This window comes from Cyrtonyx montezumae, unplaced genomic scaffold, assembly GCF_038088225.1.
Source record: "Cyrtonyx montezumae isolate F1298 unplaced genomic scaffold, pur_monq_1.0 scaffold_0, whole genome shotgun sequence".
In the NCBI taxonomy this organism is placed as follows: Eukaryota; Metazoa; Chordata; class Aves; order Galliformes; family Odontophoridae; genus Cyrtonyx; species Cyrtonyx montezumae.
Genome location: NW_027071824.1, coordinates 42,480,579 through 42,608,168, shown reverse-complemented (window position 1 = coordinate 42,608,168; position 127,590 = coordinate 42,480,579). Strand labels below are relative to the sequence as shown.

Sequence of the window (127,590 nt, the reverse complement as noted above, 5' to 3'; positions counted from 1 at the left end):
CAGTTAGTTTATTGAGTTGAAAATTAAGCCAATACAGGATGAATTATTTTTTTCATTTCTATAGACATGAAGAAATTTGATGCTTTTAAGGGATGCTCCTCTATATGGCAGGCCATTAACTCAGACTCAGAAGTTTCTTTTCTTATATGCTGAATGCCCTCCATTTCCTTTTTCTCAGGGTTCTTGAAGGCTGAAGCAGCCCATATGATGTATTTTGCTGCCGGCTGGGAGCACTCAGCTCAGGCCTTGAGCTGGTTGTAGGTGGCAGAAAATTGAGTGCTACCAGTAGGACCCTCCATAATTCCTCATCCCAAATAAGTCTCTGATCTCAGTTTGGTACACATTTAACATAAAAAAATATTCCAGGACTATGATTTGCACTTCCGCTGTTTAGTTTAAATATGGAAGAAAAATTTTTCTTTCTGTACCTATTCAAGAATTCAAAGAAAGTAGCTTCAGACTATTGGATGTTTGTAGGTAAAAGATGTGAAAAATACTCAACATAGATTTGTCAGTCTCTTAATTAAAAAAAAGTTTGGTCAGATTATACTGAGAAGTCAGCAATCTAGGAGGGAAGACGAAGTACATTTATCTATCACTGTATCCTTTGTAATTTATCTAGCTGAAAATAATAACAATGATGTAGTTATTTTCTCTTGAAAGCTTGGTTACCAGCAGAATATCAAATAGTCTTAAAATTGCACATGCATAGCTAGCAATGATGTAAGAACAGTTCTCCTACATGTACCCTGTGTGCATTTAAAGTCAGTGCTGTCTTTAAAAGTTACCCATCTAAAACATTTAAAAGTCAATCAGTCAGATGGACTGTGGGAGTTGACCATAATCAGCAAATGTCTACAGGTTATTTACAGCACCTGTCTTCCATGACCACTAATGTATATTTAAGTAGTGGCTGATTTAAAGTGAGTAGGCCCCGTATGCCTACTGTCAGCAAGAAATGACAAGAAATTATACCTGTTCAGACAGCAGGCAGAGCAAAGTGTACGTATGTGTTCTGGTGAGTAACTACAATGAGGAGGACAAAATAGAGCCCTAAACAGAAATAAGCTGTCAGGGCAACCAATTAATCTGCTTTGCTCTTGAGGCCCTGCACAGAAAACAGTACAAACAGGCAGATGCTGGGGACAGTAGTAGGCATCAGTCAGCCTTCACAGCAGGGACATTTTGTCTGGAGTGTGATGGCTAAAAGCAAGGGGCTGCAGGTTAGAAAATAGAAGCCATGTTTACAGAAATGTGGGTCCAAACTAGCTAGCCTTCAGCTTTTAGCATGGTAATAAGTTGCTTCACAGTGCACAAATGGCAAAAACATGGGGAGAGCATGTAGTGTTGAAATGAAATGCTTTAGTTGAATGTGTTTTTGTTAAAAATCCTATCTCCACAGTATTTTCTATACTGTTTGCTAGAATTACTATAAGAAGCCACAAGAGAAGGGAGTAAACTATCGCTGTTTATATGACTCTGATCACCCTTTTATTTTATCTATGAAAAAAAACTCCAAAATATCTGCAGGAATCTAGGTAACTTCAAGTAACCCTGACCTGTGCTTTTTGAGTAGCTATCAGAGGCGTCATGAAATCTTGCATGAAAAAAATAAGAAACTAAGCAAATGTGTTCTCCCTATTTTGCATTTCTGAGAAATACATTTTCTTTGTCAAGTATGGACAGCATTCTGGGAGCAGGTGGCTTCAGAGAAATGTGCTGCTGATTGTGCACTCCCCTCCCCTGGACAGACCTGACACAGTCCACACAAACCTCCATCCTATTTGGCACATTTCCGGATGCGTTTGCTGATCCAGTGCTGCAAAACCAGATTGGTGACAGCAGGCAAAACTTTGCATCTTTTTGTATAAACTGACCTGATGCGGCTATGAAGGAAATGGGGACACTTCCCTCCATATGTCCAAAAAACCTTCCTACTGCCAAGTCTTCGGGACATCAGTCCCTTTGGCACTCATGGGATTTGTGTTGAACATGTCACATGCATGCCTGCCCACCCAGGAACGGGACAGCTTGGTGGTCACAGTCACATCCTCCAGTGATAGCAGCCATTGCTGTTTTAAGGTGTGGAGAGAAGAGAGAGATGAAATTCAGAATCCTGATGGAAGACCCACATTCCTTCTTCACCGTGAGGACTGAGTAGGATGTCTGGCCTGTAGCAAAGGCTCTGCCTGAGGGCACAAGGGCAGTTCTGGATGGCAAAAAAAAGAACAAAGCATGAGGGGAAGAAGCGTACTATTCCAAAGGGTTTTGAGATGGTTTATGTTGTCTGATTTTGGAATATTTACATGAAGAGACAAGGGAGGCCAAGGAGAAAAAGAGGAAACATTTTGATGCCAGAACTTCTTGTCCACACACACGAGCATCAATGCTTACTGAGATTTGAGCTCAAGATAAAAAAAAGAAAGAAGTTATAGTTTGCTTGTGTTTTCCTTCTGGAAAGACCATAATCTTGCATTGCAGAGGGAGCCTTCCCCCACCTGCTGGCTTGGCAAGAGGGAGAGATGCAAAGAACAGTTACAGAAGAGGGAAAGTACATTTCTGAAAAGGCTCTTAATTAATTTTTCTTTTTTTTTTTTTTTAAGAAAGGATTTTGTATTACACACACATGACACTGACACATTCAAATTTGTATGATATGACACATACTTTGAATACGTACACAACTGATAAGCATATTAATGAGCCAAGTTTGACAGGAAAACATATTTCAGTGCCTGGATTCCTTTGACACAGAATTCTTCCGTGCTGGTGATAATTAGTGCTGCCTGCTTTCCCCTTGCTCACGGGAGAAATGTTTCCCTATTATAAAGATTAGTCAGAGCCATTAAAAGTCCTGTTTAGTTCAATTCAACTAGTAAAGAATAGTACAGAACGTGTCAAATACCAGACAAACACAAAATCAAAATACCAAGCAATCAATTTAAGGAATCTTTTGAAATTCATCTTTATTTTATTTATTTTTTTTTTGAGTGTGAAATAGCTCACAGTAAATATTCATTTTGATGTCTTTTTTTTACTATTTTGCTAGACTATGAGCTGTATCCAAACAGGGATGAGAAAACCAGCCTGGAAAATGATGCTTATTTACATGATGGTACCCACACTGCATCCAACCTGAGAGTCTGAACGTCAGCATCCATGGCAAAGTTTTGTTTAACTTCTTTTATAAACTGGACCCATGCCTGTTTTTGCATGGTGGCCCACACAGTATCTACTAAACTTTACTAGAAGAGTGTGCTGTGCTGCAATAGAAGTGACCTTCATACATTATCTATAACACAGTGTGGGCTGTTAGGGTGTGTAAAGTGTGCAAATACGTCTTTAGAGACTGAGATGGGGTAGAACTAGTATCTGTTGTCTCTGCTATAGTGTTGAAGAGACATCCCACCTTTAGCACTGCTTTTCTCTATTGCATCACTGATGTTCTCTGGGACAAGGGCAAAAGAGGCCTAATTGGTTTTGCAATGCAATCACTCCAAAACTGTTGTCATAGCTTTCTGGCTTGTATTCTGCAGTGTGGACTGGTGGAACCTGCACATGGGATGTTGTGCAAACGCCAGACAGATTGTGACAGAAGACCAGCATAGTCCAGAAACATGCCTGCAGGTCCATCTGGGAGTAGAAGCAGCTGGCAGAGAGCCCATGACTGAAAAGAGCAGCACGCTAGGCAGTGCAGTGGAAACATAAAGGAAGATGGTCTTTCTTAGTAACATTAAATCAAAATGGCAAAACAAATTTTACAGGCACACACACCAATTTAATTTACAAGAAATATCAATAAAATAAGTAGTACCTATTAAATCACCCATTTATGATGTGATGTCATCATTTGTTTTGTATCCATTTGTCTGCTGAATACAGAGATTATATTACTCTATAACAAAATGTCAGGGAGATATGGTTTCTTCTATCAAAAATCAGAATGTGCATAAAGCTTTCCTTACTACAAGGTGTAGTCATTTTATACAGGAAATAAACAACCCTCGGCATTAGTTTGCAGCTGAAGCATCCCATTAGAGTTTTATATTCTTATAAAAATGATTCATTTCTCTGATAGGTTTTTCTTCCAACTGTGCAATGGCTTCTTAATTAAACTAAAAGTCTCTTGCTGAATTTAGCATCAGCCCAGACCAATCTTCCTCTTTTGCTAGCATGTCCCAATCTCTCTGAGTAACACAGCAAAGTAAATGGAGCTAGAGCTAACGTGTGAGCAAGGAGAGTCCCTCAGCCTCCCTAACCCACATGCCAGGGCCTGTCCCCAGCCCAGCTGCAGGTGCCCGAGCTCTCCCTCTAACAGAAGAGAAGCAAACAGTACTGGCAGCTGCAGGTCACAGAAGAGCACATTTCTCTGTGTGTCTCCTTCCTCTACAGGGTAGGCTGAAATAAAATCCCACCAACCACAATAATCTTTCAAGTTTGCTTCTACTTTAAATGTTACAGAGAACTGTAGTAACATAGGGTAGTTTGGACTGGAAGGCATCTCAAGGGTCCATCCTCCAGTAAGCCATGCCCCTGCACAACTGTCTTCATGATGAAACAATATTTTCAGCATATGCTCATTTTCTCTCAGTCTCCCACGCTGCACAGCTGATATTAGCCTACAACTGACAAGGGCTCTTTTTTCCAAATGCAGGACTGCTTTTGTCCCTGATGAATTTCATAAGATTCCAGTCAGCTCATTAATGCCTTCTGCATGTCTAAGTGCCTCTGAATGGCTGATCGTCCTTTGAGGTATGCCCCTCTGACAGAGTCCATTCACAAATCTGATGAAAGTGCCCTCCAGCAGTTTGTTACCTGCCTCCAGTTATGGCATAATGTGCAACCTCCTACCATTTCAGCCCAATCATTCAACTGCTGTGGGAGACAGAGCAGATAGTCCTGCTAAAATCAATCTACTCCTGTCCGCTCAACTACAAGGCAATTGAATTACTCAAGCATGGTAAATCATTGGTAAATCTGTACTGGCTGTTCCTAGTTACCTCGTCATTCATGTAACTAGAAATGTGTTCCAAAATTAAGTATGCTTAAAATATAGCAGGCAACTCTGCCTTACATGAAAAAAAGTAAATGCCTCTCTCTTTTCAGTAAAGCATTCTAGGAATTAACCCCATCCATCAGACCCTATATGGAAATTACTGTTATCAGCAGTTCCAGCTGCTTCCTGATCTTTGAGCTTCATTTTTATCTTGGGGTTTTGGTTACAACTTTTCTGCCTCTGTATATCTCATTCCTCAACTTGTCTCCAGGATGAGTAGAAGTGTGCTCATGCATGCCTTTGGGTTTTACTTCTCCAAATTAAGAACTTGTCAGGAACAGATATAGTCATATTTTCTCCTGATGGGAAACGAAGTGCAAGATGACAAGTACAGACTAGTCCATGCCCAGTAATTGCTCCAGCATAGGGCAGGAATAAGGTTATTCAAGGCAGGTGTCAGGACCTGGGCATTCATAAACCCACTGGAGCCTGCCGGTATAGACTGATGAGCAGCAAAATGTTGGTAAACCTAAACCTTGTTAACTAGTCTTTGTCAGGTGAGAAAGTGGGACATTTTAAATAAAGTAAACAAGATAAAACGGGCCTTGGCCTGGACACAGGGATTAATATTCAAATGGTGGCTAAACACTTATCAAGCTGTGGAGGCACAGAACGTAGCTTTAGTTTACTTTTGAAATACTGTATTTGGGACATCATCATCATGAGCTGCGACTTCAGGAGAAGGGAAGAGCACCATCTACTGAATGGCACAGGCAGGTTTTCTTTTCTTACTCTTGGTAGAAGTTGCTTATTGTCAGACAATCCAGCAGTTAGTAGAGAGTTAGTAGCCAGTGGGTAAAAAAGTTAATGTTTTAAATAAGTTAATAAGTTATGGTATTGCATCTCTCTCAAATTTTTAAGCCCCTCCTATACCTCTGATAGCCTCAGTAGCTGCAAATGATGTTCGAATCCCTTCTTGCCCCTGCAATCTTCTAAATACAAATTCATCTGGTTAATTTAACTTACTAACAATTTAAAAGTAGTTTAAAATAAAAGGAAGGAATTTAGTAAAAAATTAATCAAAGATCCTCTTAATATGATTGATGGTGAGTAACCAGGAAATCACTCATACAGGTTTACTTTCTTATAGTAGTGTACTCTTTCTTCCATCCTCATTGCTTTTCTTTCCACTTACCTATATTCTCAGAATAAAATAACCCACAGGTTTATATTTCTAGATATTTTTTCATGTGTTGGCTTTTTAAAGAACTTGCTAAATTTTCTGATAATACAAGGCTACAGTAATCCAACATCCTCCTACAGTGCAGTCTGTTCTAGTCTGCACCCTATAAAGACTCCTTTGCTGTCACAGGGTGGGAACAGCACGTGGATGCTCCTAAAATAGATACAAAGGGAAAAGAGCTACAAAGGAAAAAGGCAAATACACTCCAAAATCTCAATTCTACTCTCAAGACACACTGCATGTTCTGTATCTCTAAGCAAAATTGTCCTTTATTTTTACAAGGAAACTCAAAGTCACCTGCCTATTTTGGATCAATTTTTAAAAGATCTAACCTTCTTGATGATCCGCTTCCACACCATAACTACTAGGGTTGCTCCAAAAGTAATGCCTCCTATTTTATTATGTTATGTTGGTCCATGATGTTAGAGGCAGATGTCGTGGAATGGCAGCAGAGGTTGAACTTTTCTACCAAGATTCCATTACATTTTGTTGCTGTGTGACTGACAGCAGCAGAGGAGCAGCTGACAAAAATGACATCTGACACAGAAGTTCATGTGAAGCAAAGGTGTGCCATTGAATTCCCCCATACTGAACAAAATAGCAACTATGTAGAATAAAATTGCACCCATTGACATTGATGCTTGCTGAACATCATGAGACCAAAGGATGAATGTGAACACAGTGAGATTGTCGGTGATGTGTTTCAGCAGTGGCTGATGTGATGTGAAGGACAAGCCATGTTCTGGATGGCCATGTAATGCTGTCAGACTACGTAATGAAGAGTGTATTGATCAGCTCATCCACATAAATACTGGTGAATTGTGACCACGAAACTTTGTACAGAGATGAATATTAGCTTCAGTCCATTGAAAAGAAAACAGTGACTATGTTGAAAAATAGAGGTCTGTAGTTGATAATGTGCTCTATCAAATGGTGTTATTATGCTCTTTGTGTCTGCTGTAATTCCATGGAAATAAATAGGAGGCATTACTTTCAGAGCGACATCCATAGCTTACAAAGCACAGCTTTTTCATCTCTGGGTAAAGGCATGACAGATCTTGAGCCAGAAATCCAGTCATTTTTCTTAAAAAATCTGGCTTGCTTGTTCTATTTCCATGTTAGGAAGTGATAATCTCCGCAGCACAACCATTGCCAAGACAGCATAATCACATAGAAAGTCCCACGCCCATGTTTCCTTAGCTTCTGGTACACTAAGCATTTCACCAACACACAATTACACCATGAATTCTGATTCACTCAAACTATTATCAAAAAGGAGTCTGACAAAATTATTTTTTGCTCTTTGCCGGGAAGTCATTTTTAAATGAAACAAAAGAATTTCCACATGGATGTTTTATTAGCTTTGGAAATATAAAAGATACCATCATCAAACAATAGAATCACATCGACATTCTACCTTCCAGAAATAAAATTCAGGCTTTTTTTCTTTAATATATATTGTAGAACATCAAGTTATAAAGACAAACTGGGAGTAAAGCACAGTTAGCTGGTCAGAATAAACTCCAAGCAAACAATACTTTCCAATACATTAATTTTCAACAACCAGAAGTTATCAGTGTCTTTTGAACAATATATTATTTTTGTCTACTGAGTGCATTATATTCTACCAATAAAAATGTATTACAAAAAGGGAAAACGATTTAATGGTGAATTGGTGCTGAAAAAATTTGAATCCTTTGTTAAAATCTCTCATGCAAAGTTATATTGAGAAATAATCAACTCTTTTTTTCAGAGAAGCAGAGCTGTCTGACTACAATTGTCACATACTACCGAGTATGCAATGCCATGCATTTCTACAGCTCATCTCACACACAGCAGCTCAGCTAGCAAGGTGACAGCAAATATGCACTTACTGTTAGGGAAAGACCTTGAGTTGTCCAGCTCTCTGCGGTCATGCACAGCACCTGTCCTTACAAATTGTTGCCACTGGTTCTAGTGTCACATTTTTCTCTAGATCAGATTGAAAAAAATTAGTCTCTTCAGGGTGGCTCACTGTTTCTCTGCAGGATCTCTGGGCATATCCAACCCCCGCAATTGTAGGTGCCTTTGGGCACTGGTACCATCTGGTCTCCCTGGCTCCCACACTGGCACACATGAGTCTATTTTTGAGAAGTTGGACTATGGGGTCATACATTCGATCTACTTGGAAGGAAACAGGATAATCTCCATGGGTTGTGATTTGCAGAAGGTCACAATGCAGAAGAAGGGACCCCTCTGCCTTGGCACTCTGTAAAATCAATGATCTACAGAAAGAGCAGCAGTTCTCCATAGAAATATTTCAAGTGACAGAGAAGAAGGATGGGTTTTTCTTTTTCTTTTTCTTTTCTTTTTTTTTTTTTTTTTGGTTTCCAATAACAAGATATAGAGACATAAAAATCCGTAACCTGTGCTTTGTTAGATTTACACATGAATTCCTTGTTTCATGGAAGTATATATGCATCCTTTGTTACAAACAGTGAATACCAAGCTGCTGCATCTTGGACAAGGATCTCTGGGGAGGAATAGCAAATGCAAACCACTGAACTGAAGGCTGGAGAGTTGCTGCTCGTGTGTTTTCTCTCTGGAAAAGATGAGCACAGAGGAAGAGGAGCACTTCATGGCAATGCAGTGTGCTCCTTGCAGATGGAGTGCCAAAGGTTTGTAACTGAAACTGTGTTATTGTGTTCTTTGTATCTGTTGTAACTTCCATGGAAATAAATAGGAGGTATTACTTTTGAAGCAATTTATATAAATAGATTCTTTGACCTTTAATTGCTCCACAGCGATTGCAGCTGGATTGCAACTAATTCTAGAGCATGCTCTGCTGTTTGGGTGGAAAAACTAAAGTCCCATTTTTGGGCACTATCACAATACTCTGCAGTACTGCATCTATTTTCCCTCATACGCAGAGAGTTTGGGATGTATCTCTGAATTGCTGCACGCACTAATTTGATAAATGTTAACTCAGCAGTTAAGAGGAAGCTTCCCCTTCTGGAAGAGTTGGCAGGTGGACGATGGAAGCAGGTACAGATGGCCTGGGAGGAATCTAGAGACGATGTCCAAGTATGCAGAGACACGATGAAGGAACCGAAATCCACCCTGAGTTGAGTCTGTTAAGGGATTTCAGAAACAAGAAGAGCTTCTGTAAGTACACAGATGGCAAAAGGAAGTTCAGGAAAAATGAGAAGCCACTGCTGAATGGGTTTAGAGCCATAGAGGTGGCTTTATACATTTAAGGATCTAGAAAGCAATGGGCTTGGTGGAAGTCTCCCACACCTTTCATAGTCTGGCCATTAACAGATCTTCATTTTCCTTTGTGCTAATGCTTTGAACAAAGGTACCAAATCCTAAAATAAGGATGCAACATGCATTGCAGAATGAACTTTGAACACCGTCTCTTTCACTCAGACTGCTAACAGACAAGAAAGATTTTCACCTAGCAGCGGAAGTGTCAGAGCTGCAACTGAACTTGTGACCTCTGATCAAGAATTCACATTTAAGCAACAGATTAGCCAAACATTCCTCCTTTCCTTTCTTATCATGAGCATTAACTCTGGGTAGAATAATGATCATAACTGTGGTAGCAGCTATGACAATTACAGAAAATGAAGGCCACATCCCATCACTCTTAATTTCGCTGTAGTGCCTGTACTCCCAGCTGAAGTTTTCCCTTGATTTCACAAGCTGAGCATCATTCAATATCTGATGAATAATTACAGCCTGTACTACTATCCCCCGCACGGTGAAATGGTTCAAATCGAAATCCCTGTGATCATTGTTTCATTTAAAGCTTTTGACCAAATGTCATCTGAAACAGCTGGGCAGAAAGCCAGGTTGCTAAAAGTAACGTTTGGATGAAGCAACATGTCACTCTGAATACAGATAAATTAATTCAGATTGTCAGCTAACCACATTTTAAATAATGTCCTCTGAGCACTTGGATTCAAGCTGCTTTTTGAAAAATCCCTTTGCTCTTCTATCAAGTCTTTTTTGTATCTTGGAAATGAGTCATACTTCTATTTATCTGGAAATAGAGTGGAGGAGGCTAACATACATGAACTAATGTATGAGATTTCCACTTACTGACTCTGACCTCTAGAGCCCTTTCAGTTCCTTTTGGTGTAGCTGCCCGATATGATTATTTTCAGTTGCTGAATTTGTGTCCTAACTCCAAGCTGGCTAGATGCACGCTGCCCCTGCAGGAATCTCCAAGGGCTTCTGGAAAACCTCAGGCCACTTTCTTCACAGCATCACAGGCTAATCCAAAACATGTGCTGCATTCACATAGTCTGTTGTAAGACTTCTTCAACCACTCTGTTTTTATAAAAAAAAAGGCAATATATAATATTATTCTTTTTTATTATGCAAAATAACATCCAAGAGCCAGGAAAGGTATTGCAGGGTCAGAGGGAGTTCATGGTGGCTACAGCTGACATCAGAGGTAGGAGATGTTTCAGTTGTTTGGTGAGGGCCCAGAATATGGCACATCAGGGTAGGGAGTGAGCAAGTGGGGATGTCTGATATTCTCAACTGAATACAACTCAACATTGTACTGTGCAGATGTAGCTGCTGCTGGCCTTGGAGCTGTCCCCACATTTTGGCCTTTGAGCAGAGTGGACCCCACTGGGAAAATAAGGTAGGTAGGTCTTTATGGAAGCTGGTCCCAAACGTTTCCATCATAAATTCACTGCCTTTCGTGAACTGTGTAAATGAAATGAGCTTAGACTAGTGGTCCCACAGAGAAGTCTGTTACATTTATCTGTAGCAGAAATCCCTATGTTGCTGACTGAAGTTGTCTCTGTCTGAGCATCAATCATTTCACAGACCTAAAGAGGACATGGTAAGCTGAAACATTTAAAGTTAAATGCATTGCCATTTCTGTGGAGTCTGGTCTTACAGTCACTGACCAGACAACTTTAAAAAAGGGATTTAAAATGCCAGTGAATCTAAAGAGAAAAGCAAAGCATGAAATGTGTTAGGCAGTTACACTGCATAGAAGAAGCTTCTGTTCTCTTGCTGCAACAGTGCTTTGTATCTCCAATTTATAACACAAAAACAAAAATCGTAGAGTAGCTTATGTTGGAAAGGATTATTATGTTGGAAGTTATTTGGTCCAATTTTCTGCTCGGATTGGTGCTACTTTTAAAGTTGAGCAGACTTCTGAGGCTTCATCCAGCTTAGTTTCAGAAGGAAGGAAGGAAGAAAGGACAGAAGGAAGGATGGAAAGCTGGTTTCAGTATTGAGAAGGCAACCTTCAGTCTCCTGGTGTATAATAAGGAAATGGTATGAAATAAATATAGTGTCATTAGATGTGGCATTTCCCTTTCTCAACATTGGCTTTGGCTTCACTCTGCTCAGGACAGTAGAATGGAATAGACAGATTGTAGTGGAGATGTTAGAGACACAGTCTGTTGTACTGCTAAAAAATATCCCTCAGACAGCAGAAAGATTTATCAAGAATACCATCCCACTTACTGTACATCAAGTAAAGTCATTCAAAACCAATCCTTCTTAAGTTGTATAGCTCAAGCAGCTGTAGGGCCTTTGTACACAGAAGGAATTTGTCAACAGTGCAAAGAGAAAACTAAAGCACTCGTCTCGCATCAGCACATTCCCAAAGGCCATGTTCACTTACCATTGAAACCAGCAGTCCAAGGAGTGTGGTGGCCCTCTGGACTAGGTTTCTGGCCACTGAAGTCTAAGTAATCTGCTGGAAGAGAGAATATCCAATCCCCCTGAACACTTCTATAGTAAAATCTTTTTCAAAATCAAACCTAATCATATATATATACCACATTCTGATTTGTGTTTGACATCTGCACTTCTCATTACTATGACAACATGGTGACATGACTCTTCACAGATTCTTATAAAAACGCATAGCTGTGTATTTTATCAGCTTGCTAATTCTGAACTCAGCTTCTGTGAATGAAGAGAACAGAATGGCTTCTGTTTGCCAGACTGAAGTGTAACAAACAAGGTTTCCAGGGTTCACAGTACCCAGAAGTCTGCAATGTTTTCAGATAAAATGATAATCAGACTGAATTACTTTACTATTCAGGCAGAGAAGTGATGAGCTGTTTCTACTTTGTCTTTCTTTCTCTTTCACACTCTGAAATCATTGCATTTAATACTTACGGGTTGTTTTTTTTTTTTCTTATATCAAAAATATAAAAAAGTACCACATGACAAGGTGTTGGAAAATATGCATCAATTTAAAAGACAAACATGCAGTTAAATAATTAATGGATTTTAATTATGATTTAACTAGAATTGCACAAGTTTTAAAGACTGAGACAGATTATTCTTTTCTCCCTAGAAGACATATGTGCTATGCAGTGTATTTTAATTCTGTTCACTGATCAGTTAATTTATATGGAAAACGTGATTTATACGAAGAACAGAGCTCCTTCCAATCTAGTAGGCTGACTTCGCAGATGGATTTAGCTACCCATAACTCCTCATTACAACCTTCAAAGTACATCACAATCCTGGGCATTGGTGCTTCCTCTAGCATACTCATCAGCTTCTCCCTTGTAGCACTGAAGCCCCACAAAGTTCTCTGGTCAGGGAGGCCATTCCCCTTCTCACTCCTGACATAGGCCCATCTGTTGTTGGCAGAGTGTGCCCATCACACTCATATCTGGAGAATGAAAGCACTGTCATGGTTGGGCTTCTCTCCCATTTACTGCCTTAAAACACTTGTTAGAGGGCTCACCTAATACAGGAAGAGCTGTGCTATTCTCTTTTCCGTTTGCATGGTATTAGACTCACATCTCCGACATATTTTTGAATAATATAGATGTGAGATAATCTGGGCTAAAGTTCCTTAAACTTTCTTGTTCAAACTGTACCATTTTGCAAGGAAAGGAATGGCAGGTATGACTTACTGGCTAGTCTAGATATCTCTGTTCTTACTTGCTGTATCTTATTGAACTAGATCTTAGATATTTAATTATCCCTATGATTAATAAAGGAATGGAATGACCTAGAAGAAACATGACTGGAAATTAGATATTGCAATATCTGCTGGCCAGGAATACTAGTAGAGCACATCCTTCTGCTGAACTAATTTCCTACAGGAAGCTATTCTAATAAGTATAATGTTGCTGCTTTCATAAAGGATCGCAGAAGTTTACATAGTATGGAAGCTGGATCAGATAGGAGAGAATTTCAGGAGGAGTCTGACCTTAAATACCCCTTCAATCTTTGAATCACCCACCTTTGCAGTGCTAATTTGCAGAAAACCTCTGCTGGAGAGCAAGGAAAAGAGTCTTAAAATGTGATGGCAATCTGCAGAATTGCAGAAAAATTTACATCAGTAGGGACCTCTGGAGGTCATCTAGTCCAATCTCCTGCTTAGAGCTTAACTGCTTGTCATGGAATGGCAATACTAGCACCAGCAAGAAGATCCTAAGGCATACCTAGCCTATACAGTGATGCATGGTTGCTGCTGTATACACGTGGAGTAGTCACACAAGTTCAGCTTTATTGGTCCAGATCTAAAATGCTGACTGGCTGCATGAATCCTGCTTGGCACATTACCACCTCAGATATCCAAGCCCACATATTCCTTAAAAAGAACTCTGGCTGGCCTCACCTGCAAATCACCTTGAAATTGGAGTTAAAAGTATTAAAGTATAATATAATCATGAGTAAAAAAATGCATTTATATTCAAGATCTGTGAGGAAATATCTAGACTATCCAACTTCTTATCTCCAGCTGTTGTTTAGTAAAAAGAATGCAAAATACTTAGTGCATGTGACACATGCTAGCCTCCAATTAATTTGTTATTTTTCCTAATTTTCTTTTATTTTGTTTTATTTTGTTTTGTGTTGCACCCTCAAAAAATGTTGAAACCCTCAGTGCTGAAATTTCAACACGTTAACTTAAATATCATGGTAGTTAATATGTAAGAACCTTAAGATTTTACCCAAATCACTCCCATTTCTGGCTGCTAAAACATATAGCCCGGTACTGAGCAGAGCAGTCCAGGCCGTAACAAGCCTCATACCCAAAAAGATCAAAATCCTGACAGTACAGAGAGTGAGCCAATGGCAAACTTTTTTTCTTGGGAATTTTCACATTCTTAAATTTGGATACGAAGCGCTGCACTCAAATCTCACTGAAGTTCATAGGAGTCTTTCCACAGAAGTTAACCCAATTGACACAGGAGAGCACCCACACACAGAGAGAAAATGAGAACAGAGAGCACAACTTTTCAAATGTTGCTCCTGGTTGCTGCTAAACTTTCCTGTGAATACATGGAAATATTCTAGGAACTAGATTGTGATTCCCTTAAAATCGTATTGCTGAAAGAGAATGGGAAGCTGGTAAAAACAGATGAGGAAGGTGGATAGAAATAAGTAATATCACAATCTGGCTACACAAAGGTTCAAGGGTGCTTTGATATTTGGCAGCAGTGTAAGAGCCTCAATCTGTCACGGGCAGGTATATACATACCGTATACTTTTCTTTAAGAGCCTTTGAAGGAGAAAAGGCTATGTAGAGATGTCATGGCTGTCTGCAGCTGCCTGATATGAAGATTTAAGAAGACAGAAGACATGAGAATTCTGGTTATATATTTGGAGGCTTGCTGTTTTTTGTTTGCTTGTTTTTCTCAAGAAAATTGGAATTGGTCCAAGGGAGGTGGCAGAATCATAGAATCATAGAATGGTTGGAAGGGACCTCTAAGATCATCCAACCCCCCTGATATAGGCAGAGACACCTCCAACTAGACCAGATTGCTCCAAGCCCCATCCAGCCTGGTCTTGAATGCTTCCAGGGAGGGGGAATCCACAACCTCACTGGGCAACCTGTTCCAGTGTCTCCACACCCTCACAATAAACAATTGCTTCCTAACAACTAGTCTAAATCTGCTATCGTTCAGTTTAAAGTAATTTCCCCTCATCTTATCACTATGTACTCTTAAAAAAAGTCTCTCCTCAACTTTCCTGTAGGCCTCCTTCAGGTACTGGAATGCTGCTATAAGTTCCCCCCAGAACCTTCTCTTCTTGGCTGAAAAGCCCCAACTCTCTCAGCCTGTTGCTGTAGTGGAGGAGTGCCAGCCCTCTGATGACCTTTGTGGCCCTTCTCTGGACCCACTCCAACAACTTCATATCCTTGTTCATTCATCATTGGAACCCTTACTGGGTATAGCCCTGAGAACCTGCTCTGAGCAGGACGGTGGAATAGGTGCAACATCAGGAGATCCTTCCCCCCCAAAATTATTCTGTGATGTTCTGAATCTGTGATTCGAGATACATAGGGCCTGGGAGATATGAGATTTTAACCCTTGCTCAATCACTGTTAGAATCCCTGCCTGGGTATGTTGGTCATATGTTGTTTTCAGTATCCAGAGGTCCAAGCAGACAATCTGGACAAGGTCAAATTTTGTTTTCTTTAAATATACTCAGTGGAATTAACCAGGGAGATTTGTATTCCTGAACTTCTGTACAACATTCTTCTAGAGAACCTCAGGATGACAACTTAGGTTTATTTTTCTGAGAATAAAAATTCCTTTGCCAGCTTCAGATATGGAATCTAGTACAGAGACCTCAGTAATCAATGAACATTGGCTTCATCCTTAATTTCAGCGGCTTTTTCCTGAGGATTTTCTGGACATAATTTCAATACAGATACACTCAAAAGTTTTGGGTTATCGTTATGGTTAAACTCCTGGTTAAGCTAAAATTCATATAGAAGTGCCCCCATTGAGCTGAAAAGTTATTGGATTTTGCTTCTTCTGCCTGTTTCATGTTATTAGGAGTTTACTGTAAATAAATCATACTGAATTTGATTGAAGTATCAGCTTTTGATATTTTCCAAATGTGTGCTATAGAAAGCTGATATAGAAGTTGTAGAGGAAGTGCTAAGCCATGGCTTTCATGGCTTGAACCAGTGATTGAGCACCTGGTGGAAAGACAGAGCCAGTCCAGAGGAGCTCAGGTGCATGCAATAAACCTGAGTGGCCTGAAGGGTTGGAGCCAGGATCCACCTGTTCCCAGACTTCATTTAAGGGTGGAAGTGGAGTCAGGCATATCTTCTTGGAGATCCCTGTGTACCTGAGGCTTTCTAGGGGTAAGTGGGTTTTCTTTGTTTCTGTGTCTATGACTGCCACATTTGAGCATACCCTTACCTACTGTACCCTAGGACTTTGATGCTATGATGTCATTGCTATGCTTCTCACTGCATTGTAATAGTACATACCAATAGAGGAAGCTGATATCTGGCAACTTGTACCATGAAGGGACCTCTTCTGCTTCAAGTGATTGTAGTGCCTATGATTCATGGGGGTTGCAATTTAGGGTTATAAGCCTTATCAATCTGTGCTCAGTTTTTGGTACCTCTAATACAGAAAGGACACTGAGGTGCTGGAGCAGGCCCAAAGAAGGGCAACAAGGTTTGTGAAGGGCTTGGACAATATGCCTTATAAGGAGCTGGTAGTCTGAAGAAGAGGAGGCTGAGGGGAGATTATTTACTGCTCTCTTCAAATACCTGAAAGGTGATTGCAGTGAGGAAGTGATTGGTGATAGGATAAGAGAAATGGTCTCAAGTTGCATCAGGGGAGATTTAGGTTAGATATCAGGGTAAGGTCCTTTACAGGAAGGGTTGTTAAGCACTGGAATAGGCTCCCCAGGGAGGTGGTTGAGTCACTGTCCCTGAATGTGTTTAAAATACATTTGTATGTGGTGCTCAGGGACATGGCTTAGCAGTGGGTTGTTAGTTAGGGTCGTAAGGTTGTGTTGCAGTTGGACTTCATTATCTTAAAGGTTTTTCCATTTATTCTATGATTTATTCTAATCACAGAATAGAGCAATTCTATGATTACAGTCTGATGCGGACATATAAACCTTCATGGTCTTAACCTGTTCCTGTCCTAAATTAATAAAACCTTAACATTAGGGGCAGTGACTATTTTGAACAAATTAAAATACTTTTATCATGTGTTTTGTCTGTTTTTTCTAAGCAATATTTTTTTCCTTCCTTGCTAGTGCTTTTTTTTTCCTCTGAGGATGTTAATGCATCACTCAGTAATGATGCCATTGCTTTTAAGTTAATAACCATGCTAGCAATTACTGTTGGTGTCAAAGCAGAATGAAATTAACACTATCTCCCATTTAAAATAATTCATACTGTGTGTACTAAACAGTGAGAACAGTTGCAAAAAATAAGTACATCGTAAGGTCGTTTTTTAACCAGATACCTTTCTGTTTCTATCCTACCTTTATCATACCAAACTCGTTATGAACTATTAATATTTGTCATCCATAAATGAATCTTGTTTTCTTCTCATCCGCAGAGGGGAATAGCTGCACAGTTGGGAGGAAAACTAGATGACTCAAGGCCCCTATAGAGCAGAAAGGAAAAGTACTCAGTTTAATAAGGTATTCAAAGATTATATAGAGCATTCAAGAAAATAGGCAACAGTACAAAGTTTAATTTGTAAATAGATACTTCCTCAGAACTTTCATGCTTGGAGTCAGAAATCCTGATCTTGATGCTTTTTTTTTACTGTAATTTAAATGTTTTCTTTATGAAAGAAATACTGTACTTTGATTCTTCTAATCTCAGATGAGAATTCACATTAGAGGAACACTAATTTTTGGATTGTAAGTTTCTAGGTTAATCCACCTTCTAGTTAGGGTTTTCACAAGCAAAGTATGGTAGGGATAACCTGCAAGTACTGACACCTGGTCTTACTATCAGGATGCACAGAGGATGTGAAACAAAAGCAATTAACTTCAACTATTTTATTTCCTTGTTACTATCTCTGTAGATAAACTGGCAAGGAATCATTGATGGCAGAGGACCAAAAGGTAACTCAAATTCAACATTAAGTGTAGAGAGAACCATTGTCATGGAGAAAATGCAAATAGTAGCCAGATAAATGGTCTACACTGTACAATTCACTTCAAAGGAATTGAGTAGCTGAAGGAAAGAGGAGCATTTGAGGGGCCTGGGGGAGGGAGGAATCCTCCCATTTGAAACCCCAAATCCGGGATATGCTTGAGAGGAAGGGACTTCATTCCTTTAGTAGAAGGGCATAAACAATGTGAGAAATATGTCCATCATTATTTTCTCTTTGTAACGAATGCCCAAGAATTTCAGAGAAGTGTACTTCTAGTGTATTCACAAAGAAGACCTAGTATAAACACTCCCTTTTGTGGTATTTTTCTTTACTTGCATTTTCTGAGCCATTTAAAATCAATCCCTAAATTAAGAAAAGCAAATCCAATATAAAATAAATCTACATCCTATAGTAGGCTATGTAACTAATTTCAAGCCCTATTTATCTCCAAATTTTGCTATTCTAGATACAGCTAATTACTAGTTGTTTATTTCAGATTTTAATTTTTTGTTCTCTCCTACTGTATTTTGGACTTATTGCATTTGATCTTTTCAAAGGAGTCTTCTCTCATTTGAACTCCTCTCTTATCAGTGTTTAGCCAGAACTCTTATCAGTTTAGGCAGAACATCAGCACACTGACTTGAATTTCTTTGTCTTCCTTATTATTGATTGGACTGCAGTAGAACGTACTAGTAAAGACTTTATGAACATAGCCTTAATTTTGCTAAGATAATTAGAGCAAATTACATATTTTAATCCAGTTTAATGTTTAGTCTTAATACAGTACCTTACCAAATGTAGAAAGTATCTTTCATGAGAACAGGTATGTGAGAAGTTTTCAGGTTCAGAGAGAGAGTAAACAATGTAAACTGCCTTCTGACTCCTGATCTGGTGTCATAATGCAAGATAATCCCACTCCTGCAATCTGTAGCACAAAAGCTTCCACAGTGAAGCATCTACTTGATGCCATTTAGATGTGCGTCACTGACAAAATGAGAATCTTCCCCACTGAGGTACTAAAAAAGAACTTCAAAATGTTATGCAAACAAAGTTAATGCAATATTAGTTCCCAGCTTCTGTGATATTTCCAACAAAATACAGTGTAGAATTTAAAAGTATTCAGGGAAGAAAGCAACTTACTGATCTTGCTCATCTCAGGAGTACTGAATAAACAAGTACATATACTCACTCTGTTAGAAGGTATAAATCAGGCAAAAAGTGAGTGGTAAAAATTGAACTTGCAAAGAAAATTTTGATAACTAGCCTTCAGTTTTATTGTACCTTGCCTGAAACAAGAACAACTGAACAAAGACAGCACAAAGGCTTGTTCACAGAGGGGCAACTGGAACAAGCAAAGACTTATGAACAGTATTCAAACATAAATGCATATATCCTCTGCAACAAGCCAAGTCTTACACACTAAGTCATCTTAGAGAAGCTGAAAGAATCCTGGGCAGGTTTAAGAGCTGTTGACCTTGCTCTGATGATGGACGTGCACAGAAACCATTGTGTGTACTTTTAAGACAAGTTTTCTGCAAAAACACATAAATAGACAAGATGAAGCTTTCACTGTGCTCTCAACTTGCATAGATATCAGCTGTTGGTTGGTCTGTGGGCACTTGCAATATTTCAGTTGCCTGTTACCCAAAAGGGATGGATGTGGGAAGGTGCTGAAAAGGTGCTGGACTAAATGGGAAGAACAAGGTGAAAGCAGGGACTGCAGGGAGGTATTGGGATCCAAAGGGCCTGAAGACAACAACTGAGCTTTTTTAGAAGGGTTTAATAAATGGCACTAATTCAGAATGAACTAGGAATGCAAAGGCAGGTGTTGAGGTGAACACTAAGAACTGCAGTCAGTGTCCTCCCATACTCTTGGAAACAAACAGCTTTGATTAAGCCAAAGTAAATGTTATGCTCTCAGATGAAAACAGCCTAAGCAATTTGATTCGTTTGACAAAAGTGAAATATATTGTATGTAATTTCCTTTTCTCTTAATATCACTTCCTTTCTATAGCGAAGGTTGTTTTGAATGAAGTGTCAAACCAACTTATCCCAAGAGCTTTAGCAGGAAGTATTTTGGCAATTTCCTAAGTCCCACAGTTTCCGTATTCCCTTTTCCTTTCTTTACTGTAGAGTCATTTGTGCTGGGTTTGGAGAGAGTACTAGTAAAGTACTAGTAAAACTGACCCACATAGACATGAGCTCTCCAAGGTGCATCTAGGGATGTTTCTGAGGTGTTATATGCTATAGTGCTGAGATTTGTGTAAGTGTGCATGTGTGATGTGCAAGTAGATTTAGAGAGGAAATGAATTAGATTCATTAACTATTACCACACAGATCTACAAACACAACTTCCAATAGCAAATGCTTCAATTGTTGATTAGGAGTGCAGAGAGAGATGCTAAGAAAAGAAGAACATTTTATTTTGCTATTTCTTATATTCTGGATCTAAGTTACCAGTTTTATGATGAGCATGAAGTAGTGTTGGGCAAGAGGAAGCACACAAATCCATTAGTAGGGTCCCAAACATAAATAAAACCTAAATATATTTATGTGCATGTTGCCATTCTGCACAGCAATACTGTGGAATGCGTATGTTAAAATTACTTTAATATCCATAGTTTAAATTTAAGTTTTGAGTTACCTTAAATTATTAAATATAACAATTGTATTTTTAATATGAAATACTATTTACATATGAATATTACATATTTAAATATTATGTCAGTGCTTTTAAGACTATAGCACTTTTCTCCTAATAGGAGCCTACATTTAAAAAAAAAACCACCAAAAAAAAACTCTGATTTTTGGCTCCTCTGATAGAGGAGAGAATTACACCTTTCCAGAGATGTTTTTTCTATTCTTGTGACTTCTTGTGTCTTAAACCACAAGATCTTTGAAATCCAGAAATGTCTCTGCACAGTAAGAAAACATGGGAGTGCATCGCTACCTTCATTTCTGCTTCCTTTGGAATCACGCTTAAAAGAAGCCTGTTTCTCCTTTCCTTTTTGTTTTTTTTAAAGCCCTAATCAAAGTGTCTGTGAATCCCCCACTGTGCTATGGCACAAAGTTTTAGGAGCTAAAAAACATTAATAGTCCTTCCCTAAGTGACAAATAATGAAGGAACGTCACTGAACTTTAGCTGTTCTTCCTCAGTTTTATTTTAGTAGTAATGAGCATAAAACGTTGAATGTAACGCACTTATCTGTAATGTGGGGTTTCTGTTTGCATCACAGTTTGACTGCATTTCAATACAAACTTCTTCTGACTTTATATCTGAGTTGACTGAGGTAACTCCAGGCTTGCAGTTGTTACTTTAATAGGGTTTTACTTGGTTTCTCTCTTTTAATCTAATCCATACAGTTACAGTTTTTCATATTACTGAATATGTTGCAGTACTTTTACTTTGTTAGAATTAATTCCAGATGGTTTTGGAATATTATTACATGGATGTTTGGGGCACCCAGAAAAGGAAAGATGTGGAGCTTCTGGAACAGGTTTGGAGGAGGGCCGCAAGGATGAGCAGACGAGTGAAGTATCTCTCCTGAGAAGACAGACTGAAGAAGATGGTCTTTTTCAGCTTGGAAAAGATTCCAGGGAGGTGAGGCAGTGGTTTTCCAATACTTTAAACGGAGTTTAGAAACAGGAGGGAAACTGACTTTTTACATGGGTAGATAGTGATAGGACAAGCGGGAACAGTTTTAAACTAAAAGGAGGAAGATTTAGAATAGTTACTGGGGGAAGTTTTTCACTGAGAAGGTGGTGAGGCACTGGCACAGGCTGCCCAGATAGCTCCATCTTTGAATGTTTTTGAGGTCAGGTTGGATGGGACCCTGAGCAGACTGATCTAGTGAGTGGCAGCCTACCTATGTCAGGAGGTTGGAACTTGGTGGGTACTGAGGTCTCTTCTAACCCAAACCATTGTATGGTTTAGAAAATCAGAGTATAATTTAGTTGGAGGGGATCTACAAGGATCATTGAGTCTGCGTGATTACTTCAAGACTGATTAAAAACATAAAGCATGTAATTGAGGGCATTATCCAAATGCATGTTGAACACTGACAGGCATAGGGCAACAACCACTTCCCTGCCTGTTTATCTTCCTCAGGAAGCTGCAGAGAGCAATAAGGTCACCTCTGGGCCTCTTCTTCAGATTGAATAACACAAGTGCCACCAGCCATACCTTGCAGGACAATGCCTTCCAGCCCCATTACCGGCTTTGTTCTCCTCTAGATGATTTCAAGCATCTTAGCTCTTTCTATATACACAATATTCTAGGTACATCAGTTCCATACACAGTGGGAGTATCAGCTCTTTTCATAGCTGGCTTTGCTGTGTTTAATGTACAGTTCTGTCCACCACTAGTCAGTGTAAATGCAATCAGTAATTTTTTTTTTTGAAGTAGGAACACTATAATCACGGTAATGGTGTGATACTAATTTAAATCCCTGTTTTTCTGATGCTGTCCTACTCTCCTAGGAAGTTATAAGAGATCTTTGTAAACTGCAGTTTATCAACATGGTTTCTGAGATTTTAGCCCCAGAGACAAGGAGCAGAGGAGTGGCTGTTTCACAGCACTCCTTGCAGAACAAGTAAGGCTTTTAGGAGGGTCTCTATAGACGCATCAAGCAAAAGTAAATGTCAAAAAACTGCACATTTCTGCTTTTTTGGAAGTGTGGGGCTTCAGAACAATTAATGCTTCGGTACAGAAAAGACCTGCTGAAAGGAACTTAATCTTTTATGTTACTAAGAACAGATGCAGTCAGAAGGAGAGTTTCAAACTTGGTTTATGTGACACAGCAGACAAGCATACTAAATAGATAAGAAATTTGGCCAGCATACAGTGATCATTTTTTAGTATAAAAGCACAGGTTGAAGGTTAATATCTCGCCTGAAAACTGAGGGAATAGGAAAGCTAAGCATAATTTTTCTTTGTAATTACTGGGACTTACAAGGTGTCAATATGTTCTTTATCTTCACACACTAGTGAACATTCACACAAAACTGATGTGATGTGACACCATCCAAGCCCTTTTTTTCTTTTTTTTTTTTTTAAACCTCCTGCCTGCTTATACAAACTGTTGCTGATCTGGAAGCAGTGACTTTGCCCAGGTTCTGTTGCACTTGGCATGTAATTTTTTTTCTTTCTTTTGAATGTTCAGATAGGCAACAGAAATCTGATAGTTAGGAGAGAAGAAAAAGGCAAGCTAGAATTTTATAAAAAAGTTTCTTTGCACCAGTTTTGAAGAGAATAAATTCATACTATACTGTGAGCAACTGGTCTGAAAACATTGAGTTGAGACAGAAATCTGTGAGCAGTGGGGAATTCAAGTGCCACTTCTTACTGCAATCAGAAGAAAATCCTTTCCAGTCACTGTGGTCTTGCATGTTTGCATATGTAAAAATAAGAGCTCTGGCTGCCTAAATGGTTTACTGTCAATGGTATGGCTGTCGTTTCTGGTTCTCACTTGCAGGTGCACAGATGCAGTATATTAATCTGACCTGGTGAAGGCAATAAGATCAGCTGTTATGTGGAAGCCACACTGTTGCTAGCTCAGGGCTGCATTTGTAAAATGGTAGTAAATTGATCTCTGTACACTGCATATAAAAGCCCAGGCTCCTCATTTATTGGTAGAGTGCTGCTTTTGACATGCTTGGGAAAGGAGAAAACAAGGGTGCGTAGTCCTCTCTGTGTTTCATATGAAGTGGTAACTAAGTGCCTATGTTTACCTTCACTTTTTCCAGGGTTAAGCATAGAGATACTTGCTCAGAAAATAAGTGCTTTGTAAAGCAAGAGTGGTATAAGCAGAAGACTGATTGCTCCTACATTTTACGTTTAGGGGGATAAATCCTTCCTTACAGTGTTTTGTTCATATCATGTATTTAAGATGAGAAAACAAGAAGTATTGCTGTTATCCACAGCAGTGTGTAGACAGGGAAGGAAGTTAGCTGCAGCTACTGGAAGGAAACTGTCCATGCTGCCCCTGTGCATGAACGCTGGCAGCAGCCATCGTTGTTGCTGTGCTCTTTCCTGAGGCCAGGCAGGGGCTGTGGAGGAGTGCTGAGCCACAGCTTCCTGCTTGAAGCTAGTGAGCTTCTCCTCCCCTCTGTTCTGCTCAGAGTTCTCTGCTGAACAAATGCTTTCTGCCAGGTCTAAATTGAGAGATCTAAGTTACAGGCATGGATTCAAATGTTAAACTGTAGGGGTACCGTCAGGACCTTCCTTAATCCTTTTCCAGTCTGTTGTCCTCTGTCTTCCACCTGGATGCAAGGTGACCAACCTTGGAGTAGAAGGCCTGAGCCCAACGTGGGCTGTATGCGTCCTACACTGACTACTGAGCCTGTATGCAGTGGTTTCAGCAGGAAACAGCACCTACTTAAATGAACAAAGTGTATGGAAGCCCTGTAAAGATTCAGAAGATGAAGCAGACGTTACCCAGCTTGTGGGAAAGAATGCTCTTAGTTTAGTTTGATCTTTCCTGGGATTACTCTATTGTAATGGCAAGACTCTGATTGTCACTGTGGGTATTTTAAAGCCTCTGTAGTCCAACAGGGAGGCAGGAAAACCTTCTTACCCATGTGGACAACACATCACAGTGAATCTCAGAGCTCTGACTAAGGCTGCTTTGGAAGACTGCCAGATCAGAATGAATATAGATTATTGCAGTCTCTTGTACCTCAACCACTAGCTCGTTATTCCTTTGTAATTTGCCAGCATCTAGTATTTTTATTTATCAGATACTCCCTCTTTGCAACATTTCATTCTAATCTTCTTTTTAATGCTCTCCTACATCTATCTTCTAGCTTGTCTGTCTTTCTCCCCAAAATTAGACAACTGATGCCAAGGAAACCTATAAATTACTTCATGTAATTTGTAACACTACTGGAAAATCTGTTTGGGATTTATGTCACTGCAAATGAAATCAGCCATTTGCAAGCATCCTTTTATAATTTATTTAGCAAATTGAAAGTGTTCCTTAGAACAAGCTTTGTCAGCTTGTCATCTACTGGAGCAAAATAAATGGCTTGCTGATGGATCAGATAAATTGGATTTTTATGGAGTCTCATCTATTTCAGAGGTTTTTTCTTTGTCAGGTTGGCACAGCTTGCCACTCCAGGTTGGCATAGTATGAATTAAAAATAGACAACTACTTACTGCATTTCTCCCAGGTTAGTAGCATGCTTTATGCTCCAGCTTTATCTGAAAATGTATACGCATGGGGTAAATTCTTAGATCTGTTGCAATGTGAATTTGGAAAGTTTTAGATGCAGCGTTCATGTTGGGTAGCAAGCTTTGGGCCACTACTTGCTTGTGGATGGCTGCTGAACAACCTCACTCTGGGAAACATGGTATTTCACTTCTCAGGTCAGCTCTGGAAGAATGCACCAGACCCAAATCCCAGTAGGGTGATGGCTGAACTCCTCTGAGCCTTACTGAGGTTTGACACAGGACCCAGAAGAGCTTATCTATCTGAGCAATCTTTCTGTGCTACGGCTTCCTTATAAGAGCTGAGCCCTGCTTGGAGCAGGGGCTATCATCAGAGCTTAACTGGTATTTTGAGACAATGGAAAAGCCTTATCCATGTGAACAGTTTGAGTATGCTACATACAGTTAACATATATTTCTAATGTAAATCAGACCTAGATGAGGAATGAGTGCGTAAAAATCTGATTCACAGCTTGCAGTACTGAAGGTTCTACTTGGGCACTGGCTAGGAATATTATCAAGCCAACATCTTAAATGCTGATTTCATGCCCTAAGAGAAAATGACTATATAATTATAGCACCCTGTCTTTTTCATTTTGGCAGGAGTGCTCATTTTCGAGGAAGGGAAGCAGTGGTCTAAGCTTCCTCTAGGAGAAGTGAAAGCACCATCAGAAAACTCGACAAAACTCTATGGAGTTGGACTGATGCCACAGCTTATGCAATAGCCCACAGCTTTGCCAGCTGTGAAAAACAAAATTACACTGTCATTCCTTTGCAGGTGGCAAATCTTAACCATGCCCATGAGTTGGGATGACTGGGGAGAAAAGCTGAGAAGACAGCAATGAAAGCAGAAGCATGGAGAGGTGAAAGAAACTGGGCACTGACAGTAAGGAAATGGCAGAAAATAAAGAATTTGTCTTAATTCATACTGAGATAGTCTTAGCCCTTGGTTCAGGAGCCCTGAGCTGTCCTGCCATGGTACTGCATGTGCCTGTTCTACACTTCCCTGCCTTATGTGCTGGCCCAGCTGCATCCTGCAGCTGTGGTCAGGCTCCTCATAGACATGGAAACACATGAATTTCTTTCTTTCTTTCTTTTCTTTTCTGTGTTTCAGAGTAAAAAAAAAAAAAAACAACTTAAGTATGTGGAAGCAGAGTACAGAGGTTACAAAGTTCTTTCTGGTCTGCTGTTAGCAACTCTTCAAAAGCAAATGGCCCTCTCTAAAGTGCAGCTGTTACAGTAGAAAACAGCAAAATAAAAACAGCAGCATGTGATAGGATTTTGTGAAAGCTCTGTCCTTCAAAGATGTCCAAGAGGTACTGCCCAATATTTTATATATATACATGCATACAGGAATGTGTTTCCTGAAACCTGTAAAAGTAGAGGTTTAGCCGTACAGAAGGGTACAAATTAACAGCCTGAGAAAACATAACTATTGCCTCCTTGCAATAGACACGTTGACAAGAATCAAAGCAATGCTACTGCTGGTTTTGTGTGAGGTGGAAAGGAAAACAAATATTTTCATTGTTGTTGTTTCACCTCTCCTATAAGGAAAGGAAACCCATTTTTTGTCAAGAAGACTGGTGACAATCTACTCTCTGATGGTGAGGACCTGCTGCACTCAGTGCAGCTCCCCAAGGGCTGAGAAGTGTGAAAAAACTCAATCTTCTGGAACAAGAAGTGCTTTCAAGGAGACAGGTTAGTAGCATCTCTGGCTTTTGACACAAAAATATTTCTTCTCAGAGCACATAAGGCTGTAAATCATGCAGGTGCTGCTTCATGCTTGTTTGTTCCTTGTGTGAGAGGAGAATGAAACATCATGGAAAATACTGAGAATTCTTTGACAGAATCTTCCCATGGAGATGAAAGGATTTTTTATGAATGTTGCTTTGGGGGCTAATGTTTGCCATTTCTACTTTGAACTTAAGACAGAACTGAAAGAAGAAGAAATTAGCAATCAGTTTTGTCCTGTGTCATGAGATACTGAGCCCCCCAGCAGTGTCTCACCTCTTTGCATAACATTTCTGCAAACTCAGCTCTGCAGAGCACCAGACTAGCTGCTAATGTTAGACTCCATTCCAGATGAGGGTGTAGTATTACAAGTTGCCTTTTTATCAAGGGAAAGGAAGGAGCTCAAATCAAGTGACTATGTTGGTTGTCCTGCACGCCTGAAGCATCAGGATGAGAAAAGCTTCTCTCTGCCCCTTCAGCAGAGGCTCTAGCACACACAGAAGCATATTCAGGCTACTCCTGCAAAGAGGAAGGCACAGGAAGGAGCAGGTGACATGGCTGCAGTGTGATAGCTGCTTCCAAGGTGCAGGTGCAGCCAGGCCTAGTGATGTGCCTAAGCTTGGTCCTTTCCAGCTCAGCCTGTACCATGGCTTTGTTAGATAACTGCACCCAAATTTCTCTACTCTCAAAGATCTTCTCCCCTCACCAAGCTACCTCCCAAGTTACTCGGTAGTCCCAGCACCCTGCTCAAGGTTTCTTCATTCATTTCAGTCACACTGACAGGCCTTCTCAGCACTTCCTTCCCAACTCACCTGTGGCTGGCTGAGGCTCACAGTGCCCAGCATCCCTGCTTACCTTCCTGGCCTCTCCTGTTCTACCTCTGCTGCCAGTGGGGAAACGCCTTTTAATTTTCACAGCCTTGCCACTGTGGAGGACTGAAGTCGATGGGAGCAGGAACAAATGGACTACACAACTTTTACTTTTCTGCGTGCCTTTGTATTCTTCAGTACAGGGACTGACTCACACAGGGTCTGGTTTGTGCTTTTCATTTTGACACACTTAAGTTAGAGCTACAGCTGGAGTCAACACTGTATTTCTCAACTCCATTGCAATCATACAGGTAATGCTATGCTGTCATTTCACAGTGAGCACGTTAATTGTATTTAAAACAACTTTCAGAAGAATTGTACTATTTTTAAATATAACTGCTATTGCTCTCATGAAAATGTACTCCACCAAAATAGAAAAGAAACATCATGTCAGACACGTTCTTAGTACTAGTAGGGGAGAGACTGGCAATCTGTCCTCTGCCTGCTCCTTTGTGAGTACTTGCAGCCATGAGGTAACTATTTGCAATGGGGTGAATTGTGGAACTCACCAGCAGCTTAACTTCCTTTATTTGCTTGTTGTGCTAAGTTTGGTACAATGCAGAGACCACCAAGCACCATCATACCAGCACCAGGCTGGATGGCATTCACACAGTTCAGTCCCTGGCTTGGCCAGCTGCTCTGCCTTAGCAATAGTAAGTCAGTGTAAGTGGCAGGCTCCTTCTTGGAGGCAGATTCAGAGCAGAAGCCTGGCTGCAGGGGCTTGCACACATCACTCTGGCTCTAGAGGAAGCTCTTTACTACAAAACAGCTAAACACAACAACTAAATCTACTCCCATTCACTAACTCAGAGGATGAACAGATGATAGTGCAACAGTTAACCTTGAAGTGATGGTGCCTGTGGCCTTATTGTATCACATTTTCCTTGGAATGTAATGCAAGTCTTGGCCTACATCTTCCCACAGCCATGGATAGAACCACATTCCCCCTTCCCCACATCACAGATCCATGCAATAGAAAGGTGTGCAAACCCCTGATTTATAGGGACAGTAAAAATATAAAGCATGTAAACCTTGATTTGTGAAACTGTAGCTTAAGCTCTCTTTATCTAGGTGGGAAGAACTATGGGCAAGGCTCTGTTTGATGGTCAGGGCACTTCAACTTAGCTCAGCCTGCAATGCAAGAGGATCTCTCATTGGTGGGCTTACAGCATCACAGGTGTTTTTAATAGCATTTATAAAGGCAATTCCAATAAAAAGCAGCAGTTTTATGACAGTGAAATTACTGTCAAATTTATTTCTTGAATCCTGCTGTCACCCAACTACAACCTGCTATCTCACCAGTCTCTGCTGCTTTCATCTTCTGGATAAAAATGTCTTTAATCACATAACCGTAATCTAAATAAATCTTTAGACTAATGTAAAGTCTGCTTTTTTCCAGACCAAAAATTACTATGTAAAAATAAATCTGGAACATCAAACTTAAAGACGTGAAAGGATCAGGGCTCTGAGTAACATGAAACACCTAGGCACAGAGCAACTGTTTAATGATCTTTCTTTCCTGTGCCTGCATTGCCTTCCTCAGTCTCTCTTCCTTCATGCAGTTAGGCTTTTTGTTTCAAAGGCATTTAGATTGCTTTAAAATCTTCCCATGCAGCACTGACACAGGGGGGAGGAGCTGTATTCCGTTTGCACTTTTTAATTGGGATTTAAACGATAAAGCTGTCTGTGAACGCTCAGTGCTACCACAGAACTAGAACCAGCAAGGCACTTCTGCTGAAAGGAACCCAAAGAGTTCACCAGGCCCTGGACAGGATTCTCATGCATCTCAGGAAAAATTAATAATTAGTCCATTCATCCTAACAGTACAGCTCACTCCTAGCAAATCTCAGTACAGATGCATACCACCAAGTCCCAGATCAGCCTCTGTGGGAATCACTAAAATATTACATTCTGAACACTAGGGCATACACATAGCTTATACACAACAAGCATGAATGGGAAAGGAAGATTAGGGGCAGGGGAGTTTATCTTCCTTTTGATTAGAAAACGATTAGGAGAATGCAGAAACACAATGGTGTGTCATCTGGTGACCACAGATGACAGCAGACAAATGAAGAAACAGGAGGACTGAAGAGAACCTCTGCAGATGAATTTCTGGATGCTGCTGGAACAAAGGCACAGTGAAAACCAAAAACATTCACCACATTTTGGAGCTGGAGTTGCATACTGCAGCCCAGCAGATATCTGGGTGGTTGAAATCCCTTATCAGGATGAGAGCTGGCAAGCACAATGCTTCAGGTAGCTGAAAAGCAAGAAGGCCTCATCCACAGGCTGCCCTTGATCAGGCAGCCTCTAGCAGACCCTGACCATCAGCTGAAATGGCATATACTATTCTACTTCACTGCATACTTTGAGATGCTGGAAATGCAAAAATCTCTTATCAATTCTGGCAATAGTTGCAACCCATTAAGCAATCTATTTTTTTTTTAAATACCTCTAAGAAAATTTTGAAAGTTAAAGATTCTTTGATCTTACCATAATAACCTGCAGAATTCGTTCCAGTTTCATTACTCCTCCTTCTAGCCCCCTCTACACAGTCACAGCAATTAAAATGAGGGAAAAGCAAGTACGAAATATTACTGAAAATCTCCTAGATGCATTTGGAAGATCTTGCAAATCCCATAGATCTAGTGAGTCCTCTTGTGAACTTGATTATGAGGGGGAAAAAAAAGCATATTTTAAACATCAAGGGCAACAGTGTAATAGCACTTATTCAATGTTTTTAGATTTTGAATAGCAAGTGTTGGCAAATCCAAAGACAACTCGAGCATGCACAATGTTGTTTTATACACACCGAGCAATGATCAGATTTTCTGCCGTCTCCCTCATGTGGTTAAAGAGGGAATTCAACCTTTTTCTAACATCAACCTCTGCTGACTCAACCAGACACATATAGATTGTTCAAGTCTTACTAAACAAATATTCACTGCAAAAGTGACATGACATGGGGAAGACTGCTACTATTGTGGCTGTTCCATATCAGCCACCTGTAATGTAGGTAATAGAAGAAAACAGATGTTAACTTCACAGTCTTACATGAGAAAGGAAAAAAAAAAAACCAAACCAAAATTCAAAACACAGAAAGCCAACAGCTCTCACTATTTGCTTCTATGGTGTTATCCAACTATGAAGCTTGCAAAGTCATAATCAGATTCACACTTCTCAGGTCTGCCCTGTGGGACTGCTTCTATGGCACTGTCCTCACCAGATTTTTGGAGACCAAGTACAACACAAATGACAGTTTTCACTTTTTTCACAATTTTTTTTTCACAAGTGCAAGTTTACTGTCCCTTTCTGACAGTCTTTAGAAACAACCAACTAAAAACCTTCCACCCACTCGATCAACAGCTACTTTTGCTAACTGTTACATTTTTGTGAAGATATAAATGAGATAACAGCCAGACCTAACTTAACTGATCTAGATTTTGTAACAGGTAGAAATTAGTATTACTGTGAAACCGACAGAGAACTTAGGACATGGAAACACACTTGCTACGGTAAATCCTTATTTTTAACATAAAGTGCATGGAAAATAAATAAGCTTAATACTACTGCTACAAAGTCTTTAAAGGTGTTTTTTTTTTTTAATTTAAAAAGTTTGTCAAACAAGATGAATATTTACAAAACATTTAGTCTTTAAATTCAATTATCAAAACCTTCTGAACCACAGAACACAGATAAAGTAGAATGCTCAATTCTAAAATACAATAAAAAGATATCAAGGAAATTTATGTGACTGACCTGATAAAAATTACAGCATTCCCCAAGTGGAAAGGTAAAATGACAAACAACATAGCTTTAACACAGCACACACGCTTCCAGTAAATAAATACAGCAGAGACGGCCTCTGGGTAATCTACACTGGTCTGGTAATTGATGCTAGATCGAAACCACTGCTTGTGTCTTGAATGTAAACCACAGACATGAAATTCACAGTTACTTTCAAAAGCTCATTCTCCATCTTCGAACAGATGTTATAACGCAATGCAGCTGATGCGGTTATGCAGTTTTGTTTTTTGTTGTTTTTTTTTGTCTAGGAGGTTTCCCATTGTATGAGGACTGCTGAGTCACAGCCTGAACCACTGATTGAGCATCTGAAGGAAAGACCCAGTCAGCCCTGGGAGCACAGGGGGCAATTCACCTGAGCTACCAGAAGGGGTGGAGCCAGGCTCAACCCCTCTTAGACCTCATTTAAAGGCTGACTGCCACTGGGGAAGGATCTCTTGTTGGAGATCCCTCCTTTTGGAGTTCTTTCCTTGTGAGCCTAGAACCTTGGAGATGGGTGAGCACTCACTTTCCTTTTTTCTTGTTTGCGCTGGTCCCTTTGCCTTTATGTTTGGTGAGCTAGCCAAGCTGAAACATCAAAGGAAAAAGAGTGACTTTTCTGTGGAATATCTTAAAACGGCTCAAGGGGGAGAACATTCCCCCCAATTTGGATAAAACCCTGCTAGGCCATATCCTGGATTTCTGGGGTCCCCCTATTATGAAGTTGCAACACTAGTTGACAAATGGGGTCCCTTGCAGGATGGTAGGAATTTACTTCAATCCATATCCTGCATGGCAGAATGTTTCTATGGGTTAGATAAAGTCATCCTTATCACAAAGGAGCAACAGCTGGCTGTGTTCGCTGTGGCATGGCCACTATTAAATGTGTTAAATCAAGCAGAAATTTCAAATAACATCCTTGAGAAAGAAAATCAATTATTATGTGATCACATTGAGAAATTAGAGCAACAACTTAGCATATTAATAGGGAAAAAAAAATCAAGTTTAGCTATCCCTGCAAAATAAATTTGAAATATTGCCTTGGAGAATTCCCAGGTCCCTGAATCTTTGGAGCTGGGTATTCCACAGGAAAAAATCTTAAGATCTGATCTTGAAACTGTGCTTGAGGCTTTTGAAATCTGACCCAGAGACACAAAAAAAAACTGAAAAGGTTCAAGATAGACCAGTAGGGGTGCTCCCTGATCAATGGCCCCCTGCCCAAACTCATCACCATGTTGCAGCCTGCCTCTATACAGCTTCCAAGGCTTAGTCCAAAGATTTTGACAAAAGCCAACAGAAAATATAACTTTGTGGTTACTTCAGTTGTGGGATGTGGGGGCAGAGAGCATTGTGGGTAACTGACCAGAGGTCTCCAGACCTGCATCCATAACCTCACACCCTGTCCTTAGACAAGGACTGTACACCACTGTACAACATAATAAAGAAAATAATTCACTAATGAATTGGTTAATGGCAGTGTGCTGTATCACATGGTGTAATAATGCTGATATCCCAGTACACACAGACCTATGGTCCTCCATGGTCCTCCGCCTTCAAATGTACGTTTGCTGTACATTTGTGAATTGCAGATAAAGGAAGCAATATATGAGGACTCCTTCAAAAACCTTGGATTTAGTAAAAATTTTCAGCAGGAATGAGGGACCTAATTTTACAGCAGGCACCCCCACAATACCACAGTACATTAGTATCCATATAGAACCCTCATGGTGGCCTCGGAAGCCACTGACCAGCAGGCTGCCCAGATAGAAGCAGATCTGTGGGAGATGGAATCCCTTTGGAAAAGGTGCAGTATTCGAATGTTGGAAGGGGCCAAGGTACTCCCTGTAACTAGAACCAGGAGGCCTGCCCTATGGACTCCTCGACTGGGACCCATACAAGTATCCTGAAAAAATAAAAAATAAAAAAAGTTTAATAATTTAATTTGGGCTGAATTTCAATTTTCTAAAACTGATTGCTAGCTTAATCATGTCCTCTTCCAGCTGTGGAAGCAGTTGGAGAATAATCAAAAATTTCAAAATCACCCCAAAAGGATGGGGTGAAGAATCACAGGCCCGATTTGCATTTACATGTTGAGGCAGGCAGTGGACCTTTCAGGTCCTGCCACAGAGGTATGTGGATTTACCAACATACTGTCATAACCTGGTGGCGTGTGTGACCTGATAGACTGAAGAAGACCCAACAATGTCAACCTATATCACTATATTGATGATCTCATGTTGACATCTGACTCCTTGGAGGCAGTAGGTCAGGCATCAGATTCATTGACCACCTATCTGCAGGAAAAAGGATGGGCTATAAACCCACATAAGGTGCAGGGCCTGGGCCTGTCTGTGAAATTCCTGGGAGTAGTTTGGTCAGTAAAGACCAAGATACTACCGAATGCAGTAATAGATAAGGTTCTGGCATTCCCAGTCCCTACAACACCAAAGCAGCTGCAATAATTTTTGGGTATACTGGTGCTCCTTTACACCCCACTTAGCACAGCTGCTGAGGCCTTTGTACTGACTCACAAAGGCGTTGGGTATACTTGATCCTACCCTCCCAGCTGAACTGGATGTCTGTGTGGCTTTGGCTGGGGCCTGTGGCAACACCAGGGTTCTGTACAGACCCCAGTAGGGTTTTGGTCTCAGGTCTGGCACAGAAGAGAAGAAAGATATAGTATGATTGAAAATCAGTTATTGCCTTCCTACTCTGCAATGCAGATGGCAGAGCCAATAACCCAAACATCTGAAATTGTAGTCAAGACCGCATTACCAATTCAGGGGTGGGTTAAACATCTGATCCACCTTCCTAAGATGGGTGGCCCAAACGCAGACAGAGGCACAATGGGCCACTGATCTCAGCCAGAGTAGTCTGTCTTCATTGCCATTAAAAGGACTTCAAAAGGTCCCAGGCCCAGTGACATATCACAGCAACGTGCCGCAAGAGACAACAGCTGGTCCACCGGAGAAGAGTCCCATTCAGGAAGGACCGAGGCTGCCTACGGGACACCTCAAGTCATTGAGAGCAACCAAGTAACTCATTTTGCTGGGGAGTAAAAAACAACATTGAGTGGTGATTCCATTTGCCTTATAATCCAACAGGGGCAGGCCTTATTGAATACTATACTGGTATTCTTAAGGCTGCCCTGAAGACAGACTCTCAGTCCCTGCAGGGGTACACAAAAACTCTACAGGATCCATTCAGACCTGGGAGCACAAGCGAAGGCAATTCACCTGTGTGAAGAGAAGGGGTGGAGCCTCTCAGACCTCATTTAAGGTCTGACTGTCACTGAAGAAGGAACTCTCCTTTTGGAGTTTTTTCCCTGCAAGCCTAGATCCTCAGAGACAGGTGAGCATTCATTTTCCTTCCTTCTGTAACATCTCCTTGTTTGCATTGGTCCCTTCACCTTTACACCCACATAACAGTTTAATTTACCTGCCCAAAAGGTCATTAAAAAATTCTTCAGTTGGATGAAAAGAATACAAATTTCTAATATACAGAAGCCAAATGCAAGAAAAGTTTTTTTTTGTTTTTTTTTTTTTAAACCAGGCTACATATACCGAGTGTCCTTTCATTTCACATAGACTGAAAAAAATTCAGATGACTTAAATCAGGACAGGGAGCAGGAATGCTGTAAACTCTTCAGAAGTCCATGTACTTGCTTGCAGAGAAACTTTAACCAGTGCTTTCAAAGGAAGGCAACATATACATCATTTATCATCTGATATAAATAGTCAGGAAGATTGGCATGAATACAATTAGCTTCATTGTGCAAAAGAAAATGAAGCACAGATTTGTATGTAGTTCTCTTTCCTTTTATACAGCATACCAGATTTCAGTTCAGATGATGTTCCACCTTGAAGAATGCCTTCACATCAAAGTCAGTTTAACACTTTATTTCACTGTGTTACTGGCAGAGCAACATTAACAGGCACTTGGCTAGGTTGTTGTGCTGGTGACCCATTACTGAGAGGCTGCTGTGGAACACCTGCTGGCTCCATTTTGCTGATGTGAGTTATGAAACGTAACCGAAGTTTCAAAGCTGGTCTTAAATTACAAATTATTTTCTCAACCTGTAAAATACAACAATAATAAATTAAGACAGAAATGTATTTGGTGATTCATGAGTATCTGGACAGATGACTACTATATATGACAATTACAGATGCACAATGAAAAAATGATCACAGTATTCATGGTACGTTAACATTTTATTCATTGTGTAAAGTTATGGACCTCTTGAGATTACCACCTTTAACTCACTCCCTGCCTTGGTCTAACATTTCTACAACAAAGTTCTGCAGAATGATTCACACAATTTATACTTCTAAAAAGTTCATCCTGTTATAAAACCAGCTAGCTGAATTATTTTTATTTTTATTTTTTTTTACCAACTGTGGATGTATTCTTGCTTTTGTTACAAGTCAAGCTACATTAAGTGAAACAGAAATCAAGGAAAAAACTTGAAAGATATGGCTTGAAACAAGTTGTCAAATTTTCAAAATTTTATATAGCTTTGCTCCTGGTGGCTGCTTTAATAGTAGTACTTAAGATGCAGCTTGAAGGTTCTTTAAGCTTCACACTACAGAAAATAACTCAGAGATCTGAGATACTGCCTACTGCATCTAAAGACTGTAACTGCATAAAAGTGTACCAACTCCCTAGCTTGCATACAGAGAGACTAGTAAAAAATTAAGCTTTTTGTTTTACTGCTACAGAGGAAAATCATCCTGAAAAAGACTTATTTTCCATAAGGGAAGATAACTGATTTACTTACTTGGTCTTTCACACTGTCACCTGTAAACATATACTTCATATGATACAAGAAATCACAAATAGGATCCATGTAGTTCAGATGTGAGCTGTATTGATCAGCATTCAGGAGCATTTCATAAAATGCCACTCCAATCTGTCTCCAAAGACAAAAAAAAAATTCAAAAGATGAAAACATTTCTATGTGTTTTACAGTGGAAACACAGTTAATCAGCTTAACAAATGCATACTGCTTTTAAGGTATCTGCCGTCCTTGCAAGGAAGTAGACAGGAAATACTGGGCAAGTCTAAACAATCCCATTATGGTTAAGGAAATGATTCTTTCCTCCTAAGTGGTGTAATGATGGTTGTTTCAGTACACAGTATGTAAGCAATAGTTATCACTGACTGAACTTACATTGTGAGTAAGAGCCTACAAAATTGGCAAAAGTAGAGCTTAACTATGAACGGTTTAGCACGAGTTGTGAAGCTTCTGGGGAGATGTTTCCTGTGTTTACCTTTTATCTAGACTGTGCTTATTTTTAAAAGTGCTGTTTCATTTGTATACAATTCCAAATGTTTGATGGATGTCTGTCAGATTCCACTTTTTAGTATAATTGCAATACAAAAATAATGAGACATTATATAAGCAGATCCAACTTCACCTCTATCATGCATCGTGTCCTCTCCTGCTGGAACCGTTGAAGAAAAGGACCAACCAGGTGGTAGACATAAAGCAACTGGAACTCTGTTTTCACTATGGGTATCAACACTTCCGTGAGGAACCTACAATATGTCAAAGGTACTTACTACTCAAATTGACTTTTTTCTTCTCCTGGCTCAAATTTCAACCAAAACATCAGATTCTCTCTGACGAATCTGGGGCCTTGTTTTAGAACTTACAATGATGTTTTGAAAATGTTGTAGAGCTTTGCTGAAATAGCTAACATTTCTACGCATTATTACTAAACTAGCAGTTTCAAGGAGACAAACAATCCCTCCTAAGCTTAGTAGGATGCGATGTACAGTGGAAAAGCTGTCCTCCAAAGTTTTAACATAAACTTTAAATTGGTGGTCATGACTCCTTGACAGGAATACATCATACCACCTTCACTTTCATCCAGTGTAGTAAGTCTCTTTATTAGCAAATGATAGCTGTTAGTCTTACTATTAACACAGCACTGTGGAAAGTCAAATCAGTATTTTTTTTAATGCAGTAGTACCTTTCACTTGCCTTAATGATTAAGTGAACCACTACTGTGTCTTTCAGTCAGCAAAGCACCTCACTGAGCAGCTACAGGGTACTTTCCAGAATTAAAGGTACAATGATCATAACTGACACTTTAGGATTATACTGCAATCAGTCCTTTTAGGAAAAGTTTAAATGAACTAAAACAAGCATAAGAGCTAATCTAGATATTAAAAAAGGCAACTGTGAAAGGCAGTCACACTGTAGATGAGAGCTCTGAAACTTACAGGTAAAAGCCATGTCAGGGGAGAAAGGGAGCTGGAAAAGAACTTGTGATTTATCAATTGGATTTCAGTACAACTCCCTACGTATTTGCTGGCATAAATACTACAGGTAAAGATTCCCTAAATATAACATACATGTAACTTTAAAGATAAATTATCAAATACCATTACACTTACTTGGGAATGAGAGAAAGCTGTCCAATGCTAGAATGATGCCAAACAGCATGTGCCAAAGCCAGAGTGTAGCTACAACTCATTTCAGAGTAAGACTGATGACATGCTGTGAAGTCAAACAGCTGGAAAGGGTAACCAACCCACTCTGTTTCTGAAGTCAAGCTGGGACTGTTGATTACACTCACAATGTGATCATGGAGAACAATCCAGTATGGCTCCTGGAAAAACAAAGAGTCTGAATTCCTTCTGAAAAGAACATCCAAAACAATAGTTGAGAAAGGATGAGAAGCATTATTATATTTCTAAGATGTTTTCAACTAGATGGTAGTTTGCATACCTGTTTGACAAACCTGAAAATTAGGATGCACAATACAAAACAAACACATCCATGTTAGTGGATGTGGCACACTCAACGGTATGACAATATGATGACACATTTCATTAATTAATTATTTAGAGACCTATTATAAAAGACTCCAACAGTAGCAGCAGCAGATGTTAAAAAAGTCTTAGTGGAAAGAGATAAAAAACTTCCTGAGTACAAGCAGGAACAGACCAAAAAACCAACATGAAAACAAAAAGAAAGGTACAAATGTGAGAATATAAACAAAGGTGCAAGGAAAATTCTCTGGAGAAATCAAAAATAATGAGGATGAAATTCATGTTCTTTTTTTTCCAAAGAAAGGAACCACTTTGAAGGAGGAAGGTGACAATGACAGCTGTTGCACATATAAGCAAACAATTAAGAAAGATTCAAATTATTCAGACTTGCCTGGTCAATATATTCAGAAGATCAAAGTGTCTAGTGAAACATGATCTCTAATACTGCACATATACTTGCTTTTACAGTCTTAGGTGCATCTACATAGAATCACAGAATCCTTAGAGTTTGAAGGGACCTTCAAAGGTCATCTAGTCCAACTACCCTGCAATAGTTTAAGAATATTTCTCAAGAAGTTGAGAGAATGATATAAACACATGGAGATAAAGGATTTGCAAGTGTATGTATTATGACAATTAGATTTGCATCAGGAGCTATAATAATAATAGCATGTATAATAATATATGCTATAATAATATTATACTATTATGTGCTAATTATAATATTATAATAATATATGCTATAATAATATTATTATTATAGCACAGCTATAATAATAATAGTATAATAAAAATTTTGACTTGTGTAGTATTAATTGTGAGCTGGAACTATAACGTGGAATTTAATTGCATTTTTAATAGGAGTGATTCAGTCATTTTCACCCTAGCCATAAAATGAAACAGAAAAGCAGAAAGATTCAACACTTATCCCAAACTCAAGAAGCAGAAGAAGATGTTTTCCTAGCATGCAAGTAGCCTTCAGAACAGCTCTCTGAGGAGCCAGTAGATGCTGCCTTCACACTGTAAACTGAAACATTTTTTGAAATGTTCTCTAGAAAGTCAATAATATTTTTGTGGAAGAAAACATTTTATTTTGAATTACAGTGAATTGACTCACTGGTAAAGCTGTGATAATTAGTCCAATAGCGTTCATCCAAGCTGTGATATTCTCCCTTGGCACCAGGGGCTGACTACAAATAGAAAAAAAGAAAAAGAAAACCCAAGCTCTGAAATTCACGACAGCAATTTGTGCTTTTCATGTACCTACAACAAGGTGTATTTATACAAAGAATAACTCAAGAAGATTACAGAACTTTACAAACACATGTAGCTATTAAGGAGAGACAATAGTAAGCATAAGTACTACTATGACACTGCTAAAAAAATTTTAGTTCAACACAATTATTTTAGAAGCATGTTTTTCTCAAAGGGTGTAATCACACTATGACTGCCACCAAGTAAGCTCAAGTGTATAACAGCTGCTTGTCCCTTTATTTACTCAGTCCTTCCACATGCCACAAAGCTAATAATAATATATTACTAAGCTGAATAAAGCTGCAAACAAAATCATTTCAGTTTGTCACTGCTAATCAAAGATGACATCTGAATCATCTTTGCAAGAATACTAGATACTTCTTTTCACTTCGGTTCTGCAAGGAATACATAGAACTACGGGTCAAATTTAATGCACTGTAGGAGAACACTGGCCTTCCAACTCTTTTCTGTTTCAAAGTAACTCTATTTCAACACACAGGATTCTAAGTCCTACTAATGGTTTTTGCCCCCTTCTCTATATACTAACTGATGGAATTTCTCCTTTCACTCCAGCTGAAAGGACAACAGACATTTTCCATCCTTGTTCCACTGAACGCAATAGAAAACTCTCCAAAAACACTTAAATGCAAACAGTGGAAAGTTTTAATTTAAATATTACAAAACCTTAAGAAAGTGAATACTGCAAACTACCTTAGAAATCTTGAATTATTTATTATAAATTGAAGAAAACAGTTTGAGAGAGCCAACGTACCTCTTCAGCACGACGTTCAGCAGTGCATTGCCCACGTCCGTTCCTGGCACTGCCAGTGCCATGAGCTCAACACAGGTAACATGAAGAGCGTGGGCAGCTGGGTTAGGAAACTCATTGAATCTCCAGTCACAATTTGGAAATGGACCAGGTGATTTCCCTGCCATAGGTGACAGTGATTAAGGAAAAAAGCTCCCCAGCAAGGACCAGTGTACACAGCACGTTGCTTAAAACTGTATGTATATGCCACATAGACAAAATAGAACTGAAATGAAAGAAACTAAGAATGAGTAGAATAGACACAGCAAAAAAGTAAGACATACGGACATGAGAATGAATATAAGCCACTTGAAACATTGCATAGTTCTAAATGCACATGTGTATAACACACACATGTGTAGACACACACAGAAGGTCCCCAGGGAAATTTATCCCCTGTGTGAAGTGGGGGAAGAAAAATCATCAACCATCTCATTCAGCACCTCCTACCAAAACAAGATGAAATTAACAAGAATTTTCTATTCTGCAGTCTGAAACCTTTAATTTGCTTCAGATCTCCTAGATGATGGTTTATGCAAAGTGAGCACCTGCTTAGTCTCTGAAAATATCTTCAGAAGGGAAATAGCTCATTACAGCTATGTATAGAAAGGATCTAACACACTGTTGATGTTTGCATGAAAGCAGAGGTTTTTGTTGTTTTTTTTTCTAATTTTACTTCTCTTTATATAGATCTAATAAACGTTCCAAATTAAACATTAAAAAAGGGCCTTTTGGGAAGATGAGCAAATATATAAAATGTAGAAAATTGGCCAACTCCCATAAAGCTTATCCTAAGAGAGATGATGGCAACTGGAGAGAGACTCCACCAGTGCTACTCTCTGGAACATAGCTGCATAGGATCACCAATTATTTCCACGGTATTTTAAATCAGCTGTATTCACAACTGTAAAAAATAAAAAGCAACAATTAAGAACTCTTAGCTTTGTGTTAAATGTATTACTCTGTCCTAAAAACATTCAGCAGTTGTTAATACAATGTACAGTGACCTTCACCTATATACTGCTAGCTATAAACAATCTTAGAATATCTTTTTCCTTAGTCAGACTGGTAATGGCACTAGAGAAAAGTAACCTTACGTTCTATATTTCTTTTCATCATGTTTTATGTCAAACTTATTTTGTGTGTCAATTAAGATTCATTTCAGAATGCATAAATATCAATCACAAACATCAGTGGACTAAGTAGTAGAATGTTTACAAAGCTGCACTGTACTTCATTTTCACCATACGTTTCAAGATGTTTCTGCTAGGAGAGCATAGCTGTGTAAAATAATAAAGAAATAAAGAGACACATAACAACTTTGATCTCATCTTCTAAACATTTTCTGTAATCTGGAGGAATAGCTCTGTACTGTTAAAAGAGAGGTCAGTTATCCTTTTTTTTTTTTTTAATCATCTCCAGTCTGTTCTTCACCTGCTTAATTGGTTTACTGCTCTGACATTCTTCACACCTCTATAAACAAACTCAAAATAGGCTAATAGATGAAAACTGAACTTGTTTTATAAAACAAAACTATGAGATACCAGTACAGCTTACTTAGAGTACACTAAGAAGGATATTGTCTACTAGTCTTCCAATGAGTTTGCAATAGTATGTGTCATCAGGAACCCACGGATTATCTTCTCGGGCATTCATAGCACATTTGAGATAAGTATCACTTAGGCACCAGCCCAGTGGGCGATTATCTTTGAGAGAGCCAATGATGGCATGAACAAGCTTCCTCTTGAGGTTTGTGCGCTCTCTGAGATGTCTCTCATAATAGTGAAGAGTGTTGTACAAGTACGTCACTGGACGGTCTGCAAAGAAAACAACAAAGAACAGAAACCTCTATCAGCATTATTATTACACTTTTGATGGCAAGCATGAAATTCAAACCAAGAGCTGGAAAAGACTAAAGTGCACATACTTAAAAACAGCATGTATGGAACAGATTCACTTTTTCTTTCATTATACAGCCTTTACTTTCCTTTGTATTGCACTACTGCCTGAAAGTGTAGAGACAGTCAGTATCACATGAACTATTAGTAATCTGTTCATAAGTAAATCCTCTAAATCATCTCTTGATTTAAAAGCTATTTGTTAAATACTAAGATTCCAGGCATGAAATCACAGTAAAGTACATCATAAGAAGTTTAGCAATAGCATAACAATGTAATCTATAAAAATAAGTATTGTAGAAGTGTAGTAAAAATAAAGGGTTAAAAAAAGAATTGGGATAAATGATTTTGTCTCAAAGTTAGATGAGGAACTCTTTTTTGTTGGCTGTTTGAGTCTTAGTACCTGAAAGATTGTTAAGACACAAGTCCAAGTATTCTCTGCTACAGAGGGGAGAAAGGAAAAGGTGTGAAGCAAGCACAGACTAACAGAAGCGACCCAAATAAAAGCATGTTCACTGTTTGTAGGCTGAAATACACTATTACATATTTTGTGGAAATGCTCACATGCAACATGGCTCACAGAATATTAACCAGCAGTTTGTTAGCAGATTATTGTGAATGAAGGAAATGAAGGACAACAGCATCACCACACCTGTGAATGCAGGCTCTTCCTCCTGCTAACTTACCATGGAATTTGTATAAACCTCCCAGATGATCCAGTAAAGTTTCTAATGACTTAGACACTGGAAGCAGTTCCAGAAACCTATGGATTACGATGTCGAACACTGGTAGAAATCGCAGGCATACATTTCCAAAATAAATTGGAAGATACTGGGGTTGGATCTGAACTGGGGGATTGACTTGCTCTGCCAAGCCTTCAAAATACAACTTCTCAGGATATTTCTGGAGGGAAAGAAACCAAACAAACTTAAAAGCTACTTCTTTAAAAGCACTGTATTAAATATTCAGCACCTATCTTGCTTTAAAAGATAATCCATAGCTCTCATTATCATTCTTAACTGCAATAAGAGGTTATCAACACAAAGCTTATTGAAGAAAAATGATCTTTTGAGTGAAGTTATGCACCAGTTATAACTAGAAGATACATACTCAGAAAAAAATATACAGAAGTTTCACCATCACTCAAAGGGCCACAAGGGAGCAATAAGGAAACCAAAGCAAAGCCAAAAGCAACCAGTCATTATATGTCCCTTGCCAAGTGTTTTAAGAGGAATCCTAGAGGAAATTATCACCACTGAAAGCTTCTGGATTACGTACTAAATCAGAACACTAGAAATAATACAGACGTAATTACTGCCTGAGAAAGAACTGGAATGTACTCAAATATCAGATGAGAACAGCTGAGGCATGTGCTTATGGTTATTTACTGAAATTTCCACATGCCAGCCTGAGTCTAGTAACTCTGCAGCTATGTCAGAACATTTCCTAGTTTAATATAATTTCAGTTTCAACTACATTTTCACTTTTAGAAAGGTAAGACACCACATTGCTAGTGCAGAAGCAAACAGGGACCAAAAAGCTCCAGGATCAGAACTAGATTGTATCTGCTTAGTTCCATGGGAGTTTAGTTGTATCTCTTTCGATCCTGCACTTATGCATCCTGTGGTAGAACACTCCATTATACATCTCCTTCTAGCCAGCAGAAGCCAGTATGTTTACAAAAGCATTAAAACCTCAGCAATTCTCTTCCCGGACATGTCTGGATATTATATTCTTCTCACAAAGAAAATGAAAGAAACTTTAATAATTAAGAGAAAACGTAGACTTAACTGCTGTTTTAGTCATAAAACAACAGAAGGAAATAAACCTTTTCCCTGGTGCACAAGAACTCTATCCTAAATGAATGTCAGTGAAAACAAAGTTTCAAAATGACTGGATTTAAATGAATAAGGGTTTCTATTCAGCCCTTCAGGTTCTTCCAGCTCTGGATATTACTGCATTATAATTTAAACACAATTACATAAACATAGCATTGCTTTTTTAGATTAGCCCAAAAAATGACTACTTCAATAGCCCCAAAAATCTAAAGAAGTGTCTTGTAATTTTCACAAAAAAAGGCTTACTAGCTGATCTGAACTCTACACTAAGTATCAGAATACAACAGTTTTAATAGCTTAGATACCTTGTGATAACTCATATGCTTAGTATGCCAGTCATTCTGCAGCCAGTGCTCTGGAGAATTCTCCTTCACAAAATCACTCACTCTGTTTCTGAAATCGTTAGGCTTGAGTAAGAGTAACTGAATAATGAAGTAACAGACTTGAGCTTCATTTCCTTCATGACTACGCATAGCCTTCAAACAAAAAGGATCAGAAAACAGGGAATTATTGAGTTGATGTTGGTGTCTGCTTGAGAACTGCTAGACATAAACAAGCCAGTACAGCTGAACGTGACACAGATCCACACACAAATTCACAAATTCCATAGTCTCTCAACAGTATTTTTGGAGTGAAGGTAGAACACAGGTAGGCTTCATCACCTCCTGAGAAAAGTAACAATCACATTTTCTATTCAGTAGGGAGAAAAATCTCAAAACATTCCCAGTGTAAGTATATTCCCCAAGAATTCTATTTCTCTTTTTCCTGTTGATTCTCTTCTTGAAAATAGCTTCACTATCATTAATTGGCTAAGACTGCTTCAAACTCCCAGCCACTCTATCATGTTCGCACTTGAGTTTGAAATCCCCATTAAAACTCAATCAGCCTGACAACTTAAAATCTCATCTTAGCACAAGTAAATTATAATTACTGAAGGAAAATTTATTTCCCTCTGGCTAAGTTCTCTTTTTTTTTATTTTACAAGTTAACCTGAAAAGACAGAGAATGCTATTTCTCCTCTATTTTTCTGATGATACAGGCTGAATTCCAAGCAAAAAGAGAAAAATTCTAACAGGTACAGGGCTTTCCATTTCTTTTCAAACAAAGGCATGCTATACTCCTGTCTCTTCCAAATGAAGAAATAATTGCACAGCTCTGAGATCAAAGATCCAGAGCACAAAAAATAACATTCAATAACACTAATTGCCTTTAAATAACCACAGAAGTCTTCCCCTATAGATTCAGGTACCTATAAGACGGAGTTCTACATTACTTACAGAAGTAATCTATTATTTTACTCATCAAATAGGCAGTATTTAAAACTGATGCACTTTAACATAAAAGAAACAAAAACCTGCTCTCACAAGAAGTGGCACAGATAGCAAGGACCAAACTCAAGACAGGAAATCCTCTGAGATCCTTTCATTTAAGGGAGTACTTACCAAACAAAGTATCAACCTGTCCAGTGTTACAATGTTGTACTTCCACACCATATCATTGAGAATCTCGATACATTTATTGAGCTGCTGTCCTCCTGCAGATGTAGAGAATTCATACACCAAGAAATCTGCAAATGTCCTGACATGTGCCACAAGAGCTCTGGCCCCAATTCTTTCTAATACTCTGTCACAGACATAAAAAAGAAAAGTCTCTCTTGTAAGAGTGTTTGGAAGCAAATCAGTTAAGTGTCACTACTTAATGCATTTTCATCTGACATATTTTTTAAGAATAAATGAGTTTTGTACGAATGTTGACTCCTCACCTTATTAAATGAAGAGAAACTAAAATAAAGGGAAACAAAACAAAACAAATAAAGACCCATTTAACGAGCAAGGGAATTTCAAAGTCTGCATACTAAGAAATGCCTCACATTCACCAATTCTGATCCACAGTATCCTGCTCAGAATATATGCATTCATTTCAATATATGTATTTTTATACATATAATCTATGAAGTTATATACCTAATAGCCCAGTGCAATTTTATTTTCCTGTAATCTGTACGTTAATATAATTTTAGCATTAAAATACTAGCATTCCTTGATTGCACAGAAGAGTAGCGTATGCTGTTACAAATACTTGTTTCTCTAACAGATCACTGTGTACAAAACAAAAAAACATCAGTCAGGAGACACAATCTTAGATGCTAAAAAAAAATTATGATGCCGTTCCAATATCTGGCTCCACTCCCTTATTCCCAAAGTTCCCAATTTTAATAAGCACATACAAATTAAGCTCCAGTGCACAAAGACTACGTCCTCATAACAGAAAATGCTGCTGCAAGAACACTGAAATTGCACCTTTTTGATGCTCACCTGTAACCAATTTGATTAATGTGATCTGTTTCTAACAGCATCTTCCATAGGAGACAAAGGAAAAGTGGGGGTGAACCTTGCACTGAAAAGCGTGTGATTATTTCATTTTCATTGGTCATAGACTTCCACTTTCGATATTCTTCTTCCACATTCTTCTTCAGGTTAAAACGGCTTTCCTGAGGTACATTATTCTGTTTGAAAAATACCTGGAAGAAAAGTAGGTTGTAGTATGACCAAGAGCCTAAAATAGAAGTACAACAGGCCAAGTTTAGCCTGACTTCACACACTAAGTTTCTACTTCCTTGTACAATAAAAATCTACTCGATAGGGCTGTTTCCTCCCCCTGACACCACAATGACTGTTTTGTCAATAACATGTGACAAACTGCCACAAGATTAGAGGCTTCTTCAATCTTATGTATTTTTTAAGATCTGATTTACCTTTCACTGGTGATATCAGCTGGCCAAACATGACCTTAGAATGCAGCAGGAAAAGCTAATTCATTTCTGAAGATACATCAGTGTTACGAGCATTGGTTTTAATATACCACAGACAGAAAAAGAATCTCCCCAACTACTAAAAAGCAAAATCACTTGTTTAGAGTAAGTTCTTTGTATTTCCAATTACAAAATCATAGCATAACCATTACCTGCAATGGAGCTGGAAAACAGCTTAGTGTATGGGATGCCCAGTTATGTGGAGTAAAACTCATGATAGTCTGCAATATATCCTTGCACCAAGTTCCTTGAATTGAATCAGAGCCTGTGAAAAAATCTAAGAAATGGATTGACAGCATTAGAATTTAATGTAAGAACAATCCTAACGTTGCTTTTTGGCATTTCTTCTGTAGCAACGTGCATTAAGGCTCTGTTGTACAGAAGGGCTCACTTTTTGACCAACTTCTCTGATCCCATTTTTTAGAATCTTATTTATTCCACAGAATAAGCTGTTTTATGCTATTAATGATGAAATTATTTTTAGGCTTTGAGCTAGAAATAGAGTAAGCACCATTTTAACATTCTGTATTTAATTTTCTGTGACAACTGCAAGACATGCTACTGCTGATTAACTAATTCAAATTTTTACAAATCCTGAGGAAATTAATGACGATGAAATTGCTGGATGCTACTTCTGTATTGCTTTAAAAAAGCGCTCAATTAAGCTGTAGAAATCAAACAAATCTCACCCCCTTCCAGCCTCCAATGTTGGTTTATTGATCACAAATTGATCAAAGGTATAGAAATTAAAAACAAAGAACTTTATCAAAATTTCCTCCACCAGTTTTTCTAAAATCAGTTGTTCTCATTCGCCATCAAGTCTCTATACAAAAAATCTTTCCATAAACAAGGGAAGTAGAGAAAATACCCCTCACCAAGCTAACAAGAACTGTCCACTGACACAATAAACTCCTAACACATGAAAATACACAAGAAAAAACTTCTCCCTCTTCCTTTCCCAAATCCAAAACACATGCTACAACTTCCTAAAGGTAAGCTAATAAGGCTTCCGCAGAAGCAACATACTTGCTCTCAACACTGCATTTTATTTTGTAATGTCACATATCAGTAATCAATGCAAACCTTTAAAAATGAAATTGAAAATAGGATAAAGAGGACAAGGTGGTAACACTATACCTGTCTTTAAGAGCTGATTTTTATACATCTGACTTTTGATAGCTTTTTCCCTAAAAATAATGTCAGTATTTTGAAACTCAAATTATACTTTTTTCAAAACAAAAGATTTGTGGGATACGTATTTCAACTGGGTCATTTCTGGGATTTCATGTTAAATGGTATTTTAGAGAAGTGACCTGACTTCAACCTTCAGTTAGATGTCATCTCAGCACATGGCTATTACCTGTCACATGCGTTGCCCTTGCTAGAGTTAAGATTAAAGCCCTGTTGAGTTCCTCTGATTCTGCTGAAAGAACTGTTTTGGGATCACTGAGGAACCGTGTAAACTGTGGTTGGACTTCCGAGCTGCCCAAAGCTGTGATGAGCCTTAGAGCAGTACTCTCAACACTGAAAGAAGAAGGAAAGAGTCCAATTAGTAAATAACACGCTCTGGCTTCTAAGATTCCAAAATCTGTTGTTTCTGCTTTGTATATCACATTATTATTTGTTTTGCAAGTGATGTTCTCAACTTTCTAACAAATAAAGCTCTCAAAAGTTGATTTGAAAGTGAAAATTTCAGGTGCGGAGCCCTTGAAAAAGAAACTGGAGCTTCCCCAGTTTAGAGCTCCCCTTTCTTACCTTCTGAACACCTTCATCTAAACAAAGATATACGGATAAACATACGCATGCTAAACAGAACAAAACAAATGAACAAAAACAACATGAACAAAACACAGAAATTGCAAAGATGCCACCTTGAAAGGGAAAGCACTAAATCATCCTTACTAAGAAATGAAGTACTGCTTTTGCTGAAAAGCACTTTATTTTACAGCACACTTGACAGAAGTGCTTTTCACACCAGGCAGTTCAAAGTAATTGAAGAGATTTTTTACAATCTGGTGTCTCTGAAACGCCAAAGCCATCTATTAGTTTACCCCAAACTAGCTACATGTTATGTGCAACTAAATTGTCTGATTCATATAACAATCTTGTCTTTCAGAAAATAACAAGACAAAACAGTACTTAGTGAATAAAGAACAAGATTTCCAGTTTAAAAAACACAGAATAGCTTGGGTTGGAAGGAACCTTAAGCATCATTTAGTAAATGGACCTTTTAAATAAATAATTAAAAAAAGAACAGAAGTAAACAAACCCAGATTCTTGATTCAAACTGAGCATTAGTCTGCAGCTTAACCTTTCAGAAAAATAAGACAACACAAACCAGCATTTTTCCCTAGAACTCCTTAGAAAAGCTGCATATGGACTCTAGAATTTGAACTAGTCTTTCCCCTTTCTTGTACGCAGACTAGCTGTTGTTTTAAAGTGTGGCATACACTGATCTAAGACAAAAGTGTTTTTTTTTTCCCCACATAAATTCACACAGAGCCCCCACAGCCCCCTTCGTACTGACTCCTTTACAGATCCAAGATGAATAAAGTTAGTTCTCTCATCTGACTAAAAATTCACGTTACTAACAAATGAAGTGGAATCAACTTGATTCTTGTAATGAAATTATACATCATCTATGGGAGTAAACAAGCACAACCACACCAGCAGACAAACCAGTCATCACGACTACAAGAAGCAGGCTCCTTTTCTCCAGTGTAAGGAGCTCAACAGTTCTCTGATATCTCTTGACATGGTGGTGTTGGTGCATGTTACTGTTTTGACTGTGACACTGCTGCCAGGTCTGTTTGAGACAGACTGCTGCAAGCAACTGCAGATTACTCCTACTGATATCTAACTGTAGCTCCAAAACAGCCTGCTGAGATTCCACAAAACACCAGTCATGGAACTAGGACTGGGAGGTACTTGCATTTTATTTCAAACATAGTTCTTAAACAACTTTCAACTTACAATGAAAAAAAAATCTGCAACCACAACAAAACATGGTAACCATCACTTACCACAGATGAAGCTGGTTCTGATTTCTCTGTGGCACAGCAGCCAAGGAATGAAGATGGCTGAGCAGCTGGACTCTGTAGTGAGGCTGGATGTGATGCATTCGATAGCTGAACATTTCTAGCAGAGTGTGCAGAATTCCCCAGGCGTGAGATTTGAACACAGTTGGCAGGAGCTGACCTTATGAAAAAGTTCATAAAATAAGTTTTCCAAGAGATCATGCTTCATAATGTAACTAAAAGGTACACCACTGTGTAGAGACAGTTATAGTGAGCTACATATCAGATATTTGATTTATGAGTACTGAGTACTGTATTAATTACAAAGAGCACATGCAAGCACTTATTTAAGATGCCCTACACTTGTAGGGCTCAACAATTTTCTGACTGAATGTGTACAGCAGACATCTGAATTATTTTAAGGAGTTAAACTGAATATAATTTCTGCCCAATTTAGAACCTTTACAATTTTTTTTGTTGTTTTTTAATAGAAAGCAGCTTGTATGTGCTATCGAACTAAATGAGAGGAGAAGGGTTTACGGAGGGAGCTTTCTTTCTTACTGATAAAGCCTTTGATGCCCAAGGACTCTATTTCCATATAAACCAACAAACGACTGTAGGTTTCCACGAGAGCAGGAGCCAAGGCCACACTAGATTTTGCATGAGCCAGCTTAATTACCCTTGTAGCTATGCTATGAATCAGACTGAGGAAAGAGAAAATATTTTTCAGTCAAAAACAAACACATACAATTTACAATGTTTATGATGCAAAACAAGAGGTCTATACATAGCATTTTCAAGCACAGAAATATTTTCGCACTAAAAGGTAATTACATAAAGATTTACTAGTTTAAAAAAAAAGGTAACTGTATACCTCATTTTGGCATGAACTGTGAGAGAGTCCAACAGGTTCATTGGCAATGGAGTAATAGACCCTGATGCCATGCAATTAGTCCCCGGAAGAGATATCCTCATGTTGCCATTTCCATAAATAGTCTCTACCAGTACGCCCATTGGCAAAGTGAAACATTCTGAATTGGTTGAATAAGCATTGCACAACAAGGCAATCTTGTAGTCATTCATCTGTAAACTTTTGTTTCTTAGACTCTGTTGCAAAAACCTAGAGTACCAAAAACAGATTAAATGTTACGTACAAAGAAACAAAGTATATCTACGCATTCAAGGATTAGAGCCACAATAACTCCAGTTAAAAACTCATCTTAAAATAATGGGAAAAATATATTTATCAATTGCACATCAAATAACCAGACCTTCTGCCACAGTTCATTTCACTGTTTAGTAAAATCTAATCATTTCCTTCTGTCAAAGAAGTACTTCTGAAAGAAAAGACGCTTCAGAAATGACACACTTTCCAACTCATAGCATAATAAAACACAGTAATTAATTTTCTTTCTGAATCTCCATCAGCAGTTAAGATTAACCCTTTTTAGATGTAAAGCTGTTACTATACCTTTAAGGAAACTGCATTTCATTTTTAATGTAGTATCTTTACTTCAAGATTTTAGTGCTGCTTCAATTCCTTGATAACCCTTACTACACAACACTTCAGCACACAGTACCTTCTGAACATAGACTTGAAGAGTCTTATTTCATTGTGTCTACAAACAAATCAAAATGAAAAACAACAAAACTCACTCATGGTGATGCTTAAGAGAATGAGGAATGGGAATCTGTAACTTGGAGTTGTCGCTATGCGCCTTCCGATTCAGATGAATCCAAATACAGGTCATCGCAAAAGCATGAGTGGACTGGGGTTTGTTAATATCAGGTACAGGAATACACTGAAGAAGGAAACAATGAAAGTGATGTTGAACGTATTAATGTACAGAAAACCAATGTAGTCAGTAGACACGAAGTCCCATGAAAACTTGAAGAAAGCATAACTCAAAGCCCATCGCTATAGTTAAACGGCCCAGTCACTCTTCTCATTGTGCTCATGAAACATCTGTGAGATCACATAAGAAACTGTACAATAGAATTTCTGTCAAAACTTTTCCAGGAGGAAAAAAATATTACATTCAACCTTATCAGTTCGGTACATCACACATTTGTATTAATTTATCTATTGATACAAAACAGAAGACACTGTAATAGCAAACAGTGAGGATGACTTTCTGACAGAACTGCTGTGGTGGAGGATTAATAACTTCCTCTAATTCTCCCTACCTCAACAATCTCCATTCTATAGGAATGCAGCAAGCACAAGTAGGATCTGATTTAAGATCACTGAAAGAACTTTTAGCAGTCATTAATACTAAACAAATTCAAAGTGTCTTGTTCATTTTGTTTGCACCTGAAATTATCTGATAATGTATTCACAGTCGTAACAATTAATCTGCATGATACTACTTCTTAACAGTATATCCTCAGGGCTCTACACACACCTCCTCAAAACCTTAGTCAAACAAAACCTAAGAAAGACATGACTTAAGATTTTGGTTTTATCTGTTGTTGCTTTGTAGTACAAAAACCATTGCCCATGTGTGGTTATTGAAAAAACACAGCTATGAAGTACTGGAAATCTTTCATTTAATTATAAATATCTCCAACTATGCAGCACATTGATGCAACAAGAACTGAAGAACAATCGTTAATATCTATGTACAAGGTGTCATATTGAACAATAATTAGAGAAAAGACTTACTTCTTTCTCAGGATAAAGGAGGTCAAAAAGCTTCATAACAGGGAGGAAGTCAGCCAGTGCATTTTTCTGGATGCTGCCAGAGATGAATTGCAGTAGCACCCACATCAGATGGTCTCTTCCTTTAATGAGGCCACGGCCTGCCAACTGTCAAAAACACTCAATAATGGACAAATGCTGCAGGCAGAATAAAAAATCACTGCGAAGATATCAATAAAAGTAAAAGAGGAGACTAAAATAGTTCCAGTTTTCAGAGGTTATCCGGCATTTCATTGAACACTATAAGCAGAAATACATGTCAAGTTTTTAGAAAGATGGCAAAAAGGCAAACAGTCACAACACAGAAACACTGGGAGGGCCACAGCAATTAACAGTAGGATTTAAAGTGCATTTAGCTCCTCGGGAACATCATTTTGGAAAAAAAAAAAAGCACAAAAGCAAAAAGCAACTCAACTATGTGATTTAAATTGTCACATGGTAGACCTGTAGCCAAAGGCAGTACTGCAAGTGATAGCAGCACACAGTAGGCTTTTTATTCACTCGTTTAAAAAGTCTCTGAACCCAAACAACATGAGTTTGCTTTATCTGGACACTTCTAGGTGTGCTTGATTTTTATATACATACACATACATACATATAATTTTTAATTTATCTATAACACCAGTTCTTCAACAATGAGTATACAACCTCTAATCTAGCTTATTTTTAGCTTACACGTGTATAATTCTGTGGCATAGCACCTACTGCTTCAGTAACACTGATTTACTTCACCAAAGGTTCACTAACAGGCATTATAGGCATGCAACCTAATTTTAGGGCTACCAAAATGGGCAAAGAAGAACTATCCATTATGTGGACCTACACTATATATAGCAGATTTGGATATTCGTGTAACCGTGGGAAGATGCGTGGCACATATTAGAAATTTTATCCACATATCTGTAAGTTGATTTTACAGCAAATATTAAGAACATCTTTTTCATACTACCAGCACCACAATTCTCTCAGCAGAGAGCTCCGGATATTACTAGTACAACGTAACCTCTCCTATCCTTTCTTAAGGAAGATTGACACTGCCACCTTCAGAATCCAAAAAGGAAAGGTTAAATACTTGAAAATGCAGCACTTTTAATAGTATTAATATGAGGAAGCAACAATAACTTTGGACTCTGTCACTATAATTGGACAAATGATCTTTGATCTTAGATTGGTTAGAAAAACAAGACAGACTCTTGCGTCCACCTACAAGGCATGTTTCTTTAGCTCATGCACTACACAGGTGTTTGCTTGTTTGAAGCCTGATTTTACACTGGATGCAGCAGCACAGTACTTGGGCCTTCTTCTGACTTAAGCCAGACTTCCTGATTCTAACAACCCAAATATAAAGCAATATCCTGTATCTGAATAAACTAAAATAGACCTAACTAAACACAGAATCAGAGAATCACTTGAGTTGGAAGAGACCTGTAAAAGTCATCTACTCAAACTCTTCTGCAATGAACAGGGACACCTTCAGCTAAATCAGGCTGTTCGGGACCCAGTCCAGCTCGACCTTGAAAGTCTCCAGGAAAGAGGACTGCACCACTTCTTTGGGCAACTTGCTCCAGTGCACTGCTTTTACTGTAAAAAACGTTTTCCATATATCAAGTCTAAACACAGTGTAACTCGAGAATTCGAGTTGTTTCACAGAACACAGCACGAAAGAAAAATGTTACATATTAGGTACTTCTTGGAAGAAGTAGAAGGGGGAGTGAACATGTTAAATCAAAAACATTTTTACTCTCTCTCCTACCAGCGGGGATCGACACAAACAATTTACCTTTTGATGGAGTGACAGGACCATATGAGGAAAGCTTGCAAACTGAAAGAGCACAAAGAAAATGAGCTGGCTGGAGAGATGCTGCCACAGAAGCTGACTGGTTCCACCATCGTCAAACTTCTCTTCAGTCTCAGACCGCTCCATGGCATACACCACAAGATCCACCAACTGGTCCTCCAGCACAGGGCAGCGCTGCTTGTGCTGTAAGGCAGAGATCAGATACAGTATTCCAAAAGCCTTGCCATTAACTGCAGAGCTCGTACAGTTGCAATTACAGTATAGTATTTTGACAGAAGGCTGGGAAGCATGAAATGAAGTCTGAACTTAAGTTAAGGATAAGCCACTGCGTTAAAGCTGCACTATGTTACAGGTCATGATGCTTTTTGCATTTTATTGCACGTTACATTATTTCCTACTCAGTTCCAAAACACAGATAATCAGTTTCCAAAAAACAACCTGCTATTTTTTGTCTGTATTTTCAATGTTTCGTTTTCTTTGAATGTTGCACTCACAGAAAGCATAACTCAATATTTAACACACTGTTGTTTGTTGCTTTTCTTTGTTTCCCCCCCTCTTCTTTAAAGAAATTTCAAAGAGAGATCAACTATACTGCCAAAACCAGGACCATTCCAATGCACAGCACAGGTATTTAACTACTATTTCTTCTCTTTCTCACTCTCACTTTGAGTTCATCTACAACTAGCAGCAGAATTAATGTCTGGTTACCACCCCTAAAAGTAGAATTCCTACAGGCACATTACCACCTAGTACAATACAGTATCAAAAAGACTTGAAAATTAACTTAAGTGGTACATTCTACATAATTACTGTTCTATACACAATAAGTACCACAGTGCTGAACAGTTTATATGCTGGACTTTGACTGCCACAATCTCCACAGCAAACGGTGCAAACACACACATCATTTTAAATAACACACCTCCTCCAGCCATCTTCAGCAATAATCAAGAAGCATATTATATATTCAGATCCATGTCAGAACAGATGCACATACACCAGGACCACCACCAGTAGTCTGAAACTCAGATCCTAAGTCTTACATGTAAGGACCATCAAGTTTATGTCAAGTACAACATTTCATTACCCTGTACACAAATTGTTAGTGGTATGAAGTGTTGTTACTAAGGATAAAAAGCTGTGTGGAATTGTTTCAGTTAAATTCACAGTGCGAGCAGTACAGGAATAATCTAACTTCTGTTCCTTTCATTATGACCTCTCTTCAGGAACAGTCCCATTTTTCTTTCGTTTTTGAAATTTTTACATCTGACACCTGTAACATAATGCAGCCTTAAAGAAAACATTACTACTTTAAATGATACAAAAGAAAAGGAACTGAGCTGCTCAAACACTAATCATGAAAATGCAGTTCGCCTTTCTGGAGGCAATAAGGCATACGTAAAAACAGTTTAAAAAGATTATCCAAATACTCAAAATATTTTAGGAATGCCTTAGATGAGTTCTTTGACTTACTAGCCAGGCAGTCTAAAAACCTTTTAATTAACAAAGTAAATAAAAGGAAAGAGAGATGCTGAAAGGGGATGCTTGTTCTAACATTCATCAACAGTAATCTTTTGCCATGAATACAAAGAGATTCTTCTTACTAAAACATAATATGCAAAAATGGGAAAAATTGACAAAATATAATGAACAGCACCCCCTGTTGCATGCTCTTCACCAGCCCAAAACTGCAGAAAGCTACAATTCTAGCTGTGTTTTCTTGAAGCATGCTTAACACAAACCTCTAACTATAATAGAAAGCATCAGTTACTGTTTCACCTTCTCTTCCAGTACACAATGCCATTGTCACAGATCAACCACACTACAGGTTTACAGAGAGCAATATTAACACTCCAGTTGAGAATAATTTGATTTTGGTGTTTTGTTTTGTTTTTTGGTTATCCCCATCACCCCCGCTCCCCCAGAGCAACTAATTATGAAGCAGAGCAGGGTGCAACAGACAAGACTACAGACTAGTTTATAATCCAGCATGCAAAACTACTATGTACAGGGCTTGAAATTTAATAGTTTGCTAAGCACTGGGTTAATGTCCACAGGCCTAATCATGTTAGGCTATATTAATTTAGGATCAAGTTATTCGAAGAACACAACAGGAAAATATTACTGTTAAAAAGAAAGCCAGAATTTCCAGTAGGAATTTATACTATTCTCAATAATTCTAAGACTGGGAAAAAGTTTATGATTGGGAAGAAGTAAATTCATCCTCTTATTCTGTAATTCGTCATTTCATTGTTTTACAGTAGCCTATGAAAAATATTGCAGAATTTCACTTCCACCTTGTTTAACTGCTTTTCTGGCATTGTTTGCATTGTTTTCTGTGAAGATATTTAGCACACATTTTGTATCTATAGTTTCTGGATTATTCAAAATAAAATACTGAACTTGCAAGTGTGTTTGTAGGGTTGGGGTCTTGCCTTGTTTTACTAAGCACTCATAAGTGAAATACAGCATCTCAGCATGTATTGAGACCTGTGAGGGGTGACTTTCCTCAAAAATAAACAAACAAACAAAAAAACTAATTTTGTATATGCATATACTTTATATACAACATTCAAAAGCCACTTTGGTTTTTCTTTTTTTTTTTTAAATTAAGTATTGCAATTTTGTTACATAAAAACATTGCCCATTTTGCTCTGAAAACAATCATTAGATGTCTGACAAATATATAACATCACTGAAAACACTATCAAATCATATAGAAGTACAGGGGAAAAACAACTTCTACTGTGACAATTTGATAAGAAAACTTCCCTTGAGACTAGCCCTCTAATGTACCTTTTATAAAGCAAATCAAATCTACAATTGCTTTTTTAATGTTATTTTTTATTCTTTAAAGATTATCCTAAAAGTAAAATATTCTAAGAATTCAGCAAGGCTACCTGCAGATTGATATTGCTTTAAATAACTTAAAGAAATACTGCTTAGCTCAAAAATATTAAATAAATATCTCTACTTAAGAACAGATTCCGGCCAAATATTAGAGCCTAAGAGACTTGTCAAGAATGGGTTGTCTTCATACATAAGTCCAACTCGAAATTTACACACAGAATGATACTACAGTCCCCTCTCTCACTTCAGTTTTCCAAAATTATATGCTACCAAGACTTTAAAGTTGTTTATATTATGTCAGATTCCATTTCTGCCAAGTTTAGTGGGCATTCTAGAGTTTTCCTCATTGAATCTTACTCATTTTCTAATAAAGAAAATGCACTGAATTGTTCTTAATACATAGATGACCAAAAATATACCAAAAATAGTCATCACACCCCTTAGCCTATGTATTTTGCCAAGCTAACACTGATAATATCAGAAACATTAACATACAATATGTTAAAAATAAAAGGGAAAGGAAAGTCAGGTTATTCATTACATTATTCCTTTCACTTGTTTTTTTAATTCTACTGCCACAGTGCATGGGCCAACATGAAATAAGTGTCTTCCTCAAACTGTTCTGGTCTGTAGCTAGGAGAGATTGCAGTAACACATTCACCTGGACAGAATATGGCACAAATAATCTCATACACTCATGCAGATCACCACTGATCCATTTACAGAATCACTAATACTACAGCTCCCAATTAAATGTTTGTATAACATTACAGAAACAATACATGAAAAATTATTTCTGTTTTAGAATTTTCTGCAACCCACAGAAATCAATGTTTACATTAAACTTGGAATCAATTTCACTGTTTAAAGGCAATGCCATCCAGACTAATTATGCAAGCAAAAATAACTTCTTCTCTAATGCAATACTGTATGCACATAGAAGGTAAAAATGTAAATTAAAATGCTTCCAAGTAGCTTCATAACTGTTTTAAGACATTACTGAAACTTGTCTTCAATATGCAACTGTTTCAAGGATTCCTTTAAATAGGATCTCCAACTTTAATTTTAATTTGGCATCAATGTATTAACATCTTCTTAACTGTTAAGCACTTAAAAAAAAAAAAACCTAAACAGATTGTAACATACCTAAACAAAATTAGTTAAAAAAAGTAACTAAAAAAGAAGGGAGCATTACTCAAGCCAATAATGAATACAGAAGTGGCACGAAAGAACCATGCTTCTTATAAACCATTTCACACAGGTATACAAAAGAAGATACTAACCCACTCAAAAAAAAAAAGAAAAAAAAAAGACCACCAAAACCCACCCCAGACTCCAAGAGAAGGAATATCCTGAAGTTGGCATTACTGCAACTGGATTTAAACACGGATAATTGCTAAAGATATATAAAAAGCTCATAATAATCCCACAACAAACCTTAAATTTCTGAAAGGAACATATGAATCTAAAAACATATCAAATTTTACCTTCATGTTTCTCTCTGCAAGGTTAGCAGGACAGCTGGATTTCTATTTTCTACACAACTCAGAGATGGTTCAAGTGAACATTTTTCTAATATATATCTGCTTAGTTAGGACTGAACCATAGAACTTCATTGTTCATCTTCAAGAATATTCAAGAACTAGGGCAAATTTCCGATTTGCTGAAGCATACCTAGATTGTGATGCCAAAAGGTTCAAATGAAGGCTCCAATCCTGCAACTGGATCTGTGTGAATAGTCGATAGGGTATACAAGCAGCTTCATATAAGTAAAAAGGAATGCCTGATTTATCAGTGTGGCGTGTTTCTGTACTGGTTTTTGAAACAAACTTGCAACTATTTACAATGTGAAGCATCTTATTACAGTGATAATCAATTTATATACAGGTTAGTTCAGTTCTAACAGTAAAACACAATTATCAGCCATCTTACTGAAAACACCAATGCTGTTACACAACTTCTAGAAAGCACACTTATTTTTTGTCAAATGGTTACATTAACAAACTCAACCATAATGTCCATATGTACCTAGAAGTGATTACAACTACTGTTTTAAACAACATAAATGTTTAAGCAGAACATTTAACATTTCCTGTTAAGCACCACTATACTACCCTGCTCTAAATTTCTATTTTGACTCAAATTTTCAACAGCCTTACGCTGGTGTAGTTGTAGCAGCACAGCTAGTTATATATAGTTCATGTTCTGTCAGCATTTCCTTTATAAGCTACATTCTTCAAGTTTGTTCCTTGGCCATAAAATTTCATGCTAAATTGAAACTTTGTGTAGAGGCTCCTACCCTAGTAAAGAAATTGTAAGTAAACTTCAACATATTTCATTACTTCAACAGAATTTCCTTGAATTATTTTTAGAGAACAGCAAAGTAGAAATTAAAAAGCCAGTGTTTTTAACATTGACATTTTTTGACCATAAATAGCTTAGAAAAATAAAACAGGTTCAATAAGTATTTTTGTGTAGATCTTGTATAATTTACCAACTACAAGATACAAAGTTTGATTTATTATCTAACTGTAGACACTGAAATAGACACAGAATACAAATACAACTCATCTGATCACTAAACCTAGCAGCTCGTTTCTGAAGTTTAACATTTCAGCTGCTTTAGGAGTCTCAAATACAAAAGACTGATGTATGCAGCGTACTGTTAATGAAGTTGTAGGTATCTGCATGTTCAAAACCATCTTCTCAATCCAGAGAGAGCACGTGTAAATTTCACTTAAATGAGAAATATATACACAAGGTTTCAGGATCATGTAAATTTCATAGTCAAGTTGCAAATCTGAAAAAAGTTTCTTAAATGGAAACACTGACACAACCTTCACTATAGTATTGCAAACAGCAACGCTATTTTATAAATCTTAAAAAGATTCTTTTTTTTTTTTTAAGTAGGAGTGGAATTATTGTAGTAAGGGATCAACTGTATATACAGTACCTATACTTCATATCTCAAACCAAATCTGCTTGTTTGATTTTCTCAGGCTTGCCATTACTATCTTTTTTCTTTTTTAAAGAATAAAATAGAAAGCAAAGAAAACATAAGTAGGCAAATTTTAAAGGTACTACTTCTCTCAGAACTTTCTTTGACCTAGTATGGAGGACATTATAATTACCAGTTGGGAAGTTGTTACAGAGGGTTCCTAATAAAAATATCTACTAGAAAATCCTTATTACAATTTTTAATTTTTTAAAAGTAACAATTGATTTGCAGGATTACAATTTTATAGTCAAGCACAGTGGATGTTTTTCCACTTGCACAAGGAAAGATACTGAACTATAAATCTCTACTCATCTGAAAATTCCAGCAGTAAAAGTTCTTGTGACTGGTAAAGGTAATGGTAAGAGTTCATTCCAATCAAAATCTTTGCATCAAAGGATCACTAACTGTCAATTTTATATGACATCTCTCAAATATCAAGAGATACGTATTGAGAATTGGCCCTTGGCTATTGGTCCTGCCAATTTCAAGCCCTGACTGTACAAGTATTCTCTAACTGGAATCAGTGGCTACAAAGCGGCCAGCGTATCGTTAGTCACAATACAACAGTAAGGTTGTGAACATACCTGAGCAATGTTCAAGGTCTAGAGCATTGGAGGATGGGCAGGACAAGACAGGACAGAACAAAAATAAAGGAAGAAAAAAAGAAAAGACAAAACAGTGACTATGAGGCCAGCCTCAAGGATCCCCAAGTCAGACTAAGCCCTCCCAGTTCTAAGTTATAAAAAGAAAAAAACATAAAACAAAACACAGATTTTCACTACTCTAGTACTGTAACGCGCCAATGTAACAAAATACAAAGTTTTGAAAACTGATGCGAACAACCATTTTTTCTTTTTGAGCTAGCAGTCTCCTACTGTCTGTCAAAGGTGTACTTGAGGCTGGCCTTATAGGAAAAAAAAGCAATGCAAAAAAAAAATCATATTTTAAATCTCTACTTTTCGATTTAACATTCGTAAAGCAATATACAAATGATAGGAACAACAGTGTCCAATTAACCTAATATGATCTCATCAAAAAATAAAAAGTAAAAATAAAAAAACTAAAAAATAAAAATAAAATCACTCTCTGGACCTAAGCTGTTTTGCTTAGTTAGCTATAGCAAAGAAAAGAGAAAAAGAATAGTGCAGATTCTATGCAGAATTAAATCACATGTTACAGCATAGTACAGTACCTGCTTATTTAAACCTAGCATATTGCAGACCATATCCCTCGAATACGGTTGCTCCAGCACGTATCTCAACAAAGCAGTCTGTGGTTCAAACAAATCCTTCAAAAAAAAAAAAAAAGGAAAAGCAAACACATACAAAACATATATTGCCTCAAGACTCTCGTTAGTGCTGTATCATTTAACTGAGTTAAGCAACACAGCAATGAGTGTTTTATCCATGCGGATTTATCTATGCAAATGTTTTTGCTCTCTCTTGAGAAAGTAATTGCTACTCCTCAAAGCTGAAGATAGAAAGTCATTCTTTAACCAACAGCAAGCTCTCTGAAAACAGCCTTGAGATGCTGTGATCTTAATTCTTTCAGTATGCCACTGTTTCACACTCCAGAGTTTTCAGTTTATCTAAACTAACTTACATCTGAATTGTAAAATAATATTTCCTACTGAAAACAAAGAACAGAAAAGAAAAAAAAAAGGGGAATATAGTTTCATCTTCTCATTGCTAAACTAACTTTCATTTAGTTCTCTGCTCTTGCTTACTCCCACATATGCACACTGATAAAGAACATGAAATGTCTTTTTCCTCAGCATCCTGCACAGCAGTTACACCACACGCTACTTTACAGGTACCCCACATAAAGGTTGAGATAAATATCAGAACAAAAACATCTACAACTGCAACATTAGCTAGGCTTTTAACAATAGAGTATTCACCACTGAACTTCTTTTTCACCTTATGTTATAAAACCTTCATATTTCTTGAATATTATGTTTTAGGTTAGAGGTTAGTAAAGCATACCTTATCATATGGTAAGAGACCTTTCAAAGGAAAACGAAGAGTTGTAGGATCCAGTTTCCATGAGTTACACATAGCACCTGAGTTATTTACCACAGGAAGAAGACTACAGCGACCTACATGTAATGAAACATTATGAAGTCTAGAACAGTTAAGTTTGCCTACTGTTATCATTCTGATGCAAAAACTGGTCTCAGCCATTTAACGCTCTCCTTAAACTTCCACTGTTTAAGTCCTTTTAGCACAGGATTGCTTGAGGTTGATTTTATTTTTCCAATTGGAAGTTCAACCTTTCAATAAATAGAATATCTAAGAAATTAAATCCACATCTATTCATACTGAGTACACTGAAAATAATAAGTATTTTCAATAATTAACAGTAACTCCCATGGGAAAAAAAATTACAGCATAATTCATATTCATACTGTATGGCAAACCATAAAAAACAACAACAAAATAAAAACTTCTTTCATAAACTGTTACAGTTTTATTCTACTCTGAGAGAAACAACTTCTGTGCCCAAAGACCTCCCAGTTTACTTAAAGACAGCCCTAATGCCACTGTTAAGACTAGAGATTGAACTTTGGTTAACTAAACCTTCCCCTAAAAATGGCATTACTAATATATGTACATAGCCTATTCTTCACATTTTCCTTCTTTTGTCCCCTAAGATGATGTGGGCAAGTATCTGTTCAAGCTGAGCTTAGTAAAATGTAAGTGTCCATACTCCTGTTACAGTCAGTGGAGATCTAGCCAACTAATTCAGTGGAAGCCAAAGTGATTCAGTAGGCTGCACACCAAGAGGTTCTTTTTCTAAGTAAATTTAGACAAGACTGACTAGATTAAGACACCTGGTACTTATTTCAATTGCTGAAGCACAAATATCTGAACTGAGTCCTTTGTGCATGTAATTATGTAAATTTACGGCGCCTTAACTTTGACCTAAATCACCGTCAGTTCAAATTCTGTGCCTTTTGTTATCAAAACTGACCATACCACTGTCAGATAAAACAAGAAGTATAAATACTTCTGTCTTCCCTTCAGCCATTTTTATACATGTAGAATAACTACACGCTTTGGAAACAAAATGTTTTGGGACAATATAGATGACTTTACATCTTTTAATCTTGGCAATTAATAAGTTCAGTTGCAATAGAACTTCTCAAAGCTAAGAAATAATGCAGCTGTCATTTAAAGTAAAGAGAAGTTTGTTTTTAAAAAAAGAAAACAGCAAGATGCATCAAAATTAAAACAGCCAAAGTTTACTCTTCCCAATTCTAGCAACAAATTAAGGTGAGTTTTTCCTTCATGGAAGAGAAAAGCTAGTACTCTACTAGAAAAGCATATCCCTATTCATCTGCAACAATAGGGATGAGGCTGAGCAGCTACAAAAGCACCAGCGGAAACTGAAATTAGAAGACATTCTATGACTAACATACTAGTGGACCTGCAACAGCAGGTCCTTACACTTAGAATAAGTCATAATTTTAATAAGGTCTACTCCAGTTAGAAATTATATGGCTGTCCACATGACAAAAGCATACTTTCATTATCAACTTGTAGTCAAAATATAGAAACTGAAGGGAAGAGACTCCAAAAACAAACTGACAAAAGGAAGTATATTATGTGAAAGAAAAGTTCTGAATCATCTTGCTTATAAAACTAAAACCTTAGAATACAACATTTTGTCATATGAAACAAAACAGATAGTTAATTTGTTTTGAAGCCATTCTCTTACCACAAATGGAATTTATTCTTGCTGTGGGTCTGAAGGTATCCACAAAATCTGATACTAAATTGCCTAGTAACTGGGTGAGAAGAGAAAAAAGAGGTTAAGAGTTTAAAATGCATATACTGATGAGGAATATTTAAGACTAAAAATGTTTTATATTCATATACTAAAGTATACACTTTAGTAACATAAACATAAATCTACTAAAATAACTAGAGATTTTAAAGTCTTCTTACATTTGATTAAAATGAAACAAAAAAAAAAGGAAAAAGACAACATTTAGACTTTTGCTCTATAAAAACCAATTGCATGATTTTAGATTTTATTATTACCCAATGAGGAAGTTTTCCTTCAGGATACAGTTTTCTGATTTCTGTAACTGCAAAGTAGGCAGGTAGCAAACATGCATTTCTTTCTAAAATGTAGGCTACCACCTGAAAGTAGAAAAATAAACCAGCGTAAAATGCCTATGGATAAGATAAACAAAGATGTAGTCTACATATTAGCCTGAGGCAGCCCATAAAAATACTTATCAGTAAGAATTAATATAGTTATCTTACTCTGATATGACATTAGATTAAAAGCTGTTTTTAACTTACTAGCGTAAATTAGCTTTGTTTAAAACCAAGCAAATCTATGCCTTTAAATCTGTCTACATAACACTGAAAACAACTAGTACTTTCACTCACTAAGGAGGAAGTTAATCTCAGCAACTTGTCTCATCCATCTTATGTCAGTAGGTCAAATATGGGGTCTGACTCGTCCCTATCTATAACATCCCCCAAATGCTCCTTGTATAAGGTACAGAACACAATTACAGAAATGATTAGAGCACAAAAAACACGTATTTGCTGTTGATTTATACCAGCTCTCAAACAAAGCCACTGTGGGTATTAAATACTGATGAGTAATGAAAGAATGAGGTCTCTCTCTTTTTATAGCAGTATATAAAATTTAGGTAACTACCTCTCTTGCTGCTAAAAGCTGTTGCACAACAGCTGAGCTCACAGTGTTTGGAATTGTTAAGATTTTTTCTAGGATCACTTTCAACAGATCACGTACACCCTAGAAGAAAGCAAAGAACATTAATGTTCCTAGATATTCCTTATTTCTGGCAGAAAGATTACACAATAAATTCATTCAGTCAGACAACATTTTCAGCAGAATCAGCTGTTTATTATTCAGTGTTAGAAGGCACATTGTTAGTGAGAACGTGAACGTTCATGACATTAAACCCCTTCTGGAACTTCTCAATCTCAGCATATCCCAGATGAGAAAAATAACTGTTAAAATCTTTATGTCCAACTAGAGGCATCCAATGGGCTTATGTAGATTGTCCAAAGAAGAAACCTGTGGATTACATTTTTTGCTCTAACACACCTACTAACACTGGTAAGGTGGTACTCTGCAAGAGATACATGGTTTTCTGCCACTTATGTTGCATTTGTACCTTGCTAAAGACTCAGCTTTCAGAACTCTTTTCCTACATAGCAACAAGAGGCAGAGGAGATGCAAAAACTTCAGCCTTACTGCTTGATAGCAATACTTTTCTACATGTACCACTTTTATGCAACTGCCACAGGGTTACTTAGCTTGTAACTAATAAAGGGATGGAAGGTGACTGGGTAGTTAAAAAAAAAAAAAAAAAAGGACAGAAGGAAGAGTTGCTCATGCATACAAAATAAAGCTCAGTTATGAAAAAGTATTAATCTGGTCTCACTGAATTATTATTTTTATTTCACTAACAAAGCAAACAAAGTCATAAAAACAGAGACAGAAAGTAATACATCTTCTCATAAAGAAAGAAACATAGGGAAGATACCTTGTAGTCTACACCTCCAATGATCTTTCGGATCAATTTAAATGTTAATGCCCACAACTGCGTCCTTTCCCATTCCAGTGTATCAGAGTTTATCAGAGACTCACAAACCATCCTAGCAGAAGACAACACAAGAGCAAGTGGCAGTAGTAAGCATGTGCTCTCCAGCAATACTTCAAAAATAACCTCATAGAACAACCTCCAATACTACAGCTTCCATGTATTAACTCATTGCATTTTAACTTACCTGGGTGGTAAAAGTCCAGTTTCAACTGCCATTGCTAAACAGTCATAAAGAAAAGAAATTCTTTTAGGACTGTGCTGACTATGAATGAATCTTACAATCCATTGTACACACTGCTCATGGGATTCCTGAAAAATCAGCAGAGGGGAAAAATAATGTATTTACAAGTAGTATGACAAATAATAAAATTAATATAAAAGCCTCATTGTGAAAAAATGAAACTGACAGAAGAATAAAATTTAACATGCTAGAAGTCCAGTTGTCCAACACCGAGCTTTTCTTACAAGTCATTTGATATAAAACTGGAAACACTTCCACTGAAGTCATACTTTTAAATTGTCAACTATTTTTTAAAAATGTGTATTAGCACAGAATGGAATAAAATAGAACTGGTTTATTTTATTCTTCCGAGTTATAATCAAATTCACTGAAAATGAAGATGATTGCATTTCGGGAAGAATACCTACAGGCATCTAACTTTCAGATAGTAATTTTTGAACATTCTTTTTCATTCTTTTTTCACAGAATTGTAGGAGTTGGAAGGAACCTCTAGAGATCATTGAGTCCAACCCCCCTGCCAAAGCAGCTCCCTAGCTCAGGTTACACAGGTAGGCATCCAAGCGGGTCTAGAATGTCTCCAGAGGAGGAGACTCCACCACCTCTCTGGGCAGCCTGTGCCAGTATTCTGTCACTTTCACTGTGAAGGTCTTAAACACATTTGTGCAGAACTTCCTAAGCTTCAGTTTGTGGTCATCTCCCCTTGTCCTATCATTAAACACCACTGAGAAGAATCCAGCCTTGTCCCTTTGTCTCCCACACCTTAGATATCTATAGACGTGGATCAGATCCCCTCAGTATTATTTTTTCAAAGCTGAACAGACCCAGGACTCTCAGCCTTTCCTCATAAGAGAGGTGCTCCAGGCCCTTTATCATATTTGTGGCCCTCCACTAGACTCTTTCAAGGAGATCCCTGTCTTTTTTGTACCGGAGAGCCCAGAACTGGACACAGTACTCCAGGTGAGGGCTCACCAGGGCAGAGTAGAGGGGGAGGATCACCTCCCTTGACCTGCTGGCCACACTCCTTTTAATGCATCCCAGGATCCCATTGGTGATGGCCACCAAGGCACACTGCTGGCTTATGGCCAGCCTGTCATCCACCAGGACACCCAGGTCCCTCTCCTCAGAGCTCCTGTACAGCAGGTCATCCCCCAACCTGTACTAATGCATGCAGTTATTCCTCCCTAGGTGCAAGAATCTACACTCACTCTAGTTAAATCTCAACTGATTCACATCTACCAAAAATCCTGTAATAAACTTCTTTTTCACTGTTATATTTCCAGTTGGTTATCTTTATTAGAAATGCATACCAACTTTTTCTAAACAATTAAATAACTTCCCTAAGGTCAAAGCTAATAATTTTCTTGCAATATCTTCCAATATTCTTTACTATGCCACAACTGAAATCAAAATCTCAATGTTTGGAAACAGACCTTATAGTTGAAGTATTTGTCATTCATTCAAGGTTTTACTATGCCCCCACCTTCCCCTCCACTCCCCCCCAAAAGTATGTAAAGTATATTGAAGAAAGAAATTAAATGTTAACCTGGGAAAGACTGCTCCAAAACTGCCTAAAAGCACCCAGGCAGCTCATCAGTTTGGTTCTCTCATCTTCAGGAGTGTCCATAAACATACTAACGCAAATAAGAAAATTGGTTATTAGCACTACATCAAAGAAAGAGCACAAATAGAAAGATACACAGAAAGTAACAAACAAATAAACTAACAATTACACTCACCCAGGAAAAGCTTCTTCAATTACCTCAGTTTTCTGCAAGAGAAAAACTCAGACTGAGTTAACGTGAAAAGGTTTTCTATGAGTGTCTCACCACCAGGATGCAATAACACTGGAGAAGAACATTCCCACTGTTTTGGGACTGCATCAGAAGCAGATGCATTTCTGCTCTTATGCTAGACTCTCAACATTAAGGTTGCTTGCTTTGAGGATTCAGATAAGGCTCCTCTCTTCTCCCTATAAACACCCAGAGATTATTTTATGTCCCAAGGTTGGAAAAATTATTCAATTCTCTAGCTGTAGCTCTTCTCTCACACTTAGCAGCAACTAGGTTTCTACAGTATTATCCTAATGCATGGGCAAGATTCTTGAAAATACTACCCTACAGCTCCTTTTCTTTTCTATAGGAATTTTGCATTACACCCAGATGTGGTTAGTAGCCACTATGTATTTTCATTATTACATGGAAGAAATAGAGTAAGTGAAAAACAAAAGAATCATGGTGATCCTTCTAAATTGCAAAGCCTGAAAACGCCTCTCTGTGTCATTCCCATCTTCCTCAGATGCAAAAGTGAACATAATATTCATTTGTTGTGCACAGAAACTTAAGATTCACTGCTGTCTGCTCCATCAGTAATAGAAGCAGTGAATATGACAACATGATATTCTCTCAGCAGCAAATGCAAGGAAAGTTTGACTTTGTTGTTGTCCCCTAACAACCTCAGGCAAAGAAACCACTGCTAAAAAAAAAAATTGCAACCAAACAGTCAAATCATGGTGTTAAGCATGTGAAAACAGAACATGAATGACAACACCAAGAACCAAACAAACAGGCTCTACCTGGACTTCAGTAAAGCCTTTGATGCTGATACCCATAACACTCTCATGGAGAAGCTGGGTACCCATGCTTTGGATGGGCATACACTGTGCTGGGTGAAACACTGGCTAGATAGTCAGGCTCAAAGAGTAGCCATCAATGGAGTTAAATCCAGTTGGCAGCCTGTCACAAGTGGAGTCCCCCAGGGCCAGGTACTGGGGCCACTGCTATTCAACATCTCTATCAGCGATCTCGATGAAGGGATTGAGTGCACCCTCAGTAAGTTTGCAGACAACACCATGTTGGGAGGGAGTGTTGATCTGCCAGAGGGTAGAAAGACACTACAAGGGGACCTGGTTAGACTGGATCAATGGGCCAAGGTAAACTGTATGAGTTTCAATAAAGCCAAGTGTCGGGTCTTGCATTTTGATCACAGCAAACCCAGGCAACCCTACAGGCATGGGGAGGAGAGGCTGGAAAGCTGCCTAATGGAAAGGGACCTTGGTGTACTGACGGACAGACAGCTGAATATAAGCCAGCAGTGTGCCCAGGACGCCAAGAAGACCAATGGCATCCTGGCTTGCATCAGGAATGGTGTGGTGAGCAGGACTAGGGAAGCAATCCTGCCCCTGTACTTGGCACTGGTGAGGCCCCACCTCGAGTACTGTGTTCAGCTCTGGGTACTGTCATGGTTTTATGATTTTTGGTACTGGTATTCCACATCATAACATCATGTGGTGCATTTGGAGTTAAAGAGTTAATGTTTCAGCTCCGTGGACCATCGATAGTTCCAGGTATGCCTGTCTCAGAAGAGAAGAAGAACTCCATTCCCCAGAGGACTTTGCGATGCTTTGCGTTCTTACGTGTTTATGCTCAGAGGGAAAGATAAAAACTGTCTGCAGTCACGGGACTCTCTCTTCCCTTCGGGACCGAGCTTGGCAGTGGGTGTTTGTTGCAGCCGTCCGCCTTCAGCGTTAGCGTAAGGCCTTCGGTTTATCGGACACTCTCTCTCTTGCTCATTTTATTTGATTCATTTGCCTCAATTCCAATTATATTATATTGTGTTATTTTCCTTTCTGATATCTTATTTAGTAAATTGGCTTTCCTCCTCAGATCGTTGCCGCTGTTTTGTTCCTGGGCCCATCTCCCTTCTCCTTTTTCCCTTTCCCCTTCCCCGGGGTGTGGGCTCGTGGGTCCCCTGCCTCAATTGTCACGGTACCGGGTCGAACTGTCCCGCAAACCGGTGACAGGTACCTCAATACAGAAATGACATTGAGGTGCTGGAGCAGGTCCAAAGAAAGGCAGCAAGGCTTGTGAAGAGCTTGGAGAATATTCCCTATGAGGAGCCACTGAAGGAACTGAGGCTGTTTAGTCTGGGGAAGAGGAGGCTGAGGGGAGACCTTATTGCTGTCTTCAAATACCTGAAAGCTGATTGCAGTGAGAGTGCGGTTGGTCTCTTCTCACTGGTGAGAGGTGGCAGGACAAGGGGAAATAGCCTCAAGTTGCACCAGAAGAGTTTTAAGTTGGATGTAAGGAAAAAACTTCTTTACAGAAAGGGTTGTTAAGCACTGGAATAGACTCCTCAGGGATGTGGTCGAGTCACCATCCCTGGATGTGTTTAAAATCCACATGGATGTGGTGCTCGGAGACATGATTCAGTGCTAGGTTGTTAGAGTTAGGGTAGTATGGTTAGGTTAAGTTGAGGTTGGACTCGATGACATTGGAGGTCTCTTTCAACCCAAGCAATTCTATTATTCTAACAAATCACTGAGTGTGGACAAACAGCATGCCATAACAGCAGTGTAACATGATTTAAAGAAAATTACATCTTGCATTTGTATTTTATAATGCACACTCAGAAAAAATTGGTGTTTCAACTCCTGAAAAAAACACCATTTTCAAATCAGCCGGGGACAGACTTTTCATAAGGGCATGTATTGACAAGGAGAAATGGTTTAAAACTGAATGAGGGTAGATTTAGACTAGATATCAGGAAGAAATTATTTACTGTGAGGATGCTGAGACACTAGAATAAGTTGCCCAGTGAGGTTGTGGATGCCCCCTCCCTGGAGGCATTCAAGGCCAGGCTGGATGGGGCTGTGAGCAACCTGGGAGTTGTCCCTGCCTACACCAGAGGAGCTGGAACTAGATGATCTTAAAGGTCCCTTCCAAACCAAACCAAACCATTCTATGATTTTCAGCTGCACTCCTCCAGGAGACATACCTATTCTTTCCAGACCAGACACTGCTGGTTCTACCTGACATGAAACAAGCTCCTGTTCAGGACATTCTCAGCCAATGCCACCCCAGCATTTCTAGCCACAACATTCACTAACATCCACGAACTATCTAAACCTACTAAGAAATTGCCAACAGGGCTGCCTTGCTAATTAATCAACTCATGGCTCTCCTCATCCTCCCCTTGTAAGCCCATCATTCTCTCCTTCTGCTGCGTGGATGGCATCTTTCTCCTTGCAAGCTCCCTCAACGTCATGCCCAGCTCCTTCCGCACCAGCCTCTGTAAGGAGTTTCTGTCATAAGGAATCATTTCCCCACCGTTCTCCAGGTCCCGGACACGGCCTCCTTCTGCAACACGCAGCCAAGGCCGCGCCCCAACCCCTTCTCCCCCAGTTTACCTCCTCCGGCGCTCGCCCCCAACCCTCGGTGAGCCGTTCCTCCGGAGCGCAGGGCCCGCTGCGGGGTGCTGGCCGAGCCGCCCGGAAAGGCCGCGGCGCGGCCGGGAAACACTCACCACCACCTCTTCGAAGATGCTCTGCAGCTGCGTCTCCATGGGCACCATGGGGATCGCCATGGTCCCACCGGCCAGGCCGGGCCGGACCGCACTAGGCCCCGTGCCAGACGGACACAGCGGCCGACGGCCCAGTTCCACACCGGAAGTCACCTCCCTCCGGCGGTCGCTGACTTCCGGCGGAGCGGGGCGGGCACAGCGCCTGCGCACAGAGCGATTGGCAGCTCTCGTTGTGTGGGGGCTGGCGGGGCGGGTTTAGGGTGTGAACTGCAGCCGTGCTCTGAAACAGCTGTTAATTTTGTCAGACCGACACGTACTAGCAGCACTTGCCCACAGTGCTTGATAAGTCCCTTGATGGCTAACCCTGTACTTTATTTAGACAACAGGAAGAGTCTGTGTTTTTGTACCAAAAAGATAAGAAGAGTTCTGTTAAGTCTTTGTACCAAGTATGTAAGGAAGTTCTAACATTGTGGAAGCAAGTATTGTGTATGTACATACCTCTGGGAAAATCTCTGCATATGTAACACAAGTAATGTATATAAGCTGAAAATCTTTTGTGCAAAGTATGCATGGCTGGTGGAGCTCAACTCCCATGCATCCAGCACTGATTATAATAAAGGATGACTGCTTTCTAACACTCCAATTTAAGTTTTAGAGAGTATCATGATAGACCAATTTATGGTATGCAAGGTGCTCCAGGCTGGAGCAGCAGTTCCCTGCAGCCCGAGAGGCTCATGGTGGAGCAAGCTGTCTCCCTGCAGCCTTTGGGCACCATGCAGAGCAGATCTCCACATGCAGCTAAGGAGCCCTTGGCACAGCAGTAGATGAGTCCTGAAGGAGGCACAGCCCACAGAGATCCCCACAGGAGCAGGGCCGGGGCTGGAGCAGCATCCTATGGAGAGCAGCCCTTGGTGGGGCAGGAGGGCTGGAGGAGCTGCTGCCCATGGGGACCTGTACTTGAATAGTCTGCTTCTGAAGGATGCGCCCCATGGTATGGAACCATGTTGGAGCAGTGCTTGAAGAGCTGCAGCCTGTGGAAAACCCATGTGGGATTAGTTCAGGAAGGATGGCATTGCATGGAAGGGACCCCATGTTGGAGCAGAAGCAGAGTGACTGTGAAGGAGCTGCAAAGATGAAGCATTATGGACTGACTGCAGCCTCCATTCCCATTCCCTTGCCAATCAGTGCAATGAGGTAGATGAGAGTGGATGCAAGGGGTCTTTTTAGTTTGCTTTTAGTTCTCACTGCTCTTCTGTGTTACCAATGTACAATACATTGCATTAAGCTACCTGCTGAGTCTGTTTTCCCTGTGATAGTGAGTGGTAAATGCTGTGCTGGGTGAAACACTGGCTAGATGGCCAGGATCAAAGAGCAGTAGTCAATGGAGATAAACCCCGTTCTTAGCCATGTAAGGAGTTTTTTCATCATATTTTCTTCCCTGTTCTGTTGAGGAGTGGGAGAGCACTGTGGTAGAGCTGAGCTGCCCATCAGAATGAAACCACCACGCTCATCCATCCAGATCTCATGTTCATAAAACTTAACTACATATGACCCTATCAATGGCAGAGAATCTAGTCCCTGAGATAGATCTGAGGTCCAAATCAGGGTCATTACTTAGGCAAGACAGGTTTAAGTAATGCCTTGTGTCTGGGACCCAAATGTCAATGAGGAAGAACTATACAGATCTTAAGGGCTGGGATTTTGCATAGGTGTCTCTGCCAAGGAATGAAGCCCTGGCAAACTCTGTGTGTTAGGTAATACTGGGCCTGTAAGCCTGACCAAACAAGGAAGAAAAGAAACATTTGCATGAGAAAAAAAATGACCCTCTTATTCCAGTGACCTGAAAGGAAATGTACTTTACAAAATTACTTAAAATATTTTAAAAAGTAAGCAAGCATTATGAAAAGCAGCGTTATATAATTTTTATACATGTACAGTAAGCAAGTTCTATATCCATTCCAACTAGTGGATTGGTCTGTAATTTTTTTTTTTGTAATGATATGGTGCAGGTTTTACTACTGAGCCAGACCAGACTAAAGCTATTTACAAAAATGAACAATAAAGAAAAGGGAGTCAGGAATCTTTTTTTTTTTTTTTGTCACCAGAGTAGACTTTGATTGCTTGATCTAGGTTATCAGTACTGTCCCCTTTTTTATTAATAAAATTGGTCTTTAGGCAACAGGAACCCATGTTGGAGTGTTTTAGAACATCAGATGCAACTACGTGGTGCTTTTTGGGATATGAAACTTACTCGTCTTCCCTTCCAGGATCTCCACATTCCAAATGTGAGTTTCTAATTTTTCCTTTTTATTCAAACTGATCTGAGGTAGATTATCTGCAAATATGTGTGAGAGAAATGATTCACAGAATCGCAGAATGGCCCGGGTTGGGAGGGACCTCAAGGATCATGAATCTCCAACCCCTCTGCCTCAGACAGGGCCACCAACCTCCCCATTTAATACTAGACCAGGCTAATCTTTAATCTTTGTCTTTTCTTTCTTTTCTTTTTTTCCCCTATGCGAATGCCATTCATTTTAGAAGACGGATTAGGAATGGGTATAAAGATGTCTTCTCATTAACAAAAATAAATAAAGCCTGTCCTGTTCTTTGTTGTCTTAAGTACCCGTAAGTACCCATACAGGTGTGATAACACCTTTCTTTCCTGGAAATACCTGAACATCTGCCTGCTGATGGGAAGTAGTGAATAAATTCCTTGCTGTGCTCTGCTTGTGCATGCAGCTTTACCTTACCTACTAAACTGCTTTCAGTTCACCTTGAAAGGTTTTTTCCTTTTGCCATTATTATTCTGTCCTCTAACCCACCAGGATTGAGGGAGCAATGGATTGGGTGGGGCTTAGCTGTCTACTGGGGTTAACCCATGAGAGTACTTTTTGACACCCAGGGTTGGTCTAGAGATGTTCAAGATAACAACAAATTTGATTGAGATGTTCTAGACCAAATTTGTATTTGTTGTAGCTGTTCTCTCAAGTAGAAAACTACATGGAGCTCCTGGAGTGAGTCCAGCATAGTGTTACAGAGATCATTAAGTTGCTCAAGTATCTCTCCTATGAGGGAAGGCTGAGAGAACTGGGCTGGAAAACAGAAGACTGAGAGGGAATATTATTAATCTGTACAAATATCTTAAGGAAGAATATCAATAGAATGGGGCCAAGCTGTTTTCTGTTGTGCCTGACAACATGACAAGAGGCAAGTTTGATTGAAATATGGGAAGTTCCATCTGTGCATGAGGAAAAGCTTCACTGTGAGAGTAATAAAGCTCTGAACAGGCTGCCCAGAGAGGCTGTGGAGACTGCTTCTCTGGAGATACTCAAAACACACCTGTATGTGATCCTGGGCAATGTGATCTAGCGGACACTGCTTGAAGCACGGGGGTTGGAGTAGATAATCCCAAGTGGTCCCATACAATCTCAGCCATTCTGTGATTCTGTGATCTAGCTTCTGTGTTTGTCAGGGATCATGCTTACTTTGCAGTATATTAGAGTCCAGTGCTTGTTAGTGGTTGCTGTTTGCTCTATGCCTTATCAACTTACATGGCTGTGCCTGGGAACATTTTGATAACAGCAAATGCTGAGTCCCTAGGCTGGCATATTGTCAGGTCAGTGCTGTTCTTCCTGTGCTGCTGTACTGGACAGGCTATAGTTAAAAGTATCTCAAGTGTGTGTGACTTGTGAGTACTTCCATGCTGCAGCAGGTATACCCTTAAGGGGACTGCAGCCCTTGGATAAGTCCATGCCAGAGCAAGGGAAAGGACAGAAATTCATTGCAAATTTAAGTCTTATATCCTGGTCCAACGGGACCATTTAGTTCCACCCTCCTGCCATGAGCAGGTTGCTACCTACTAGATCAGGTTGCCCAAAGCCTCATCCAATAAGGGAAGGGAACTCAAAGCATAGTTGTAACCACAGCAGGAGCTATAAAACCATTCGCTTAAGTACTGCTTTCTTTGGGAGCAGCAAGTGCTCTGTGATGGGCTTTTAACCAATTAGCCAAGAAGTCATATTTGCAGGATATTGCTTAGCAACATATTATTTCTAATCTACAAATGCCATCTTTATCTTGAAATGTGGCAGACAGGTTCTCTGTACTTAAATGCTTCTTTTCAGCCTTTGACCTTGCTTGGTAGTTTTCCTGCTTACTTTGGCTTCCTGCAAGCCTGTCACCAGAGCAAAAGTTAGGACTTCATTAAAGCCCTTTGAACAAAGTACATACACACTTGAAGCATAAGCAGCCTCTCAGTTGCAGCCAGCCCATCTGTGGAGTGAGAGGATTACACTGTGTGCAGCTGAGAGCAGACATCAGTGGAATGGATCCTCACGATGAAATTGGCATGCATCAGAGCGGACATTTGGATGAGATGATTTTACAGCCAACGGACTATGTGAAGAAAAAAACACTCCAGAAATACAAGATCATCTGTGCTGTAAGTAGGCACTGCTCTTCAGGGCAGCCACTCATTTTTTGTCTTTCAGAACTGTAGGAGTTGTTTTAGCCATTTTCAAACCTGCAGAATTTTTACTAGTTTCCTTATATTAATGTAATAATTCAGAGCAGCATGGTAATGAGTAATTAAAGTTGTGCAGTGTGAAGGCATGAACTTCTCTGGCAGATTTCTAAAGTTCTTGTGGTACTTATCCAGAAACTTCAACACTGTCAAAACTTTTTTTCCTGGTAGTGAAGTACACTTTTTGTTTTACCGCGATAAACTGACAGTTTGCACAGCAGGTAGTACTTCAATGCATTATTTTATACTTTCATTTAAAATGGGTGCATCTGTGGGCAAAGCAGACCCAGATACTTTTTGCTCATTTTTTTTCTCTGTGTTCAGATCTGTCATCCATAAAAAAAGAGTATGTAGACAAGGCATTGATGAAAAACACTCTGGAAGCATAAAAAAAGACAAATTAACTGTTTCATCTAGTGTTGTCACTCTCGCATCTCAAGTATCATGCCAGTTCTTTCTCTCTTCCCCAAGGCATTAAGAGTCACACAGCTGTCTTACAAATAATACTTTGTAGGGCTTTTTCTACATTTTTGAGACCTTTTGTTGGAGCTGATACACATTTTTGGCTTCTGATTTTGACCACAAGTGAAACAAACACTGAATGTATAAGTATGTATATATATGTGTGTTTGTGTAAGTGTGAATGCACAAACTCTTGCATCTATGAATTGGACTTCAGAGAAAATCACAGGTACTGATTTCAGTGAGACTCAAAACGTAATTTTGAAAACAGCCCTATGAAAAAGAGAGGCAAGTTGTGGTACTTCTCATCATCATATCATCGGAACAATTTCACATAATACAACTTCCTATCTAATGCTGCATTGTGCAAGTATTGCATAATATGTGAGAGAAATACTGGAAGCTGAGGAAAAAAGAGAAGTGAAAATAACAGACATTGTTCCCTTTAAATCTTCAATAAAAATAATTTAATGATGAGAAACAGTGTCAGAAGTATGCCTAACTAAGGTCTAAAATAAATGATACTTTCAGGAGTTACTTTAAAGAATAAACTGACAAGCATCCTAAAATGTAGGGATTGTTCCACACTCTGGAAATAAAACCCATGACAGTCCCGTGGGAGCAGTATGCTCCTTGTCCAGAGGTAACCACTGTGCTGGCCTAGGTGTGACCCCTAATTCTCAGTCTTGCCTGGGTGGATATGACACTGAACTGTGGCCTTCAAACCTGGATCCAGGTGAGGGCTTCTTAATGAGATTTCCTTTTCTGATGCTTTGAGCAACAACATTTTTCCCACCTGTCTCTTTTATCCTGTTCCCTCACCAATTCCATTTTCATTCTTACTGTTGGGATATTCATTCTCCCCAAAACCCAGTGAGTGAACAGTGGGGAGCAAGTAAGGCTGATTTTCCTGGTCCATAGAAAGGAATAATGTGTACTTAGGACGTGTCCTACTGGAGCTGCTTCATGGCCAAGATGTCCACCCACCCCTCAGCAGAAGCCTGGGCATTGCTCCCCACCACTGCTATTTGGTGAGACGTTGGGGCAGGATGAGAAGTAACATAGAGCCCAGGGTGCTTCTGTGAGCAGAGATGTGTAAACAGTAACAACATGGCATATTTAAGCTTGCTTATATCCTGCTCTCTCATGCAGTTTTTATCAGCTCTTTATAATTTCTATGGTCTCAGTTAAGAAACCATTTGCTAATGCTTGGTGGTTGCTGGAAGCAACAGGAAACAGAAATAAACTCTGAGACAAAAGCAGGAAACAGAGTGGATTGCTTGATGGTGCTTTTTTATGACAAGTATTTTCTTTCCCATCATTGCCTTAGCAAAAAGTGGATATGCTGTGATACAGTATGAGAGGGTTGTCATTTTTTGCTGTTCCAGCCAGCATGTCTGAGGTGTCTGTTAAGCTGCTACAAGCTTCTGCAGCTCCTCTGCCGTCTCCCAAACATAATGTGACTTTCTGTTAGGGAGTTTTCTTGGACTGCTTGATGCATTGTCTTACTCATTAAGAGAAAATGTCTTGTGGATGAAAATTTGGCATTTATAGCCTCAGTCCAGCTGAACCTTTTAAGAAAACCTTGCAGACATTTCAGGGAAATACAGAAGCTATAAAAAAGAGACAGTTGCAAAAGATAGGGATTTCCTTCTCTTTGCATAGATTAAGAATTTGCAAAATACATAAATGTATTTACTACTTCCTGCTATCTTTTCCCCTGCAAAGACTTTCTGAGTTATTGGCACCAAGTGTAGGTTAAAAGTGCAGTATTTAGGTGTTGCCTTACAAACAGTTCACAAGATTATTGTTCTTGCGCCTCTCCTATCATAATTTCTAGTAAATGAAACAGTTTATTATAAGCTGTGAATTTCTGTGTGTCCGTGTGGCAGGTTCTGCTAAGTGCTTTGGTGGCTGTATCTCTGGGACTAGGTTTGGGACTGGGTCTAAACCGTGGAGTCCAGGAGCAAGGTATGTTTATGATACCTTAGTATAATTACCATTGAAGATATAACTGGCAAAGTCTTTCAGCAAAAGCTCTTTTTCAATGTAATGTAAATGTCCAGTGAGAAGTTACCACCTATGGAAATAAAGTTCTTATATTTTTGAATTGGTTTGTGTAAATCCTGTACACATAATCTATGCTTGAAAAACCTATCCTAAACCACTGCATGTCCCACTTCTCGTCCTACAAGTGTTAAACCTGCTTCACAACAGCTTTGGAATTTTTATCTTAATAATGTTTCTATGAAAATTGAGATAGGACGTATCTTATTAGAGGTAACACTTTACAATTATCTAAGTGATTTGTTTTGCTGAAGAGATCATGGGACCATCATCAATGTTCATACTTCAAGTACATTTGTCATAGTGGTGGCTAAAACTTATTAATTTTCTTTGAAAACTAAAATTTATGTAGAGCTATGGTAAAAAGAGATGTTCTGATTTGATGAAATATTATTATTTAATTAGGAAGAAAAGAGTAGTATAAGTACTAAGAGTAGAAAAAGTACTATAAGTACTATAAGAGTAGAAAAAAGAGTAGTATATTAAGGGGTCAAGCAGGACTAGGACAAACATCACCTGTTGAATTAAAACACTTCAGAGTCAAAATGATGTCAGTGTCATACTGGAGGAGTTCAAGGATGTGCAGTATCTTTTCCATTTCTAATCAGCATGTATCAAAATTTTATACCTACTTACTCATCAACTTCTAACTCTTTCAAAGATCTTTCAGTCCTAGCTGAACAAGATGGGATTGTAATTATTTTTTGATGTCAGGTATATTGTATTACTACTTCCTTTGTAGAATATGTAGATATCTACTATGTGAATATTCACTGACTTCTATCTAAGGAACTTGGTCACAGCTGTAGAAAGTGAATTGGAAGTGGAAGATGGCACTGAATGAGAATTTTGGTGTCTCTGCAGGCACTACAGAGCAATTCTAAATAGAATCATAGAATCATAAGGGTTGGAAGGGACCTCAAGAGATCATCGAGTCCAACCCCCGGGGGTTAGGACTGTTAGGGTCTGCCTAACTTTTTTTTTTCTTCTTTCTGGTTACTTTTGTAACCAGATCTATCTGGGAAAGATGAAGTAATGACACACAGTACCTCAAGGCAGAGTCAGAGGGGAAGCCTCAACCTGGATTGGTACAAGACTGTACTGTGGCATTTCCTGTGAGGGAAAAGGGAAAGAGTAGTCTTGTTCAGATGCTAAGGGTGTCATGGCTGAAGTTTTCTGGGGACTTTTAGCCTTAGGAGGAGCCTAACATGTAGGGTGGTCTGCTGCTCTGTATGTTCAGGACATACATGACATCTGGTGATGTATTACAATTCATTCTGTTCATAAAGTAAACTTCTTGATAGCTCCTATAACTGTACTCACTATTCCAGGTAAAAGTAAATGTCATACTAAATTATAATACTAATAATGTACTACATTTGCAGAACTCACTCAGCTCTGTAAATCTATGAGGAAATTAGAGGTATGGATTGCAGATTTTTAGGAGTATAAACAGTTCTGTTTCAGATAGAGGAAAAGGTTTGTATTACTCCTGAAATATATATTCTATATTCTATATCATGTATATAATTTGTATATTCTATATCACTTTAATTCAGGTAGAGGATTTAAACAACTTTGAGTTTTTCTGAAGACAATGGATAGGGGTAAAACTAAATTAAATACTTCAAACTTCAGTCTAAAAGAAAAATTGTGTATGTTTATGCACATTTGTACAAAATCACATTTCTTCTTGGCAGAGCAGGTTCCAGCCACTTAACTGTTAGTTTCTTCTTTCCATTTGTACATTATTTTAAAATATGATCATTACATATGTTTGTTCATTATTCTAATTAATTGCATGGCTTTGTTGCATGAACAGTTATTAGTATTGTATGCACATAAAGAGCAAAGTGCAACTTCAGACCTTTCTACAATTGAAAAAAGCTGACTAGCTTGAAAAAAAAATGTTCTTAGCTCCACACGATTTATACACTGTGGATGTTAAAGCCTGATTTTTATAAGCAGTACACCTTGCACAAAACGAACCTTTTGGCAACTATAATAGAATTCTATTAGCAAGCCTAAGCACTTAGATATATTTCTGTGGATGAATGAGATAACTGGAAATGCAGATGTTTAGATTGTTTCAGACAGTACTTCTACACTACAGAGGTCATAGACATAGGGCCTCTAATGGCTTAAGTGGAGCTGTAGGTGGTATTTTGAGATTTGAAGTTGTCCTTGGATGTGCCAGAGCTCTTACTCCCTGCATGGAGGTGTCAGAGCTATGGTGAGAAACTAACTATGCATTCCCATTTCCTGTGTGAGGACCCTAATTTGTACCTTTTACCTTTTTCAGTCAAAAAAAAAAACCAACCCAAACTTGTGGGATTTTTAAGCACTTTGTCCCAGTTAAGTGGAAGGGCTCCTGAATACATGAAAACTTGCAGCCTTGCCCAGCCCTCTGGGTTTCTATGTGTACTGGACCCAGAAACAAGCTGGGGAAACACCAGTGGCTGAGTAGGATGCAGAAACAACTGTGACAGAGATCCTTTTCTCTCTGCATCTATGATCTGTTTAACTGATCCGGTTGGGACAGAGCTGTCTTGCAGCCTGATCACTAAGACCCCCTGTCTTCTCATTGCAGTCAGCTGCAGGCACAAGTGCAATGAGCCCTATCAGAAAGAAGTGGCAGGCTGCCAGTGTGACAGCGGCTGCAAGGAGCGTCAAAACTGCTGCTGGGACTATGAAGATGCCTGTGTGGAGCCAAGTATGTTCCCTTAGAGACAATGGTCATTGGTTTCTGTTCTCTTTCATTGCATAGTACTAACTGGAAAAAGACCAATTCTCTTATTTGCACAGGGATATGGAAAGCCATCTGATTAAAAGCTTTGAGGCTTGCTGTTCCACGTGATGACCTGGGGAGCAAAGAAGTTAGTGGTGTTGAGTGAACACTGCATTCAAACTGTTCATAGATTCATAGATACATTAGGTTGGAAAGGATCTACAAGATCATCTAGTCCAACCATCCTCCTATCACCATCCCTACCCACTAAACTACTAAATCAAATCCCTTAGCAAGAGGCCCTAGCTATTAGAGGCCCTTAGCTTATTGATGTAATGAAATCTTTCTGCCTTGTTCTCAAATTATATCTTCTCTTTGTTATGGAGAGGTGTGCCTTTCAGGAAAAAATATTCCTTCAAGTAATCAGTATGAGCCTCATATATCACAATAGAGCACAGTGCAATGTAGCAGCGAGCGCAGCAGTATGGTACTGCCAACTCCCTTGGATAACCAGAGCATTTGCTCTGAGTGTTTCCTGGCCCAGATAAAGTCATAGATGAGTGGAAGCATAGCTTTTCTTTGACTAGGAGTCTGAAATGATGCTTGTGTGCCAGCACATCTTGTCCTTTTGAAAATTAATGGGTGCTTCCAATGAAGTGTATTCTTGGTCTATGTAGGCTTGAAGATCACTTGGGAATAATTAGCAGAATCAGGATTACAGTATCCCTTCAGGAAATTTATATGTTTCTGCATTAAATCCAGATTACTTTACAGTAGCTCTCTATTCACTCCTGGAAGCAGCTCAGGATTTTCTTCATCCTTACCACTTTCTGCCTGCTTCTATCCACCTTAGATCTGTTTTACTATCTGCTGCAGATTGTGCACAAGAGAAGGAAAAAAAAAAGATCTATTACCTTCTTTTTCTCTTCCATAGGAGAAATACGGGTTTAATATTTACTTATTTATTAATTTTGAGGTCTTCCAGGAGCTGTGGAAGGCACTGAACAAGATGACTTTAGAAAGAACACCTTTCTAAAATGGTTTATCCTATGATTTGTTGTTACCATTCATTGGCAACAAAAAATAGTCTTTATGTGTTAAAAGAAGTCTTGTGTTTTCATCTCAGATAAAACATTTTAAAGCTACTCATGTAGAATACGTTAATATGAGTTTAACACAACAAGTTTACATAAAGTTCTGGGAATTGAATAATAATCTTTTTCTTCCATTTTTCAGCTCGATCCTGGAGCTGCACTAATTTCCGCTGTGGTGAGACAAGATTACCTGGAAGTTATTGTTCTTGTTCTGATGACTGTTTGCAGGAAAATGACTGCTGTGTAAACTACAATACTGTTTGCAAAGGTAAATCAAAGATAACGTGATATAAATAGTTGGGCAAACACTGGAAATATAAAGGTAGATATATTTATTTCTCAAGGTTAGAGCCTTATAGTTACATTTTGGGAAGATGAAGATGTTTTCAAGTGAAAACTTCTGATATTTTTGTCTAGGAAGAAGAGGATTTCAGGAGAGAAATGTGAGATGTGTGTCATTCATAAGAGTGATGCAGGAGTAACCCAAATTTAGTTGTTGTTGTGGTTGTATGGATTTTATTTTATTTTTTTCAAAAATAGTTGAATACATTGTTTCTGCTTCGAACTCCATGGAATCTGAAGATATTTAATTAAAATTTCCCATTCATTTTCTTGAAAATTAATTTTCAGATTGGATTTCTTACTTGAATGATCTTTGATCATACCTGGTTGTTTCATACAGACCTTGTCTAAATGGTTCATAGGAATGATATCTAAAGAGTGTACTGCTGACTTAAGAAACATATCTATTGTCAGAATTCCTGTATATGTTTAGATGGCAGAGATGGAAGGCAGCTTCTGCAATATTGTGGGGGCTTCTATGAAAATAATGCCTCCTATTTTAGTATGTTGGCCCAAGACGTCAGAGGTGGATGTTGGTGGTATGGCAGTAGAGATGAACCTTCCCAACAGCATTCCATTCCATGTTGTTGCTGTGTGACAGATGACAGCAGAGGAGCAGTCTGACAGAATGGCATCTGACATGGAAGTGTGTGTGAAGCAAATGTGTGTCACTGAATTCCTCAATGTGGGAAAAATTGCACCCATTGAAATTCATCAATACTTCCTGAATGTTTGTAGAGGCCAAGCACTGGATGTGAGCACAGTGAGGCTGTGAGTGGTGCATTTCTGCAGGGGCACCAGTGGTGTGAAGAGCATGCCACATTCCAAGTGGCCATGCACAGCTTTCACACCATGAAATGAAGAGTGTCTCGATTAGCACATCTGTGTGAACTAGTGAATTACAACAGGGGACTTTGTACAGAGCTGAATATCAATTTCAGTGCATTGGAAACGATGGTGGCAACATTATAATATTACAAAGTTTGTGGCAGATGGGTCCCACAAATGTTTGCACAGGAGCAGAAAGAACACCATATGCAAGTTTATCAGAAACAGTTCTTGGGTTGCGTGATTACTGGTGTTGAGACATGGTGTCACTGCTATGAGCCAGAGTCAAAGCAGTGGTCCATGGCATGGTGACATTAATTCCTCATCGAAGAAAAAGTTCAAGATGCAGTCCTCTCTGTGTACAGTGATATGTGCTATCTTTTGGGGTAGGAAAGGGTGTGATCCTTCTGGATTTCCTGGATCTTGGGCAAACGATCAGTTCTGACTGTTACACCATGATGCTGACTGAGCTGAAGGCCCAAACGTCCAGACAGGTCAGAGAAGACAATCTTTATCTTGTAACATGATAACATCAGGCCCTGTATCAGTTTGAAGACCACGGAGCACAATGACAACCCTGGATGGACTGTTCTACCACATGCACTGTACAGTCTGGATTTGGTGCCTTTTTCATGATTCCATGATTGGGCTGATGAAAGACTAATTGAGTGGCAATATTTTCCTGGCAATGACACCGTCATAGCAGCTGTAAAACAGTGGGTCACCTCTGCTTATGTAGATTTTTATGAATGTGGCATGTAGGCTCTTGTTTACCACTGGTGAAAATGCATAACTAATGGTTGTGACTGTGTTGAAAAATGGTGTTTTGTACCTGAAAATTTGCCCTCTCACACAGTGTTATTGTGGCTTATTATATCCATGGAAATAAATAAGAGGCATTACTTTAGAGTGACCTATGCATATCTGTCACCTAAACGCAAAGAAAAACTAAAAGCAGTTAAGAATTTGACTAAATGATAATTTGTTAGAGTAGTAAGTGCTGACTTAATTAAAATTACTATACATTCCCAACTTTGCTTACTGAGAGAGAAACTTCATGTGTTAAGCAAAAAAACTTTAACAGGCACTGCTTATTTTTTATATAAATGTATCCTTTTTTTTTTTTTCTTTTTTTTTTTTTTTTTGCATAAGTTTCTTATTTTTTCTCTTATTAAGATCTGTTATTTCTTCTAAAGAGATGAGCAGATTGTTATCATAAATGAGTGTAGATGTGAAGCAGGTGGAGAATATTCAAAGGAGAACAGAATAATAACCTGAAAGGCAGAAGCCAAGGTCCACATGGGAAGACTGAAGGACCTAGGTTCTTTGAAGGGAGTTGGAAAAAGATAGTGAAAGCCCTGTCAGTCATCACTAAGTGTATAAGTGGAATCTGCAAAAAAAGGAGGCAGCATTCCAGTGTGTATCCTTCATACAAGTTAAATATTTTCCACTTAAAGGTAGATAAAACTTAGAGGTTAAGCTTTCATAGTTGTTTCTTCTCCATCTTGTTTGCATACTCAGCGTTTAAAGGCCTAATAGGTTGCATTAAATGTTTTCTATAGGTATTTTAGCCCAACTTTACATTAATTCTGTATTGAAAAAGTCCCAGGAAGTTCTCTAAAAGGATCATCCAGGAAACTTCTTTGTTCTAATTATTTGTATTTTTTTTTCAAAGGTAACTCACTACTTTCTTCTGTCCTTTTAGGTGAAACACCTTGGGTAGAAGAACCATGTGTATCACTTGAAACTCCTCAGTGTCCAGCTGGGTAGGATAAGTTTTTTTTAAATCTTTCTTACAAACAAAAATGTGATACTCAGAAATACTCCAGTCAGCTGAAGCAGATTTTTAAAAGGTTAGAAAAACAGAAAGAATAAGGTTCTGCCCATAGCGATGTTCTGTAGAAGTAGACTGTGGCTAGCAATGTTTTTTCTTTCTAAAACCTTTGTCATTTTGTTGCGAATTTTTTTTATTACAGTTTAGAGCAGAGTACCAAGTTTGAATCCAGATTGTTAAGTCAGTTTGCAAAGACCTAGAAAAACTATTAATTAATACAAAATTCGTGTAACACAAATTGTTCGTGGTCCTTTCAATGTTACTGGTACAGTGTCTCTGATAGTATAGATACAAAGGAAGCTATGTATCTGCAAAAGCTGGAACACAGAAAATTTGATGGCCAGCAGTAGTTATTTTGCATGGATAGTTATCTACTGGTGGTCATCTTGAGTAGAGACTAGCCAGAAACAAAGTTTAAAAGTTGGTCTCAAAATAAAACGGATGATTTTCTGGTTTAGTTACAGTGTCTTTGATGTTATATTGTTATCCATTTTACTGGCACATTATACATTATTATAGCAATAATACATTTAGTAGCATAGCTTCTTTCTAAAGTTCATGGGTTCTTGTATGGACCTCCCAATGTAGGTACAAAAATGCACTTAGGTTAACAAATAACTTCTGGAGTTCACAGATTTTCATAGGTAAGAGCCTATAAGTGGGGGAAGGTTTCTCTAAGTGCTATAAACAACACTGCTATATGGAGCTCCATTTTGTTTCGGACTCCAATCATGAAGCTGCTTTATACAAAGTGTTTTTATAAAAACTGTTGATGTCTGTGTGCTTTACTTTTTTGAAAAGAGCACTGTGAATGAGAAAATAACTGAGACATTTTGCTTCTTGTGATAGTGAAAATATAACTTTTTTTTTATATATATAACTCAGCAATTCATGCAGAGTCACTGCATTTAATCAGTAGTTATTCTCTCAGTGTTTTCCAGGTTTATATAGCAAATTCTATGGATTACAAATAATTGGGCTTTGGGGGGATATTTTGTATAGTGAAACCTATTTCAAACTACATTTCTTCTTTAATTTTAGTCTTTATATGTTTATAATGTGACCTTAGAACATATAACGATGGTTAGCAGACTGAATCACAAAACTAAATTACTTGATCCTTCAGATTTTTTCTCTTTGAGTTTTGAAAAAAAATGCTGTAACACTATCATTTTATTTCTGTGAATATGTTTTTCTTTGAGTCCCTTCAGGTTGGTTAGAAGATAGTATTTCTAATAACTCATGTTTACTTACAGATATTACATTCTAATTAGAATCTAAACACAGTTCTGGAGATGTGTTTCAATTTGTGCACTTTTTATCTACCTGCTATTTGAGTTAAGATCTGAGGCTTTTTAATCCTTATTCCTTATGCAATGTCTTACTAAAGTCATGGTAGCTGCATTCTTTTAGCTTTAAGTAGAATTTGCAGTGCACTTAAGGTAAGAAAGTGTTCACTAGCTTGGTGAGAGCTGGAAGCTTGAAAGATTTAATCCATGAAGAACTTAGACTGCTTGGTAATGTTTCACAGAGCAAATGCTGCAAGGCAAGAGATTACCTCAAACCTTATATAGCAAGGAGATTGCATTTCCCAGCCCTGAGGCACTTGAGCCTTGCTGCCTACTGGGTGACTGCTGTATTTTCACAGTCCTTTGAGCAGCTGTTCTGAGATCCATAAAGAGACAAGAGGCAGAATCCAACCCATTATTATGTTCAGAGGTGCTTTGGCTGTCCTATACTCTGGGTTTGAATTTGGATGCTGGTCCATAGATTTATATTTGTAATTAAAAGATGAAAAAGAATCAAACAACTTCTTTTCATAGGTTCTATACATACTAAGTAGCTTGTATTTTATTCCTCTACTGTTTTCTTTTCAGGAGAATTGTGTATTTGCAGCATTTGTTTATCTCTCACTGTGATATTTATTCTGGGAATTATATAGGTGTTCTGGATTCTGCTTTTAAAAAAGAGAACTTTTATTGCCGTTAATGTCTTTAACAAGTCATGAATTCTCCAAATTCCTTAATGATCAAACAGTGATATTTTCTTGTAGGTTTGATCTGCCACCACTTATCCTTTTCTCAATGGATGGTTTTAGAGCAGAATATCTGCAAACTTGGAGTTCTTTGTTGCCAAATATTGAAAAACTCAGTAAGTTACCTGGAGTGCTTTGTGTCTTTTCTTTAGAAATCTGCATACAACCTTTCTAGTCCCTTTTGCTGCAAGTGTTTCTCAACAATTAGATCCCAAATCAAGTGTCCATCATTGGTTCATAGGTTCATAGGTTCATAAGGTTGGAAAGGACCTACAAGATCATCTAGTCCAACCATCCTCCTATCGCTACCCCTACCCAACTACTAAATCAAATCCCTTAGCACCTCATCTAAACGCTTCTTGAACAGCGCTAGGGATGGTGCCTCAACCACCTCCCTAGGCAGGCCATTCCAGTGCCTGACCTGGTTGTATACTTATGATTTTTCATATTCTATATTCTTTTATCTGAGTGCACAGCAAACATGACTGTTATTTATTTGTTTAACAAGGCAATTAATACTGGCCTGCAGCTTTTTGTTAAATAAGTAGTTTGAAATATATGTTCAAATTCACTTTAAAGCTGAAAAACAGTTCAAGAGCTGGATTTCATACATTCTCTGTACTCCATTAAAACTTCCTGCTGAAAAGGGATTGCGCTGGGTTTTTGAGAAGTGTCCCTCAAAGATACTCTTTTTAAAGTCACTGTCTAGATTGACAGCATTTGTATCTATTCTGAATATATACTGTTCTGTTTCTATTATGCTTATTTGAAAACTTCATGCAGTTGTTATAAAGTATTACATTTTACTGTGTAGTAAACAATCTTGTTTGTAGATAAGGAGAGAGATGCAGAAGTGATGTGCTCATGAATTATTGTGCAAGTACTTTATTTTCTGCTGCCATTCTGACAGTGGAAGAAATCCTAACAGTGAAAAAATTATGCATGGGGAAGTCAGTGTTCAATTCCAGTGTTTTGAAACATGCTCAAATGAAATGTCAGTGTGACAAAAGGCAAGAAAATCATGCAAGGTATATGTATCCAAGAAATCCTTTCAAACAATGAACAGTTTAATTCAGGAGTAGTTATACTTGTAGTCAGTAGTTGGTATTTACTTATACCCACTCATGCTTAACGTTCTTAGAAATCTATAGGGAGTAGAAAAGTGAATTTCCTTTCTTTGTGAAAGAAAGGAAACGTGACATAAAATATTTCCTTTCTACTGACTTCCATTAAGCTAGTGTTTTCAGTAGAGCTAATCAAGCAAGTTGTTACAGAATCTACACCATGAAGGTGTAGAGATCCTAGGGCACGTGGGTCTCCTGTTGATCTTAGATGATAACTACCAGATTCCTGTATGTGTCGTGGATTTCTGAGGATATCTAAAATGGCATTGGACTGTAGTGCTTAGACAGCTGAGGCCTTTGCATGCATTTGATTACCAGGTAGCTCCACAGAATATCTTACCAGGAGTGACCTTCAGTTTGGTTGCATATATGTTACCACCATTTTACTTGATCTGAAGTATGAGATCCATTTGAATTGGCATACTGGATGCCTGAGCAGCACTTGTAGGCCAGGCAGTGTTGTTAGAGATGTCTTAAAGGGCCTCAGGCACATTAGGGTTCAGATAGCTGAATTGAGCATCCTATGTCAGTTGATATCAGTGGCACTGTAGACCTACCTCACAATGAAAATTCAGAATGTGTGTGTCATATTTTGAAGTCAAATTTCCACTCTAGTACTATAGCAAATGAACAGTTGACTGTTGTAATGTTTTTTTTCTGCCTTTAAAACTGCTAGTTTTCAATTGGAAAAAAAAGCATATAAGGGAATCTATATTAATTCTGTGATCTGTTGCAGAAACCTGTGGCACACATTCAAAATATATGAGAGCTGCTTACCCCACAAAAACATTTCCAAACCACTATACTATTGTCACAGTAAGTGAGAGTTTGTTATTTTTACTTATCTTTACCTAGATGGCACAGAAAGGATCCTGTGATGCCAAGGAATTAACTCATCTATTGACTAATGACATGGGAAGTCAAGCTAGAGAAGTGAGAAACAGATACTCTGTATAGCGAAAGAACTATAGTCTATGTGGTTATGTCTATATGTTACCATATTCTGGTCTGTGAACCAGTTATTCCTTGTCATTCTAATTGGATACAGATGAGTATGATTGAGGTCACTGCCATTTGATGAATCTCTGTGGGTGGGGTGGATTTGGCAGCTGATACATAGCTACGTGTCATACATGGTACTTAATCTACAGCAAATCAGCTTATTTAGTTTGTTGAGAGAATAAGGAAATAAAAAGGGAACTTGAAAGGCATACTGAATTCACTAGTAGGAATATGATATTCTATGGGAGTTATAAAGTATGTTCTCTTTCTGTGATAAAACAGCTGTAAAATTATTGTAACACCACATTGCAACAATATTTAAGTTGCATTTTATTTTTACATTTGTAGGATTTACTTGTTTGTTTGTTTTCATTTTTCAGGGACTGTATCCAGAATCTCACGGTATTATTGATAACAACATGTATGATGTAGATTTGAACAAGCATTTCTCACTTTCAAGCACAGAAAAATTTCAGCCTTCATGGTGGAAGGGTCAGCCAGTAAGTTTATTTTTATTTATGGTATTTCTCTATGTCTAGTGGCTCATGTGCCATATTGTTAAACAAAACAAAGAGAGCAAAATGCAAACTTGTGGGATATATTTGCAGCACATGGTAATGTCATGTAGACTTCATATTATAGATTATGAAGCAGTTTGCTTTTTATGAAGATAAAGGAACTCTCAAAATGTTAACACAAACTTAAACCACCACTTTGCCTTTTCCCAATGGATGGTTTTAGAGCAGAATATCTGCAAACTTGGAGTTCTTTGCTGCCAAATATTGAAGAACTCAGTAAGTTTGATAGGGTTTTATTGTGTGGAGTTTGGATGGTTGATTTTTGACAACTAGCTAAATGATGAAATCTGCAGATCTACTTCCAGAATACATCATTTTTATAAACAAACAAACAAAAACAATAACAGCAACAAAAACAATATAACAAAAATGCCTTCAATGTCCAGGCATGTAAAAGCATGGGATAGACAAAGGGATAACAAAGAACTTCATTTCCATCAAAATGAATATTTGTGTGTAAATCTTGGTCCATTTCATCAATGTGATTATAATACTATTCATTTACTAGAATACCAAGCAGTATAAAAATAGAAAAAATATAAACATATGTAGTATCTGCTTAACCTGTTTAATATATATATATATATATGTGTGTATATATTTATGTGTATACATGGAGAGTTAAATATATATGTCTAAATATATGTATATGTAATATCTGTGTAATGATGTTTCTAGTATGCCACAGTAGTCAGGTTTTACTGCTACTGTTTACTGTTTACTGAAGAGTTCAATCAGGCTCCTAACAGGACCATAGCTGGGCTTTGTAGGGATACAAATAAAACAATATAATACAAATAAATATGTATAATACAAATAAGTATATATAAGAAAAATAAAACGACAATAAAAGGGTGTAATTTACATAACTAGACCACTTGAATGTATTCACTTATCCATTCCACTGGATGTGTAATTGTATAAAAGATCACTGCCTGTTGTCACCTATGAAAATATCTGTATGACATTTTTACTATGCTGATAATTCCCAAGAAATGTCAACATGTTGATTTCTGTAATGCCAATTTCTTTTCAGAATATGTATGTAAGAAACAAACTTCAAATCAGATGTGTTTGTTAGGCAACTGCATGATGTATGAAAGAAGAAAGGGAAGTGTATGCCTGTAGCCCATATTACTAATCCAATTCAGTATTTTGACTCTGGCCATCTGAGATCCTCCAGCAGTGTAAATGCCATAAAATCATTTGTTTGTATCTTTATCTGTAGATGTGGCTGACAGCTATGTACCAAGGTCTGAAAGCAGGCACCTTCTTTTGGCCAGGCTCTGATGTTCCAATTAATGATACGTACCCCAACTTTTTTTATTTATACAATGGGTAAGTTTTTATAAGGATTATGGCAATTTGCCATAAATTACCTCAAAAATCCAAAATGCCATATAACAATTTGATGGAAATAAAATGCAAAGACTTTTTAAACAACAGTCTAAGTGACAAGTTCCTTGTTACATGGTTGTGATTTTACTATGGAAGTATCATTAACAGTTAATTTAGAATAGGCAAATTTTTAGAATTTCATGTGTAAAAATACAGTAATAACCTTCAGAATAATTTTATTTCTTATGGAAGACATTGATACCAGCAAATGATATCAAAAAATTTTAGGGATGTTTCAATGAATGACGATTCTTCACAATTACGAAGTTAATCTAAAACAAGTATATCTTTACAGATAAGAAATGTTTTTCTGTGATATCTAAGGTTGGTACTCAGAAAGCACCTGAGTACTGTAGTTTATTAACATGAAGCTTGTACATGACTCTGTGGGAGAGTAGAGGTACTAAATGAGTAAATTCCTTTACAGGAGACAGGGCGTGACTTTGTGAAGATTTTTCTGGGAACATTGCTTGCTTTTAAAATATGAAAGTCTATATGTGGTGGAAAGAATGAAAAAAATATTCTGACTTGTATTTCAGGTTTCCCTGAACTTGAAAACTCCTTTTTTGCATGCGCTTAATTTTAAACATATGAATACTCCCACTCATATTTCTCTTTTCAGGATCAAAATCTATCTGATTTATCATTAAAAATGCATTACCTTCAATCAAAAATGAGAGTAATAAAACTCATCACTGGTATATCAATGTCATTCTTGAAACCCAAGTCATTGTCTTTACCATACAGGGTAAAAACTCTGAATCTATGTTCTTTGGAATTAGAAGGGCAAATCAGAAAGGACTTGTTGATAAATTATCTTTTTTTTTTTTCCTTCAGTTCAGTTACGTATGAAGAGAGAATTTCAGGAATATTAAAATGGCTTGATAAAACCAAATCTGAGAGGTAACAGCAGTATTCCAATGGTTTGTAAGAATACAGCTTAAAAAGATTTTAATTCTTAACAGCTAAGATATCTGTTGGTATTTATGAAATGTGAAATGTCCCTCACCATCTCAAATGAGAATTTGCTGAACTTAAACCTATTTCATAAGTACGGCCTGTTGCAACTGTTCAAGTGGAATAATATCAGATGAAGAATCACTGCTTTTTATACTGAGAGTGATAAAGTACTATGTGACATGTAAACAAGTGAAATCTTTCATGTCATCATTTGTTACCAAATTCCTCATATATATGCAGTTAGGAGGAACAGATTGATTTTTCTCTTCTAAGATTTTGAAGTTTTATGGAGTGTTTTCTGAATTCTATTAAGGATACTGGATTCAGTTTCTGAAAATGTAATTTCAGATACCGTTTTGGTTAATTACAAAACTCACAGTAATGTAGGTAATTGTATTTGCTGTATGTGTTTTGTCACTGTTGTTAAGGTTTGAGAAGGAACCTTATAAGTAAATTATATTTATTTATAATTCTGTTCATGTTTCCTTTCTTTTTTTTTTTTTAAATGAAAATATTCTTTTGTAATTAAGTTTCCAACTTTTCATAATATTCCTTTCTTATTTGTAACTCAAGGCCTGATTTCTACACTTTATATATTGAAGAGCCAGATTCTTCTGGACATTCGTTTGGACCAGTTAGCGGTGGTGTAAGTAGCTTTTGTGTTTTTACTATACTAAATATCACTAAAAATGGAAGAGTACTAAGAACTTATCCAATTTATCGATTTGGGAAGGATACTAGATCAAAAATTACCATGATTGTTATATGAGTTTTCATTCTGTTATATTCTTGTTCATGGTTGAGCATGTTGTTTGGAATGCAGCTTCTTTGGCTCATACTGCTGAAATCCTAAGAGATTGGTAGAATCTTTATGTATCTTTGAAAATAGTCTTCCAAAAGAGGACCTTGTTGTAGTGGACAGGGATGGAAAAACACATCTTTGTACGATATTTTTAGTCACTCTATATTAGAAAGTGGAGTCCATTTCTCTTTGTTCACAAAAGGCACAAAATATATAACTGCATGCGTATGTGTGCATTGTCCATGCATGCAAGACATTTGAGAGAGTGCAGCTAGGGAAACAAGAAGTATGCAATTGCTCAGACTCAGTCAGATCTTGGCCTTACTGTTCACAGTTCAAATAACAGAGAAAGTCAGCTGTGCCAGTTAGAGAAGAACCATTCTCTATGAAGTTCTGTAGGGTGGGTTGTTGTAGATATATCCCATGTTGTTTCAATGGTTGCCAGTGATTTTCTGCAGGATGCTTAAAGGGACTATACACACAGGAGGAAGCCACCATGCCTCCTTAGATGCTACACTGGTCTAATAGGTAACACATGTATGTAAATATTTTCAAAATGCTGCTTATTATTAATACAGTGTCATTTTCAAATTACAAAAAATAATGTCCACTGTTATAAATCTGACGTTTCATGTAAATTGAGAGCAAGGAAAATTTCATCTGAACATGTAATTTTTTTTCTATTAACAAATTTTAAAGCTCAGATTTAAAGTTAGGATAATAGAAAAAAATTAATAGATGATTTTTTTTAAATGCATTTAGTGTAGGAAGTCCTGTGGTGGAGTAGTGGGCACACCTCTACTCTAGCAGAGGTGGCAAATTGCACTTGAGCAGAAGAAAAGATGAAACAACAATAAGAATATGAAAGCTAACAGAAAAATGTGCTTTTTTCAGACTCATGTTTGCATTAAGTGATAACTTCTAATCAGTAAAAAGGAAAGATTCTAAGGAAGCTTGTTTCTCTTACAGGTAATCAAGGCTTTACAGCTAGCAGATCAATCGCTGGGAATGCTAATGGAGGGGCTTAAACAGAGAAACCTGCACAATTGTGTGAACCTCATTGTTTTAGCTGATCATGGTAATGTATATCATTTTGTTTCTCAGAGTAAACTTCAATGCGTTGTTTTCTTTTGCTGTATAATATATGCGTTTGTTACTTTAAGTCAATTTTATGATGAACATTACTGTATCAAGAAAAATAACTGTTTCTATATTCTTTAGGGATGGATATGACCTACTGCAGCCAATTAGAATACATGAGTAATTACTTCAATCAGATTGATTTCTACATTTATGCTGGACCTGCAGCTCGCATTCGAGCAAGGATCGTTCCACAGAACTATTATACTTGTAAGTGTGGACCAGTCCTGGGATTGCACAAGCAGTATGACAGGAAATTAATAATCATAAAGGAGACATTCCTTGGCTTAAGTTGCAGACTAAATCAGACAGGAACAAGGTATTCTGAGTAGTCTAGGGGAGTGAATAATGTTATTTTTTTATGTAATGTAATCTCTTTATAGTTGTTGAATCATTTCTACTAATGGTCTTACTCTTTCCGAAAGAATTTTCCTTCTATAAAGTGTCCAGATTTGTTTTTCAGAAAGCTGATGTTTATGACTAAAGTTGCTCTTCTAAAATGTGAAAAGTGAAAGTGCTAACCCATGCTGAATCTATCTTAATGTGTATCAATTCATCTTTCCTTTTTAACAGTTGACTCAGAAGGAATTGTTAAAAACCTCACGGTGAGTAAATATTTTAATACTTTTCCCTAGTAGTTTCACTTTTTTTCTCCTTTTTTCCTTTTTTTTCATTCAAGATATACATTAATACATGTGGGGTGAGCGTGGTATACAAACCAGGCCTGATTTAAGAAACTTGATGCACTGCATTTCTTTACATTTATCGTTTACAGTGTGTTAAGAATAAAAACAACTCACTCTCTGTCTTTTTTTTCCTTCAGTGCCCGTTTGTTTTCTATTCTGTGACTGGTCCTGGTCCAAGCAATAGGCAGATATTCTGATACTTTTAGAGTAACTACTCAGCTTGGATTAATACTTGGCTATCTCAGCAGGATATATTTATGATAAAGCACCACTAGAGGTCTTCCTGCAACCTGCTGAAAAACTGATTACTGAATACTGAAAATATGCTACCTGTAGCTTTTGCTAACCACCTGAAATCCAAAGAGCAGTGAACTTTCCTGGTTAAATTCTTATTGACTCTGAATACCTAAGAACACAGTTCCTCAACATACAAGGCAGACATGGAAGTAGTATATCACAGGTTGAGAAGGAGACTTTTCAGTGTTGCATTATCTACCCCACTGACATGGAGCATGCTGTAAAGGAACAGCAGATTCTGCATATTCTCTTCCCTAGTTGAAACTGCTACCTGTAACAGTTACAAGGAGATGTGTGGCATCTCTCTAGGAATAACCTGGTATGAGATTTCCTCTTCCCTTGTCAGTTCATACTTACTGCTTCTGTATTTTATTTCTTTCAAGTTGTTAGGAGAAAGGTTTTGGACAGAAAAGGGAATTGTGCATGGTACATTAATAAGTCTATTCCCTCTATTTTTTCTCTTCAATTAGAGTATCTTTTACAGAACGACATCTTCTCCTGAGCTAGCAAAACTTCTGAATCTTTATTTTTCATTTCCCACTGTGCTTCTTAGATAACTATCAAGGACATTTACTTTCATTTCACGCATTAATGTCCTTCTGTGCAGAGCATACAATCCTAGGACTTACAGGTGAAGATGTCAGATCAGAGTCTAAGTGTGCTATAGTCTTATGTATTGCCCATGGGATAAAACAGGTCCATTTTTCTTAAACAACTTGCTAGTGGCTCTTCACTTGACATTTTCAATGTTCAGTGTTGCCCCAGTGCTGCATTAGTGAACAGGATCAGTGCCTCTGAAATGTGATGCTTTCTGGCTTGCTGGAGTGGCTCCTGATGACCACACACAGTTAAATCATTGCAGCATGTTCTTTGGCTGTCAGTAGACTCTCAATGACTCATTAATTGCATGCCTTTTAACACAGCAGTTATATTAATGTGTTAAATGTGGATGTAAAAGCTACAGTCTTTAGCTAAGAGCAGAGCACTAGACATCACCTGTTCAATCTTGCAACTAAGTCTCTATAGACTGTACTATGTTATGTATACTTGGTTTTCTTTATTACTTACTGAATGGTGTAGTGATAGAAAATGGAAGAAAATTATTAACTTCCAGGGAACTTTCTCCTGTAAGTTGGGAACTTGCATGCCAAATGCCAGTGGCATTAATATGGACATATAGAGTAAGCATTATTAGTAATTTATTTCAACCTTAGCAGTACTTTTACCGCAATATTGGCGTGCTTACTATTATAGCAGTAAATATCATAGCTACATATTATAGTGATATATTTCTAAACAGTTCCAAAATAAGTAACTTTGCATTATGTTGCTTCTTGGGCCAAAAATAGGATCTGCAGATCTGTGTTCTGCATTTACATTCCTGTCACTAAGATGTTGAATTAATATTGAATGATTTCGGGTGTATATACTGCATGAAATTCACAACTGGACTTTTCTCTGTCATGCAGTGCAAAAGATCACCTCAGCACTTTAAGCCCTATCTGACACCTAACTTGCCAAAGCGACTCCATTATGCTAACAACATTCGTATTGATAAAGTTCATCTTCTGGTGGATCGACAGTGGCTGGCTGTGAGGTACCATCATTTTTATCATTATTGTCTTTTCATTTCCCTCACTGATACTTTGATACTTCCCTTGTATTCAACCTTTTTTTTTTTTTTTTTTTTTTTAATAATGTCCTGGTGCCTGTGAAAACAGGATACATATGCATGACACATGACAAGTGTGTTGAATCAATATAGGATGACTATCTCTTTATCTTTCCATGTATCTCAGCAACGGGTAAATTTAAACAAGTGTTAGTCCTCATAAGTCAGACTATATATTTTTGCATGTTATTAACTCTGTAACACCCTCACATATACAGTTGTCTCCTTCAGCCTTTAAAATATATGATGAAATAGCACTCTCTTGCAAGGCAAAATCTCTTGCAGTCTTATTTATGTTGTTTCACAGAAAATAACAGCTGATTTTTCCTATCATGACTTTTATATTAAAATGTTGATACCACAGAATATAACTGAAGAATTTCTTCTAAGTAGATTACACTGTTCTGAAAGTCCTTGACGTGTAAAGGCCTCAGCTAAAAAATAGGCATTTCTTCACTTTCTTTTTTTTTGTGAACATTGATTCAGTAGCAGCATAGGATACATTTTGTTTCTGTTCGTCATAATCTATGTTACCAAACACAGTGATCTTTGTAAACTTGAGCACAGGATCAGCAAAAAGTAGTGCAATATTATTTCAGTTCTAAAGACATTATAAAGAATCTGAGATTTGGCTTGACAATTATTAGCTGACCTTATTTATGCCATTTTAATTTACAGTGTATGATGGTTTCTCCTTAGGGACAACAGTTACACGTTTTGTGATCAGGGTAACCATGGTTATGACAACGAGTTTAAAAGTATGGAGGTAAGATGATTTCTATTGTATTAAAACCACGTTTATATACCAATAAGAACAGTGCTCAATGTTTGCACTGATAAAAAAGTTAAAATTCTGGAAACAATAATCATAGATAATCTTGTGGTGGTGACAAAATGATTAAGGAAACATGATTTTTCAAAGTAGTTGTCTTAATTTTGTATTTAAAAAATAAATTTTAAATTCTTTTTCTATTACAAGAACATAAGAATATTATTTTAAAACAAATCACTGTCCTGTTTAGTCTTTTTTTTTTCCTGTATTTCATGGCAAGCAGCTCAGGAGGCTTATAAATTAGTAGAAACTAATGTGAGACTCTAGGTTGTATTGCTGTTCTGTTAAAATGGTTGAAGACCCGAACAGGGGCTGCCCAGTACCACGCTGTACCATTGGTGGTACTGACTTAGGTCTCAACAAAGCTTGAGATGGGTCTCCCCAGTTCCCTGCTGTTTGCTGTAGGCACAGCTATGGGTTCCTAAGCTACCCAAAGCTTGGTAATGCAACATACATTTAAACAAACTAACTAAAAAAAAAAAAAAAGCTACCACAAAACCAAACCTTTTATTTCTGGCTTGATGTTAGCCTTTAAATGGGATCTGTGAGTGCCATAACTCTACACTTATTGAAATGGCATGACTTTTGCCAGCTGTTGCAATGAGTATATGAAAAGGAGTGAATTTGAAACACAGCAAAAAATAATTTTCATAAATACAAACCAAAATGTTAAAGAAAAAAATAAAATGGATATGAAAGCAATTCTTCTTCAAGTTATATGCAATGGGCAAAATTTGCCTTCTTTATAAGAGCAGTCCTGTTCTGTAACTTTTACAACAGTGTCTCTGTTTCAAATAAAGTACAACTGAATTGCTTTTTTAACTTGAGTTTCTTTGTATAACAACTTTTGGTTTATTACAATCCAGGCTATATTCCTAGGATATGGCCCAAGCTTTAAAGAAAAAACAGAAGTGGATGCTTTTGAAAACATAGAGGTTTACAACCTTATGTGTGGTGAGTAGAAAGAATCTCGTACTTAAGATGATAAAGCAACAGCGTTTTCAGGTACCAGTGTTGTGAGGGCTAATAAAAGGGTAACTGCCATTCATCCATAAGCCAGGTTTTGCATACAAAACGCTGAAGCCATGGTGCTTTGCCTTCTCTATGGTGCTGAAACATTAACTGCCAGAACTTGTTCTGCTCTGGATGTTGTTCCTGATTGCAGATGGAGTCCACTAAAGAAACACGGAGAAGTGCTCCTGCTTCTTGGGCTTGCTGTTGAAATAGTACCTGTGGAAACATTTTGCAATAAGAAACTTGTACAGGGTTACAATTCTTGTATCTTGAGCTGGATGATTGCAGCCCTGGCAGTGAGCAGTTAGGAAGTATGAGCCTCAGAAAATATGTAGTAAAGAATCACACAAAAATGCAGTTAAGCTGATGTGCTCCATAATGTGATGATTTGCAAACAGGTTTGTACTCTGCATAAAATCATAGAAACTTAGAAATGTTATGATGACATATAAAATGGCATGAATAGTATTCAGATACATTAATGCAGTGGGAGATATAAGTAAGCCTTTGTATCTAGAAATTTGTGCAATGATGATAATTAACTCAATAGTTTCAATAATTTAATAGGCTATTTTTTCTGTATTTAGAAGAGATGCATAGAAAATGCATAGACGCAAAGACAGTTTGTTCAAAATACCATTTCAGTCTTAAAATAGCTTTAAAATGTGTTTCACATTTTCAATTTTTCCAACAGATCTGCTGCATATTACACCAGCACCAAACAATGGCACACATGGTAGCCTAAATCATCTGCTAAAAAAACCTTTTTACAATCCTTCACATGCCAACGAAGAGTCATCTCCTGTTTCATGTCCGGTGTCCCATCTGACTCCCATAGATGAACTGGGATGCACATGCAAGGAAGTAAGTAGGAGTTTTGGAATATTTTAATCACATTTGTCAAGTGAGTTCTCTTTTAAGTTTGCAAACAGTGGAATCATTCTGAAGGATTCTATAATATTTTACAGGTGGCAAATGCTACAGTAATAAACGAGAGATTAAATCTCACCGCAGATGAAAGTAAGTAGCTGGAGATGAAAAGGATAGCAACATTTTTTAACCTATGACTATTTTAGATTGTATGTTATTGGTTTCAGTGGAAACTTTGGCACTGTTAACTACAATTTAATGTGAAATAAGAGAGCCAAGTTGGAAACTTAACTTTTTTTCCTTGTTTCTTTGCATTTCTATAAAAGATACTAATTGATGTTTTTTGTAGTAACATTTGTGTAGAACTAAGTCTGAATCCAATTAAAATACTGGGAAAAATTATACAGGTTTCGGTGGAAAGCCTGTGTACTTCTGGACTGTATGCCATAACTGTTTTTTTTTGCAACCTTGCTACCCCAAGCTTGATGAAAACTCCCATACTCACACATTTGTTTGGGATTGTTTCTTTGGTGCTTCTGGAAATTTTATGGAGCATCACAAAACTTCCCAGCCCAATATGATACAGATCTCACTTCACTAGCAAGGTGAATTCCAAAGTTTTAAATATGAAATTATGAAGAAATGAAAATTTGGATGTCTGATGTCATACTGTGTTGACTTCTTTACATTAAACATATAATGAAAACTACTTTATACACTTATTTTTCCACTGAGCTAAGAGCTTAAAAAAAGTATGTACTTGTGTTTATTGTCAGTTCTGTTTGTATTTATTAATGCTTTAATTTATGTTTTGCTTTAACTCTTTTCTCTGTTTATTTAAACCTTGATCCCATCAGAAATTTTATAGAAGAATGAATAAATAGTTATTTTCTAAATTATAGTAAAGACTGCAACTTCATATCATTTGCCATACGGGAGACCCAAAGTTCTTCAGAAGGAAAAGATCTACTGCCTCCTTCCCCATCATCAGTATGTGAGTGGATACAGTCATGATATCTGGATGCCACTGTGGACTGCATACACTGTGACTAAACCTGTAGGTTATCAGCTATTACTATAATTTGTAAATGTGTAATAAGGTGCACTGAAAACATTCATTCATGAGGAATTCTGGTTAAACTCTGGTGGATATTATGTGACTGAGGCCTTTATTTCTGAAAAGCAGACTATTACAATGATGCACGAATAAGAAAGAATAAATGTAAATCAAGGAGTACAAAGAGGCACATGAGGAACTTTCAATTTCTTTCATTTTTTCTGCCTTATTTCGACCAGTCAAAGTGGACAATGCACTAAATTTCAATTTGTCTGTTTAACTTCTGTAAAAGTAGAAAAAAATTAAATAACAGGTAATTGAACATGAAAAAGAATTGCACACAGAAACACATTCTGATATTGTAAAATATAAGATCGTAGTAACAGCTATACTGATCAGAATCACTTTTTACCAGTTTTTTGCTAGTGTGTATGCTAACATGTCTCAGTTGAAGTTAGTGAAGCTTGCCAGTAAAATGTGCTGAATTTACTCTGGGTTTATTTAACGCTTCAGAGGCACAGATTCTTATTATCAAGACAGCATCCTCAGATGCTGTGGTGTGGTGATATTATCATCTTTGTTTATTCATGGTTTTGAGGGAGCACATTGCTTTGCAGTGTTATCAAGTTCATATTCCCATAAAAGGGATGAATGAGCTAAAGTTGTCATTTGTTTTTGCCTAAGGTGTAACCTTGCTTTCACTGGTACAGTTTTACATGCTGTGTGAGGATTTTAGGGAATTACCTAAAAACAGAAGAAGAGGAAAAACACAGGGCAGAGAACATCAGCATCCATTGCTTACCTTGACCTGATTCATTATGAAAACAGAAGATTCAATGAAGGCCGTTTGAGAGAGTTAAAAACATACAGAGCATTATGTTAACCACAACCGTGGGTGTAATACTTCTTTTTTTTCCCTTTTCTCAGGAAAACACATCTTCTCTTCCTCCCACTGTTTCAGACTGTCTGCGGGCTGATGTTAGAATCCCCATTGCTCATAGCCAAAATTGTTCCAACTACCCAGAAGGGCTGGACTTGACCTATGGTTTCCTCTACCCTCCCAGTGAGCACGATTCTTTTTATAGCTGGAGCTTAGAAAGTCTTAATCAGCTGGATGTGGGTTTATGTTTAAACATATAAGCAAACAGCAAAGCAAACTGCTTTGGATCAGCACGTTGGGCAGAAAAATGTTTCCAGTTGGTAGACTCACCAAAAGCTAGACAACAACTTCTTGCATCTAAATATTTTTGGCTTAGAGCGTTTAGGTTTTTCTTTAAAAAATGGAGTTACTTGATTGTGACAATAGGTTTGAAAGATGTAAAGCGTTGGAAAGAAGCGCTGTCCTTCTTTCCCTATATGAATATTCCTTTCCTATTGCCAAATTTGATGATGACTGTATTAAACAGACTATGTGAAAAATTTGGAGATACTAAATTTACAGTAGGATTATACACCCGTGCTCAGATATCTACTTAAGCTACAAATTGATAGAAATTAGATAGTCCTGGCACAGGGCCTTTGTCAGCATATCACAGAGGTACTGCACCATTTATTATACTTTAGAAGATAGTTTTGTTTTTTTTTTCCTTCTGGGAACATACTTCGCAGGGAAAGGAAATTAAAATAAAATGAATCTCATGAAAGCAGAATAGCCTAGAAATTATAATAGGCAATAAGTACAAGGATATTATGCTCTAATAGCTACTTTATAGCTGTGAATGAATTCTGCGAACAAATAAACTAAAATTATTTTGTGGGTGTTATATGTAAGAAAATTCGTTGTTTAACTGTCATTGGTATTTGTCATGATTGTGATAGAAGCCTTCTGTCTAGCACAGTATGCTTCAGACATAAATGTATTTGTATATACACAAATATATGTAATACAAATACAATATAATACAAATACACAAGGCTTCACAAGCTTAATATCAGAATCATTTGAGTTGGAAGTAAGCCCCAAGGTCATCTGCTCCAACTCCCCTGCAATGAACAGGAAATGTTCTGTCTTTTTCAGAATAGAAGGAAATTTAAACTTCAAATGTATAATGATTGAACTACATGTACCTGCAATTTATTGTGACATGAGTATCAGATTTGTCTTTGTCTAGTATCTTATTAATGTATACTTTGTTCTTTTACATAGACTTCAATTCATCTGCTTTTGAACAATATGATGCCTTACTCACCAGCAATATTGTTCCCATGTATAGAGCTTTTAAAGGTAGGATCCAAGATTTTGGTTAAATTTGATTAATTCCCTGTAATTATTGCTCTGGATTTCATATAGCTCTGACAAGGACTTAAAAGCATTAATTCATAGCCTTCAGTATATGCAGATCTTGTGAAAATGTGTACAAAGCATTAAAAATCAGATTCATAACATTTTAAATGCACTTACATAAACTATTTTTTATGTTTATAGCCCTATCTGTCCTCTACTTAGGCCACAGTACTTAGAACAGGCATACCTGTTTCCATTTGAATTTCTTCTTATTTCCTGTATGTTGTCATGGTGTGAAACGCTCACTATGGAATTCATATGACAAGATCCTGTTGGAGAAAGGCTCAAGATGAAGGAAAGGGGCACCTTTTCTTTCCTTTTGCAAGGTCTCAAGGGAAGACAAGTTTGTAAACAATTGTCTTTAGACCAAAACAAGAGATAAATCAGTAAGGGTAACCTACCAGCCCTCTGAACTCATTATTTATTTATTTTTTCTTTTTTTTAGCCCTGATAACTGTAACAATTCAAACAGCTTCAGTAGCTTAGAACGTACAAGCTACATTTGCTCAAATAACACTTTTTAAATAAGCTAAGTTGCCAGTGATATTTCACTCGAGTTCTGTAGAGTTAGATTATCACTCAGGTGGTAAATATTACATTCTCAAAGCCATTATCTTGGATTCTATTAACTGACACAGTTGTGAGTCAGGTAGGCCAGAAATAAATGGCCTCTCAGCTTTAGCACTGTATCTTTATCTTCAGATCAAATACATTATCTCTGTTAGTGCAGGAGCCTGCATGGATGTAATAGCATTTACAAATTTACTATCACTGTTTAAGAGGTGAGAGGCAGTCTGTACTTTCTAATGAAATCCAAACTGTGTGTAAAGACTTGTTCTTACAGGCATTTTAGTTTCAGTTCTTTTGTGTTACAGGTAAGTAATAAAAAGGCTTCTTTTTTAGAGGTGAAATAACTAGTTTTATATTAAATATGCTCATACTTTCTTTCATCTGTAGATATATGGGACTATTTCCATGATGTACTTCTTCAGAAGTATGCTAGAGAAAGGAATGGAGTAAATGTTATCAGTGGACCAGTGTTTGATTACAATTACGATGGCCATTTTGATACTCTTGATGAAATTACACAGTAAGTACATGGAGAATTCATATGATGGGTCATTTCCTGCTGTACAAATGCAAAATATTTTCATAGTGTTCTAGATAGCTTTTAATGAGCCCTGGTAGCATAACAAAATACATTTTAAAATTCAACTGCGTAGAGATAGCTCTGAAGGATCACTTACATAATGCGGAATTCTGTGAAGTTGAAATACAAAGAGCAAATACTTATACTAGTGAATAGTGGCAGGAAGAGGAAAAATAAAACAAACAAAAAACAGAATAAGAGCAAACAATTTGAATTGTATCAGTTATAGGGAATATGTCTTTTGACAGTAAGAACACTTATGCAGTAGGCAACTGCTGGGAAATCTGCACTGCTGAATCTGTCACTGGAAATGTTTTATTCAAGGCTAGACTTAATACCACATCTGTCAGAAATGGTTTGAGAATGGGAAAATCAACTCTGCCACTAAGTAGGAGGCTGTAAGGGAGGAGAGACTGGAACTTCCTTCCAAGCAGAATGCTGTAATACCCAGTCAACCACATAATTTTGTCTACAGTTTTGAACAAGCATGTTTTATTCAGCATGTTAGTCAGTCATGCTAAGCAGAATAATGGTTTCACTGATGGTGTTTGGTTAAATTTTGAAGAAATGCAGCAAACTTGGGAAGCTCCTTGTAAGTTTATGCACAAAAGTGGTGGTATTAACAGAATAACCAGTAAACGGAGGAAAATAAATTTTGAATTAGGAATACTAAACTGATATATATGGCACGTAGCCACAAGTCATCATTCTGGCATTGCTTGATGACAAGAACGTGAGGCTGATCTTTCCTCTCGTGGGTTTTATAAAATAGTAGTGGCATCAATGGTTTTTATAGTTGATATCTAGATAAATCTCTTAATTAGTATTTATCTTACAGGCATGTAAACAACACACAAATCCCCGTCCCAACCCATTACTTTGTGGTTCTGACTAGCTGTAAGGACACGTCCTGTACTCCACTGAACTGTACAGGCTCCTTGGATGCTTTGCCCTTCATCATTCCTCATCGACCTGACAATACTGAAAGCTGTGTTGTAAGTATAGTTTTATATTTCTGTGTGCAAATGAGCTTTGTGGACTGATTCTCTGTGATACAATCATCTGGAAAATCTTCAGATATTTGAATATTTAACTGATTCATTCATGTGAGCTGAGAATAAGTTGATAGGTAGGGATGACTAAGACATCATGAAGCTCCAGGAAAGGTAGCAGGAAACAAATGAGCTGATTGAATAAAAAGAGAGCTTGATTAGAAAACTTGGAAATATTGTCATCTGTGAGGGGAGTGTGAACAGCTGACAATAGCAGCACAGCCAACAGTTGGGTGAGACAAGATAAACTTATTCCAGAGGTATTAGAGGTCTTAGAGTGTTTCTCTTTTCAAAGTAGTTAGAGGAGTTCCTTCGGTCTTTTGTTCCATGTATATCAAAAATTAGGCAGAAGGCATTCAGATGGATCATTCTGCAGTTGAAATCACAGCTGACAATCACAAATATGTGCTTTAATTAAATAAGATGTGTGCTTTCCACTAAGAGTGGAAATCTCTGGTAGCAAACAAAGAAAGTAAATGAGCTGAGCATAACATGTACATAGGTGGCTCTGAAGGTAATGCCTCCTATTTATTTCCATGTGAACTACAACAGATACAAAGGACGCAGTTAACACTATTTGGTAGAGCAAATTCTCAGCTACAAAACTCTTTTTCAACATAGTCACCATGATTAGCTATGTATTTTTACCAGTGATGAACAAGAGCCTGCATACTGTGCTTGTAAAGATCTGCACCAGCAATGAAATGTAGTTTTATTGAGTTAGTGACTTCGAATTTGTAATTCCAGACAGGAATAAGCTTATGGTGCTGTTGATAGCTCAGAATTGACTGAATGTACAAAATAAATGAGCTGCATGAATTAGCCTTTAAACTGTAGCAATTAAAACTGTTATTTGTAAAGTTTAGCAGTAGACCTCAAATGTTGTTGCACTCCATATTTTTCATTATGTAGTATGGTAAATTGTCACCTATTTGCCAAAAAAAAGACTTTGTAAATAAATAGCTGAACATTTTTAACTGTGCTTACATTGCATTGATTAGAGTTTATATTTTTCTCCATTTATCCCGCTGTTATTATTTCTGTCCAGCAGTCAAGGCTGAGCTGCTGCAAGGACTTTTTTTAGGTTCTCAGATGCCTGGACTTTGGCTAGCCTGAGTACTGCAGCTAATTTTTACTATAATTGTAACTATCCTGACTTAGGTGTTTTAAATATGACTCGTACTTTGCAGTTACAAGTCCTACTTGCCATTTCAACATAGTTTTAATTCTGTGTTACTTTGGAGGTGAAGGATTCTATGACATCCATTTGATTATTCAAGTGAGATTCCTAACAGTAAGGTTGCAAGGATGTCTAAGAAATCCTGAGAAAAGTTCTACAAACTGAAGGCCTTTAATGCCATAAAAGGCACTCTCCTATTTGGTGGTTTTGTTAGACAATGACCAGTGCTTGCACGTTGTTCTTATTTGTTTTGGCAGGATAACAGGTCACCTTCGGAATGGGTTGAAGAAAGAGTTCAGGCTCATTCCGCTCGTGTTCGGGATGTGGAGCTGCTAACTGGGCTTGACTTTTACCAGGAAAGACAGGAATCTGTCTCTGAGATCTTACAGCTAAAGACATTTTTGCCAACATTTGAGACTGAAATCAACTGAATTTCTGTTAAAAAAATGCCAGTATTTGGAAGGAAGAAAATCAAAATGATTTAACTTCGATTTGTAATTAATTGTAGACTGAGAAAGATATGTATCCTTAAGAGAAGAAGTTTTAGAAGTCTAACCCAACCCCCCCCCCAAAAAAAAAAAGACTTTTTTCCTCACGTCTCACATGAGTAGTACACTCCCAGCACAGGTTAGCAGTATTTAATATACCAAGATCTGGGACCAAGCTGAACATCCTGATTTGACTCTTTGGTTAAGTCATTACACTGTCTTTAACATGGAATTGTACTTCATTCAGCAATGGGAAGTCATCTAAGTCTGTCCAATTACATCAGAAACTGTTGCTAAACTACAGTGAATAATACATCTGATCTTCCACTCCACTGTAAATCATACTCTGAATGAATCTAGATAATGCATAATAATTGAGGCATGTAACGTAACTATCCTAGAGTCATACAGCACATTTCAGAGGTGAAAAGAAACAGAATTTCATAAGAGAATGATATTTGATATGCCTACATTAGCAGTTTAAATAGAACTAGTTTGATGTGACATTGTTTTGAATTTATATATTTAAATCCAGATTAACCACTATCTCACCAGCCAAAGCAGCAATACAAGCTTCAGGCCAATGCTGTAGGTCAATCAGGAAAGCAAAATTCCAGTGTAGACATAACTGAGACATTACTGTTCATAAAGGCTATGTCTATCTGTAATGACACTAGAGATGAAATAGTGTCATTAAAGATTGCCCAAACTTCTGAAAATTAATTTTATCCATGTTCTCGCACACAGCATGTACTGGACTTAAATAATGAATTCACTGTCTTCCTTCAAAAAATTATTTCAAATTCCTCTATTTTCTCCTCCCCATTAAAAAATAAAAATAAAGCAACAACCCATGCCATGCTGTGGATGTAAGTTGGCTCCTGTGTGAAGGGGCTGACAAAAAAATATGTTTATTTTTTAATGTTATGTAGCATCTAACAGAAGACAGTCTTGTTCACGCATTTGGGTTTTACACAAACTTTGGAGCTGATGGAGCTTGAAGTTGCAGTTATTGCAAGAGGACAAATATTAAAGCATTCTTACTGTAGTCATGTTTATTTCCTCTGCTGCTCATTCAGCTGTCATACTGTTTAAAACTCAGAGTGGTTCGTTTGCAGATAAAGGTGGGAAGATTCAATTAGAATAACCAACTGAAAAAATTTCTTTAAGGTCGTGGTTCTTAGCCCTTTATCCTTCCCGTGGCACTGACCTCTTGGTACTCTTGATGTTGGTGTCCAGCTTTCTCAGCAACACCTCTGAGTGCAGTGTCACTGAGGTTCCATCACATCCCATGACATAAACAGTGTGTTGGGTTCTGGGAGAAGTCCCAGCTGAGAGTGAAGTCTCTTGTATGTAGTGTACAATATGCAGTGTATTTTACAATAGAGAAATCTTGCGGCAAATAAGCACAAGTTTTAGAATATTCTCATTTAATTCTGTGCCGGGGCATTCTAAATAAAGCAAGTAGTCACAGTGTCATCTTGATGTGTACATCAATGCCAGTGCAAAAAGCACCTGAAACTCGTAACCTCAGGTAGGTACCTATCAGTAACCACATCTGAAACTATTTCAGCAAATTAGCAGATGTTTTCAGATTACTGTCAATGGGAATTGATTCTAGATAACTTACAGATATGCTGTGCAACACTGATTATTGGCAGAAATATGGATGTAAGAAGTATGGTAGAATGATGACGAGGGGAGACAGATTTGTAACACCCTTCTGTCACGTAAAGGGCTTCACATGGGAGAAAGTGCCGATCTCCAACCCTGCAAGGGAGAACCATTGATGCAGCTTTGCAGACCTTAACTAAAATTTTTTATGGGTTCATATGCTTGCAAAAGCCATTTTGTTTAAACTTCAAAGTAAGTGAAATACCTTGACCACTGATAGTAATTAAAAAAGAAATACAACCTTTGCCAGTTGATAAGAAAACACTCAATACTATGGGCATAGGTTTGCATCATTGGTAGAGGCGTAGCCTGGACGTTATTGTTGTTCAATCAAAACTTTTTTTATAGACCTTCTCCTTTTTCTAACAGAATAAATTCTACAATTTTCATGGAGATGGAAATGAATTGCTGCCTCGCACAGCATTCATATGCTGCTAAAGCTACAAACTGCAGCACAGTGATGTGATCTTAAAATATATATATATTAATTTAAATAACGTTCCAGCTGCTCACATTTCAAAACTGTCATGACTGGTTGTGCTCCCCCATGCTAACAGCATTACAAAAGCAATGAATACTCAGTCTCCATTAAAGTTATACAGAGGAGAGTAGGAGGGAAATAAATTCCACCTTGCAGTTTAAAGGCAGTGAAACTGTATGTGGTATTGCCAGAAGTCTATTAGACCATGATGTCAGAGCACACTATAGGAAAGCAGGCTAAAGAAGCTGTCCACATAATGAACGTATACAATTGATTTGTAGATTTGTTTTAATTCAGAAAAGCTAGCCCAAGGCAGAGATAAAAACACAGAAACAGTAAGGGTAACAACAAATTGACACTAACACTAAAAGCAGCATACGTCTCACCAGTTTTCTCCTTTGATAACTGCTCTGTGTGTCCTGTGAACTAAGGAACAACGTTGTTTCTGAAAGTTTCAAACTCGCCCTCTTTCCTATGGGGTGTATGTGTAACTTTCCAAAAATGACAAGCCCTTTGTTTCTGTATTTTTCACACAACTTAAGGAGATCTAATTATCAAGTTGGAGCAGAACAGATGTAAATCATTCTGCTGTTTGTAAAAACAGATATTGCTGAGACCCAGTTCTTATCACTGACTTGTGTGTGTGAAGTAAAAGTGTAAATTCTGTAATGTGATTTTCCAAAGTCCACTATAGGAGTGGAGAAACTAACTGTTCCCATGGCCATTGAAAATATGAAATTGTGAGGGTTCGGTGGTTTCCTTTTTTTTTATGGTGATTTTTCATTTTCAATATTAGAACAAAATCTGTGATTGAACATAGAAATGTGGCCTTATTTGTAGCTAGTGTTGTTGCTGCAGCAAGGCAGGGTGATAATGGATGAGAACAGGCAAGGGCAACACAGCCAACTTGGCTCCAGAAAATCCTGCAGCCAAGTCAAGGAGAAGCTTAACAAGCACTTCAACAAGAGCTACTGTGTTTCTCCTGCACCACGCCCTGGCTCTCAGAGACTGTCACCATTTAAAACACTTTTTTTTTTCTTTTTCCTTAATATTTATTAAAGAGTCTGCTGGCTTTTAGTCAGTACCTCCCTGAAGGCCACCTTCAAAGCCACGTGCAGACATTTAAATGGCACAGAATGCTCTTGACTCCTTTCTTGGACATTCTCCCTCAAGGAAAATAGATAGGGCTGTGTTTTTCCAAGTACCTCCCATAGTGCTCCTGCAGTGCCTGCACATAGGGTAACGGTAATTTTGTATTCAAAACATGAAATGGTGTTTACAAGTACAGATTTTTTCTGTCCTAACTGTGTAGCTCCTGCACAGTGCGGGACTCACAAAATCAGAGAATCACAGAGCTGTAGGGGTTGGAAGGGACCTCCAGAGATCATGTAGTCCAACCCCCTGCCAAAGCAGCTCCCTAGCCCAGGTAAACATCCAGGTGGATCTTGAACGTCTTCAGAGAAGGAGACTCCACAATGTCCCTGCCCCTCCTTGGATTGCTGTCACTCAGGAGGTGGGAAATCTGTTGCTCTTCCAGACCTAACATCATGAGAGAAGATGAGGCACCTGCCTCCCTTCAGCCCCACAGCACTTCCTTGCCCCACCACGTTTTCCATGGAGACAGCTGGAATGACCCTTTCTTATCATCACAGTCTGAAAGGAGCAGGAAATCTGAATCCTTCCCAGTCTCTGGAGCTGTGACCAAAGAACGCAGCTGTCTTCAGAAGAATGAAAAGTGGTTGAAAGAACATGATTATGTATCAGTCAGGTGTATGACATGCATTTTTGAGTTTGAGATCACACAAACATGAAGCTGGCAGAGTCTCTGGCTGAGGACACTTTTAGTCCTTTTTAATACATATGAAGGAGACCTGACAACAGATGTGCCAGGCCAAAAACTGCATGCTGTGCAGCTGAAGAGAAATGGGCTATCGGCTGGCATTTTTGTTCACAGCATTCTAAACAAAGGCTCATCCAATTCCTTGAAAACAAACATCTCAGCTTTTTTCCTAATTTTGCCCTTTAGCAACAAGTATTTTGCTCAGCAGGTTCCAAGCAGGTTATCCATAGTCACTCAGGAGGATTTCAGCACATACAAGGACAGTTTAACTTTTATCAGCACAGATTGAGCTGTATCAGTCAGATGAAAATATAAAGTTCACCATTTGATCAACCAAACAACTCTTTGCTATAGCTCTGGGAACCTCAGTCTCCCTGTCCTTCTCTTATGAACTCATGCAGAACTCATGACACACAGTACTGTCCTGAAGCTTAAGAATCATATTCAGCTCTCTAGGGAATGAAAGAGTATGGATGGGGAATTGCTGAGAAAATGCAGTTTTGAGTGCTCCTTTTGCATTGTGAGAAAGCCAGTGGATATAATTTCCACTCATTCAGCTGTTCTGCTTTGTGTTTTGCTTGTTTTTCTTTTTTTCTTTTTTTTTCTCATTGCTCTTTGTTTTCAAGGAAAAAAAAGCTGACAAATCGTCTAACCACCAAACCTACAGCTGTCAATAGTGATTCTGTTCTCTCAAGAACATTTGAAGGGTATTCGCATCAGCCATGCATGCCAAAGTTGTTTCAGAAATGATAGCTAGTCTTAACTTCTCTTTAAGAATTTATATTCTTTTTTAGGCAAACTGGTATATTTTCTATATCTGACAGCAAATATTTGTGCAGCAGTATGTTGCACAGGGATTAGTTCACAGCCTTCCTTTTCAGTCTTCTCTGGGAAGGGAAGGGACACTGCCCACATCTTTTCTTCTGAGCAGTTCAAATTCTCCTTAGGGGTTTTTTCAGGTTATTGATGCCAGACATCTCCATAGCACTACCAAGCACTTCAGGTCAGTTTCTAGTTACAAGGAATAAAGGCTGCAGTCTTATGGAAAAGGTGATTTCAAACTGTTCTTACTTAAATTCTTTCCACAGAATGAGAAATCCTGCCTCATTTCCTTTTCACCATTATGAGTTAGATCACAGTTTTTGTTGTATGCCAGTTAATCTATGAGCAGCACTTAATTTTAGCCCCATATTCTTAGAAAATGCGGTTATTCTCTACTATTTTTTTTAAAAATGCATTCTTATTTACAAAATAAAACTTTGCTGACAACCTTCAGTTTCTGCCTGAAGCATCAAACATGCTTCTGTTAATCTGGCAGCAACTAATTGCCCATCATCTCCGTACAGAGCCACACAGGGTGGCAGTGAACAGACCACCTTCAGGTGGGAGATGAATAGAGAGGTGGCAGTGAGACATCTTTCAAAGAAGGATGGTTACTTACAAGTAGATGTCATCATATGAGAAGTACTATGGAGCTGTGTGGGTTACAGAAGTATACAGTCATTCTTTTCAGATATTCTCCAGATGCAAAAGAGAAGATAAATAACCCAGTGAAAATGTTGTCAGGAGAACTCTCAAATTGTTATTATTGAAAGTTACCATGTGCTAGAATGTCTGTACATAGGCAACGTGAAAATGTTCTAGAAACAGAAATAAAAATAGAGAAGATTTTTTGTGTCTTGTACAAAGACAAGCTGTGTATAGTTAGAGGCAGAAGGCAGAAGTGGTTACTCACTGTTAGTGTAGTTGTGGAAACTTTTCCAGCCATAAACAACTCAATACAAGCACAGACAGATTGCTGTAATATTGTTTGACAAATCTGCTGATGGATTGCTATGAAAATCTGACCCTAGTGAAACACAAATGATAAATGATATAAACATCAAAGGAAGATGTCAAAATCTTTGATGTCTGGAGTATCTCAGGAGCTTTATGAAGCCTGTTGTAAGAAAGATCATATTTCTTCATGAGAATTGATTTTGTGTTTTCTATAATAGGTTTACATACCGTAATGAATGCAAAACAACTGCAGAGAAAAATAACACTGACAAGCTTTGTATGTTTTGGAGAAGGATTCTGTTTCATGAATCACTGAATCCACAGTCTACTTCTTGTCGACAAAGCAGCACAGCTTTCTGGACAGCTATAGCATGGGATAATGATATCCAGGACATGGCACACCAGTATGTTATTTATGCCCAGGGACTTTCCTGTGTGACATTTTTGATTGTTTACTGAGGTTTGAGGTTATACTGAGGAAAACAGTGATTTCCTTCTGGCCTCTGATAATCCATCTGTGTTTTAATTGCTCAGTGTCATTTGTGAATTGCTTTCAACTTCTACATACCACTTTTCAAACAAATGAGATGTTCCATCTTCATTGATGTTTATCCCAGCACAAATACAGGCTGGGCAGAGAATGGAGTGAGAGCAGCCTGAAAAATGACATGACTGTCATTAGTGGCATCTCTCCATCTTGTACTGCTTGTAGTTGTCAGAAACTAAGTAGCTTGTGAAATGTTTGTCCTTGTGATCTCCAGAGGTAAGTGTTGTAAGTGAAGACAGAGCAGACCCAATGCAAGACTTGCTAAAGCACAGTGCTAACAGATTTTTGTTGCTGGTTAGTAGGTAAAGGGGACTTCAAACTGTAAGGAAACATTGTAATTCCAGTTACAGAAGAGGTGACTGCATTCATAGCAGAAGCAAAGGAAGACCCTGGCTAAGATACGGACAATAAAGTCCTTGTATTCTTTCTTACTTTTATGGCTTATCAAACAATAGAACATTTTAAAAGCTTGGCTTGTTAGGCAGAGGAAATGCATAAACTGAAAGGATATAAACAATTTTTTTCTAGGAGAGATAGTGACAAAGAGCAGAGAAAGGAAAAAAAAGATATTTCTATGCTACAGAACAATGTTGGTAATTAGAATTATATAAAAATTTACTAGCAGTAGTTTCCAGCTGGAAATCAGAAGAAAGGTTCTCACCAGTATGCTTCTGGAACAGTTACCCAGTGAAAGTTACAACGAAAATAACAAGAAAGAGCTTGGTCAATATATGAATCAGCTTGAATGACAAAATTACCCATGAAAATGGGGAACTGCCTCAGTGACTCAGATTGGATCTGTGTTCTTTGCCTCAGTTAATAATAATCAAGTGAGTAAAAAAGTATTTAGCATCAATCTTAATGCAAGATTTTGACTTACCAAACAGCCCTCAAGGATATTTAATGGAGATAACATAGAGATTCCTGATGGCCAGGAACTTGAGAAATTTATCCAAATTTATTGCAGTTAAAAAAAAACCATACTCATGCTGCCAGCATTTCTGAGTACTGCTCGTGCTGACCCGTCAACAGTTCAAGGTCCCTCTCTGCTTTCATTGCACATGAATCATCTTTCTGACCACTTGGATAGGAAAACTGTTCCCTTCTTGCTTTACTTCAGCTGTGTTTGTGAGGTGGAAAGTATGTTTGTAAATGACTGAAGGAAAAGTTGGAAGGATAGGAGGAGTGTGTCCTCAATTTCAAGGTTGGAGTTGCAATCATCAGTATCTCCTTACTGTATTGAATTTAGTAACTGTTTTGCACAGCATCTGTAAAAATTGTGCAGTCTCTCTCTAAAATGTGACAACAGAAGATGTCATGCTGAGCCAGAGAAAATCTCTGTACAAAGTGCCTTTGACTAGTTAGGGAAAAAGAGCACGGATAGAGTTGGTCAGTAGAAGCTAATAAAACTTTGTTCTTTTATTTGTTGTTGTTGTACTGACTCAGATCACTGAAATTAAATCATTTTGCAGAGTCAGACTTCGCTTTAAGTGGCATCCCAACACAACCTTGTCAGCCAAACAGTTTTCAGAGTAAGGTTAGGTGCTGACATATCATGCCTGTGACTTCTCATTCAGGATCCCTTTGAGCAGACAAACAACCTGAGCTCATTGAGTCATGGCTGACAGCCACAATGCTGCACTGCTGGCTGACAAAACCCATAGTTTGGAGCAGGTTGTAGGCACAAGTTTAATGCTAGATTTTGTACAACTTAAGTGTCTCAACAACCAATCTGCTACCTGCTTTGTTTTTTTCTTCCAACTGACTGTTCTCCCCATTTGAAAGATGGCTATGACCTGGTGCAGAATGTGAGAATGTCTGCAGTCCCAAAAATTCTCAAAGGACAAGAAATTTCTTTCCAGCACAGCATTTCTGCCATAATTTCCACTTCATCTCATCCAGAACCCATGTTGTCCTCATGTTCCTTTCCAAAGTCACATCCTAACTCCTCGTAAGAAAAATATTACATGGAACATATACAGAGGCTGTGGTGAGTCAGTCTGACTAAAAAGAGTCTAGAGGTGGTGGTAGTTAGTGAATGTGTTCAGAAGCTTTAATTGCAAAGAAGCTGTCTTGCAGGTCATACCCATTTATATTCGCTAAAAGCAGAGTCAGACAGAAAATGGAGATGAAATGCAGGACGAAGGAAATCAAATATCTCAAATTATCTACTTGTGAGAGCTGATTGACTAAGTGACTATTATCAAAGAATCATAGAATCTCCAAGACTGGAAAAGACCTACAAGGTCATCCAGTCCAACTGTCCACCTATCACCAATCATTCTCTCTAAACCACATCCCTCAACACAATGTCTAAACGTTCTTTAAATACCTCCAGGGTCGGTGACTCTACCACCTCCCTGGGCAGCCCATTCCAGTGCCTGACCGTTCCTTCAGAGAATAAGTATTTCTTAACATCCTGATTGAATTTCCCCTGGAACAATTTGAAGCCATTCCCTCTTGTCCTATCACTAATTACAAAATTGAAGAGGCTGACCCTGACCCCCAGCTCACTACAACCTCCCTTCAGGTAGTTGTAGAGAGCAATAAGTTCTCCCCTGATCCTCCTCTTCTCCAGACTGAACAATCCCAGTTCCCTCAGCCATTCCTCACAGGACTTGTGCTTCAGACCCTTCACCAGCTTTGTTGCCCTTCTATGGACATGCTCCAGGGCTTCGATGTCATTCTTGCAGTGAGTCACCCAAAAGTGAATACAGTACTCGAGATGGGTCCCTGCTTCTTCATAGTTTTGTGTGCTCCATGCATCTGTTGGTCACTATTTGTCAGCAGCATTGTTTCACTAGTTACAGAAGAGTACTCAGCTCTTATATTGGGATGCTGGACAGCTGCAAGACATGTCTGTAGGAGAGCCTGCAGACTTCTGTAGTAGTTGGAAAAAACCCTCACACAGCTTTCTGTCTTTCTGACCACCCCTCAAATACCTAGGTAACACCAGTGACTGAAAAATAACCTTGGAAAGAACATCAGAGATAAACTGCTTTACATGCTTGATCTGATGCATAAGCTAAAATTTATCTATTGAAGCTCTGAATTCTTACACTGAAAAGGGGAAGAATGAGTAGATTTACTGCCTTGTAGTTTTTGTAAAAAGACTGTTCCAAACATTTTTCATATAAACCTTGGAAACACTCAATATTTATGTAGTTCACAGAGTACAATTAGTGCTTTCTTATCTCTTCCTGCTCTTCCTAAGAAGAGATGTCTGGCATGTACTTTGAGACTTTAAGATAATATGCAGAAAGGAACACAGTAATATTTTTCTTGCATCCTCTCAACCCACTCCATTATAATTAAGCTTCCAGAGGAGAAGCTAAGCAGGAGTAATATTTGCTAGCATGCAGGTTCTTGTTTGTAAACAAACTATGGGCTGAACAAAGTACAAGTGGACTTTGACAAAGTACAGAATGAACAGAGGACAGTTGGCATTGCTGGAACTGGCCACCGTTGCTCGGGATTTACCTAATATTATCCAGTGCCAGTTGGTATTTCATTTCTGTGACTGGTGGTTTTGGTGAGAGACCAGGATGTGGTGGAAGCCCCTGTCAGTTTGATCCTGTATAAGTAGGCCTTCTTTTCAGGTCAGCCCTACTCATCATTCTCAGAGCTCAGAAGCAGTTCTTGAAATGAGCCAGGTATGTGGCTCTGGCTCTATGCATTGTGTGAGTCAATGGCTTCAATTCTCACTGGGGAAATTTAGTTATAGAGGATTGTTTCAAAAGCCTCAGAAAGGTCCCTGTGAAGCAACAGGAAAAGAAATCATGACTTGTCTAAAATAGGCTATGATGAGTAATGGAGTTCTGTAAATGCAGACCAGATTTTCAACAGAATCCCATTAGGTACTCCCACTGTTCTCTAAAGATACTGAGAATAACATGAATATATGCCCAAAGTTTTTCTTTTATCCTAATTATTTACACATTTTCCAAAAGCCCTGGGGACAGGGTAGATTGCTAAGTCAGAACTGTCTAATAAAGCACATCACATGGAGTTGCTTGCCCAATTTCCATCCTATATGGAGACTAATTCAAAGTAATCTCTGGAGCTTCTTTTAAGTGGGTTAGATTATAAACATGACTTCAGATTGAAAATGTAAGATCTTGTCTAGCTGTTAGATTAATGGTTAACTGTGCCTCTCAAGGCATTATTATGAGTGAACTTGTTGCTATCATTATTATTGGCCCTAGACAGGTTTGAAGTGGTAACTAACAAAAAAGTGCCCTAACAGAAATGTTTTACCATCTTCAAAATGATAGCTTTCACTAATTTTCAGATACTTTCTCTATGAATTGTGCTGCAGTTTAGAAGATAAGAGTAAGTACAAGGGTGACTAAGTGCAAGGTCCCAGTGGTGAGTTACACTCTCAAAGTGTTATAGGAAGGTTCCTTCTAAAGACAAGCAATTCTGCAGAAGTCGAAATGGTTAGTGTGAGACAAACTGATTTACCAATGACTTGTAAACTATATGTCCAAGGTGTCTTGTACACAGAGCCCTTGGAACTTTCCACAAAAAGAACACCCAAGCACAAATAAATCTTCACTAAAAATACATTGTGTTTCTTTCTGGGTGAATGTAAAATGACTTTTAGACACCACTAACATCCTGGTTGAGTCAACTGAACCTCCCTTAAAATACATAGTTTGGTTTGTTTGAGTCTATTAGCTTTTAGATGGTGAGAGTGCAAAGAAACATCCCCACAAGAGTTGACTCTAAGTGATATTTTTCTCCTCATATCTTCTTACAAAAAGACGAATAGAAAAATGGTGAGCTCTTAAGCTTCTTGGTTGAAGGAGTTATTTGCTGCATAGTTTATACACCTGACATTTGAGATACATTCCTCTTTTCCACCTTCTTAGTCCTAGCACAGAGAGCTCAAATGAGAAGGCAACATGGTTATCTGCCACTTGTATGCAAAGTCTCTACAGTGAGTAGTCAAGATTTACTGAGTGACACAAACTTTCTCTTAAGTGATGAACTACTGAGGGACTGGAGACAAACAAGGGTAGGCAAGGAAACCTATTATGAAAGGAAAATAACATCTCTGACACCTTAAAATAATCTAAAATTGTCCATATCCAGGGAATAGCAGACCTGGTTTAATGTAGACATTTTCAAATAAAATAAAATAAAATAAAATAATAATAATAAAATTAAAAAAAGACACAAATGATTTGGAGTTTTATAAAGTAAACTCTACACAGAAGATTCATTTACAAAATGAGCTGGAACAAAGAGTGGATTGAGAAGTGAATTGGCTGAGAGATCAGTTGTCTGAAATGGTCACTGTGCACATGAATTCAGAAGACTGGCTACGCTCTAAATTCTATGTTCTGAACAATTTCAGGAGCATTGCATTCCACCACTCTTAAGGGCTGTGGGAGAATAGTAGAGATTGGAATACATTATTTTTCCTACTCCTTTCTCCTGACTGAAGCACCAGCAATGACTAATTTGCTATATGTCCTTTTAGGTGGTGCTTCAGCATGTTTCCTAGATGAAGTCTGTCAGCCTCGCTTGTCGACCCCAGTAAACTTCACTACTGATAATATTATGACCCACATAAACACACTCAAGTTCTGCTCTGAAAGTAGGGCAGTAGACGGTGACAACAGGGCAGTGTATTGAGTTTGGATGTTTAGATATCCCCTGTGATCTCATCTCCTCAAGAACGCGTCTAAGACACCTTGCATGCACTTTGGTTCAAGCTTGGAAGAATGTACTTTCTGGCATTCTTCACAGTCTGAATAGATTTTGTTCCTGACACACGACTCTGGAGAATTTTTTGGGCAGTCTTTTGAAGATGTTGGGTCTATACCGAATAAAGTAGATGGGATTTAGCAGTAGGCACTCTGCTAAAGATTCAAGATTTTTTTCAAAAAGAGAAATAGATGCAATGCACTGTTCCTGAACACCTACTGTGTCTTTGAGAGAAATTAAATTAGGATTTTTTTTTAAATAATGGAACTGTTTAAACATGCATAATTTCCCCTTCCTGGTGGGCTTTCAGCCTGGGTCATGTCCCAGAAAATGGTCTCGTTCTGTCACTCTGAAGCAGTTTCACCAGAGGCAGTGTTGTGCATCCCGTTAAGCTTTTTATAAATAACTCTAAAGATCTGTTTTCATGAATGCAGAGGTGGCAAACCATGGAGCCTCCCCAAAATACTAAGATGCTCTCCATGGATTTCACTGGGTAGTATTTGTTTGTGGGATTCCAAGGTGAAGAAGCACAGGTTAGCTGAGTGACAAAGTAGAGCTGAATACTTAGAAGAATTGAGATGAGCTCAGGTGATAATAACCTCTACTCAGATCTACTTGTTTTGGAGACAAGAGTGAACATTTCTCACCATGGCAGTTTCCCTGTATTCTATTTGTGCAGCAAGCCAGGAGAAGCACAGAAACAGAAAGGGTGAGCAAGACATGGACCAGAGAGAACCTTTGGGCTGACGTGGCAGTGTAATGAGACATTATTCCTGACAGTAACAACAAAAATTGCCAACTAAATTCGGGTGCTTATGTGTGTCAGAAAAGAGTTACTGTCTTCCTAGGAAAAAAAAACCAAAAAACCCTAGTCAGCTTACTTAGAGATTATTAAGAGCTCGTGGTTTATTATAATTTTTGTACAGATACTGTTTCCAAACAGTGCTTAAGCTTTTAAACGTGCTCTTCTACAGATCTATCATGATTGCAAAACCAGATGTCCAGTCCAGTGAAGGCTGTGACTGTCAAGACTCCAGAAGCAATGAGTGTTTGTTGGTGGCACTGGTATTATTCTGGAGCACAGCAACCCCACAGCTAACCAACTTACTTGGAAGCTTTATAGATGTCCTTTTATGGAAGGAAAGTTTTATCTCAATAATGAAACATTTTCATTAGGTATTTTATTCTATCCGATCTGATGTAATGCTTGCATGTACAGCAGTGAAATTCAGATGATCGAGAAACAGCATCTGCAGCTTAATAAAAAACAAATAGAACTCTCCTCTCCTCTCCTCTCCTCTCCTCTCCTCTCCTCTCCTCTCCTCTCCTCTCCTCTCCTCTCCTCTCCTCTCCTCTCCTCTCCTCTCCTCTCCTCTCCTCTCCTCTCCTCTCCTCTCCTCTCCTCTCCTCTCCTCTCCTCTCCTCTCCTCTCCTCTCCTCTCCTCTCCTCTCCTCTCCTCTCCTCTCCTCTCCTCTCCTCTCCTCTCCTCTCCTCTCCTCTCCTCTCCTCTCCTCTCCTCTCCTCTCCTCTCCTCTCCTCTCCTCTCCACTAAATGTGCACCAAGTTCCTGAATCATCTGTAGCCTATTAAACACTGCACCAGAGATTGAAAATCACAAAAAGTTTAAGTTTTTTTTTCTTTTCATTTTGTTTTTCACGATAATTCAGCACAGCCTGTCGTGAAGTGCTTGGTGCTTTCTGAAAGATAATTTTTCAGTTTTGTTTTGATGGTATTTTAGTATGTCTGTATGAAATAGATGCTGTTCCAGCAGAGAATTGCAATGCGTTTGCTTCCAGTAAAAGGGTTATGAATGCCAGTGCCTGTAGCATAGCTGCTGAAAAGGAGAACACACAGCACCTGAATCATAATGGTACACCACAGGGCATAAACTTTGTGGAATTACATTAGACTACATATTTTTACAATAAATACTAAAATGAGTTTTTCTTCAAGAATGAAACAATAAAACCTCAAACCGTAGAAAGGAGTAGATGCTTCATGTTTGCATGTGTTCAGAAAGTGGCTAGATATTATGGAAGAGTATTTTTAAATTGTAATTAGAAGGTGATTTTCTCTCTGGCTCAAAAATCTCCTCAGCTGCACGTCTCTGCTGTTTAAGTTGACTTAATGAAGTTGTTGTGCTTCTTACCATGAAGTAATGCTGGATTTCAAACTGATTTGGAAATATAAATCTGCCTGAAGATGCAGGGTGTGCATTCCTAAATTACTTAGGTACTTTTTCAAATCTCTGCCTTCACTTGTGCACCTGTTTTGAAAGCTGATTTATTTATTTGTTTATTTTACCCTTTCCTGTGTTTTGAGTCTTGCTGTTCACTTTCACAAAAATCAATGAGATCATAGAATCATAGAATCATAGAACAGCCTGAGTTGAAAAGGACCACAAAGATCATCTAGTTTCAAGCCCTCTGCCATAGGCAGGGTCACCAACCACTAGAGCAGGCTGCCCAGAACCACATCTAGCCTTCCTCTGGGGATGGGGCACCCACAACCTGTCTGGGCAACCTGTTCCAGTGTGTCACCACCCTCTGAGTGAAAAACTTCCTCCTAATATCTAACCTGAATCTTCCCTGTATCAATTTAAAACCATTCCCCCTTGTTCTCTCACTATCAACTCATGTAAACAGTCATTCCCCTCCTGTTTATATGCTCTCTTCAAGTACTGAAATGCAACAATGAGGTCTCCCCTAGAGCCTTTTCTTCTGTAAGGGGATTTCTGAATGTGATTTTGAGTAATGCATCTGGGTCCTAAGAATACATTTCACATATTCAAAGGAGAAAATGACAGTGAGAGTTCACAGTGATCTTTCTATATGTGATCTCCTGAATCACTGATTTGCTAGATATATTAGAAGATAAGGGTTTTAAAGGCAGAAACTGAAAGAGAAGTTTGTATCTTGTCTACATCATCCATAGAATAACATGAAAGAGAATGGAAGTACTGCTTGTGATTATTTATCTCTTTTTATTAGTTAAACAATATTTGACTTGTGAAAGAACCTTCCATTTTATTTAAATTCCCAGCTAGTTGCAGTGGTTGTTGTTGTACCTACACTACTGCTGAGAGTCACTGCCAAGCAATCAAAGTTCTACACTCATTTCAGATACATGAACACTGCTTTCACTAGAAGAAGCCCTGAATTAACCCAGCAGGTCTTCAGGAAACTGCTGGAATAATTACTCCAATACAGTACTGCTATTTTTTTCCTTCCAGTTTCTGATCTTGCAATTTTTCCCATGTATGCACAAAAGCATTCCTCTTGGTAATATGTTTGCATACGCAGACCTCTTAGACATGGATGGCAGATACTAAAGCCACTCTTGCTGGAGAGATTAGCCTGATAACAGCAGCATAACTGTCTTGCAATTAATTTTCCTTGGGTAGCATTAAAGTATTCAAACATCTTCTGGGTGTTTTCATAGGTGGTAACTGGTTCTTTCCATCAAACACTGCCAACACATTCTCACTCTGTAAAGATTTTACAGTGTAAAAGTTATTAGCCACTTCTTTTCTACAATCAGCAACATTTTTATATTGATTAGAGAGACACGCAATAGCTGTGAAGCAAGTACAATGGCTACAATAAAGCCTCTTCATGGTTTGCTTCTATTGTTGCCAGTTCAAACTGGATTAACAGTTATTAAATTTGCAATAATCTATGCCAAACTAATACTAAAAGTGGGCAGGATTACACAATTTTTCAATGCTATAGAAAATACTAGTGATGAGTTTGTTATCTTTAGATCTTATTTTTCTTGAATACCAGTAAAGCAGACAAAAAAAGTGGGTATTTATTTCCAAAAAATATTTTTGTACTTAGCAAAAAGGGAAAATTTTGGAGATCAAAATTAACAGTTTCTGAAAAAAGCAGTTACAAAAAGCTAAATTATTCTGTTGGATTTTATCCCATCAAAGAGATATCATGAAAGAAAATTCAGATTCTGATTCTTGCAATCAGAATGTCCTGAAATTTTACCATGAATTTGTGTCTTTGCTCAGTCTCATGCCATCCTTTCATGCTGCTTTTACAGATACAAATCTGAAAAGCACAGACCAGTCTACATGGGTTGATGTATCTAAAAATGCTGTGGGATTTCTAATTTAATCTGTATAATTCCTGCCAGACACAATAAAGGATAAACCTCTGGTTTTGTTTGTCTTTATTAGGGATTTCTTCAATTTTATGCAAAGATGGAAGCATACTTTGAGCATTAAACAAAACTCCCAAGAATGATAAACTCAGAAGCTATGAAAATTACTGCTTTGCTTGTTGCTTCTCAGAACAGTTTACAGTGCAGCTCTCATACAAGAATGCTAGAGAAGTCCTTACAGGGGGAGTTGATAAACACAACTTCAGTAGCACACATAAGGGGTGGAGTCCAGCATTACACTAAGCAGTAATGGTCTTTAACAAGCCAGTTTTTGGTCTGGAGTTTCTGGTCTTTTTTACATCTACAGAAATTTTTCTGAGGATTAGATAAAGCAACAAGAAGCTCATGTTTGCCACCACCCACTGGGAGGAGCTTTGTGTTGTAATTTAAGTATCAAGATTGGGCCAGCCTAGAACTGATTATCACAGGCAGTCTCACATTGTGATACTGCCTTGCCCACAAGCTAAACCTGTGGCCTGCTGAGGGCACACGAAGGGTCTCTGTGCCCTGGCTGGAGCCCAGGGGTAGTCTGCTCATGTAATGAGGTGTCCCATGCACACCTTGCCACCCAGCTGCAGGTCCTCTGTGCTACAGCACACTCACAAAATGGGGTCAGGCTAAGACTTTGTGGATACTTGGTATATGCCACAGTCTTTTGAAGGAAGAGGCATCCACTGACATCACCATCCAGGTAAAAAAATATGCAAGCAGCAAATGTCATGAACACTGAGACGTATCAGTGTGGGGAACTCTCTGTTTGCCTTTCTTCCTCACTGCAATGTTGGTGTTCCCTTATCTTCCCTGATGCAGCTCATGGCTGGAGGAAAAATTAAAAATTGTCCTGCTCTGATGACTCCCTTTGCAGATGAGGACTGCAAACACAAGGCTCTCTACAACTACCTGAAAGGAGATGGTAGCGAGGTGGGGATCAGCCTCTCCTCTGGTGTGACTAGTGGTAGGACTAGAGGAAATAGGCTCAAGTTGTGCCAGGGAAGATTCAAGTTGGGTATTAAGAAACATTTTTTCTCCTAAAGAGCAAAGGCACTGGAACACGCTGTCCAGAAAAGTTGTTGAGTAATTGCCCCTGGAAGTGTTCAAGAAATGTTTAGATGTTGTACTAACAGATGCAGTTTGGTGGGGAAGATTTGGTGCTAGGTGGACAGTTGGACTGGATGATCTTGGAGATCTTTTCCAACCTTGGTGATTCTATGATTCTATGGCTGTTTGTAACGAGATTCTCCCCTTACATTTGGTGAGGAGATAAATCTCTCGATGTTTGTGCTGGGAATCCTGGCTCCCTTTGAAGCTTTCTGTGTCTCTGCTGAAAAAGCCACAGCCAAGTCGTTCAGAATTTGAATTGTAATTCTGGTAACCATTGAAATTAATTAATTGCACAGTTATGTATTTTGTCAAAGATTTATTAAAACTGTATGGACCAGTATTTCACAATCTCCTTCCAAGCAGTGAAGTAACTAGATTTCTGAAGGCTTAGCATTTGAAATGTTGCAGCTGTTCTAGTATTTATCAGAAAAGACTTCTCCCATGATTTCTTTGAAGTCAGTCCTATTTGATTTTCCTTTCTGCTCTTGTATAGCGTACCTTAGACACCTTGCAAGGTCAGCTAAGATGAGCACTCTTCTCACTGGTGGGTTAATTATTTTCTACTCAGGTTAATTATTTTCCATGTTTTGCCTGAGGTGCCTTAACTTTTTGTTAGAAAGAAATGATTAAAATTGGGGGTGTTTCAAAATGTTTGTACGTAGAATAACAGCTGTCAGTGAACAGCTACTCAATGAATGACTTGAGAGTTAGCTGCAGCTGCAGTGAAGCCCTTCTTTAGATGGAAAAAAAAGACACATTTTTGCCTATGATCTAATTATATATCATTTCCATTGAATCATCATTGCACAACATGTGCTGCTGGAACTTTTGAGTTGATGGCTTACACAGTACAAAAAAGATTTCTGCTTGAATTATTCTTAAAGGCAACCTGAAAAATATATTTCTATATAAAGAAAAATGATGAAAAATGAATTTTTAATTCTTTAAAGATCAGCCAAGAACTTTTAATTGTTGAGACATACTGAACAAAAAACCCTGCCAGTGTTTGGATACAGAAAGAAAAAGATTTTAACCGAAAACCATATGACTGCAATATATGTTATTTTTTTATGGGAAATAAAAAAGAGAGGTTGTAATTGTCTTTTGTTGCATGAATTATTAAAACCACATTCAGAGAATAAAACAGTTCTGCTATGCTAGTTTCTGTGTGTATTTTAAAATTATCAGTCAATCTCTTGAATTTACATTTATCAGATATCAAAGTTCTTAAATATGTATCAGTTATTTAGTTACGCTGTTGTTTGAAATGCTATATCAATGGAATAAAGGAAAACTGTACTGTAGACTCAAGAGTTTGATGGCCACAGCTCCATTTGCTTTCTCCTTTTCTCTGTCACTAAGGGAACCATCAGTGCAGAAATCCTCAAGATGACACCTGTGGAGTCAAAACAGGTTAGAATATGACTCAGAAGGTGATGATAGGCATGTGCTGTCAGTCTGGCCAAGATCTTCAATATGCTGGGAGCTGTAGTAGCAGTAATTCTATAAATGTTAAATAAATGCCAAATCTTAACTTTTTTTTTTTCAAACCAGAAAATTATAATGGCCATTTGATTATGAGACTCAGCTGAAATAGAAAACAGTAGTAACAGTTTGAAAGGGAACAAAATCACTAGAGCATCTCAAGTCCTTGTATTTCAATACCATCATCGCATTAGAATGAAAGACAATCTGATTTCAATATATAAGTAATAATGGAAAATGAGTTGTTTCATAGGATGGCTGAGGTGGGAAGAGACTTCTTTGTCCATCTGCTGAAACACTTGCCCTAGCAGGGACACTCAGAGGATTGTGCCCATCATCATGTCCAGGCGGCTTCTGAAGATCTCTAAAGAGGAGACACCACAGCTTCTGTCAAAAGCTGTGTCTCCAGTATAAAAAAGACAGGGATCTCTTGGAAAGAGTCCAGCTGAGGGCCACAAAGATGGTGAAGGGCCTGGAGGATCTCCCCTATGAAGAAAGGCTAAGTGAACTGGGTCTCTTTAGCCTTGAGAAAAGAAGACTGAGAGGGGACCTGATCCAGGTTTATAAATATCTGAGGTGTGGGGGACAAAGTGGTGAGGCCAGACTCTTTTCAGCAGTGTGTGGAGACAGGACAAGGGGGAACAGCCAGAAACTGCAGCACAGGAGGTTCCGCACGAATGTGCGCAAGAACTTCTTTACGGTGAGGGTGACGGAGCAGTGGCACAGCTGCACAGGGGGGTTGTGGAATCTCCTTCTCTGGAGATATTCAAGACCCGCCTGGACGCCTACCTGTGTGACCTGGTGTAGGGAACTGCTTTGGCAGGGGGGTTGGACTCGATGATCTCTTGAGGTCCCTTCCAACCCCTACGATTCTACAATTCCCTGGGCAGCCTGTGTCAGTGCTCCATCACCCACACAACACTGAAGTGCTGCCTGATTTTCAGTGGGAACCTCTTCTATTTCAGTTTGTTTCTCAGTGCCCATTGGAAACAACTGAAGAGAATCTTAACAGTGTGGTTCTCTTTGGCACCCATTCTTCATGGGTTTATAAATGTTAATCATCCCTGAATCTCTCTCTGAAGTCCCAACTCTTTCAGACTCTCCTCAAGGGAGAAGTGCTCCAATCCCTTCCTCATCTTTATGGACCTTCTCTGGACTCTTCAGCATGTACATGTCTCTTATGTGGGGAATCTCAGCATGGAACCTACTGGTGTGGGTGGGTAGAGGGAAAGGTTCACCTTCTTCCACCTGCTGGCAATACATCATCTTGACACAGCCCAAGATACCACTGGCCTTCATAGCAAGAGCACATTGCTGGCTCACATTCAGCTTGGTGTTCACCACATACACACCCAGGTTTTCCTATGCCAAGCTGCTAATTTTTAGCAATTTTAAGCATAAGCAGACTTTTACTGAAAATTTCCATGTCGCTTAGAGAAATCACAGAATCGCAGAATTGTAGGGGTTGGAAGGGACCTCTAGAGATCAAGTCCAACCCCCTGCCAAAGCAGCTCCCTAGCCCAGGTTGCACAGGTAGGTGTCCAGGTGGGTCTTGAACGTCTCCAGAGAAGGAGAGTCCACCACTTCTCTGGGCAACCTGTGCCAGTGCTCCATCACTGCACTGTGAGGAAGTTCTCATGCACATTTGTGCGGAACTTCCTGTGCTTCAGTTTGCGTCCATTTCCCCTCATCCTATCACCACATACTGCAGAGAAGAGTCCAG

The 127,590-nt window shown here is 38.2% G+C and overlaps 2 protein-coding genes across 4 annotated transcripts; one reads left to right on the top strand and one right to left on the bottom strand.

Moving 5' to 3' along the window:
* Positions 1 to 34,705: 34,705 nt before the first annotated feature.
* On the bottom strand, positions 34,706 to 71,721 carry MED23 (mediator complex subunit 23). 3 transcript variants are annotated; one of them, XM_065733826.1, is made up of 30 exons: positions 71,580 to 71,719; positions 68,015 to 68,046; positions 67,822 to 67,909; positions 66,222 to 66,346; positions 65,978 to 66,089; positions 65,122 to 65,220; positions 64,488 to 64,589; positions 64,162 to 64,231; positions 62,427 to 62,539; positions 61,634 to 61,729; positions 61,026 to 61,043; positions 54,576 to 54,776; positions 52,760 to 52,903; positions 51,751 to 51,896; positions 50,969 to 51,214; positions 50,656 to 50,798; positions 50,101 to 50,275; positions 48,438 to 48,601; positions 47,230 to 47,354; positions 46,581 to 46,786; positions 45,708 to 45,888; positions 44,571 to 44,741; positions 43,114 to 43,330; positions 42,110 to 42,346; positions 40,494 to 40,659; positions 39,585 to 39,657; positions 38,090 to 38,304; positions 37,105 to 37,225; positions 36,465 to 36,596; positions 34,706 to 35,760 (listed from the first exon to the last, which is right to left on the bottom strand). In XM_065733826.1, exons 1-30 carry the CDS (start codon positions 71,637 to 71,639, stop codon positions 35,587 to 35,589), a joined length of 4,152 nt encoding a protein of 1,383 aa, XP_065589898.1. In that variant the 5' UTR covers positions 71,640 to 71,719; the 3' UTR covers positions 34,706 to 35,586. The 3 variants fall into 3 exon arrangements, with proteins under 3 accessions (XP_065589898.1, XP_065589907.1, XP_065589916.1); XM_065733835.1 differs by lacking the exon at positions 61,026 to 61,043; XM_065733844.1 differs by lacking the exons at positions 34,706 to 35,760; positions 36,465 to 36,596; positions 37,105 to 37,225 and having other exon boundaries at positions 38,184 to 38,304; positions 39,581 to 39,657; positions 71,580 to 71,721.
* A 4,121-nt stretch (positions 71,722 to 75,842) lies between these two features.
* Positions 75,843 to 107,151, top strand: ENPP3 (ectonucleotide pyrophosphatase/phosphodiesterase 3). The gene is made up of 25 exons (XM_065733812.1): positions 75,843 to 76,017; positions 78,453 to 78,531; positions 81,218 to 81,340; positions 82,592 to 82,717; positions 85,325 to 85,385; positions 87,507 to 87,604; positions 89,349 to 89,428; positions 89,995 to 90,114; positions 91,421 to 91,530; positions 92,428 to 92,493; positions 93,124 to 93,196; positions 94,322 to 94,430; positions 94,574 to 94,702; positions 95,066 to 95,097; positions 96,945 to 97,072; positions 97,847 to 97,913; positions 98,846 to 98,933; positions 99,688 to 99,857; positions 99,962 to 100,013; positions 100,766 to 100,920; positions 101,848 to 101,983; positions 103,067 to 103,144; positions 104,162 to 104,294; positions 105,193 to 105,349; positions 106,844 to 107,151. The coding sequence occupies exons 1-25, from the start codon at positions 75,901 to 75,903 to the stop codon at positions 107,015 to 107,017; spliced, it is 2,661 nt and encodes an 886-aa protein (XP_065589884.1). The 5' UTR covers positions 75,843 to 75,900; the 3' UTR covers positions 107,018 to 107,151.
* Positions 107,152 to 127,590: the final 20,439 nt, after the last annotated feature.

Excerpts from the sequence above, each read along its gene's own strand:
- ENPP3 (XM_065733812.1), top strand. The coding sequence starts at position 75,901 with ATGGATCCTCACGATGAAATTGGCATGCATCAGAGCGGACATTTGGAT. Across the intron at positions 95,098-96,944 it reads GAATTGTTAAAAACCTCACG|TGCAAAAGATCACCTCAGCA; the intron begins GTGAGTAAATAT and ends TCTGTCATGCAG. Across the intron at positions 104,295-105,192 it reads ACTCTTGATGAAATTACACA|GCATGTAAACAACACACAAA; the intron begins GTAAGTACATGG and ends TTTATCTTACAG.
- MED23 (XM_065733826.1), bottom strand. The coding sequence starts at position 71,639 with ATGGCGATCCCCATGGTGCCCATGGAGACGCAGCTGCAGAGCATCTTC. Across the intron at positions 51,897-52,759 it reads TCCTTTATCCTGAGAAAGAA|TGTATTCCTGTACCTGATAT; the intron begins GTAAGTCTTTTC and ends TTCCTTCTTCAG. Across the intron at positions 48,602-50,100 it reads CAGAACCAGCTTCATCTGTG|TGTTGAGAGTACTGCTCTAA; the intron begins GTAAGTGATGGT and ends TTCTTCTTTCAG.